Source organism: Abramis brama (genome assembly GCF_963993115.1).
Source record: "Abramis brama genome assembly, chromosome: 5".
Taxonomy (NCBI): domain Eukaryota; kingdom Metazoa; phylum Chordata; class Actinopteri; order Cypriniformes; family Leuciscidae; genus Abramis; species Abramis brama.
In genome coordinates, this window is record NC_139967.1 from 4541326 (window position 1) to 4685504 (window position 144179).

At 37.4% G+C, this 144179-nt stretch overlaps 3 protein-coding genes across 6 annotated transcripts; 1 reads left to right on the forward strand and 2 right to left on the reverse strand.

The window, feature by feature from the left end:
- Positions 1-11514: 11514 nt before the first annotated feature.
- On the reverse strand, positions 11515-40277 carry rabl6a (RAB, member RAS oncogene family-like 6a). Of its 3 annotated transcripts, XM_084113554.1 has the most exons (17): positions 40132-40277; positions 38400-38845; positions 36221-36355; positions 35972-36019; positions 34800-34829; positions 31584-31639; positions 30873-30964; positions 29462-29602; positions 27643-27748; positions 25032-25135; positions 22304-22671; positions 18972-19134; positions 18206-18409; positions 17013-17223; positions 16265-16451; positions 15167-15225; positions 11515-14688 (listed from the first exon to the last, which is right to left on the reverse strand). In XM_084113554.1, exons 2-17 carry the CDS (start codon positions 38527-38529, stop codon positions 14476-14478), a joined length of 2247 nt encoding a protein of 748 aa, XP_083969680.1. In that variant the 5' UTR covers positions 38530-38845; positions 40132-40277; the 3' UTR covers positions 11515-14475. The 3 variants fall into 3 exon arrangements, with proteins under 3 accessions (XP_083969680.1, XP_083969682.1, XP_083969681.1); XM_084113556.1 differs by lacking the exon at positions 34800-34829 and having other exon boundaries at positions 31584-31636; XM_084113555.1 differs by lacking the exon at positions 34800-34829.
- A 1052-nt stretch (positions 40278-41329) lies between these two features.
- On the forward strand, positions 41330-52267 carry LOC311082858 (TNF receptor-associated factor 2). Of its 2 annotated transcripts, none has more exons than XM_084114022.1 (11): positions 41330-41455; positions 42852-43062; positions 43892-43970; positions 44075-44173; positions 44296-44457; positions 44540-44614; positions 44756-44830; positions 46231-46746; positions 47909-48086; positions 48200-48348; positions 50019-52267. In XM_084114022.1, exons 2-11 carry the CDS (start codon positions 42875-42877, stop codon positions 50235-50237), a joined length of 1740 nt encoding a protein of 579 aa, XP_083970148.1. In that variant the 5' UTR covers positions 41330-41455; positions 42852-42874; the 3' UTR covers positions 50238-52267. The 2 variants fall into 2 exon arrangements, with proteins under 2 accessions (XP_083970148.1, XP_083970147.1); XM_084114021.1 differs by having other exon boundaries at positions 41410-41455; positions 42857-43062.
- A 3700-nt stretch (positions 52268-55967) lies between these two features.
- On the reverse strand, positions 55968-119776 carry tnca (tenascin Ca). The gene is made up of 29 exons (XM_084114091.1): positions 119523-119776; positions 101094-101646; positions 93433-94746; positions 92193-92456; positions 90923-91038; positions 89578-89731; positions 87878-88147; positions 87586-87771; positions 86465-86554; positions 85272-85535; positions 83154-83546; positions 80979-81407; positions 78628-78906; positions 76126-76398; positions 74164-74436; positions 72322-72594; positions 70466-70744; positions 68247-68519; positions 66911-67033; positions 66609-66752; positions 65677-65796; positions 65264-65407; positions 64353-64483; positions 63585-63717; positions 61964-62115; positions 59689-59785; positions 59438-59599; positions 58819-58982; positions 55968-56752 (listed from the first exon to the last, which is right to left on the reverse strand). The coding sequence occupies exons 2-29, from the start codon at positions 101572-101574 to the stop codon at positions 56642-56644; spliced, it is 7092 nt and encodes a 2363-aa protein (XP_083970217.1). The 5' UTR covers positions 101575-101646; positions 119523-119776; the 3' UTR covers positions 55968-56641.
- Positions 119777-144179: the final 24403 nt, after the last annotated feature.

Consider the following 144179-nt stretch of genomic DNA (forward strand, 5'->3'; position numbering starts at 1 on the left):
TTATATAGGAGGGGAAAAAAAGGCCTTATTATATTACAAAAATGAAAAATGTTATACACAAAATAGACTTATAATACAATATAAATGAGAATATATTTCCTTTTTTTCCATGAAGAAATTATGAGTGGTTCTTTATTGTGCAAAATTCACTGCCATTGGTGGTTGCTATGCACTGATTTGCAGTTGCTAGGGTGTTACAAGTGTTTTTCAGCAGTGTTCTCGAAAGAGTGGACTTTTTAGCCAGTTCATCTGCTAGGTGAAAATCTTATGCCTCAAAATTTGAAGTATCACTCATGTCTACAACAACAGTCCTGGACGAATAACACACTGAAGTCTAATACTTCATCTGACTGAATCAAACCCCAGATATATATATATATATATATATATATATATATATATATATATAGATATATATAGATATAGTGATGCTTGCTATAGCACCGTGGTTGCCTTAGTAATAGTGAAGGTTGCCTAGAAACACTAAAACACATTTAGATAGTATGAAGTTATGTTAATGAAAAATTCATTGTTCTTGTGTTCATTCATTTAAACTTGTTGATTTCATTTGAGTGTGTGTAAAAGCATCTGACCATATACTTTTGTGAGGGTTTTCTAACAGCTGAAGAAGGGACAGGAAGACAGGGTGATAAAACTTACACCTGAGCACGAGAAAGGATCCACCCAGGAGAATACAGGGGTCGTTTAACAATAAACAAGGGGTCCCATGCCCTCCCCTTAGGGGAAGCAGGAGGTCATTTAGATTGTAAATGAAGGCCTTTTGGCTTCTCAGGGACAAAGAACAGCATGACCTGCCCAGGGGGGGGTAGAACCAGTCCATACTAGCTTGAGATATAAGATGACTTTAAGGAAATTTACAGAAACTGGGAAAGGAGGAGTCAAGAATGTCAGAAACCTGTATAAAATGTCTCAGTTTTATTATGTCAGGAGGCTTTCTGTTTCACATCTGGGTGGCTGCGGTTGCGAAAAGATTCCTCAAAGAATAAAGCCTTTTCTTCTTTATTACAATTTTGCCTTTTGAGTGTTGTCTTACACCTGTGATGCTGTTTTTCCAAGTGAGATAAAAATTGCTATTACAGTTATTTCCAACAATATATGTTTGTAAGTCACTTTGGTAAGAGAGCATAAATACAACACAATTAGGCAGGCAATTATCCAAAACATCCATTTATCGCTACACTCATTATGAGAGTCTGAAGTTTTACTGTGCAGAATTACAGGGATCTCTTACAAACAGCTGCAGTTCAGAAGTATGAATCATTAAATCACTAAGGAAATTGAAAAATAGAAATTAGTTGTTTTTTTTCAAACCAAAATATAATGATTCGCAGTCACTGCTGTAATTTGAGAGAGTTGCACATCTGTCCTCTGCAATAAAAGAGTTTCATGTGTGGGAGATTTCTACACTGTGAAAATGCACATTCTCTCTGTTAAACTGTGTGTAGGAGACTGGCATTGTGCTGCAGAACTGTCTATGTGATGTGAGTGGCTGGTGTGGTTGTCATGGAGTCACAGTGAGTCATCAGACGCTGTGTGTGTGTGTGTGTGTGTGTGTGTGTGTGTGTATATATGTGTGTGTGGGGGGGGGGGGGGGGGTCAGGTAGGTGTGTGCGTGTTACATATGGCAGCTCCGGCTTCTCCCGCCAGTCATGACAGAGCGAAGAGAAAGAAGTGACACAGCCATCTGCACACACACACTACACCGAGCCCTGTCTGGAGCCTCACACACATTTACATATTTAAAGGGGCCACGTTCCACACTCTTACACCTACTTAAAGACCCCGTGTGGTAAAAATTACGTTTTTAATGTTGGTGTTTTTAATATGCTTTGTGCACAATCACCAGTCAACACCACTGCAGAGTATCTCTCTTTAAAACTGCAGTGTACATAAGATGCGGTCTGAAACCACCTGTTTCCTACAGTCACAAACGTGTAACCAATACGGTCAACGTGTGGGGCGGGGCTTTTCCAATCATTAGGAAATTAGGCATTTTAACACGGAGCACAAGAATACCTTTAAGAAGGAACAGGAAAAAAATCGGGTACATTTAGCAATCTAGCGGGTGAATTATGTATATGCTGATGTTATGATGAACTACAGGTGAAACTCGAAAAATCTGAATATCGTGCAAAAGTTATAGTTTTGATGATTATGGCTTACAGCTTAAATTCCCCAAATTCAAAATCTCAGAAAATTTGAATATTACATGAAATCAATAAAAAAAAAGAAAAAGATTTTAAATACAGAAATGTCGGCCCTCTGAAAAGTATAATCATGCATATGTATAACGTTATATATATTAAATATATTAGTTTCACCTTTTTAATTTGAATTACTTTGGACTCCACTGACGTTTAATGTTGTTCAAAGCGTTTCTAAGGATGCTGGTTTTAAAGGCAGCCATCTGACTCTGAGATGTGAACGGGAACATGGTTTGTGTAACATTAGCAACACATTATTAGCTGTTTGATAACGCAGTCAAGCAAAAGGCTAATCATATCAGTTACCGTTATGTGCCCAACGTTGTAGAGTGATACAAAAAGTTGTAGTTGTAGACGACCCTGTGCAATTCACTCTTCCTCTTCTGCTTTTTAATCGGTTTCTGCTTCAAACATATATGGCTGAATTAAACCAGTACTTCCACTTGCCATTGTGTAGCGTTTACTACAGTAAAGTTGAGCGAGTGGATCAGCTGGTGTGATTGAGGGGAGGCGGAGACTAATTTGCATATTCATAGTTCCGCATACTAAATTAAGCAAGGGTGTAGAGTTATATTCATATTATAAGGCATGAAGAAATTATTTTTACAGGGATTATCAAAGATGAGTAAGGGATGCAATTAAAAGTTTTAGTTAATCAGCCAGAATCTAGCTTTGCACCCTTCCATCTGACTCTTAAATTAAGCTGAATAATTACAATATTGTCTTCAGCTCTAATTGAGTTTATTTCAAAATTGAAGAACTTTGCAACATTAATACTGTCATTTTCCTGTTTGTTATGGTGAAGCTGATTTCAAGCAGTCTGTATTGTATAAAGCGCTATAGAAATAAATGTGACTTGACTGTACTTCTGTATGTTAAAGAACTTTGTTACGTCCAGACAGACACTGTTTTAAGCTACTGTTGCATATAATGCAGCCTTTTTTAATTAACATTAGTAATGTTTAATGAACATTTTTCAACAATTAACATTAGTAATTTAATGACAGTTAGCGTAAAAAAAATGACAGAAGAAATAAACACATTTAGAGGTGTAAAAAGAAGTGTTATATTTCAGATGAAAAACCTAAATTCAATTTGAAGTACTAAAAAAATAAAAAATAAAAAATGGAAATAGTTGTAAATAAGTTCAATTTGGGGTACTAAAATTACAAAAAAATGGAAATACTTGTAAATAAGTTCAATTTGAAGTACTAAAATTACAAAAAATGGAAATACTTGTAAATAAGTTCAATTTGAAGTACTAAAATTACTAAAAAAATGGAAATACTTGTACGTAAGTTCAATTTGAGGTACTAAAATTACAAAAAAATGGAAATACTTGTAAATAAGTTCAATTTGAAGTACTAAAATTACAAAAAATGGAAATACTTGTAAATAAGTTCAATTTGAAGTACTAAAATTACAAAAAAATGGAAATACTTCTAAAGTTCAATTTGAGGTACTAAAATGACACAAAAAAGGAAATACTTGTAAATAAGTTCAATTTGAGGTACTAAAATTACTAAAAAATGGAAATACTTGTAAATAAGTTCAATTTGAAGTACTAAAATTACTAAAAAATGGAAATACTTCTAAAGTTCAATTTGAGGTACTAAAATGACACACAAAAAAGGAAATACTTGTAAATAAGTTCAATTTGAGGTACTAAAATTACAAAAAAATGGAAATACTTGTAAATAAGTTCAATTTGAAGTACTAAAATTACAAAAAAATGGAAATACTTGTAAATAAGTTCAATTTGAAGTACTAAAATTACAAAAAAATGGAAATACTTGTAAATAAGTTCAATTTGAAGTACTAAAATTACAAAAAAAAATTGAAATACTTGTAAATAAGTTCAATTTGAGGTACTAAAATTACTAAAAAATGGAAATACTTGTAAATAAGTTCAATTTGAAGTACTAAAATTACAAAAAAATGGAAATACTTCTAAAGTTCAATTTGAGGTACTAAAATGACACACAAAAAAGGAAATACTTGTAAATAAGTTCAATTTGAGGTACTAAAATTACAAAAAAATGGAAATACTTGTAAATAAGTTCAATTTGAAGTACTAAAATTACAAAAAAATGGAAATACTTGTAAATAAGTTCAATTTGAAGTACTAAAATTACAAAAAAATGGAAATACTTGTAAATAAGTTCAATTTGAAGTACTAAAATTACAAAAAAAAATGGAAATACTTGTAAATAAGTTCAATTTGAAGTACTAAAATTACTAAAAAATGGAAATACTTGTAAATAAGTTAAATTTGAAGTACTAAAATTACTAAAAAATGGAAATACTTGTAAATAAGTTCAATTTGAAGTACTAAAATTACTAAAAAATGGAAATACTTGTAAATAAGTTCAATTTGAAGTACTAAAATTACAAAAAATAAAAAGGAAATAAAGAGCTAAACAGAAGAAAAAAAATTCAATAATAAAATTACTAAGACTTAAAATACACTGTAAAAAAAGTTGCTGCCTTCATTTAAGTAAAATGAACTTGGATGTTTAAGTCATTTCAACTTAAATTACATTAAACTAACTACATTAAACTGATTTATTAAAAATGTATTATTATTTTGATGAGTTAAGGCAATATAAAAACATGTTGGCATAACTTATTGATCATACATTTTTTTACAGTGTACAATTCAAATGAATATTGAAAATATCAATCCAAAATACGTCACATTCCAGAAGTAAATTCAATTTCATGTTGAGTTTAAATGCAGATGTTGCGTTCATACACGCTACTGTATAGAGTTCAATATCTCCAGGCAACACACATGCACACTTCTTACAAGTGCAAGTCCTACTAGATGAAGTGAATGACTTGTTTAAGACTCGGAGCACTGCATGTGTCATCATCGTGCCCAGTGAGCTGAAGAATCGGTGCTATACGGCTCTCTAAAAGCCTTCAATCTAAAAGTCTCCAGAGGCAGAAGCAGTCAGCCTTGAGAGCATCTCACCATGGCCTCTCAAACTGTGCAGAAACAGCTGATGTTAGACATTTTCAACATCTCATGACCACGTTTGCATGCACAAAATGCACTATTTTAACCCTTTATTCTGGAAAAAGCCATTCAAAAACAAGTCAGGATATTCCTTCATTAGCATATACTCAAGTTTAGGCAGGTTAACGCATTCAAATGATGCTCATGTAATCAAATTCTGATTAATATAGAAATATGCATAATGTAAACGTGGGTGCTGCTGTTCTCTTCCCAATTTGGACAGTTTAACAAAGCACCCTAAAATCACATCGTCTTTCTTGAATGATTTCCCATATACTCACATGAACACCGAGAGCTGGGGAAGATCAGTGACGTCTCTGATTGGTAGCATTGGCTCGTCTCCTCTGAGTTCCTTCAGTTCACATCCTGAAGAAACAGATTTGTGGTTCAAACCATCTGCTGTTTCTCACGAACACCTGTGTCACATCCATTACACAAATCTGTGCCGACGGCTGGCATGCAAAATCTAATGCCATACTTTAACATCTTTCCAGTTACAGATTGGGTTTGTTGGACATCCTCCAATGTCAAAACACACAGTTACACTGACGCTAGACTAATCAACATTTGCTTATATTATTTTTAATTTATATATTTTAGATTTTTGTAGATTTACTCATACTCACCAGCCACTTTAGTAGGTACAGTACCGGTTGGACCCTTTTGCCTTCAGAACCGCCTTAAATCTTCGTGGCTCAGATTCAACAAGGTGCTGGAAACATTCCTCAGAGATTCTGGTCCATACAGGTGAAACTCGAAAAATGTTAATACCTTGCAAAATTTCATGTATTTCAGTAATTCAACTTAAAAGGTGAAACTAATATATTATATAGACTCATTACATGCAAAGTGAGATATTTCAAGGCTTTATTTGTTATAATTTTGATGATTATGGCTTACAGCTTATGAAAACCCTAAATTCAAAATCTCAGAAATTTTGAAAATTTTCATAAGCTGCAAGCCATAATCATCAAAATTATAACAAATAAAGGCTTGAAATATCTCACTTTGCATGTAATGAGTCTATAGAATACATTAGTTTCACCTTTTAAGTTGAATTACTGAAACACATGAACTTTTGCACGATATTCTAATTTTTCGAGTTTCACCTGTATAGTCATGCCAGCATGACAGTTACTGCAGATTTGTCGGATCTGAACATCCATGATGCGAATCTCCCGTTCCTCCACATCCCAAACCTGCTCTACTGGACTGAGATCTGGAGACTGTGGAGACCCTTTGATCAAGAAACCAATTTGAGAGGATTTGATCTTTGGAAGTATCCATCAGAAGAGGAGAACACTGAGGTCATGAAGGGATGGACAGGGTCAGCAACAATACTCAGGTAGACTGTGGTGTGTAAATGATGATCAATTAAGGGGCTCAAAGTGTGCCAAGAAAACATTGTGCGTTCAGAGATGGTTGTGCGTTCAGAGATTGTTGTGCGTTCAGAGATGGTTGTGCGTTCAGAGATGGTTGTGTGTTCAGAGATGGTTGTGCGTTCAGAGATGGTTGTGCGTTCAGAGATGGTTGTGCGTTCAGAGATGGTTGTGCGTTCAGAGATGGTTGTGCGTTCAGAGATTGTTGTGCGTTCAGAGATTGTTGTGTGTTCAGAGATGGTTGTGTGTTCAGAGATGGTTGTGCGTTCAGAGATGGTTGTGTGTTCAGAGATTGTTGTGCGTTCAGAGATTGTTGTGCGTTCAGAGATTGTTGTGTGTTCAGAGATGGTTGTGTGTTCAGAGATTGTTGTGCGTTCAGAAATGGTTGTGTGTTCAGAGATGGTTGTGCGTTCAGAGATGGTTGTGTGTGTTCAGAGATGGTTGTGTGTTCAGAGATGGTTGTGTGTTCAGAGATTGTTGTGCGTTCAGAGATTGTTGTGCGTTCAGAGATTGTTGTGTGTTCAGAGATGGTTGTGTGTTCAGAGATTGTTGTGCGTCCGTTCAGAAATGGTTGTGTGTTCAGAGATGGTTGTGCGTTCAGAGATGGTTGTGTGTGTTCAGAGATGGTTGTGTGTTCAGAGATGGTTGTGTGTTCAGAAATGGTTGTGTGTTCAGAGATTGTTGTGCGTTCAGAGATTGTTGTGTGTTCAGAGAAGCTCTTCTAGATCTAGGTTGTATTGAGTGTTATGAGTTACTGTTGTCAGCTGAACTGGTCTGGTCGTTCTCCTCTGACATCAAGGCATTTTCTCCCACAGAACTGACGCTCACTGGATATTTCTCTTTCTCAGATCATTCTCTGTAACCCTAGAGATGATTGTGTGTGTGAAAAAATCCCAGTAGATCAGCAGTTTCTGAAATACTCACCAACAACATGACACGATCAAAGTCACTTAAATCACCTTTATTCCTCATTATGATGCTCAGTTTGAATTTCAGCAGATGTCTACATGCCTAAACGCATTGAGTTGCTGTCATGTGACACATTTAATATAAAATTAAATAAAGCTCTGTCCTAAATTTGTGTCACTGTGAAATAAGCCACATTACAAAATGTAAAATGCTCTGCAAACGCAGTCAACATATGAACTATAATAATTAACAGAATTAATTTAGCCATTGCTATTATTGTAGCATAACAGCCTCTGTTGACTTATAGTTTTAATCTGTGGCGTTTGTGAAATGTTTCAGCCTGTGTTGCCTGCAGTCGTGATGCATCATTAACTCTGGAGTGAACACAAGGCACGCTGCTCAGCGGTTATGTGATCAGCACCACTCCAGAGACTCCTCTACGGCCTGAGATAATTAAAAAATTGTTGCACGGAAAACTCCCAGCTACAATAGAGAAACCCAGAGACTGAACCATGACATTTCTGCAGTGTAAATCCTCATTAGTGGTTCTCTGGGAGAGTGTGAGACTTCTGGTGACTCACATTTTTAGACAGTCAATAAAGGCGCTCATTAAACTGGGCTCTGAGACGGTAAGGCTCTGTGCTCAAACCTAGTGAGCTGCCTTGCTGTCTGCTGCCTACTTAGGCACCCTGATGCAACCTCATACGCGCGCGCATTAGAGCACTCTACACGACAGCAACTCAAATACACGCTTTTAAGGACACGCACACAAGAAAATACAATTGAAGTTAGCATGTTGATAAGGAGTACTTTAAAGGGATGGTTCGGAGTAAAATCAACCTAGGGTCCTTTGCACCATGACCTCGAGCTAAACACCCCCCCAGAAGCCTTTTTCCCCTTGGTCGAACATTATTAAAGCTTATTTAGAGATATCAGCCGGATGGCTTAGTGCAGGCGCTAATGGATCCAAGGTTGTATCTCGTAAATTACCCCACTAATAATGCCCAGAATGGTACCAAACTTCTACAGTAGTACAGATAGGTTCTGTACTCATAAAACGAGGCATTGGAAAGTTTGTAAGTACATCAGGAGTTTATTTAAATAACACTTGCCTGATGGCTAATGCTACCACTAACCTGGACGTCAACGTCACTTCCGTGATTTGGGAAAAGCATGTAAAAGTCCTGGCAGAAAGCGATGCATAAGGATGTAGTGTAACAACGCCCATTTCCAGGAATGCACTAATATTTTGTTGGTAGTACCAGTTTGCAGCAATTATTAGTTAACACTAAGTTGTCAACACTTCGGAAAAAATAATAATTTGTCGTTACACTACATCCTTATGCATCGCTTTCTGCCAGGACTTTTACGTGCTTTTCTCAAATCACTGAAGTGACGTCGACGTCCGGGTTAGCGGTAGCATTAGCCGTCAGGCAAGTGTTATTTAAATAAACTCCTGATGTACTTACAAACTTTCCAATGCCTCGTTTTATGAGTACAGAACCTATCTGTACTACTGTAGAAGTTTGGCACCATTCTGGGCATTATTAGTGGGGTAATTTACGAGATACAACCTTGGATCCATTAGCGCCTGCACTAATCCATCCGGCTGATATCTCTAAATAAGCTTTAATAATGTTCGACCAAGGGGTTTGGCTCGAGGTCATGGTGCAAAGGACCCTAGGTTGATTTTACTCCGAACCATCCCTTTAAATGGTCATTTTCAATATTGAATAAAATGAAAAGATTTATATCATCAGCATTTCTTATTTCATTTGCCATCTTTCTCATAAAAATGTATTGTGGGATCGTCTTTTCTGTCAATAGTTACATGCAAATTTGGCCAAAAAAGGTATAGCATAATAAAAAGGTATCAAAAAAGGTATAGCATAATTATGTTGCCTATACATTTAGGGAACATTCGAGTCAGTTGCAAGCCTATAGGCAGCTTACTAGGTTTTAGAGCAGAACCCACATGACATGACTTTCACAACAGATCTATAATGATTTTTATTAAGTTTATCAAGTAAACTTGAGAATGACTTTTATATTGTAAGTAATATTTCAAGATGAATTATTTACTGGACGGAAGCAACTTATGTTTACTTGATTATCATTTTTGAATATCAAATATGATCCATCAGACTTTGGAGGAACGTTTATTTGTTCATCTCTCAATCATCATTGTATTAATTGCATTATATGTTTTAAAACTACAGAGCTTTGATCATAAAACTAATAATTTAAATATCGTCTTATGAGACATTATTGGGAGAAAGAAGTGACAACTGATATTTATATGCATTTTATGTAAGTAGTCTGCTATACAGTAATTAAGATCTCATTGATTTACATTACCAGCATCAGAATTTCTTTTAGGCCATATCAGCAAATGTACCAAATTGCATATTTTAGCAATCTGAATAAAATTGGTGCTTGATTTCTCTTCGAGTGGACATGATTTATTCAAGTAAACGGATATTTTATATGTGACTTGCAAAATAATACTAGATGTTAGGATGTTAATTAAAACGGCCCTTTAAAATGTTGCTTTTTGCTGCAAGTAAAGGCCTAAAAATCTGCCAGTGAACCATTGTAGCATATTATGAAGATGGATATAATGCAACTTTCCCTGGTTCGGTAGACAATAGCATGGCACCATTATGCTACAGGTAAAAAGGAATACAAGTTAACAACGAAAACATGTAATCCATAGCTGTATGTTACAGTTTCTATGTCTCTATTGATCTCAACAGAGAGCAGCATTGAAGTGTTTACAAGGTTACTCGATCACCAAGTGAGTTATACAGTAAGCTGTGATTTGCTGTCTCTGCTGTCAGTCAAAATTAAACCACAGCAACATGTACGGGTCCAAGTCAAAAGAGTATATATATCTACATAAAAAAAAAAGAGTCTGTGAATACTGAATATGAAGAGTTTAAGTATTTGGCCTGCTGTTGATGACCACAGATAATAATATATTGACTGCAATTTCATTTTACATTTGATACAATTGAACAGAAAACCTGTTAAAAGTAACACACTTAAAATAGAACACATTGATTCAGTCTTTCAAGGTGTGACCACTTTTCTTGGATGGACATGTGAATTAATGTGAACACATTGCCATTCACCTTGATGCTGGCAACACCAAGGTCTTGGGATCGATTCTCAGGGAATGCATGTACAGATAAAAATACATAGGCTGAATGCAATGTCAGCACTTAGGATTTGATTTTTACGCATCTGCCAAATATCTAAATGACAGTCCACGGTAATCGACAGCACGCCAGAGATGTGGTAGATATTATCAAGATAAAATAACCTAGAATATTGCATATTGCCACATAGTCAATGTGATGAGTAAGACAGAAGGGGAAGAGAAGGACAAGGAAGGTAGTATAAATAAGAGTTACTACTTACGGCAATGACTGAAGTTGGCACCAACGACTGCACTTATCAGCACTGAATACTGAAACACCATGCTATGAATGTATTAACAATAGAAAACAAATTAACTGGAAATCACAATTGCTGATAAGTCAAAATAAATAAATCAGTCAATCAATCCAAACACACATACTCAACTTTACATGGTGACTTGAACCTTCTAACTGTATAAATTGATCAAAAACTGCTCCCTCTAGTGGCGATAAAGTGTCACAACCAACATGTCCATGATGTGGATTGGGACAGTAAACTAATCTAGAATCACATTTCCCGAACAAAAACAACAGTTCGGGCAAAGCAACAAACGGATAGTGTGCTAAAATGATCCAGAAAAGGAGAAACAAGCAAAATGTTTGAGGGCTGTAGAAAACAACCTGGGTATTTCTTCATGAGATTCACTCAAAGTGACTATAAAAACTAAAAAGATGAATGAACGCTGCATTGAAAGCACTGAAACTAAACGTAGGTGTAAGATTAACACCACAACTTTGAAGTATATCATTACGATACAAATAACTCACTCGCTTGCTTTCAAATTTCGCTTGCATTTATTACACAGTTGAAACACATAAATCAAAAATATGAACACTGTGGGTCGTGAAACAGGGTAACAAAAAATAAATAGGCAATCACAACCATTTATGGTCCCAAATAAAGGTTTTGGAATGCATATATGCTGGATGAATAAACAAATGGATTTAAAACTAGCGTTCCCAAACATTTCCAGTCCATAAAAGCAGTCGTAGTGAAACGCAGATAGTGTGTTGGTAACTGCATCAGTCCAGAGCTAGTGCAGCACCAATGCGTTCATTTCCCATCTCCTTTTTCCCTAACAGTGGGAAAAATATGCATGCCAAACGGAGAGATAAACAAATAAATCAAGCGCCCTTCAGAGTCAATCATACTTGAGGCAGAGTAAAGAGGAAGTTGATATGTGTTCGAGTCGCTGGTTTGGGGTGAGAGTATTAACAGTGTACTCGTATATCCAGGAGTGTGTGACTATTTATCACAGTGAGCGTGTAGACAGTTTTCCCAAGCGAGCAGTTCCATGGTGACAGCGTGATGCATCACATGGTCTCAGTGGCGCATGTGGAGCCGGCAGCCGTGCTCGATTTGCAACGACCTAAGAGACACAGACGATGGTCGCAAAAGACACACGGGAATCTGCAGGTCTTTAAACGTACCGTTATTTAATGGCTAGTCGCCCCAATGATCTCCGTTCCTCTTTGAGAATTCCTTTGGGGATTCTGGAAAAACATCTTTACGAGCAGGAATCAACATTCAGTTGTCGGCACTGTTGTGCCTGAGGGAAAGCCGTAGCGGGACAGTGTGTTGAATGCGACATCTTGGGCCGAAACAACCAGGTTCAAAGGTGGATGCCAAGGTGAACGTCAAGAGTCCTTCTCTTTGGAAGGCGGAAAGTACGTTGCTATTTTGTCCCAATAATAAGAATTGAAAAATAGAAAATCCATTGAAACCATTTGAAATGATGAGGTGCACTAGAAGGGATGATGTCATTTTGCCACTTAAGCTGGAGCCAATCAGATTCCACAACAGTCTAGTTCATTAGAATAAAATTCACGCCTGAAATTATTAGGTTATCATTTATCAATACATGATGAAAACAAAAGCAAAAAGAGGGCGTTGCAAGTAAACATTGGGCTTCATTCATGAATCACGAGCAGAATCAATCATTGGTAAAACCATTCTTACATAAATGGTCATTTTACATTCAATACCATGCAAAAATAATTGAAGTGGTGAAATTATTTGGTTATTTATCAACACATGATGAAAATAAAAGGAAAAAGGGGGGCATTGCAAGTAAACACTTGGAAAATATTCATGAAATGAATCGCTGATAAAACCATTCTTACAAAAGTGGCCATTTTACGTACAATCTGATGCAACAATTGAAGTAAGAACAATTCTAATCTGTTCTCATGAATGATGCCCATTATGAGTAAACAAATGTTTGTCAATACAACTTTATTGGATCATTTGAAGCCAAAATATTTTAGGTGATATCACAAAGTATAAATGTGTGCATTCAAAATATGATTTTGCTTTCACTATTAGACGCTCAAGAAGTTTACAAATGTACATATGCAGCCCGTTTTTCTAGATCTTTTACTAAAACGTAATTTTCTCAGCTTTTAATCACCTAGTCATGCAAAAATATGAGGGAAAAATATTTTGATAATTTTTTTTTAGATCAGTTCTGTTTCATTGCGCTCGAATCATTTAAACGGGGCGTTGCTAAAATGTACAAATTTCTATGCACGGGCGGCCAAACACTAGGTCTACACACAACTTCTAACAAGTACACAAGCCATAACAAAAATAAAGATATTCAGCAAAGGAAATGGATACTGGAATCAGAATACCGGAAGTTTGACTGGAATCAGAAACTATGATTATGAATCTTAAAACGCATTATTAGAATTGTAATACTGGTTTAGTAAATGCATGAATATAAAGAAAAATCAAAAGACAATCTGACCGACTTGATGTGATTTTATCATATATCTAAATGCAAACATGATTTTGCTTGTGGAAAGAGTGTGTCTCTCCAGCTGGCAGTAATTCTGTCTATGTTAGCAGTGTGTCAGAGCCTCAGCCATTAATTAACTTTATACGTTTGCTCTATAAAGGCTTTCATTATATTAAGTGTAAAACAATTTAAGGCAGTAATGAAAGAAATTGATGGCAAAAGCAGCTTTTGTTATTAATTAATAGTTATTAGTTACCAACTGATTATTTGAGGATCTGATATATGATGTGCATGAGCAGAACGAACTTCTGTGCACATTCTTTGTGAAAACTATTAATTGTTGGATAGAATTGACAATTTATGCAACATTTATGAAACACGACCAAAACGATTCAATTAAATGCAACTCGAGACTGAGAAAATAATAATTTTTCGAATGATTTACACAGAAATTAGTGTTGCTTGTGTAATGTATTGAGGGCCAATATGTGGCCTTCTACTGCTGTGCAGATTTGAACGGAAAGTCGGATTAATCCCTCTATAAGTTTGCTTAATTAAAATGCAAGCACACACAGAGTTGCCAAACGTTTTCAGGGACACATATATACACACACACATTGACAGACACACACAAAACAAAACCAATACAGCTAAAAGTGACCGAGTTTTCGTAGAACGTCATAATTTTGCTGGAATAACGGAATAAACTCTGGATCGATTGAAGAAGCAGGTGAAATCTGCCTCTGTCCTTCCTGAAAAATGCATCTAAAGTTATAGGTCTGAAAAGACTGATACACTTGGGAAAACGGCATGAGGCGAACAACGGTGCCATGTACCCATTTGAGAAAGCACAACGTAAAGCTGCACTGCTGGAAGAACAAAAAACGCTGTGAACATTCAAAAGGTTAGGCACTGAAAACAGGTGGAATGGATTGGAAAATGACCTGGCGATGTCACACGGTGTTGATGTCAAACCCTGATTGGTTAGATGGAGCTCTAGAGTTCTTCATAATCTCCACCCTCACTGTGTCCTGGTCCGTCTCCACCGGCCAGGAAGGCCTCAAGATCGTCCACAGTTCCTGCTTTCTTGGGCCTTGATGGTTTCTTCTTCTTCTTTTCTTTCTCGTCTACTGTTCCTGTTCCTATTCCCGCGTCATCTTTTTCCTTTTTCTTGTGTTTGTGTCGTTTTTTGCTGCTTTTCTCATCCTCCTAGAACAACAAGAAGATTTTTTCTTCAATTTCACTAATAAAGGAAGTTTATGCACAAGCAACAAAATCTGAAACACATGAGAAAGTTTTATGCCTGGATCAGATTACATGATTTTTTTGTCAGTTACGATAGTCACTGTGTCAGATTACGCGATTTTGAATCCTAAAATCTTGTGTCGTGGACAAGAAACATGTCAGACTACACGCTGCTTTCCGACCAGTCATCGCGTGCCGTCTCACACACACATTCACTCTCACTCACTCACTCGCTCGCTCGCTCACACGCTCCCTCACTCACTCCCTCACACGCTCACTCCCTCACTCACTCCCTCCCTCCCTCACTCCCTCACTCACTTTCTCCCTCACACACTCCCTCACACACTCGCTCGCTCACTCACAACCTCAAAATAGCAAAATATTGTCAGTTTAATTGCCCTAATTGTCTATCGCTAATATAGTCAAGTTTTTCAAATCTTACCTCTTTGCTTTTCTTTTTCTTCTTTTTCTTGTCCTTTATGGAGTGTCTGCTTTCATTATCTGCAAGATAAAACAGACTTGGAAATGTGCACAAAGTCATCCTTTAACCCAGTTGTTTAAGACTGCAGACATTAAAAAAATAAAAAATAAATTAAAAAAGCCCTAACGAAGCATTTGAGGGATGCGAGATCCTTTTAAGGGTGTGGGATTATATGGGTTACTTTGAAAAGCAAGAATACAGACAGAAATATTTACACGATTGCCCGTCCCCTTCGAAATCAATGGATTTGCAGCATTCTTTGACAGCATAAACTCTTAGTTTTACCTGCATTAATATAACTTTGAAATGGGCATCAATGTTTTTAAAGATCTGTTTTTATATAATGTGTCAATTAAATCATCACTTACAGTACATTAAAGTGCCCCATTATGATTTTTTGGATACTACCTTTCATGTAGTGTGTAATATAGCGGTTTGTGAATGTAAAAGGTCTGCAAAGTTTCAAAGATCAAAGTGCATGACAAATAAAGTTATCATCTCCTAAAAGCAAGAACCGATTCTCGACTGCCTGAAACGAGTCGTCAGCAACTTCCTGCTCGAAGGTTTGTAACAAGTTTGCATAATGCCAGCCTGTGTTCTTCTATCTACTCTGACCTGCCCTCAAACACTCGAGCTGTAACTGAAGAGATTGGTTGAGAAGACGCTTTTTCTCTGTGCTGTGAAAGCAAATCCACTTTGCATGTGCTTCCATGAGGACTCGGGCTCAAATTGATACGGAGGGGTTTAGAGAGATTGAATCCTTTACTGAACCGTTTCTGACACAGTGAGCAAAGAGCTGACGCTGCAATGTATATGATGAGAAAATGAAAGTGTTTTTTGACCTTGGATGAATGTAAACCTATTGTAGGAGACCTCAAAACTAAATTATGGACATTTAAAATAGCATAATAGAGCACTTAAAAAAAAAAAAAAGTAGGATAGATTTCAATGTCTGAGTAAATAATGTTAATCCTTACTTATCTTGTATACATGAAGCCCACTTTGGCTGAAAGGATGTGAATTCCCTTTATTTGTGATCAGTGATTTACTGATTGTTACCTTCCTGATCTTCACTGCTGTCTTTACTCTTAGGCGTCGTCTCTTCAAATCCCAGGCCGAAGAGGTCAATGTCGCTATTGAGGGTCTTGAATGAGGGGGCGACAGGTTTGGGGGGCTCCTGGAGTCCAGCTAACACAAAACCATCATCCGACCGGTCAGATAAGTCATCTAGTGCAGAAAGTGCCCTCTAAGAAAAACAGACAAAGCATAACATATGAGTGGCTAAGTGGGAATTATGTGGTGGCAAAATAGATAAATTATATTTATTAGACTTTAGATGCATTAGACGATTTACATTTCTTAAGAGAACAACACTTGTGATGGATTTCGGTCAGGGTTATTATAGTTAAAACTAAAGCAATTAAAATAGTTTTAATTTTAAAATAGAATTTAATAAAAATTCAGCTAGCTGCCAAGACAATATTTCTCTTTTTTTTAGTTTAAATTTAAGTACTAAAATAACTAAAACTAAATAAATTAAACGTAATAAAAAATGATATAGACAACAAATGATATATTTACACATTCTGTATTTACAACAAAATAATAAAAATAACAAAAACACACAACAGAATTACTAAAACCAATTTTAAAATGAAAACAGAAAATATAAAAATAAAATCCAATTAAGAATATTAAAAACTAATATGATATCAATTACATTTAAATAACACTGATTTCAGTGTGGAATAACAGGCCATGGGTTGAAATTTCATTAATAATCAAGAACCTAGAAATGGTTCTCTACCGTCTTGATCTTGTGTACGGCAACTTCGTCAATCTCAAAATCAGGATCATCCATGGCAAACGACAGCATCTGCTGAGCGTCTGAGTCTGAGTGCACCTCAACAGCGCCCCCTGTCTTTAGACCTGCAGGTCCTGCTGTTGTTTTCAGGCTTTGGGGTCTCTCGGCTGGTTTAGACATGGTTTGCAGATGTTTGATGGAGTTCACTGAAGATCTGAGAAAATAAATGTCAGTTTCTACAGGAAATGTCAGTCTGTCCGTCCAATCCATCCATCCATCCATCCATCCATCCATCCATCCATCCATGCATTTCATCCATCCATCCATCCATGTATCCATCCATCCTTGTATTTCATCCATCCATCCATGTATTTCATCCATCCATCCATTTCTTCCATCCATGCATTTCATCCATCCATTCATCCATCCATGTATTTCATCCATCCATCCATCCATCCATCATCCATGTATTTCATCCATCCACCCATGTATTTCATCCATCCATCCATCCATCCATCATCCATGTATTTCATCCATCCACCCATGTATTTCATCCATCCATCCTTGTATTTTATCCATCCATCCATGTATTTCATCCATCCATCCTTGTATTTTATCCATCCATGTATTTCATCCATCCATCCTTGTATTTCTTCCATCCATCCATGCATTTCATCGATCCATCCATTTCTTCCATCCATCCATGCATTTCATCGATCCATCCATATATTTCATCCATCCATCCATCCATGCATTCAATCAATCCATCCGTGCATTTCATCCATTCATCCATGCATTTTATCCATCCATCCATCCATATTTTTCGTCCATCCATCCATCCATCCATCCATCCTTTTTCATCCATCTATCTTTTTCATCCATCCATCCATGTCTATCTGTCAGTCTACCGATCTATCTATAGAAATCACTGCCAAGGTAACATTAATTGAAAAATAATATTATCAAGAAATGAAAATTGGTTTTGCCTTCATTACGGGTGCTTTAATTAAAGTAAATTAGAGAAGTCTCTCTGCTAATGGAATAATTTCTATTTTGGAAGCTCATCAAGAGTGAGGGAAATTAATTTAAACCGTACAACAAATCTTCTGGAAATTCTGGTCAGGTCTCAACATGTCTGTATCCCACTGATGTCTTTCTATTAAAAGTAAGATGCATTTCTGCATGCGGTTTTTTACCTCTTTGAGTTTGTTCCTGAGCTGATGCCTTTGTGCAGGGCAACAGAGGGTAGAGATGAATCTTCCTCCTCTTCGTCACTCGTGAGTGTGACGCCCACGCTTGGGACCACCGCTTTAAGGGGAGGCTGGCTCAGCGCTCGGTCATCCGGATCTAAATCATCCTGGAAGCCGGAGACCAGAGGATTTCCCCGGCCCTCTCCATCACTGAGGAAAAGACAGGAAAACTCATCATGAGTTTAACATGCAACTAAAATTATACCCAAATGCCTCTGCTCTTATTGCGATCAATGCCTCAGTCCTTATTTAATATAAATATACTTGTGTAACTTTACAATAATATTTCATTTTCCAACATTAAATAAATTAGTTAACATGAACAAAAATCAACACAAATATTTTATTTACAACATTTATTATATATATATATATATATATATATATATATATATATAATAAATGTTGTAAATAAAATATATTGCTGTTCATGTTAGTTAATACATTGACTAATGTATTGTAAAGTGTTACTAATGTCTCTTTGCATAAATATTTTCAATGCTTAATTTTCATTGTTTCTCAAAATTCACAAACTTTCTTCATTTCGGAAACATCACTTGTTTTTTTTAACAGCATTACCACAACCAAATTATTTTGAGATGGAACAATCATGTTGATCTGAGAAAATGAAACCCTGTCCAGTATGTTAATAAGCTGCTAAAATTACAACAGCAATACTCAAACAAGCAAAGGATGTGTTGTGACAGCTCACCTATCACTGTCCAGAATGGGAGCTGATGTTGGAGGTTTTTTCTTCGATTTAACTGCTGTTCCACCGTCTTCCAGAAAGGTCCGGTCCAATCCAACCTCCGGTACAAACTCATCCACGCTCTGCACCTTTCCAGAGGGCTTCGGGCCTTCAGAACCTGTAGTTTCTGATGAAAATAAAAGACCATACTGGGTTAAAATGAACGTATGCAATAATTCCAACGAGTTATGTTGCACAGTTGCAAAGAGTCAAGGCAAGTCAAGCCAGCTTTATTTCTATAGCGCTTTATACAATACAGATTGTTTCAAAGCAGCTCTCCTCTGGCCAAACAAACCAACATAGTGTGTTTATGATTCTAGGCTGCATCACAAGTCAGATATTTATAACATATTTTCACCTGAAACATATTTGACCATTTTAGAATTTTGGTTTGATTCCATTTTCCTGTTTATTAATATTAATCTGCTTTGAAGAAAAGTCTTTGTAAAGCGCTACATAAATGTGACTTTACCTTTTTTAGGGATTAAGATATTTTGCATTGATGATAATCAGACCCCTTCCCCCCATATTCTCATAAAATAAAAAAAATCTCATTCTGATTAATAACATGCAAGAATGCATTTGCATGAATTAAAACAGAAATATATTTGACTTTTATAGAATTACAGAATTGTCTTATGATATTCTATTAAACTTGTATTATAATTTATTCTATTATAATTATTCTGAACAAATTAAATTAGGTAAATCTGTCATTACACATCAAGCATCAAAAGAAAAAAAAATATTGCATAAAATAAAGGATATTTTTAAAACCATTAACATATTTCTCTATAGTTTTCTTCTTCAACAGCCGCTTGCACCCCCTGCTGGTGAGGTCGACTAACAGTTTTGGAGATTATCAATCGGCAATCTACTGATATTCCTGCCATTCCCGGATGTCAAATGTTGAATTTTCTGTCGAATTTGAACCACTGAATTTGTGGATGCGAATTTGTAAAGCGAAATAAAATGGACCGAAAATTGTCTGTCGAATATTATAGGTTGTATTTCTAAACAGAATGAACATTTTGGAAGTGAAATCTGAAAGGTGAATATGGATTATTGAATTTTTAATACTGAAAACGTGTGTGAAATGTTTTGAATTGAATTGTTTTGATTCACATCTTAAATATACAACCATGTTGAATTTCAGCCCATAAAAATGCAAGCCCTAAAAATACAATGCATTAAAATGCAAGCATGGGTTAATGCAATGCATATGTTTTCAAGTAGTGCAATTCAACAAGCTTTTTTGTTTCAAAAACATTTGTCATTATTTTACTTCCATAAATTTCCCCCGAAAATTCTCATAAAAAATCTCATTAGTTTATTACAGTAATGAAAACAGACACAGTGATTTAAATCAGCAATACAATAGACAGTACAACAACTTTTTTTAAACATAAACTTAATGAGATTTTTTTGGGGAAAATGTGCATAATCATGATAATATTAATAAACAGTAGAATAAATAAATAAATAAAGGCTTGAGATTCACTGAAACGCATGAAACGTATAAAGGAAATGAATATATGAATATATCTAGATTTCATGGGCATTCAGCACAACTTTCAGAAATATTTGAAGGACAGATGATGGCAGCAATGAAGACACAACAAGTATTTGTCCTGTCACAGATGAAGGAACGGTGCTTTATAACAATACTCAGCACAATCCTGTGATTAGAAAGTCTCTTTAAGTATGTTGTTGAATAAAGGAGCTTTTAAAGGTCCTAAAAAAGGAAAATGTCCAGAAGAAATTACTAAAAACCGATCAAACCTGAATTCTGGACTATCTTGAATGCTGAACTAATGATACATTATTATTTACGATATCTTGGACCTTTCATACCAGTTTAGACATTTGTCAAATTGGATCCAGCATTCCACACAACAAAAAGGGCACTTTGTGAAAATGAGCAAAAACACAAACTTAAGAGAGCAAAATATTTGCAAATGATATTTATATGGAGCCATTTGACACACTTTCTGTGTGTATATGTGTTGATGGGCCCCATCCCCCAGGATCTGCAATGCAGCAGCAGATGCACTGGTGCAGAGCCGGCGTGTGTTTGTCAGTCCAGCGCTCTCCTTAATGACTGTGCAGCGGCGGGTCCAGCGTTGCCTGATAATGTCTCATTGGTATTCAGAATATAAGGCAATGAATGTAGTCCCTGAACGACTGCCCCTCTTTAGTACAGTTCATATATTCACATTAGCAAACCTTCACACACACACACACACACACACACACACACACACACACACACACACACACACACACACACACACACACACACACACACACACACACACACACACACACACACACACACACACACACACACACACACACACACACACACGCTCTCAGATCTGAAAACACACTAGGGAAACCGTGTAAGTTAAATGTTGTGAAGGCCTTTGAAGTACATAATGAATGTAAACAGACCCTTTTATATAAAGAGACTTACTGGGGATGTGCATTTTGGTCATTTTCAATAGTTGCAACTTGCATTAAATTTTATAAGTCTGTGAGAGTAAATATTCTAAACTGTAGACTAAAGATCTATTAAAAAAACTTTTAAAAAGACAGCATTTTGAGGCATTATAGACACACTGCTGATGTGAAGGATGTTGCAAATGGTAGGTTGCAACATTATTCAACATTTTATTTAGTTACTTGCATTTTATTCATTAGAAACAAAGCTAGTGTACCCAATATTGGAGTATATCATTTCAAGTGTTTTTATTTGTGTGATGCACAGAGTTGCCCATGTAGAGCGTTTCAGATCAGACACAAACAAAGCTCTTTTTCAGTTTGGATGTTGCCTACACTCAAAAAAAAAAAAATATAGGCCTACATTTAAGATTTACGTAATTACATAAAATCTTCATTGATTTGGGCATTTAAAACACACATTAGTTTAACAAACTAATAATTGGATCTTGCTTGAACTAGCCATAATTAAATTCAATGACTTTTAAACTGATTAAATTTAATTGTTTGCACAATTAACAGACTTATTCTGATGCGAAGCAATTTGAATAAATACATTTTGAAAATATGATTATTTGAAAAATAAAAAGAAAGAAGCAAATAGTAATAATAAACTATGCCATGATTCATTTGTGTGTGTGTGTTTATGTAGGAAGTAGGCGACAAGACGGCTTACAGAACAGAGCTTATCTGTGCTACAGTAAAGCCTCATTCTTAAAAGTGAGATCTTTTGGAGCCGAGACATAACTGGCTATGACTACTAAAAACAGACTCCTCTGACGTTTTGTACTGACCTGGTGAAGTCTCTGCAGCAGACGAACCAAACAGGCGTGACATGAAGCCTCGTTTCTGGGCATGAGGAGGTGCGGGTTGGGTAGATGCGGGTACGGTTGCTGCAGGCGAAGGCTCCAGGGTTTGAGATGGTGTTTGGGGAGCATGGGAGGCTGTGATCTGGACAGGGGGGTGTGGTATAGATGGAGGTGGTGGCGGGGCGGATTGGGTCTGGAGAGGGACAGGGGCCTGTGGTGTACTGGGGCTGGAGTTACTGGGAGAGGCGGCACCGGGCAGCACCACAGGGGACTGGGACCCTGAGGACGGGCTCTGGCCATTAGAGGGCGCTGGAGATCCATAAGCTTTGCGTGCCTCCATCATCTCAAGAAATCTACAAAAACAGCAGTGAAATTTGTAGAAATGTTGGTCAGGTGGCATTCTCGTCTTAGTGGGTGGCTCTTGGCCATAGTGGGACTTTTGCTTTGCTAAACTTGTGTGACATCTCATGATGCTCTACAGCAGGGGTTTCCAAACTTTTTATCAGCCGAACCACTTGCATTTAAAAAATGTAATAATATAATGCAAGTTAATATTTCAATAATTGATCAACACAGTAATAATCATTTATATTATAACTATATATACACACTATATGATTGATAATAACGCAACAACAATAATAATATCAATTATTATTGGTATTATTTTTGTGTCACTGTGATTAATAATATTTATTATCATGTTTATAATATATAATAGAATTAATAATAATAAAAATAATAATTATTATTATTACCATTATTATTAATTCTATTATCTTATTATTTTAATCTGAAATATATTACTGTTGTAAATTACAATTGTAGTGTAAAATAAAAACAATAATATTTGATAATTATGATCATTTTATTTAACCCTTTAGGCGCCAGAGGTTTTTTCTAAACCGTTCGATTTTGACATCTTAATTTCAAAAGGCTATATCTTAAAAGTGATAAAAGATAGAGACTTTCTGTAAATTAGAGAAACATTAAGGATGACCCAAAGTTTATGTTGGGATTACATTGTCCCATCTAATTTGCATATTATGACATCATATGGTGGCGGCCATCATGGATTATAGAATTTTCATGAAAAGTTATCATGTTTAAATGATAAAATGCAGCACTTCGTTCCCCCCAAAATGCCCCTCACCTTCTGTATGCTATATTGCACAATACTGAATGCTCAGGTAAATAGTAAGTAGTAAACAAACTGTGTAAATCATTACTAATAAATGATAGAAACAAACCGAATGCATGTAGCGGTTGGCCTTTTGCTGTAGAGATTTTCCATTTACTACATACAGTAGGCACTCTCATTCAATGTATGGGGCACATATATATTATTCATATGACACACAAAGCCGGCATTCCCATCAGCTTGCGATAGACTATGCATAATAGTCCCTCTGCCCCGTGTCAGGTGTCACACATGAGCAGCGCGGGCGCGGCCAGATCTGCCTCGCGCGCGCGCCGAGTGTGCACAACTCGGACTACTGTCATTGTCATTGCGACTCCCCACCCTGCCTCCACGTTACCCCCTAACTGTCCTATGAATACTTCGACCTCGTCTAACATACACAGTGGCATTAGACAAAGCCTCCACCACAATACTGTCGCCGCGATTGCGGGGAGGCACACGGTCAAAAGACAAAGCTGGCTAGCGCGGTAAAAATCTGTAAAAATCTCCCGCCTCGTTCCCCACAACACTAACACACCTGCTAACTTCGTGATGAACACTCCGACCCCGGGAAACATTGTTCCCTACACTGACATTGGGCAAAGGTTTCACCGTTTGTGCTTGGTGTAGGGCTACTTTCACTTTCAGAATCACCGTCATCATCAGAGTCCGCGAATAGAAGACCCAACACTTCATCAGCTTTATTGATGCCATTAAATAATATAATATTTATATTTATATAACATAAATAATAATAATAATAATAATCTAATGCAAATACTCGCTCTGATAACACAACATTACTCACAACATTGCTCTGATAAAATGGCTCACTCGCACACTAGCTCCGCTTTTGTTTGCACTGATTCAATGCGCTCTAGCTCGAAGATTTTGTATAGAAGCATGACTTTTTTTTTAGTCTGGGATGAAGTATGACTTGTCTGCAATCTAGTGGAAGGGAGGTCGAACGAAATTTGACACCCTATTTGACAAAATCGGTCGTTTTATTCAGTGCCGCATCTTGTCGAGTAAACTCGACCGTGGCGCCTAGAGAGTTAAGAATACATGTAACAATACTTATATTTATAAGTCTTAAGTTCTTTATTTTCAAATGTTCAATCCCTCCATATTTTAACATGCCAAAACATTTATTTTTGAGGAATACTGGTGAAATACTGAACAATTCTTTGGAATTTGGGACATGGTGTAGAAAAAAAGAAATAAAAATGAGATTGGAGGATTGCATTCTCTCACCAATGTTTTGCATTCACAAACTTTGCGTTCGCTCACAAGGAAATCAAATGTTTTGCTAGTGAACGCAAAATTTCTCGGGGGAACTCAAAACATTTGCGAGAGAACACAAAAACATTGACTTAATATTTTCCCTCCCATCTCATATATTTGAACAATACCCGTTCTTGTCTTAGGACAACTTTGATGAACTTTTTTGATCCACTTCAAATGTTGACTACTGTATATATATATATATATATATATATATAGTGTCTGTGTGTGCTTGAGGTTCACACTCACATGTCATAGTTCTGGTCCTCCGTCTCTTGCTGAACACTGAGTTCTTCTAGCATGGCATCGATGTCAAGCTGATTTGTCTCCAGTTGTCGTAACAGAGTCTCCCTCTGCAAACACAAAAACACCACATCAAACACACTGTAATCTCTCAGGACATCAACAGTGACTCACTCAAGTAAGCACTGTCCTGCTTTATTATTTCTAAATTAGGAGGAGGACTGGAAATGAATGGGTAGAGAGAAGCACAAACTGAAAAACATGCACCAACCAATAACCGGTTTCTGACCGAACTGATACTTGGGGTTAGAAGTTTGTTCAAAGTCACGGAAGTTAGAAGTGGCCTTTAAACTATGACTGAAAAAGATAGCAAGGAGAGGAAAACAGATCTAGGCACAGTACTGAAAGTTTAATGAGTTTGACACGGACTAATTCTGAGCAGCGGGATTTGCATCACCTTTACAGCAACCAGTTGTTCAACTGTCAGCAATATTCGCAGATAATAAAGACTTGTGTATAACAGGGGAAGGTCAACAGTGTCCAACAGACAAAAGGATTACAAACAGACTGAAGTAACCAGAGCAGGAACCAGAACCCTGTGAAACAAATCCATATACAGAATCTGATACAATGTTTATGAATTATTGTGGTTGCATCTGTAATATGATGTTGCGTATCTCTTGAGTTTTATTATCAATCTGTGCTGAGCTGGATAATTGAACAGAAGTTAATTTATCTAACAAGATCAATAAAATACATTAAACTGAAACCAGTCCGCCAACCTACTTACTGTGGAGTAACCTTAGGAAGAGAGGCTGACACATAAGACACAGCGGCCGCCATTGATCCCCAGGCTAATTTCTACATTCCTAATTAATTAATGCCATTCAGCCAGTCTCAAGAGACATATAACAACTTTAAAGGGGATCTATAATGCCTTTTTACAAAGTCTTTCTTTTGTTTTTGGGCTGTACTAGAACAGGTTTTCATGCTTTAATGATCAAAAAACACATTATTTTCCCCATATTCTCAACTGTTGCAGCTCCTCTCTTCCCAGTCTGTCAGTAACGCTCTGTTTAGCTCCTGTCTCTATGAAGCCGTGTGCTTTGATTGGTCAGCTTGGACCAGTGTGTTGTGATTGGCCAACTGCTCAGAGCGTGTTTGAGTAATGTCCCGCCCCTCACCATAACCGCCAGTTTCAACACTACTAACTAACTCAACCAGGTCCCGCCCCTTTATTTTGCGTATGCCTTGGGCGGGAATTATTTATATGAGGAATACTGTGATGTGTTCGTTCCCAGAAGAAAACTCAAGACTACAACGGAGGCGGTTTCAGGGAGTTCAGAAACCGTGCGCACTAATATAGAGAATAACTCCCGCTGGAGGGACTTTGTGCTTTGTAAATTTGCAGACCATTTCATTCTCAAACAACAACATTACACACTAACGAAAGTTGAAAATGTAAAAACGCATAACAGGAACCCTTTAATGCTACTGCTAAACTTGACTGTAAGACTAAATCTGTTGGGCAACAAAGCAGGGGACTCAAATCTACAGCTGCCTACTGAGTGCACTAGAGAAGGTCCTACTAAAGGGTTCCCACAACTTTTGACCAATTCAATTCCATGATTTTTTAAATATCAGTGTTGTTACTGTTAACTAAAACTATAATTATTAAAAATCAAAGCAAGCAAGCTTTGAAAGCGAGCTTAAATAAAATAAAATATTAATATTATTAATATATATAAATATTAATATATAAGTTAAAACTAAAAACTAAATAAAAGCAAAATAGAAATATAAAAAACTCCTAAAACTAACAAAAATGACATAAAATAACTAAAACTTATAATAAAATGAAAACTGAAAATATAAATGTCAAAACTAGTTCAAATAAATAATATATCAATAAAACGAAAGTCATTAAAATCCCTTGAATTGATTAAATCATTAAAAAAAAATCATTAAAACAAAAAACAAACAAAAAATTCTAGCTACTGAAATACCCATATCTAAACAATTAATATTTTAAATGGAAAATTCCATTATAGAATTGCCTGATTTTCCCAGGTTTCCTGTGACTGATTCCTGTGATAAGTGATTTTGTCAGAAGTGATTTTGTCAGAAGTGATTTGGCCATGTGCATCCAAGTGATTTTGCTGAGAATCAAATTCATGAATTGAGCAATTTCATATTTCTCTTATTTTCACTTCCTGACAAAGACAGACACATTTTAGCACTACTGCAAAAAATAAAGTGAATTCTCATATTTTATGCCTGGATACTGTACATCCTTGCATGTATACACAATAGCACCTTTAGCATACAGTACTATTTTCAGTGCACTATGATTTAGCACACACTTATTTTTTGCTTGCATACTTTTAAATGAGGACGCAGCCCTGAAAACTACAGAAGACCTGTTAGAGCGGGAAGGCAGATCTCCAGGATCAGCATCAAGAGCCCTTGCCGTAATCCACACTCTTATATCACCAAAACATATGGATGAACTCAAATCTCCAGATCTCAAGATATGTGAAGATTCCACTTGAAATGACGCTAAAACCATCTAAACGTTGACCTGAGAGCAAACATGACTTTGAGAGTTTCCTCTGACCTGCAGCTGCAGGAATGGGATGTTGAAGAAGCGATGGAGGTATTTGAGACCAAAGCCGTTTTTCATGGAAGACTCGGCATAGTGGATGTAGGAGGAGCCCGGAGGTCTGAAATGAAAAAGGATTATGGGATTAGGGAAAAGTTGGCTGATAAGTGACACATACATTATTCATAAGAGCTTTGCATTGTATATTTGGAGACATTTCTAACTTTAAAATAATAATAAAAAAAACTGTTGTCAGTATGTAAGTTTTTATGTAGGTTAAAAGGCATAAAAGACATATATTCACTGTCTTTAATGCAGCACTTACAAATAAAAGGAATTGTTAAATTTTCATTTGAATACATTTTAAAAGATTAATTAAATTGTTTTATGCCTTTATTTGATTACATCTGTTTAGATAAATTATTATTAAATTGTTAAAGTTTTATGAATTCGATTCATTTGACATTTGATTTAATTAAACTTCAACCTTGCTCCTGGGAACCCACTGTCCAGCAAAGTTCACGACTCTGACATTATGGGTATTCTCTAGCTGAGTGATTGAAAGATTGATAGTTAAATAAAATGTATTATATAGGGCTCTACTTTAAGCATGGAGTTGGACTAAGAGGGTCTATAAGCCCCAGAATAAAATTATTCTCTAACTTAAGAAAAAATATAAGATTATTTTGTATTCCCCAATTTTTTTTAAGAATGTTCTTGAGACAACATTTAAGAAGTATTAATATTCCTAGAAAGAATATTCTTAAAAATAATTGTAAAGTATTTCTTAAAGTTAGGATAAACCCCCACCTGTCTTAAATCAAATAAAGGTGATGATTTTCAACATAACACTAGTAAAATATAATACATGATATTACTGGTACCAGGAATTTGGACGAATACTCTGAAGCAATACCGATCGATCATTTGAGCATATATATGATGGCTCACTTTAGCTAGAACTAGCGCGACAACACACAGGTACGGGATGCATTCACTCTAGAGAGAGCGCAGGAAAGACAGAGCGCAAAATGAATGGAAAAGACCAAAAATTCTTGGGACAGGCTCTTTTAAAACAACTATTTTAACTTGACACAGAACATTAAAAAACTGCGCTGAGTGATTAACTCCCGTCAAGCTGAAAAAAAAAAATAGTCTGAGCGCTTATGTCATCGACAGTAATCTATGCAGGGCAAAAAGATGAGTTATGAGGTGTTTTTCATTCAGCAATACCAGCCTTTCAATCAAAAAACACCAAAGCCTGTCATTTTCTTCTTAAGAAAAAAATAAGATTATGTTCTTAAGAAAATATTTGAGAACTTAATTTTTCAAGAATTGCACTTAGGAACATTCTTACGAATTTCTTAGCATTATATCTTAAGAATTTTCCTAACTTCTTTCTAAAGACGATTTTTGTGAGTCCAGCCCCTCTTTTTGAGGGTTATAGTCACCATGAATCAAAATTGATAATTCTTTTTTTTATGGAACATTGCAAGAAATTATTATAAATGATTTATCCATGCACATCATTATTTTTTGATCAAGTTAGCATTTCCCAGATGACCGATTGCACCTTTAATCAAAATAACTTCCCCTCCCTCATGCAGTGACATCTCTTCTCTTTTCTAAAGACGAGGATAGGACAACCTGTCACTCACATGAGATCCACCAATAGCAAACCACAACCATCCGATCAATCCCAATGGACAAAATGAAGTCCCGCCCTACAGTTTTTCTTGTTTGAGAAGCCGTTTCACTCGGATATACGACACAATAGGAAACAAAAGACTATCACAACTTCCGTTTCATGCCGATTTTAATCTTATCTGCTCACCTGTTCAGACTGTTGATAAAATCTCTGATGTCATCGGGTAAGATGACCCTGTGCTCGCCCATGTCCCGCTGGTTACCCAGGACACACACTGGGACGTGTGTTGGCACTTTTGGTAACTCCTTAAGGATGTAGTTGAACGTCCTGCAGTAAAGACAGAGTCTGTGATTCATACATTGATGTGATTTTCTTGTGTATTGCACAATTTTATACATCATAATCTAAAAATATGAGTTTTAACATTCAGCACGGTTTAAGATATTTTTGAACCGATTCATCAAATAATCTGCATTATTGGCCACCACTCCCAGACTTCATACCACCCACATATATGTTGGGGGAAAAAAGCGTAGTGAAATGCCAGGATCTTATTAGCAAGCAGCATGGAAAAGCAAAGCAATAAATACATCATCTTGTGTGTTCATCTTTACCGGCCTCACAGCAGCATAAATACCAAGCTGAAAAATAATCAAGGTTATTCGACCGTTTACCTGGCAAGAGATTCGGATTAAACATGGACCAAGAAGCTTAAAAGAAAAATCAAGATGATTACAGCTGACATTCATTTAGTGAGCTATATATATATATATATATATATATATATATATATATATAAAATGCAGTTCACTATGCATTCATTTAGTGACCTTACATTTATATACATTTTCAATATATATCATATATAATCCATTTTAAAACTATTATTATTTGAAAATGTGGAAAATAGTCACAATAAAGAAAGTACTCTTTCCAATCAACACAAGAATGAACAATTATCTGAACAACACAATTAGTTATTCCAATCACGCATATTTGAAGACTTGTCTATGCATTGCAGGCATATTTGAAGAACCAAATCAGACAGCGAGGAATCAGATCTTTAATATGTTAGATCTTGTTATGCAATCCACAAAGAATGGGGCACTGATTAAATGTTGGTCTAAACACCAAAAAAGCACCTGCTGGTCACAACATTCCCAATGGTTTAAGCAAAAAATTCAGCCCTATCAATAAAGCAGAGCCCAAACAACGGGCACCTGTGATGCTGTGCTTGGGTCAAAATGTAAAGACCCATTGTCAGAATGCAAGGCAGATCCAATGAGCAGAGAGATAAACAGAGTCAGAACCTTTAAGAGACACTGAGCTGCATGTATTGGTTTCATTGCGCTCTTTGTTCCTGACAGTGGCATCGACTCTACTGTGAAAGAGACGCTCAATGACCCGCTGCAACCCAACGCCCAAGTTCCTCCACCTGATCCTGACCCCCGATAGCTGTCAGACCAAAAAGAGGGGCGGCAGGGGCGGGAACGGAGTGGTGGAGGGACAGGAGAGGGTGATGGAGAATGAATGTGGGGTTTGGAGAGAGTGAATGTGGAATGTGGGGAAAAAACGGAAGGAATGGCAGATTCCTTACCACTGTTTGGTGATGTCAAACATCATGATCACGCCATTACAGTTCTTATAAACATCCAGGAACTCTGCGTCGAGAGCCATCTCGGATTCAGACTGCAACGGAGAACAAAACATCTCCGAGATTACCATGTTGTTTCCAGCTGACTGAACATTAAAATTATCTTGCAAATAGCTCACAGATTCCATGCTGAGATATTGGAAGATGTCAAATGATTAATTAGTAAATGAAATGTATTACTCAATACATTTTAATTCAGTCAAAACAAAACATTAAAGTATTAATCACATGGTAATTGTCTTACAAAACAGTTTAAAAGTTTGCATATTTTTAAAAAGACATTCAGCAAGAACACACTAAATTGACAGTAAAACATTTACAATGATACAAATGATTTCTATTTCAAATAAAAGCAGTTCTTTTGAACTAAGCAGCACAACTGTTTAAACATGGATAAGAAATGTTTCTTGAGCAGCAAATCATCATATTAGAATGATTTCTGAAGGATCATGTGACACTGAAGACTGGGGTAATGATGCTGAAAATTCAGCTTTGATCACAGGAATAACTTAGAAAATTAGAAATTAGAAAAGAGTCAATTAAAACTGTAATAATAGTTCATAATATTACTGTTTTATTGTATTTTTGATCAAATAAATACAGCCTTGGTGAGCAGAAAAGACTATCAATCCCAGTGAAAACAGCAGTGAATACCTCCTGAGGTTCGTTTTCCAATTTCAGATTCTCCCCGCGTCTTTTCCCTTTCCCTGCAGTAGTTGGAGAAACACAGTTATTACAATTAGTGTGGCTGCACTTCAGGAACTGTGAGTCTGAGATTCGAGAAGAGAAATATTCATCAAGAACCCACCAAAGCAGACAAACTAAAATGATGGTCTCCTCTTACGCAAGTTGCTCTGAATCTTTACATGTCAGTCACAGCAATTCAAAAGTAAAGTATTACTCAGAAAAACAATGGGATGTTATTTTTAATTTTCATTTATGTATTTGGCAGATGCTTTTATCCAAAGCGACCTGCATTGCATTCAAAGTATACATTTTATCAGTCCATGCATTCCCTGGGAATCAAACCAATGACCTTGGCGTTGCTATTGTCAGGCTCTACTGTCATGATGACACATTACTCAAACACACTATGAGAAAAAAAACAATGTTTTTTCAAAGGTTCTTTAAACAGTAACAGTTTAGAACAATTTCATGCTTTAAAAAAAAACAAAAAAACGTTTTAAGCTAAAAAACATTCTTTGTGTTAGAGTTTAGGGTTCTTTATTCTCACCTTTTTTAAATTTATTTTTATCTGTAATGGTCAAAGAATCCATTCAAAGCCATCTCCTTATTGATTTTCTGAAGCTCAACTACCCAAGACAGTCAACACACTGTCAATGAGTACTTGATATCCTTCTTAAAATGTCTATACATTTTAACTTTAACTGGTTTCCTACTAGTCATGTATTTTTTTCTCTTTTAATTTTTTAACAGAACATGTACAGTATGTGCTGTTTATATAAACTTCAATAAATACATTGCATTTTGACGCATTACATTTGAAAACATCTAAAATACATTTTAATATTAGAGTTTTATATTAGATATTTTTTATCTGATGATTTAGTAGAAAGCCTCAGCCCTCCTTCCCAGAAACCACTTTATTCACATTAACCCCAGTGACACATTATTCAATAGCTTATTTCAATATTTACACATATATAAACTGAAAAGGGCAAAAGCATATAGAAAATAATTAGAGCAGACCTGGATCAACAGCAGCAGCTCCTTGTGCAAATATTTTCATGGTAACCATAGTTTGCTCCTGTAGTTAATACAGATATTGTTACTGCTATAAACCCTCATAAACTCAGATGGGATCTCTTTCCAGCAGTGTAAATCTCTTCCCAATTTTTAAGTATTTTTTTGATGACAGTTATAACTAATTTTAAACAATACTTATATGGTATTTTTATTAAACTATGGTTACCATGGTAAAAGGTTGTACTAATTCACAAAGAACCAGATTTACTAAACAGGGCAAATTAGCGTGAGAGCGCAATCCCATAAAAGCGCAGATGTGAGTGGAAAGTTCTGCGCGCGATCTACTGACGACGCACTAATTAAAGAACACAGACGCAGCCGGATCATTTCCATAATGATCAACGCAATCTACCAAGAGCAGCGCAAATTAGCGTCTGGTTTAAGACATGCTTTCTTTGGGCGGTAAATAATACTAGTAAATTGTCTAGCACAAACCTTAGTAAATCACCTTTGTGAAAAGCAAGATTTTAATGTTGTTTATATGTCTATGTGGTGTTTTTAATATGCTTTAAGACAAACCATGTGCAAATTCATAAATCAACGCCATTGCTGAGTATTGTTTCCTTAAAAATGCAGTGAAAAATAGAGTCTCAAAAACGTGGTTTGAAATCGCCGGTGTTTCTTACGTCACAAACTACCTTGTAACCAATCAGGTCAACGTGTGGGAGGACTTTAGCATATCATTAACTGCTGCAAAGCAGGGGAGTCTCAAGAGAAGCCAGGTTATCCCGGTATATTTTTCTGCTGATATGCAACACATTATTAGCTGTTTGATAACGTAGTCAAGCAAAAGGCTAATCAAATTAATTACCGTAATGTGTCCGACGTTGTAGAGAGCGATACATAAAAGTTTAAAACGCATTACTATTCTGATACATCGACTTGTAGACGAGCCTGTATGAATGAGTGGAGGCGGGGCTCATTTGCATATTCATGAATCCGCAAATACTAAATGAAGTAAGGGTGTAGAGTTACATTCAATCTATTTTAATGCAAAAATAAATTTTTCTCACCGGAAAAAAGTTTTAAATATGCCATTTTTGATGATCAAAGGTGAGTTTTAAAAGATAAAATTGTTGACTACGTGGAGACTTTAAATTCTCTCCTCCCATAAATTTTGCGTCTGAAAGGGAAACTCCTATAAATGCATATTCAATAAGGTCAGCCGCAAAAATAACCCTGTCCATGCCTTTTCAGCGCTAATTTTTCACTGCGTGTCTTTAGTAAATCCTGACAGTAGCTTTTTAACGCCAAAAAAGGGTTTGCGCTGGTGCAAGCTGTTAGTAAATCTGGCCCTACAAGGGTAAATAGAAAACTCTGGCATATCTGAAAGTAATATTGTTGTTCAATCACAATTTAAAGCACAAGTTGAAAAATCTATTGAATTTCCACTTCATGCAATTTTAAAAGAGGGCTGTTTGCAATAATGATACTAATATTTACACCTAATATTCAGCAATATAATCAATTTGACTGCACTTAAACTATGGATGAGAACTGAACTGAGCTGGACGATGACATCTCTGTTTTTCTGCAGAGCTGCTTATATCTGAATAGAACTCATTTTCATATTTGATTATCTTTACAGTTATTGGACTGAACTGAATCAAGACTGAACTGACTTCAGCTAAACAATGACACTATTGTTTTTTTTTTTAGAGCTGCTTTACAGTAGAATTGAATTCTGTTTCCATCACTGATCATTATTTTCCCATTTATCACTGTAAAGCTGCCTTGAAACAATCTGTATTGTATAAAGCGCTATAGAAAAAAAGGTTACAAGACTTGACATTGTAGAAGATCATTTTGACAATAATTTTTTTAAAAGCTGTAAACTTTTTACAAAATGTAATCTTATAAAAAAAAAAATTTTTTTTAAAACATAAAATGCCCCCTATTAAAATAAATGTAGTCTGAGAAAAAGTGGCCATCTGATTTTAATGCAAGTACATTAAAATCTAGAGTCTAAGAACAGCACAGACTACAATGAAGGCAATGTCTATTCTGGGCACAGTTTTATAAAGAAGAGAGGTGAAGACCACAGCACACACACACAAACACACACAATGTTTAATGTTTAACTACTTGACAACTAGATCTCACCTACACCTTCTGGAAGAGGAAGCTTTTGTCCTTTAAGTATTTGCAGACCACAAAAATATAAGTAAAATACAACATTACTTCCCTTTCCTTCAAAGATAGCTGAAAACATACTAAAATAGCAATTTCATTAGGTTTGCACTTATGAGTGCTAATATCTGCTGTGTGAGAAAAACAATTCAGCTGACTTAATTTTACACACATTAAATGTAATGATTTGATTGAAATCATTTTCAAAGCGTTTGCACTGGAAATGAAAATTTTGCTTCAATAGTCTCACTGCTAAACTGAATAGCTGTATAACATGAATAACTTAAAGGACAAATCCAGTGAAAAATGAACCTGGGCTTAATTAACACATGGTTACCGAGTCGATCGTTCCCTGCAATGCGTTTTCATGAAAATCGAATGTATAGAGTTTTATCTTTAAAAACAGATTAGCTCATAACAGTAGTATATGGGGCACAGAGTAAGTAAAAATAAATCGCTAGTTAATACCACTAACAAGGCTCAAAATAGCCTCACACTAACACGGTAACATAATGAGGGTCCTTACATGCAAACCGAAGCATTGAGAACTTTGTAAGTGTACAGACAGTTTAATAAGAAGATACTTTATAAAGACAGTACATTACGCGTTGACATGCAGGATCCATCTTGGAAAACAGTCTCGACTAATCGAGCCACGAACGCCGTCGATAGGATAGCTGGTCGATAGGAATTACGTTTGTGAAATCTAACGTAGCACGGCGTTCGTGGCTCGATTAGTCGAGACTGTTTTCCAAGATGGATCCTGCATGTCAACGCGTAATGTACTGTCTTTATAAAGTATCTTCTTATTAAACTGTCTGTACACTTACAAAGTTCTCAATGCTTCGGTTTGTATGTAAGGACCCTCATTATGTTACCGTGTTAGTGTGAGGCTATTTTGAGCCTTGTTAGTGGTATTAACTAGCGATTTATTTTTACTTACTCTGTGCCCCATATACTAGTGTTATGAGCTAAAATGTTTTTAAAGATAAAACTCTTTACATTCGATTTTCATGAAAACGCATCGCAGGGAACGATCGACTCGGTAACCATGTGTTAATTAAGCCCAGGTTCATTTTTCACTGGATTTGTCCTTTAAGCTCAGTTCTACGTCACTCGTTCCAGGGTGTTTTCTAAACACTCACCTTTGTCTACCACATCCCAGACCTCAACTTTCACCACATCATCCGTCGCTGTGAATAAAAGCAAACACAAAACACAGTCAGAAATGTAAAGTCAAGGAATATTGTAAACAGCTTCTGATACTTGACCTATGACCTTTCTGATAGGGTAGTCTACTTAAATTATTTTTGGTCTTAGAAAATAAACCACTTCCCTTCATAATCACACATAAAAGACCACATAATCAGTGTGAACATAGCATTGATACTCACTTTTGTAGTTCCAGTGAATGCTGGTGACCTGGATCTCCTGCGTGGGGATGTACTCTTCCAGGAACTTTTTCCCTTGAAGTCGGTGCCAAAGTGCACTTTTACCGGTGTTCCTGTCCCCACGGATGACTATTTTCACTGAGAGGAGATAGGAGAACACTGATATGATATAAGAAACCCCAAATTAAACAGTCCCAGTTTCAAATGAACTACCACAGGGCACTGACTGTACATGAGAAACCTTTCACACTTACTATGTGCTAGATTTGTACTGATACAGCACATATCTACCCAAATTTGATTAAAGGGGTGGTATAATGCCCTTTTCACAAGATGTATAATATGTCTTTGATGTCCCCAGAGTGTGTATGTGAAATTTTAGCTCAAAATACCCCACAGATATTTTTATATAACGTGTTAAAATTGTCACTTTTTGAGGGTGAGCAAAAACGCACCGTTTTGTGTCTGTACCTTTAAATGCAAATGAGCTGCTGCTCCCGGCACAGGGGGCGGAGCTACAACAGCTTGTGTCCTTTTACCTCACACACGTGCACTGGAAATTTCTAAAAACTTTAGCCTTTTATGTTCAAACTGAAGTCAGAAAGATGGAGAGACTCAAGAAGAAGTGACAAACATGTAGACAACATTAGCCTAGTTATCGTCTAGTCATTGATTAGCATATTCTGTCTTCTGTCTACCACAGGGCACTGACTGTACATGGAAAGATCTGAACCTAGACACACCTTTCACACTTACTATGTGCTAGATTTGTACTGATACAGCACATATCTACCAAAATACCCATTTCACAGCTGAAATGCTTGGTATCTTGGGATATCTACGCGTCTAAAAAAAGATACCTCTACCAAGGAGAAGCGACTGGAAAAATAGGCCAGTAGGTGGGTGATCGTGTATCATTCATGCATTTTTTATTAACACAGAGCTGCGGAAACAGCACAACGAGTATTCAAAGCGAGATCAGAGAAGAACTGCCGACTGGCCCACTGATGCAGCATCACGTCAAAACACATCTACACAACATCTACACAACTGCATCACACTAGTACGAAGGATTCAGTTTCGTCTTGTGAATTTAAGATAGAGTGGGCTCTTGATCTTCAACACTGACAATTGTTATGTCTCAAATTTTCCCATGGACGGATCATTAACTTTGTGTTTAATTGTGCTAATTGTGATTTAAATAACTATGACAGAAAATAAAACCTATTTCATTTTTTTTTGCTTTAACATTATTTCATGATATTGACAATTAAACATTGTCAAATCCAAATTCATATTGTAATGTAAATAAAAAAACAATATTAAAAAAAAATCTCATTACTAAAATACACTGAACGACATTTTACCTTGGATTCTCATTACTGTAAAGTTTTTATTTTACTAGAATCAGCATACATTGAAAGCAGAAAAACTACTAGCATGAATACGTCAATTTAAATAATATAATGTATATATTTTTCACATTATGTTCTTTTATATGGTGGTATAATGCATCAGATGCGTTTCATTGTTACAATGTCACAATGAAACACTTTTATGAGTCCTAAAAAGGCTTTCTTAAACTAAAATATTTTAATACATAATCTTTTTACATTTCATATTTTTTAATTTATTAATTATTTTTTAATTATTTGGGGGTGAATTGTGACAGACACATTTTTTTTTTTGTCCCGAACATTAGCATATCAAATTAAACATGTCTCACAAATTTCAATTTGTTTTTGATTTGTCAACAAACTTTAACATAGCAAGTACTGCCGTGTTCAAAGTGGATAAGTGAGTCAAATGTTTCTATCTAATAGGCTAATGTTCCCACTTTACATGATCTGTTAAGGTATTATATGCATATCTTCATGTGTCGATTAATTGATTAAAAAAATACAATTATAATAGTTTTAAATGATCTTAGAATAAGTGACACAAGGTATTTCTCCTGGTTTAGGAAATGAATGTTGTTTGTAAATTATGTTTTTGTTTCTTTTTCATATAAACCTATGTGTCTGAAATAAAGAATTCAACAGTGTAATACTTTAGACAAACCACAAGGGGAAAAACTCACTCTACAAGCCCAAAATAAAACAATGGATGTCTTTAACACAATCGAAAACTATTTATGAAAGGCTCTACTCAACAACAAAAAGATTAATCATGAAGCGCTTACTGTTATATTGTACACCCTTGGCGAAGCGTCTCTGTAGACTCTGGTTCATGGATTGCAGGCCTGCAGGAATATTTCTATCCCTGAGCTGCCCTGCTTCAGAGCCCACTAGCTTCTTCAGAGCGGTAAACATCTCGAGCAGAGGCTCTTCAACAGTCCAAGAATACTAAAAACGGGTCTTCAGGGAAACACTCGCTGCAGCGTCAAAGATCGAAGACTTCAAACTTTCTTAAGCAAACATACTGACTGGCAGGTATATGATGTGGTCTAAAGGTCAAAAGTGGAGTCCGTCTTCAATATATTGAGATCCTGAAGAAGGTTATTATGGTGCCAAATCCAGTCAGCTGATGGTGACTTTCTATTTCAACAGTTTACAATCCTAAAATGTGCCATTTTAGCTACTGTAACTGTTGTGATGATATCGGTCCATCCTGGTCTACTGGCATCACCTGTGGGCAAAACATAAATTTCGGTCAAGATCAGCTAAATTTGACCTTTCATAACATATCATTTACATTTTCTTTCTTTCGAGGAGCACAAAAGGAGATGTTTATCCATATGTTTACATCGTTCTTTTCAACATAATGAAAGCACAGTGACCAAAAAGGACACAAAAAGCCATATAAAAGTAGTCTAGATTAATTCGCTAAGTCTTCCATAGCCATAAATTTAGTTTGTGTGAAATTTAAGTTGGAAAAAGTAACTTGAATGGAAAAGAGCAGCGGAAAAGAGCAAAAAGTTAAATGATAACAGACTTTTGGGTGAACAAACTAACCTACAGAAAGATTTAGAAACTGCTTTTACCAGCAGAAATAACATTACGTAATAATATTTTATGTTTCGGATAACTGATAGGTATAATTTTTAATTACAGTTTTATTTAAAATGCATGTAATAACTAAAAGACCATATATATATATATATATATATATATATATATATATATATATATATATATATATATATATACACACACACACATATATACATATACATATATAAATATATTCACAAGCAGAAAACAAAGTATTATGGCATCATATTTTACACTTACATCATATTATAACATCAAAAGCAACATAAACATCATCACAACTTCAGATTAAGACAGAAGCAGCAGACCCATGATTTAATTCCGACTGCAGCAAAAACAATATGCATTTATAGTTAACATTCTCACAAAAACCATATCACATTATGTAACGGCGTTACGTAACGTTAATCAGGATACAAAAATTGGGTAACTACGTCAAAAAAAAAACAAGTAATCAGATTATTACATTTTGTAAAAAATAATACTTTATACACAACATTCTACTATAAAGTCTAAACCCAAATAAGCACCATCCAAAAGCCTTCAGTCGTACTAATCTAAGCACACATAATATCTCTCTCACCTGTCAGTTGATAAAACCGCTGTAAGAAAGCTGTCAGTTTACCACAATCTCAGAAAGGACCAGCTGTTAAATGTTCTTTTGCAGTCAGTCAGCAGAGGTTTATATTCACTCTGTAAGCTGTTAAATCCCGCTGAAGCTCTGACAGGGAAGTGTGAATACTGTCCCTATGAAGGCTCTCATTGATACCTGTGTGTGTTTAGTGAGGTGAATTATTTGCGCTCGTCTGTTTTTAACGGCCATCAGCTTCACAGCTAAAGCGACGTGTCAATTACAACACAAACACAACGGCAACGTTTCATTGAAATTCAGAGCCGTTTTACTTTTAACAAACTCATTACCTGGCTCACGGTCTTCGCCTGCGATATTTCAGTCGCATTCTGTTGTCGGCTGAAGTTCACGATAGCCCATTTTCTGTGTTGAAGGAAAACATTTCCTTAGCATCCCTCTCTCATCCCTCTATCAGCTGTGGAATGCCGTGAGGAGCGCGCGTCGGGTGCGCGCTTGTGCTGCAGCACCTCTAGCGGTAGGATGATGAATTGCGTCACTGTTGTGCTGAACGCCTCTAGTGGTAGTGTTGTGTAACAGCAGCACTTTAGCGCCTCTAGTGGTGGTGTTATGAAACAGCAGCGCTTTAGCGCCTCTAGTGGTAGAATGGAATCTATTATGTATACAGTGAGTACAGTATGTGTCCAAATCTAATCCAAACATACAACTGGCCGAGAACAGTATATTGCTATTATTAACACCTCCCAGATAAACAGAAATCTAAACAACAATAAGAGCATCTTAGAATAAATTTTAATTAAAAATGTACCCCTCCCAAAATTAATTTTCGGAGGCCAAAATAAAATAAACGAAAATGAAATAACAAAATAAACCCTAATTAATAATCGTGAGAAAGTTAGGATATATGTGTGTGTGTGTGTGTGTAATTCTTCGCTATTTTTTATTTACCTTTATTTTTAAATATGATGCTGTTCAGAGTCTGTACAATAGTAATCAATATGCATATTATACATTTGTATTAATATTAGGCATATGTATTTATATTATACACCAACCAAAATGAAATAAACCCAAATAAATCCAAAATAAATAAATGGATAAGTTAAATATAATAAATGAAATAATTAGATAGATAGATAGACAGACAGACAGACAGACAGATAGATAGATAGATAGATAGATAGATAGATAGATAGATAGATAGATGTATTATTATGAATAATAATAATAATATAATAATATTATTATTAATATTTATATTAATAATATTTATATGTATTATTATAATAACAATCACTATGAATACATCACAATTACACTACATTATGAAAACAAAAACAATTAAACAAATAAACAAAATATGAATAGTATACATTTAAATGGATATTATGTATTTACATTACGGACCAAGTAACAGTTAATCCTTTTTTTTTTTTTTTTTACCATGATAGACAGTCCTGAAAAAAAGAAAAGAAAACTGCTTTAGAAATCCAAAAGCCCAGTGCACGCTCACATTATGACGTAATCCTGTGAAAGAGCACGCGCTCTTCTCAACACAATGTCGACCACCAAAACACAGCAGCCGCGCCGCGCGCCTCGATCCGTCAAAGCGCGAGCACAACCGAGCAAATGAAAGCGAAATCTCATCGCGGTGCGGTAAGTGCGTCGGTCTCATAATCAATTGTTTGATTCTTATTGTATTGCATGCATGTTTATTGTCAGGCTCAACATATCCCTACATGTAAAAGAGGCGTGGCGGTACAGAACGGACGCAACAACCATTCGAAAGATGTTGCATTTGCTTAGCAACAGAGGAAAAGATTTGCAATTGTCAGCTGACTGTATGATGTGTATATCGACGCGCTGTATGGTCGATATCTGATAAAAGTGCTTTCAGATATGCATGAAAGGTTCTAGTGTGTGTTTTATGGGAATGTTTACACCACTCTACACTATTATACATCATTTGTGTGGTCTGGATGTCTGTGAGGAAACACGCACGTATTCAAGCAAAACTGAAACAGAAACAAAGAGATTGGGATTCACATTAAGAGACCTGCTGTGCATGCTTAGGTTTATTAATGCTGATCTAATTACTTTAGAGAGAGTCTTTCCATTTCACCCTTTAAAGCATAACAATCTTATCAAACGCATTCAATTGTAGCCCTAATGCACAAATAATCATTTATTAATTTGTACGTAATATGTTTGCAAACAGCAAGAAGGCTCTAAATATGTCACTAAAAGCATATTAGACAGCACAATATGTTATAAGTAATGCTACATTTTGCATGTCAGTGCTTATTATTCTTTAAAGTAAGATTACTTGATAAATGGCTAGGAATATGATAATGTACGACATTGCAACAGTTCATGATATTGAACTGATATTGTTTATTTCATGACTTTATTATCTCACTGATTACATGGCTACTCACCAAATAAATAAATACACGGATTTAAAATTTTGGATTATGTTGATATGATACAAGCATTCCAGAGAGCTGTGTAATAAATGTTGGTTACTCTTTATGGGAACACTTTATTTTACAGTGTCTTTATTACACGTTACATATAGTTACTGTAGTAATAACTATAAATTATGCATAATTACATGCAACCAACCCCTTTTCCTAACCCTAACCCTATAGCAAGTGCATTTAGTTAATTAAAATTAAATGTATAATTACACTGTAACAAGGACACCTTAAAATAAAGTGTAACCCTCTTTATTTTAATGTCTTTGTTACACTGTAATAATACATTGTAAAATTAACTAACTATGTACTTACAATAGGGTTTGGTTTGGTTTATGGCTAGTTGAGTGTATTTATGCATGATTTATAGTTATTATAACTATAGTAACTACATGTAACAATGACACAGTAAAATAAAGTGTTACAGTACCTAATCTTTTTTTGGAGACGGAATAGAAAGTCACTGTTGTCATATATATATATATATATATATATATATATATATATATATATATATATATATATATATATATATGAAGGTAGTTTTCAGCCCTTATGGATTCTCTGTTGTTTAGACCAGGAACGTTTAGAGCGGGATATGGCTGCTCAAGAACCCTCTCCCCCGTCCTCCATGGAGAACAACAAGCCAGGGTTCCCAAAGAAGATCCTGGCCAACAAACTTGAAGACAAACATTTATGCAACTGCTGTCAGAACATTTTGAGAAGGCCGTTCCAAGCTCAGTGCGGTCATCGCTTTTGTTCTTACTGCTTCAACCGGACTGTTGGGTAATCCAGCCTTCTGATCTAAAACAGATGCTGATCAATCCAGTTCTGACAAATGAATCTATCTAACATCATAGGGGCGATTGACATTAAATTTCATTCATCACAAGAATACTGACACTTTGTGAAAACTACAAAATACACTGCCGTTCAAAAGTTTGATAAGACTTTTTTTTTACTTATTTTGGAATTATAGATGTGCTATATTATATGCTGATTTGCTGCTCAAGAAACATTTCTAATTAACATCAATGTTGAAAACTGCAATTTATTATGTTTTTGTGGAAACCGTGGGACATTTTAGTTTTCTGGATTCTTTGATGAATACAAAGTAAAAAAAAAAAAAAAAAAAATCTTTTGTAACATTATAAATATGTTTACTGTCACTTTTGATCAATTTAACGAGTCCTCTCTGAAAAATAATCATAATAATTCCTAAAAACTTTTTACCTACCACAAACTTTTGAACAATAGTGTAATTTTGAGGTATAAAAGTGATTTTTTTTTTTGTATTAAATATTTTTTTTCTTCTGCTGTCTAAAGTTTGGTCTTTGAATTTAAATTAATATCTATTTTATCTCTAGGTTGTTAGTTAAATTAACTACCGGTTAACTGATATGCTTTTCCAATAGCAGCATCTACAGAATGTATTGTTCAATATTTATCCGACATAAGCTATAGAAATTAATTACAATAACTGAGATAAGTAATTTAGTGCACTTATACGTTTAATTTACTCAGAATTCACAAGCAATATTTGAAAATAGAAATGAACCGATGCCAAAAATACTGATGTCAAATCAGCAAAACGTGTCTCGCTTTGCCGTTTTAGATCTGGACCACAGAAATGTAATGCCTGTATCAAGGAGGACATCTTCGAAGAGCCCACGTCAATTCTCAAACAAGGCTGCGTGAGCACAATGCTTTGCTTAATGTGAAATATCAAGGGTTATGAACATTTTTAAAATGACTTACTGCCAGACATTTATTGCACATTCCCTGTGTTTTCCTGCAGGCGTTTCCCGACAATGCTGCCAGAAGAGAAGTTGAAAATCTTCCAGCTGTGTGCATCAACGAGGGCTGCGCCTGGAAAGGCACTATTAAAGATTATGAGGTTGTGTGTTCATTAACATTAGCTTTATTTAAATAACAAAGTCTTTCAACACTTTACAACAAAATAAATGCACACAGTTTCTCATTTGGTAACTTGTTGTCATAACTCTGTTTTTGTTGTAGTTGAGCCATGAGGGGAAGTGTGAGTTCATGATTCTGTCCTGTCCCTTGTGCAAGGAGCTCATTAGATTTAACGAACAGGAACGTCATAATGAGCGCGTGTGTCCTGAGAGAACGCTCAACTGCAAATACTGTAAAGAACCATTTCACTTCAAAAACATCAAGGTAAGTGAGTGGTCCAAGAAAACATGTGATGTGTTTGAGAGGTGAAAAAAGATTTTAATGTTACAAAATCATGTTTTCACAGGCCCATGATGAGATCTGCCCCAAATATCCTATGATTTGTGAAGGATGTGCGAAGAAGAAAATCCCCAGGGAAAAGGTGTGGTGATCAAAAACATTGATCCAAGTCACACTGAACGTGAACATTGTTCTTCAGTAACACTCATTATTGACTTCTTGATCAAGCAGTATGAACGGATGGTAGATCATTTCTTTGCAATTCTCTTTTGGTCTTTTTTAGTATGTTGACCACATCAAGTTCTGCAGCAAATTCAGGACTCCGTGCAGATATCATGTGGTTGGCTGTGACATGTCAGTAAGTACAGTTTTTTATATCGTAGCATTCAAACAGACCAAGAACTGAGTTCATGAAATGGCAGTCAATCAATGCCTTTGTTTCTGTCTGTTTTTCTTGGGAATGTTGCACATTTGTACTGTAACTTCATTTGCTCAGCATTTGTTCAAGAGCACTTCTGAAAACAAGTTTCCAAACTAAACATCATCAATCGCAGTCAAAAAGACGGTCATGAACTGTCCTTTTCTTTTTCTCTATCCCAAAACCTCAATCTACAACATAATGTACATACAATGTACACAAAATTTAATATGTGCGTATAGAGTAGAGTAAAAAATACAGAATTTATTGAAAAATATACAATGTTCAGAAAATAGCAATGGAATAGTAATAACTAAATCTGCTATGTGTGAGAATAGACTATTATTAATAAAAAAAATATAAAAAAATTGTTAATTAAAATAAAGTATTAGATAGAAAAACTTCAACTTCAAACTTAAATGAATTGGCAGCTAACTGCAATAAAAGAAGTTAAAGTTGAAGTACTAAAATTACTAGAACTAAAACTGAAATAAAAATAAATTAAAACTAAATAGAAATATTAAAACATAATATTAAAATGCACATGAAAATTAAAATTAAATTAAAATGAAATCTAAAAATCTTAAAATAACAAGTCATTTAAATTATTAATAAATACTAAAAATAACGCTGAAGGAGAGTTCATATCAGGGGCGCGGGAAGTACGGGTGCTGTTTTCACAGCTATAAACGCAACGCAAATTTTATAAAGAAATCAATACATTTTAAATCAGAAAACCTTCAGTAAGGAATTTAATTGTTTATTGTAAGTGGACTGCAAACCTTTCTCTTATTAAACTGTTTTAATCTGGCATAGTTAATGGGATTAGTCTATTATTTCATTCTTCTTGGATATTGATTGGCGCACACCAGGGACTGAAATTAACGGGGGCTTGTACCATCAAAATGAATAAAAATGCCCCCCAAAATTAAGTTAAGGGTAAAAATGCCCCAATAATGAGTTCCTGATTTCTATATTTATAGCGATATAGGTAAGCAACAAGACACAAGCAAGAGTGCTTTTTGTCCCAGAAAAGCATATTTAAAATGTGATATTGATATTATAGAACAGATAAATAAACAAGCAGTTAATATGAATGTTCATTAATTAAAATAAAGCTCAAATAAAATAAAATATTACATGAAAAGCTTCAACTTAAAAAAATTAATTTGGCAACTAAAGTACTAAAATGACTAAAACCTTTATATTTTCTAAAGAATACGTGAGCTGTGCAGAACTCTCCGCACAATGCAAACCGCATGATTTGAGTAATAATTCATGTCTGTAGCATAAACGGGATGTTAGACGCTGAAGTTTAACCCTGTTGATTTCCCTTTGAGGTGGAGAAGGAGAAGATCCACGATCACGAGCGTGCCTGTGCTCACGAACATCTAAACCTGCTGCTGCACTACATCATGGGCATGAAGGTCAGTCTGGAGGGCCTGCAGCCACAAAGCCTGGAGCTGGCGGGTCACAAAGCTCACGAGCTTCACCAGGCGCTCCGGGACCTGGAAGCCAGAGTGAGTCAGCTGAGCGCCATCCCCGTGCAGGGGGTTCCCTCCTCTTCGTCCTCGTCCTCCTCCTCGTGTGCCGTCGCTCCTCCACCTCCTCTGCCCACGTCCTTCACGCCTCTGCCCAGCTCGGTCGGCGCCGCCCTGGAACTACAGCTCCACAGCGAGAAGACCAAGGTGGCAGATCTGGGCCGCCGCTGCCAGGACCTGGAGGTGAAGGCGGGGACGTTTGAAGATGTGGTGTGTGTGCTGAATCGAGAAGTAGAGCGCTTCGCAACCACCATGGAGGCCAGCAACCGACAACACAGACTCGATCAGGACAAAATCGAGGCTCTCAGCAACAAGGTGTGCTGCTTAAAAATACATCAATTTAAGCTCTAACCCTGTAAAGCCTGACTTTTTGAAATGGAAAAGTTGGGTCTAGGTAGTCACTCTATATATGCCAATAATATAAGATGATATTTAAATGCTTAGTTTGATGATCAAAGCCCTCTAGTTTGAAATTGTTCGGGGGCGAAAAAACATAATACAATACAATGATGATTGAGAGATGAACAAATAAACGTTCCTCAAAAGCCTGATGGATCATGTTTATGGTATTTCAAAGCTTCTAAAATAAATAAATTCATACATATATAAATATACGAAGAAATGAAGAAAAAATAATAATAATAAATGAGTATTTATACTTTTATTTCCTTATTTATGTATAATTATATTTTACCACATTTATTTATGTATGTATTTATGTCTACTTTTATTTTCCACATTTATTTATTTCTACATTTATTTATTTATTTACATTTATTTATTTCTACATGTATTTATCCATATGGTAATGAGGGGGGGCATGTTTAACCTCAGACATAGATAATTTTGTAGACATAAATAAATATATACATTAATAAATCTGGAAATAAATAAATGTATAAATAAATGTGGAAACAAAACAATTAAACATGAATAAGGAAATAAAAGTATAATATTTATTTTTGTTATTTTACATTTATTCATATATTTATTATTTTTGGCAGCTTTGGAATTCCATACATATTTGACATTCACATAAAAAAAAAAAAAAATTATAATAAATGATGTATGAATAATCAAGTAAGCCAATGTTGCTTAAGTAATTGTTCATCTTGATATATTTCTAACAATATAAAAGTTATTCTTATGTTATTCTTATGTTCTTACGTTTACTTAAATCAGTAAAGATTTCACAGCATGGACATTTTTACAATTATACTAAAAGGCCTTTTACTTGCTAAAAACGTATAAACTATCAATCAGACAACAGAAGGCATGACGTAGATTGCGTGCAACTCAAATGTTTGATCATGTTGATAATTCATATTTCAAATATATGACACATTAGGCTTGATATTGTCAGTATAAATCTTATGAAGACCTCTTTCTTTGCCAATGTGAGAATCATTAATGATCAAAATGTTTGCTCCACATCTAACCTCTGTATTTCTCCATTCCGTCTCTGTTCATCTCATAGGTTCGTCAGCTGGAACGGCAGGTGGGTGTTAAAGACCTGACTGTTGCTGAAATGGAGGGCAGACTACGGGAGATGTCCGCAACCACGTTTGATGGCGTCTTCATCTGGCGGATATCGGATATTACTAAAAAGAGACAAGATGCCATTGCTGGACGGGCGCCTGCCATGTTTTCACCTGGTAAAAAAAACAACATATTAATCAGAATAGATAAAGTAATTTCCTTAGAAATGAGTCAGTGTTTTTTTTTTTTTATATATATTTTGACTTACATGCTCCTCGGTTCTGTTTAGCATTTTACACAAGCAAGTACGGCTATAAGATGTGCCTGCGCATTTACCTGAACGGGGACGGGACGGGTCGTGGAACTCACCTCTCGCTGTTTTTTGTGGTCATGAGAGGAATGAACGACGCGCTGCTCAAATGGCCCTTCAACCAGAAGGTACGTCACCAGTTTGTTCACTGCATGTCCTCAGACTAATGCTGTTGCACTACTGATACTGTTACTTTTCATGAAAGGTCATTTAAATAGCGAAACTTAAAGTGATCATAGAAATATTTGGTAACACTTTACAATAAGGTTTCATTAGTTAACTACTTTAGTTAAGATGAACTAATAATTAACAATACTTCTACAGCATTTATTAATCTTCGTTATTGTTAATTTCAACATTTACCAATACATTGATAAAATCAAAAGTTGTATTTGTTAACATTAGTTCATGATCTGTGAACTAACATGAACAAACAATGAACAGCTGGATTTTTATTAGCTAACATTAACAAAGATTAATAAATATTGTACAAATGTATTGCTCATTGTTAGTTCATGTTAGGTAATACATTACTAATGTTAGCAATACCAAATAATTTTATCAAAATATATTTTTGCGAAGAAATTAGGTTTTAAATGTATGTTAATATTGCATAAAAGTTTTTGCAATTTATATACAATACAGAAGATAATAACAGTAATAACAAATATAATTAAACATAACCTAGAATACTTTTTAAAATAGAATTACATACTGCCAGCTAAACAAAGTGTCACGATTAGATCCAAGGAAGACAGAGATCATTGAAAAGTAACAAGTTTGTTTAATAAGTAACTCAGAACACAACCAGCAGGCGAGACAGCGTGCAACGCACAAACAATACCGGACACTAGACAGAACACAGGCAGGAACTTAAATACACAGGGATGATTAACATAAACACCAGCAGCTGTGATGAATGTGATTAGTGTCCATGGTGACAGATCAAACACAGACGAGGAAACGCATGTGCGGAATGAAAACAAACTACAAACTAAAAGTCTATGAACTGAATATAACTGAACATAATGGTGACACAAGGTAAATTAAGCTTGAAATATATGTTAATAGTTCAATTAGTTTTTGTTAAATAAACAAAAATCCATAAAAATAAACTGTAATATATATATATATATATATATATATATATATATATATATGAAGACTTCATATGCAAAAGCCTCTAAGTGCCATCTGAAATTTTCTTCTAAAATGAGCATTTTTATCAAGCCCGTATATTTATGTTCAGTAATTTCACTTTAATGACAATTAATAGGTAATTTTCATTGCCATTAAAGTGAAATAACTGAACATAAACATACAAGCTTGATAAAAATTATCATTCTAGAAGAAAATATCAGATGGCACTTAGAGGCTTTTGCATCTGAACTCTTCATATATATATAACACATATGTGTGTGTTAATGTATGTTTATATAAGAAAAAATTAAAGTATGACTAAAATATTAGCCTTTTTTACAAATTGAGGTGAATATAGAAATGTTTTTTGTGAATAAATTTGAATTTAAATATGACTATTATATAAATAATAAATAATATTAATATTAATAATGCACACTATATACACACACATGTATGTCTTCTGTATTATATATTATTTGATATGTATTTAAATATTACAAATAGTATTAATATCATTATTTTCTGTGATGTAATCATGGCTGTGCAGGTGTGAAAAATAAAATGAACAAAAAGAAAAATGAATTAATATTTTCACAGCCTGAACTACAGTACCTGTAAATGTATTTGTGAGCTGAATCTGGCCGCACTCTTCCAGGTCACACTGATGCTGCTGGACCAGAGCAACAGAGAGCACATCATCGATGCGTTCCGTCCCGACATCACTTCCTCCTCATTCCAGAGGCCCGTAAGCGAGATGAACATCGCCAGCGGCTGCCCGCTTTTCTGTCCGCTGTCCAAGCTGGAGGGCAAGAACTCGTACATACGGGACGACACCATCTTCATCAAAGCCATCGTGGACCTCACCGGCCTTTAGGTTTTCAGGAGCTGCTTCACCACAGCAGGAGCTTTACTCCATGGCGTCTGTTTGGACACGTTTCCCTGCATGTGTTAAGCCGTCACAAGCGTTGCACTGCTGCATAGTTCCAGAAAGGGTCAGTAGAGCTCTACAACAGGAGAAAGGGTTGTGAAACACTGGAATTGAACGTGAAGTCCGCTCCAGTTACGTAGTGTAGATCACAATTCAAAACTTAAGTTCTTCAGCACAGCGCAGGCTTCTTTCATCATGGTAAAATGCATTGAACTATTAATGGTAGTTGAATGCATCATCACATTAGAGGATATATTTAATAAACAAACAGGCTGATTAGCATTTTACAAATTGCAGTTTGCATGATGAAGACTATGAAATGCGTTCAGACCTTTTTTGTTTTTCATTGGCAAGTAGCTGAACTGTTTTTGAGGGCGAAGGGGTTTTTAATTGTCATACAATAAGTATAGTGAGGGTCATGATCGTGGATTTCATTTAATCGGTGTTTGGCTACATCTGTGGAAGATAGTTTGAAGTTTAAAGGTTAAATCTTAGCGTAGGTGTCTGTGAAATGGTCCTGAGCAGGAGTCCTGTGCACACGAAGATTGAAGTTATTGCGTTGCATTTTGTATATTTTTAAGAAACTACGAGTCTTGTTATTACTTTTGTAAATAGGAATATTTATACAGTTTACTTGGTACATCGGAGCTTGAGTTTATAGTGTTTGCCGGCTTCATGGAGTGCAAGTTTGTATTTTATTCCTTTTAAATTGTTCTCACTGCCAAATGACGTACGAGGCAGTTTCTGTATTTTCTAGGCTAAATTGAAGCTCTTGAGATGTTTACACAGGACCAAGCTTTTGCTATACAATTGTCTTTTATATTTGGCATTTGGCACTGGGGGTATGACTACGAGTTAACCAGAATCCACTGATTTTAAACCAGTTATGACAACTATTGAAACTTCTCTGTGCATGGGAGGCCTCAATCTGCAAATGCACATGATATTTATCGCAAACAGTTTTCTCATCCAGTGAGTGACGACACCACTGCAGACATACTTTAGAGATAAATGAAATAAATATTAAACGTAATGATTATTTTATACGATACACTGCTTCTATTCTTAAAAATACAAGCAGATATCTATATATTCATACTATATAAGCAATCGATATGTATCTTTATATATAACCATAAACTCTCAAAGCGAGTGATCTTTATACAGGAAATGTATATACAGTTTACATCTATTTTATTATATTTAATGCATATTATTTATATAGCTGTACATGTGCAGTCATGGTGGTTTAAAACTAATTTTAACTTCTTCTTAGTAAATTGTCAGAAATACAAATTAATTTGTACATGCGATGCCTTGTGATAACTTGAATCCGATCACTTGATACAATCTTCAAACAGAAATATCTGAAAGCTGAGGATATAAACTGCAATACTGAGAAAGCTCAACTTTAGGGCATTTATTAAAAGGGACAAAATAGATGGACATTAAAGACCAGACATTAAAAAAAGATATGTTATACTGTGTTTCTGTGACATTATTTGTGCCAAATATCCATAGTGAAGTGCTGTTAGAGTTAATAGATAATGATATGTCCTTTAATGAAAACTGATTGAATGTATGTCAAACTCAAAATGTGCAATTTTATAAAAACAAAAACTTAGTGTATACTGTATTATTTTCCCTTTCCCTTTTAAATTGAAAATTGTGACAAGTGAAATTTCTAGCTATGTTTTTTTTTTACTATATTACAATGCTAATGATATACCCCCAAATTTGAAAAATGCTAGATTAAAGGTAAAAAGTTTAGAAAATGTTGCGCATACCAAAAATTTAGCCACAATAATTAATGCCACATTTTCATTTAAAAGTTGATCCTGACAGCTCACAATAATTTACTTGTTAGAAAGTCGAAAGACGTTTTTCCTGTACCCATTTCTTTTTTAATTTTATCCTAGTATGTTTCTATGTATGATGCAAAAATTGTCATAAAACATTCACATTTCACAAACCTTGATTGTGGCTGTTGTTGATATTTTAAAGTCCCAAACGTCATGGTCTGCTTAGTCGCATGGTATTACGCTCAGTTACGCTGTCACAAATGCATACATGTGGTCATTATGCATAACTGTCTTAAAAATGCATTCAAAATGATTAACAATATATATGTGCCTAAACATTATGACCAGTCATAGGTGAAGTGAATATCGTTGATCATCTCCTAACAAGGCCACATATTAAGGTCTGGGTAGATTAAGCTGTTTCCAGCACTTTTACAGTGTTTACAGCAACTTTCCCCAGGATCTAGCGACTTTGGGGTGGTCCCTGCTCACGAGGTAGTACTTTTTCAAGGTTCAGGAACTTTTGGGGGAGGGACTTGGGCGCTGAACATGCTGATTGGTTCAGTTCATGCCGCATTTTGATGGTTTGACCAAGCGGCAACCTCCCCGTCTCTCTCTTGAAACCAACACGGAAGTGAGTTAAACTGCAATTCATTGACTGGCCGCTTGAGCTGGCTGCAGAAATGAGTCAAATCTGTATCTCCCCCATGTTTAAATGACCAACTTTACAGCAGAAAAAAACATGTTTACAGCCTGGATCTCTATGTGGCTTCGGTCTATACAGCTAATTTTGCCCATCATGACAACTGTGAGGGGGGTGATTTTTTTTTATAACTCATCCGTTTAGTTGATTAATATTTAAAGTTCTGCATAATTAAGGGTGTGGCCACTTGAGTGACAGGTGGATTGCCGCTGATGTCAATGCTAGCCGTTTGTCTGCTGTTAGCCGTCACTTCACCTCAGCAAATTTTAGCTGCTGAACTTGCCTTCTCTGCAGTGTTTTGTGCTTTTTCCGGGATTATTTCATACAATTTAATACACCCATTACTTCGGCCACGGCTTAGGATTCCGTCGTTGTCGTCGAGTATCGTTCGAGAGAACAACCAGCGCTGTATTTCAGTTGTTTTCCTCTGTGAACATGCATTAATGGATGTCTGACAATTTCGTTGCTTTTTGGAGTTTTCAGATTTAAAGGGTTAGTTCACCCAAAAATGAAAATTCTGTCAGTAATTACTCACCCTCATCTTGTTCCAACCATGTAAGTCTTTCGTTCATCTTCGGATCACAAATTAAGATATTTTTGATGAAATCTGACAGCTTTCTCACTCCTCCATAGGCTTTCAGAGGACCCAAACTCGCCGGCCCAGAATAGTTATTAAAAACATCGTTAAAATAGTCCAAGTGACTACAGTGGCTCTACATTAAGTTTATCATGCGACGACAATACTTTTTGTGCGGAAAAACAACAAAAATAACGACTTTATCCAACTATTAGTGTTCTTTAATGTGGGCCTCTGACGAGAGTTCACGGGAGCGCCAGGACGCATGCGCGAGAACTGAGATTACGGCGTTCTTCTTCTACTACTACTTGTTACTGGCTGCTCACTCCTTGGGAGTTTTACCGCCATCTACTGTACAAGATGACGTCCCGACATTGTTTATAAGCAGAGGAAGACGCGCGCTGTATGTAAGCTATTGAATTCGACACTTATTGTGATTTAGGTCTCGATGATGTTGGGACATCATCTTGTACAGCAGATGGCGGTAAAACTCCCAAGGAGTGAGCAGCCAGTAACAAGTAGTAGTAGAAGAAGAACGCCGTAATCTCAGTTCTCGCGCATGCGTCCTGGCGCTCCCGTGAACTCTCGTCAGAGGCCCAGACAAAAAGCTGAGAAAGCTCTCAGATTTCATCAAAAATATCTTAATTTGTGATCTGAAGATGAACGAAAGACTTACATGGTTGGAACAACATGAGGGTGAGTAATTACTGACAGAATTTTCATTTTTGGGTGAACTAACCCTTTAAAAACGTCAATAAAGGCTTGTTCGTTCTGCTCTCACGGAACAGATAGATTATAATAAGCGTATGTGCTGTCAAGTGAAATCCTGCAGGTGTCTGCGCTTTCTCCGTCCATGCTATAAATGCACATCCTTGAATGAGCACGGATTTTCTAGCGCATTTACTTGAACTTCATAGGCATTATATCTATGGTTTAACCCATTTGAGAGGCGGCCAAAATCAAAATTTAAAATGGACTGAATAAGCTCTCTACGAACTTGACGAGCAATGCCGCGCAGATGGACCATAAGAAAGAGTGACTGACATGTGTGCACATAAATCACTGTCACACACACACTCTCAGAGTAATATTAAGTTACTGCATAATACATTTTCAACTAGCAGAATAGTACAGAATCACGATACACAGTCTCACTTGTAGCCACGTCTTTTAACTATTATAATATTTCGAAGGGCAAAAATAGGAACTTTTAATTGGATTTACATCATCAGCTAACTCGATCACGTCGAGCTAGGTTATTTCAGATAGCCAGGCTCATATCTATGGCGAGGCTCCTCAGCTCCACTCACGCCCCACCTGTTTGCCTATTTTCTGTTTTCCGGGAGTGACGCAAGGCCAAGATGGCGCCGGCCGGCTCCGCCTACTTTAGGCTTCAAAAATGCTCTTCAGAAACCTACGGGTGACGTCACGGACACTACGTCCATATTTTTTTACAGTCTATGGGTTTGATTCATTTCAACCACCATTTAAAAAAATCTGTTGCGGTGCGTGCAGTCCTACGTCACCGGACTAATTTGCCTAATCTTCACAGTACTTTAGACGTCGGTGGAAACGCAGAAATCAACAGGTCTGGGGGGAAAAATATGGGACAAATTGTTCCAGGTAATTTCAGTAGAAATGCGGCTTTAGATGCCAAAGGGACACTCAGTTCTCATAATCAACAGGTTGGTTGCGGGAGAAATGGGCAGGAATAAAGAACTCAGTGACTTTGACAAGGACCAAATTATGGCAAGGCGACTAGGTCAGAGAATCTCTGAAATGACAAGGCTTGTGGATTGATCCCGGTCAGCAGTGGTGAAAATTCACCAACAGTGTCCGAGGAGGAACAATCCACAAACCTTTGACATTGATGCACAAGGGCAACAAAGGCTATCCCATCTGGTCCGAACCGACTAAAGGTCTACAGTGGCACTTCGGCACCAGCCCTCTGCCCAGTAACACACTTCCACACTTCACAAAAATGTTTAATTTTGGATATGGGAGGAATGTGTCACACTCTGTTGCGTATGGGGCTGCATAGTGCACCCCTGTCCACCATTGAAAGCGCCTACAATAGGTATGCGAGCGTCGGAACTGGAACTTGGAGCAGTGGAAGAAGGTCGCCTGGTCTGATGAGTCCTGTTACATCACATGGACGGCCATGGACATGTGTGCCGTTTACCTGAGGAAGTGATGGTGCCAGGATCACTGTGGGTCGATTACAAGCCGGTGGAGGGAGTGTGATGCTCTGGACAATGTTCTGCTGGGAAACCCATTCATTAAATTTGACATGCCACTGACCTAAACATTGGATACCAGGTACACCCCTTCATGACAATTTTCATGGTAGAAGTGGCCTCTTTTAGCAGGATAATGCATGGAATGGTTTGAGGAACATGATGAAGGGTTCAACATGGTGATGTTACCCCGGCCTCCAAATTCCCCAGATCTCAATCTGATTGAGCATCTGTGAGATGTGCTGGACTAACAAGTTTGACCACCTTGCAACCTACAGGACTTGTCTTGAAGGATCTACTTTTTTGGGTAATGTATCTTTGGGATAGTTACAGAAAAATTGACAACATATCAATTCCAACATTACAAATTATATTTTTATTTCCTATTTTGTTGAAGATCAATTTTAGACATTCAAGGAGAAGAGATACAGTTTAATCGACAGTTCTGCATTGAGGGATTATAGACATTTAGGACTCTATGGGGGGGAAAACATTATAAAAATAAATGTAAAACAAAACAAATCATCAACAATCAATCAAAAAGCAAACTGGCTTATACAAACTTGTCAGAAAAAAAAAATATCACATTAACATTTGCTTACTTTTATTTCATTTTAAAAAATGAACACACTTATTTGCACCATCCTGGCTATGTCAGACCTGAGTGGTAATGATTCAGTCGAGGAAATGACATCGCTGGTCTTGAAAACTGAGCTAATAAAGCTAACTCCATTAATCATTATAATAGTGGAGACTTATTCTCATAGTAGCATTCTTATAGATCTGTTTTAGATTTGTTATAGGAAGATTTTGTTAAGTGAAGGTGTCACTTTCAAATATCATGTGTCAAGTTCATGTAAAACTCCCCAATAATCATGCAGCCTTTTATAACATATAAAAAGGATTGATGAAACATTATTCTGTGGCATCCAATAACGTTGAGGCGAAAGACAAAGTTTGTATCAGGGGTTGTATCGTGCTTTTGACTGTGTGGGTTTTTGGAGAAAAGAGAAAGAGGGACATTTGAAGTCTTATGATCTTTTCCGTCTGCCTTCCAAGTTTCTGAAATTTACTGGCCGGATCTTCATCTCCGCAAATGGAATCGAATGCTCGTGGCCTTTCCAGTGGAACCAATTGATACCCTGTGAATTAAAATAGGTGAAATAAATGTAATTACAAAACATTTTAAAGTTTAATATGTAGGGGTGTTAAGCACTAAGTGTGGGTGGGGTTATACTTTTAACTAATGGAATATTTAAGTTAAAAAATACCCAATTTTTACAAATTACAAAGTTATTCAGACCACCAGTCATTGGCATGCATATCTATCCTCCTCGAACCATAGGCTCTGTAGCTAAGGGGTTTTTGTTGACGGTTCGGTGGGGAAGCGCAAGTTCGTCTGCAAGTGCCGCCGCATCAGAAAGCTTTAACACTTTTTGTTCATTTAAATGAACTACAACACTTTCCAGCACGCAAATGTTTAAATCTTCCAGCAAGACTGAATCTTGCAACTCATAAGTGGTAGTCTTACTGGCAAAACACCACTTTTCAAAAAGCGTTTTCTTTTCTCTGGCGAACTCGACATAAGTTTGTTTGGCTTGCTTTGAACACGCTCATAATTTTTGATGATACGCCTCTGGCACCAATTCGTATGCTCTTAAACTGCTGTTCTCACAGTGTCATAGTCCAATGACTCCTCAACTGGCAAAGCCACACACACCTCCTGTGCTTTCCCAACCATGTTACACTGAAGTCCACATGTCCTTCGGCCAATTCAATTTAAAGGCGACACGCTCTAAAGCAATAAAATAAAGAGTCTCCTTCTGCTTCACAAAAAGGCGGTACCAACTTGACGTACTTGCCTATATTGAAGTCAGATTTAGACTCATCGAGATCAGTAGAGGAAGGTGGTATAGGAACTGGTTGACCACGTAAGGTTTGCGCCTCGAGTTCAAGCACCCGGACAATCCCGGACGAGCCCCCAATTAATAGGTAACACCTCACAATAAGGCTCCATTTATTATAGGCAACTACATTAGTTAACATGAAAAAACAATGAAAAATATTTCTAAAGCATTTATTATTCTTAGTTGATTTCAAAATGTACTAATAAATTATTGAAATAATGGACCTAAGCAAACATGAACTTACAATGAACAGTTGTATTTTTATTAACAAAGATAATTAAATACTGTAACAAATCTATTGCTCATTGTTGTAAGTCAATCATGACAACTCTTGGAATAGTTTTAGCATGTCATTGAATATGTCAATGTTAATGTATTTGGCCATGGCAGACTAGATCTGCTATGCCGCTTCAGCAGAGCAAGTATGGACTCGCCACTACTAATACACATGACAGAACTAGATATTTAATGCATTAAAGGATTAGTTCACTTTTAAATGAAAATTAGCCCATGATTTACTCACCCTCAAGCCATCCTAGGTGTATTACACCTAGGATGGCTTGAGGGTGAGTAAATCATGGGCTAACCGTGTATCTGACTTTCTTCTTTCAGACGAATACAATCAGAGTTATATTAAAAAATACAGATTGCACTTAAGTGTAAAGCACAACTTATGCTAGTAATGCGATGTACTGCTGATATTTACGCTACGCCATGACGCACTTCTGACGTCATAAATTTTGTAAGTTGCTCATTAGGGGCAAGTAGACTGCGTATGGCCGTTTGACTGGAAGCTAGAATTTTACCTTGTAACGTATTAAAAATTGATATTTTTCTTACACAAACTCATTGTTAACATGAAATATTAACATATTAACCCCCCGGAGCAGTTTGGAGTTCGTTTACGATGGATGGATGTACGTTTTTTGAGCTTCAATCTGTTGGTTGCAATCCACTGCCATTATAAAACTTGGAAGAGCCAGGACATTTTTTAATATAACTCCGATTGTATTCGTCTGAAAGAAGAAAGTCATATACACCTAGGATGGCTTGAGGGTGAGTAAATCATGGGCTAATTTTCATTTGAAAGTGAACTACTCCTTTAATTAACAGGATCTTGCTGTAAAGTGTTACTGATATATTTTTTTGCCATTTCACTGAGATAAGTCGGATCATGTATCTGTTACTTAACCTTTATTTAAAACAGCCAGTAAAAATAATTTTGATGTAAAATGTAATTGGCCAAAACCATTCTTTTATTTTGTCTATGACTGGAGAATATTACTCGATGTGTTCCTTACTTTGCTGTGACTGTTGTCTCCATATTTCCCCATCAGATTCACTCGATGGCAGTTTTTATACCAAAACGCTCCCTTGTAGGAGAGGGCGCAGTTGGTGACGGCAATGTCATTGTCATGGTCATACGTGGAGAAGGGTCTGTTCTGGTGATACGACAAGGAATCGCCTTAAGAGAGACACAAAGACACAACATTACAAAACCTTTGCAATCATTGGGTATGAAATATTAGAAATCACCTGAGAAAGTAGTAACATTAAGTATGCATGTATTCAAGGGTGAAATTATCTTTATTATGATCTTCATATTTGCATGATAATATGTACAAGTAATACCTTGAATACACTTTAGGGGGCCCTTCACACAAGATATGTTTTGCGTTAAAAATGCAAGACACATTGCAGGTCTAGAGACCTTTTTTAAAAAGTTGCACTTATTTGAACTTTAATAGTGCCGCATTTTTACTGAAGAATGTCACGTCATGCAGAGGAAGCAAGTCAAAGACGTCCAGCAAGTTATACTGAAGATCAGTGGTAAACAGCAAAATTGCAAAATTGCGTCGCTTTGGATAAAAGCATCTTCCAAATGCATAAATATAAGTGTAAATGTTCAATCTAATTCACCTGCTGTACCACTGTATGCACCAATCTGGATCTTGTAGCGAGAACGATGGTCTGCGATGTAAAATTTATCGTAAACAGCAAACACACTCTCTGGTCCATCACGCAGGTCCACACGCATCTCATACTGACCAGCCGATGTGATTTTGTGAAGATTCAACAGTCCTGAAAGACAACGATGCACAATCTTTGTCAGTGAATGTAGAGTAGATTTTAATGTTATAATGACATTGGCCTGTCAAACGGAGTCCCACCGAGCCAAAACTCATCGTTCGTGTCACCGAATCCTGTAGAGTAATTCCTCCAGTTCCTGTTGAAATCGACCTTGCCGTTCTGACGCCGAAGGAACACCTGTGGGTAATGGAGATGTTACAGTTTTTTTTTACAGCCAGTGATTATAGTTTATGAAATTATAAATATGTATATTTTTCATACAAAAACGTATCGTTTCAGAAGGCCTTTATTAACCCCCTTGAGCTGTATGGATTACTTTTATGATGGATGGATGCACTTTTTTAGGCATCAAAATCTAAAGTACCATTCACACCCATTATAAAGCTTGGAAGAGCCAGGATTTTTTTTATATAACTCCGATTGTGTTTGGCTGAAAGAAGAAAGTCATAAACACCTAGGATGGCTTGAGAGTGAGTCAATTATGGGATCATTTTTGGGTGAACTATCCCTTTAAACCATAACCGCATGCTGTCCACTCAAGTGGACATCTGAAGATCTCTTTGAAAAATTTGTAAAAAAATAAAATAAAAATCAATTCTTGTTTTTCATGCCCTAAGAGCAATAAAAACACATAGGAAAAAAATCCTGACTGAGGTTATCATAATTCATGCATGAAAGGGTTAATAGTGCCAAAAACATTGATTAACTCAAGAAAGAAACAAGTTGCTGAAACCAATCTTTAATGCTAAAAAGTTTACATCTATGCAAAATAATCCTTGAAAGATTTCTCATTTAAGGCCATTCCTGTTTGGAATATGTGATTGTGTATTGTCAACAATAAGCAGAAACATTTTGCATTTCCATTTTCTAGTGTGGATCATTCATTTCAACATTTATCCTCATTCTCATGTTTAAGAATCTGTTATCTGCTTGACAAATAATTTATGCTACTGCCCACTGACATGCTTTTAAAGCTATTGTTATCAAAAAATGTTGGCCTTCAAACACCTTAAAATGCACATATGTAGGTCAGAGAAATCAAAATTTTCTCGGGGGGGCATGCCCCCCAACCCCCCTAACTACCTCACCTTTGAATGTGTGTGTCTGTGTGCTAATATGGGCTGGTGTGGCTACAGTGCCAGGGCTGAATTTTTTAACCAGTCTGCCCCCTGCATATAGGCCTAAAATATACATTATTCTCTGTATCGAATCATGTTATCTTGTTACCCAGCCCCTGATGTTTCGAGCTCAGCCCCTGGTGTTTATAAAACCTAGAAACGCCCCTGCTCATTACAATGGCCCTTAAAGAATGTTAAAAAATTGTAAATGGCCCTTGATAGGAAAAAGGTTCCCCACCCCTGCTTTAAGGTATATACACTAATATACAAAGTAAAGCTTAGTCACATAAAATGACGTTTACCCCCAATAATCCGATAGAAGCCTTCAAATACATGAACAGAAGTTGTGTTGAAATTAGTGAATTTCAGTTTATCCTTGATTCGAAATTATTTTGCCTTACGTAACTAATGGTAAAAGTATGTTTCCATTTAAATAAGATACTACTTTATCATGGATAAGGTATTTGTACATGTAAATAACATTCAAAAACTGTATTTGAAGTTAATAAGAACCAATAAATAAATACTGAAACAAAAAACATAAGAAATTACATTTATTTATTAATAAATGTTCGACACAGACCGCGCGAGACGCGCTGTTTATGTCTGGTTTATGTTGAAGAGCCGCTAACAAAGTAAGTTTTTCACATAAATGCTCTCTCTTTTATAAGTGTCAACATTTCCATATACTGTATGTCTAAAGGACTGAAGTCTGTCAGGTAAAAAAAGAGCTTATTGATGAAATGAATCAATCTGCTGTTTTATTCCAATGTTACTCTTGGTCCGAGGCATCCGTAAATGTTTAGGTTATCCGTAGCTGTTGGAGCAGAAGAACCGGGAGCGGTGGATTTTTGCTAAACAAGTCAAGTCATCTTCATTTATATAGCGCTTTTAACAATGTAGATTGTTCCAAAGCTGCTTTACAGAGATACAAGGATAGTTTAAAGTAACAGAGATTGTTTTGGCTTTATAGCAGTTCTTGAATAAAGTTGTTTTCCAGCTAAAGTTAATTTGATTGATTCACATTCCGTCATAATAACAGGCTCCAGGTGGAGGTAGAAGTGCAGGTTTTTTTCTAAAACCGGCTGATTTATGTTGTTCTGTCGGAGCATAGTGTCGGTTTCAGTGACTATGATCAAAAAAATCTTGCCGACGGCAGCTTTAAATTCATAGTTTGTAAGTTGCATACTCAAAACTAGGCTAAGTTGTACCGTGAGCACAGCTCATCTCGACTCACCATCCAGCCGCCGCCGTCGGTGGTCATGTCACAGTACACCTGGACCGGTTGTTTCTCATCTCCGGTCATGTAGATCGTGTACGGACCGGAGGACGTCTCTCCGTTCAGCAGAGCTTCTGAGCAGTCCTTGGCTTTACTATAGAGCACACCAGCTGCACACACAAAACAAGGTTTGTTCAAGAATCAGACACTAATAATGAACATAGATCACAAAAACTGCAGAATGCTGTGCGTCAACACCTTAAAAACAGAACAATGCAAAATCACAGACATCTTTTATAAAGGTTTGTAGATGAAGGTTTGAATTTTCCCTCAGTCAAGACTGTTTGATATAAGCCACAAGGAAAACATGGATTTATTTTTAAAGAACTTTATGCATAAAAATGACACCTGACTGCAATCATTTTGTGTGTGCTAAGGTAAGTCTCACTAATAAAATTGCTCATACTAAGGGTTAAAGATGGCATGAAACAGAAATTGCAATTGTTTTCACAGACTGTGGTGACACGTTCCCACAGTTATTAACATCGTAAATCTATAAAGCAAAGTTTTTTATATTTTCATAAAAAAAAAATGTTAAGTAGATTTATAACACTATACTTTGTTATATTAGCTTGCCATTAAATGACAGAAAACTAGTTAACGCTGCAGTGTGAGTGTTTCTGAGGGGCTGTTTACGACACTGTTTTCAACTAAAAACTGAAAACTTTTTATGTGTTTTGGCCGTTTTTGAAAACAGTACCCTTATCGTCTCTGTACAAACTACAAAAACTTGAATTTGTGAAAATAGTCGTGTAAACGTATCCTAAGACAACTTCAGAGGGAGTGGCACCGAATTTGACATTTTCTCTCTTCTAACACTGTAATCAATCTCTCAATATTTTTTCCTCTTCTGGAAATTCATAGAAATGCTCTTGTGCATTTTTTCTTTTGCTGTATATATATATATATATGAAGAGTTCAAATGCAAAAGCCTCTAGGTGCCATCTGAAATTTTCTTCTAGAATGATAATTTTTTTCAACCTTGTATATTTAAATTCAGTAATTTCACTTAAATGGCAGTGAAAATTACCTATTAATTGTCATTTAAGTGAAATTACTGAACTTAAATATACGAGCTTGATAAAAATGATCATTCTAGAAGAAAATTTCAGATGGCACTTAGAGGCTTTTGCATATGAACTCTTCATAGTATTTGTTGTATTTTCTAGTTTACCCAACTAAGTTCTAAGTTTGAGTTGGCTTGATTTCACATAGCAACATTTCAAAGCATACCAAAATGTGTTTATGCAATCAAGATGGATTGGCAAGTTAGCTTTTTAAGATGAAGAGGCACTCTTTGGTTTCCAAATGCGATAAATAATGTGCTCTGCTCACCCACAGAATCAGACACAGATTTTTACGCAACACGTTTCCACTTATGAATTATGAGACAGCTTGATTTGTTGGGTCCAGAGTTCGTTTTCAATTTTGATCTGGACTATGGCCCGATGTAACTGAACTAAGTGATAAAACATGCCAGGTTCATCGAGACAGGTGTGAAAACGCCCTATAGTTTGAGCAATAGTAATATAGCTAATATAATAAAACCCAGCGGTGTGTGTGTGGTAAAGTGACTGACCAGTGGTGAAGACAGTGCTGATAACGTTGCTCCTCTTGTCCTCAGCGACGGCCTGCAGTCTGACGATGTATTCTGTGCTGCTTCTCAGCTCCGACAGATCGTGTGAGGTGACAGATGGGTCTAGTCTCAATTCCTGTGTTAACATACATCAGTTATGCTCTGAATATCAGTAAAAAAACATATTTTTAGCAAAACCTTTTAATATTGAATAACTATTGCTATTATGTATCATATATGATGTATTACTTCACTTGTTTTTGTAATGTGCTATAGTGCTTTGAGGATAAGAAAGGCGTGTTATAAAATGTATTAATTATTACTGATGTCTAATCATGTCCAGAAATATAATTCTATAATCTGCACAATAAACAACATTCTCCAGATGTTTAAAATTTTGCCTGGCACCAGATAAATTACTAATGCATGCAACATATTATTTATACTGGATTGACTAATAATTTAGATAAAAAAGCTGCATAAATTCTATATAGTATTTTAAATACAACTTCCGGTTTAATTCACTTCTGGTTATTTTTCCTGTATAAAAACAGTCATTATGACAGTATGCTGCTTTATATTATATTATCTTAATGTAATATTATAATCATGAATAAATCATAAATCAAATAGTTTTACCGTTTAGTGCATTTGTGAATCTTCTAGTTATTGTGGCTAATGAATCAGAAGTCTCACACATTCGCAGAATGTAGCTTGTAAAATAAGGTGATATGGCCTTTGAAAGTTTGTAGTATGTGAGAAATGCCTGACCCTGACATCCCCGTCAGACGTTTGAAAGGTCAGTATGTAGCCGCTGATGGCTGCTCGGGGGGGCTTCCAGGAGAGCACAGCGCTTTCTGTCTGAATATTACTGGCAACCAGATCACGCGAAGCATCCATATCTACATAACACACAACCAGATCACATTCATGCTTATTCGGACAATAAGATGACAGAGGAATAAAATGACAGAAAAAATCAGAAACTTCTATCACTGATGCATGGGAGACAAAGCAGTTGTTGTTTTGACAAAGCAGAATAAAAAGCGTTGAAGTGAGTTATTTTGTTGGAAGCGAGCAATTTGTCATAATATTATCCAGGTAGGTACATTGGGTACTTTTCTGTATTGATTACCAATTGCTAGGCAAAACATACAATATGTAAAAAAATAAAAAAAAATAAAAAAAATTTTTTTTAAATGATTATTATAATTATTTTATTTTGCAAAAAAACTTTGTCATACATGAAATGGTTTTAATTTCTTAAAAGCTATTTTATAGCTGCTTTTAATATTTATTATTATTATTTTGTAAATTATTTTTTGTGATACATTATATGTTTTTTATTCTCAATCAGAACACATATGAGAAATGTATAGGACATTTCTTTAAAAAAAAAAAAAAAAAAATGTTGTGTTAAAGCTGCTCGATCAGGACACATAAAACAATTTTTATATTTTAATCTTAAATATGTAATATTAATAATGATGTTAATATATTAAAGATGTGTTTTGCATAAAATATATATATATGCAAAATACTGCACATGCATAACAGAATTTCACTATGATTTTATATGTAAATCCTCATTGGCCATTTAAACTCTTCAGTGAAGCTGTATCTCGTGTGGCCTATAGGGGGCGCTACAGCACTAGTAATGGTTGACTGTGACTGCATCTCACCTGTTGTGAAATCTGTGGTCGCTGGAGCACTTTTCTCTTGGTTTCTTATGGCATAAACATTGACTGTGTATTCAGTTGCTGGAGCCAGTGAAGTCATCTCAAACTCCACCGTGTTGCCAGAAACCTGCTCTGATATCGGGGGCACTTCAGAGAAAAATACAAGAAGCAGAAGTTAACCTATCACACTTAAAGCGATAGAGCCTAAAACATATTAGAAAAATTGCTAATGCAGTAAACTGAATAACAGGTGTGTTTATATGTATATTTTGGGGTATCAGTGACGGCAGTGTCCTGCAGATATCTACAACTATTTTTTCTCTACTCAGGGCGAGAAGCAGTAGAGACCATGCATGCAAGTCAAACATGAATAAAGAAAATTTAAAATAGAGCAAGAGAACGCAGGAGGTTCCCACCAGTGTCTGCGCTGTATGTGATGACATATCCATCCACAGTCGCAACTGCAGGCTGCCAGAGCAACAGCGCACTCGTGTCAGTCACATTGACAGCAGTCAGGCGGCGTGGCGTATCCAGGGCTGGAGGTCACAAAACAATTCATGTTTAAAAAATAAAAGTAAAGAATGAAGATAAAAACTATATTTGCTATGATATTGTTTGTTATATAAGAAATTATATTATATATAATATATAAAATATAGCCTAAATAAAATCAATATAGTTATAGGATTAGTTATGGAACTGACTGAGCAGAATAATGACACTATACATTTTTTTAAATGGGTTAGTTTGAGTTTGTTTTCAAAATTGATGATTTAAAAAAAAAAAAATAACACTTTTTAACAAAATTGTTAATTATTGTGAAGCTGCTTTGAAATAATCTGTATTATATAAAGTGTTATAGAAATAAATCAAAATCCGACTTATTTTGTTATATGTCAATTAAATAAATAAATATTATATATAAAATAATAAAAATAAAAACTATCTTAAGGTACAATTTGTTATTATACAAAATAAATGTAATATATATTTATTTATATGATAAAGTAATATTTATATAATTGATAATTGTATAAATTTTCATGTCTTTATGTACATGTACATGAATTACTAATTTGTTTTATATATATATATATATATATATATATATATATATATATATATACATACACACACACATATATATGTATATTTCTATCTATCTCAATCGATATATGTATGTACAAACTTTTAACTTTTGTTAGATGTGATTAATCATAACCAATCAATTTGACAGCACTAATTATATTATATATTATATTTAGGTTTAAGGTTTTGCTCAGATCACTAACACTCTGTTTGAGCAATACGGCTGCTTATCTAAACACCACTAACCAGATTAACCGACCTGTTGTAAAAGTGTCGGACGCTGGTTCGCTCTCCTCCAGACCTTTCACTGTAATAACTGACACCTGATACATCTCTCCAGGAATCAGGTTTATTAGCGAAACTTGAGATTGTGACCCGTCCACCATCACGATCATGGGAGTCCCTGTTAATACACAGAAGAGAAGCAACAACGAATGAATTTACAGTATAGTACTTGAATATACTTAAATAACGTGGTTTATAGTAGTATTCACTACATTGCATTTATCTACAGTAATGTGTTCAAGCATTCTTTCGGGTTTTAAGAGGACCAGCACTCGCCTCCTTGGACTGGGAAGTAAGTGATTCTGAAGGAGTCCGGTTGGGCACGCGGTACAGTCCAGTAAACCACAGCTGATGTGTCCGTGACGTCAGAGAAACGAAGGTCTCGTAGAACTCCAAGGCCTGCCAGACAGCAAAGCAGATTTATATTTAGCAATGTCAAGAAGAAAACACTGAAAATTGGGAAAATGTTCCACCCAGGGTCCTTATGGCCATTTAGATACGAAGTTAATTAATACAACAGCCACTGGAAAATGGACAAAGAAAGACCAGCATCAAACACTGAACTGCAGGAGAAGCGGGCCTTTCCCTGGCGCAATGAAAAAGGCCTAAAAGAAAGATTCGTTAGTCTTAATAGTGCAAGTTTCCATTCCAAGAAACATCCACAAAAGCTCCCATTTGTGCCATGATCAATCATGCCGAAATCATTAAACTGCATTCCACAAATTTACCTGAGACAATGACAAAAAGAAGGAATGTTATTTAGATCGGACCATTTACATAAACCAACACAGAATCATTAGTTCTCAGGGCATGCGGACAAATTAACATCGCTTTCCCAACAGCGATGTGCAGAAAAATGTAACTTGATGGTTTAGTAGTGACATGAACATCAGGAGACTTTCCTCTGGATGCATGAACACACACATGAACGTTCCTTCGTGAGAGAAACGAAAGCATGCAAGGTTAAAGTCAACATGAACTGAAGTTGAACATTTGTCAAAATGTCTTTTTTCTGAAGCACCCACTTTTCAGGCCCCAATCAATGTATTTTTCTAGTTGAATATTGTATTTAATTTGATGCTTTTGTGCATCTTTTGTGAGTCGCTTTGGATAAAAGCATCTGCTAAATGCATAAATGCAATGTTTGCGAAAAGAATCTTTCACACTCTCAAATGTTGAATACTAATGTTACCATTAATACATTTTTGTTAGTTCATGTTAACTAACATTAATTAATGTTAACAAACGGAACCTTATTGTAAAGTGCTAAGTCTTTCTTAATGGAAAAACGTTGATTCTTGTGAAGAAAAGACATTGATTGACAACAGCAAAATGTGTGGACAAACTAAATCTTTTTAAATGACAGAAATAAACAAAATAGCTCTGTTTCAACCTCAGTATTTGCTGTTGACATTAACCCTGGATTGAAACATATCATGATAGATGTATTTCAAATCATGGTGCACCACAGATTAACACATCAGTCAGAACCTGTTTAGGATGAAGAGTGTTATTTAGTTGTTAAAGACACTTCCACCACATTGCAGCCAAGAAAGCCCTCTCAAATCCAGAAATGATGCGAAAGGCAATCCTATGACACTGAACACAATACCTGTTCTGGCAACAGCAGTAACGGGTTGGGAGCGATGTTCCAACGTGACACCGTAAAGCTCAATTTCATACTCAGTTCCCCCCAAAAGCTGTGTTAACACTTTGGTTCTCTCATCGCCCGGCACAATCAACTCTCGAGGGTGGGAGAGCTTTCTCGAATCTCTAACTTTGAGCACAAATCGATCAAAAACGTCGTCTTCTGCCGTCCAGGCCAGCCGGAAACTCTCAGGGGTGACGTCCGACACGAATAGGTGCTCAATCTCTGGTTCTGCCTCTGATTGACAAGAGGAAATGGGTCTTTTTCTTGTTGTAACAAGGAAAAGAGTTTGAGTTCATTTCCAACTACCTTGCCGGTCTCCAACCATTTGACATGCATCGAGTGTTACGACTACTTCTCGTGACTTCCCTTCATGACTTTTGACACCATATAGGCATTGCAAATCATGCACGCCACTTACACACGACATCTTTCTACTGTGCAGTGATTTCATGCAAGACTGTTTCCTTCTGAGCGGCATCATACAAGATCTCAGGCCTCATGCTGGTGAAAAACCTTGATGAAACCTGATGATACGGGACTTGAATATTGATGGATATAGTTTTTGCCAGCCATTTAAGTAGAAAAAAAAAACTGTTTAAATATGGCATCAGACATGTGGGACAAGTGAAGCATGTATTGTTCACTTGAAACAAAGAAAAAGACTTATCGATGGAGGAGACCTGGCAAATAAACAAGGGATAGTATTGAGGGAGTAGTTGAGTTTCCCAACCAAAGCTTAGATCAAACAGCATGTCATCTTCTCGAATATAGACTGTGACATCAAAGGGGACGTGTAAACACAGGACATGTTCATTATTTTTAATTGTCATCTGCATAAGCATTACAAGTCTTTGAACTTTTGTTTTCTTGTATTTTCTTTTGAGCCTTTCTCGATCAGTCTGAACAAGAGAAGCCGCATCTGAAGCGCCACCATGGAAAAATGTGCATTTACACAGAATATGGCAAAAATGTATATACACTGCAATCACAATTTTGGGAAACAATCTAATGCTCAAATTAAAGTAATTTTACAGTTAAAAGTGATATTTATCTTACTAATTGGTGGCACTGTGTACCATGTGGCTTTGCTTCAAAGAACTGCTTCACCCCAAAACAAAAGGTCACACCCACTTCAGCCTCTCATTTCATTGAACAGACATGCCAGGTGATATTATATATTTAAAATAAATTATTTAAAAAAAATGAAAGGGGCATGTGGGGTCCAAAAAGGTAGTTTGTTGCCTGAGGGCCACTCCATGCCATAGAGGGTTTAAATAACTAAATAATCGTGAAACCAAATACATTTACTTGAAAAGCAACAGTGCATAACATATTAAAACTGGTGTTTTTTTTGCCTTGATGCACTGGCAGATTTTTTTCTTTATAAGATGCATTCTCTGAAAAAATAAAACATTAAATATCATGCATTACTTCTCAAACAAAATATCTTGTAATCTTCTAGCAAATCTATCTTGCAAACTTTTTAAATTGACAAAACAAAAATCAGTGGACCACAATATAACAGTTTCTCTTTATTTCAATGGTCCGCTTTAGACATTCTACAAACTATAAGTAACTTTGCAACTACAAGCCAACTAACTCTCATAAGTAGATGATACTAGACTGTTAGGTTAGGCTTCAGGTTTGTAGAATAAGTTTAAATAGTTGCAAAGGTACTTATAGTCAACAGAATGTCTGTTGGCAGAGCATTAAAAAAAGAGTTAGCAGATATTAAGCAGAAAGTCTACTAATACTCTAATGAGAGTCAGTTGACATGAAGTTGCAAAGTTACTTATGGTTAATAGAATGTCTAAAGTGGACCATTGAAATAAAGTGTTACCAATAACAGTTCTCATCAGTAATGTTTTTAAAACGACTGACCAATCAGAAGCAGCAGCAGCTGGGGGCGAGAAAAGCATCTTGAGCATATTAAGTGTTAACTGTAGAACAACTGTGCATTTTATAAGGTTTTTGTCATGGTATTGTGTGTCTAACATATCAGAGAGAATCTATCAATCTTGAACATGTCCTGTGCATACAACCCCTGCAAAAAATGCAATAGTGGTAAAATATGATCTGCTAGATATTAAAAACAATTAAAAAGTAAAAACTACTAAGCTTGGGCAGTGAAAGCTCTGAGGTGAAGGAGTGACGTGCAGTTGAAAAGCAGAAAGCTGTACCTGTAACAGCCACTGTGGTGATTGGACGAGACTGTAACCCATTCCCTGACACCCCGGTCACACTGACCTCATAGCCAATGCCAGTAATCAGGCCCAAAACATCCAGTAAGGTCTGGTTTCCCGGCACTACGAACTCTTGTGGCTCCAGCAGCAGGCCAGAGTCCGACACCTTTACCTGAAAATGGCTGAAGCCCTCAGAAGAATCTGCTTCCCAGGACACACGAAATCCGTATGGGGTAATATCCGAAACGGTGAGGTTTCCCACTTTAGGTAATGACGCTGGGATACGTGGTACAGGATTCATTTGGGTCCCGTAGTTGCAGTGTTATAGGAGGGGACAATACAGGGTGAGGATGTATAATTGATTCTGCAGTGATTGCAAGGTCAAAATAGCTTGTTATTTGTCAAATGTTACTCGTTAATTTGTCAATGTTAAGATATTATTGTATGAGATTTCTTTCTCCATGTAAAATAACCGAGTATATTCAGTGGGTGCAATACAACTGCATGCATATGCAATGACAAAAACGGGAATGATATCATCTGTGTTAATAGAACTAAACAACATGTGGTCAGACAGATGCAAAAATGAGTTTCCACACTGCTAATCTACTTTTCCTAATGCGCAATCATGTAATGTTTCAAGCACAGCAGATTATGTTGCAAACAGAAACATCAGAAGGAGGATTAGTGAAGGTCTTTTTTTATATATTTATTTTACCAAGTACAAAAAACTGCTTCAAGTTCCAATGTTTTTTTCTTTCATTTTTGATATAGTCCAAAAATCCACACTTGGGGCCAGATTTAACAGCTTGCACCAGCGCAAACCCTTGGCTTTCAAAAGCTACTGTCAGGATTTACTAAAGACACGCAGTGAAAAATGTGCGCTGAGAAGCCGTGGACAGGGTTATTTTTGCGGTTGACATTATTGCATATGCATTTGTAGGAGTTTCCCTTCCAGACCCAAAATTTATGGGAGGAGAGAATTTAAATTAGTCATGCAAGGTGATTTACGAAGGTTTGCGCTCGTCAATTTACTGGTGTTTGTATCAGCGCTAATTTGCGCTGCTCTTGGTAGATTGCGTTGATCATTATGGAAATGATCTGACAGCGTCTGTGTTCTTTCATTTGTGTCACGAGCAGAACTTTCCACTCACATCTGCGCTTTTATGGGATTGCGCTCTCACGCTAATTTGCCCTGTTTAGTAAATCTGGCCCTTAGTGTAAAAAGGCCTTCGGAGTCATTAAAATAACCATGTTAAATATGTGACCCTGGACCACAAAACCAGTCTTATGGTTTTTTTTATTTTTTTATTGAGATTTATACATAATCTGAAAGCTGAATACACAATCTTTCCATTGATGTATGGTTTGCTAGGATAGGACAATATTTGGCCGAGATACAACTATTTGAAAATCTGAGGGTGCAGAAAAATCTAAATATTAAAAAAAATCGCCTTTAAAGTTGTCCATTTCTATTGCCGATTGTGCTGCATCCACTCACAAAAATAATTTTTTTATATATTTAAGGAGGGAAATTTACAAAATTTCTTCATGGAACATGATCTTTACTTAATATCCTAATGATTTTTGGCATAAAAGAAAAATCGATAATTTTGACCCATACAGTGTTTTGTTAGCTATTGCCTCATATATACCCGTGCGACTTAAGACTGGTTTTGTGATCCAGGGTCTCATATTACATGCATGCAATTGTACCAAAACAAACAAACAAACAAACAAAAATGTCAGTTTCAACTTGCTTGCAACCAGGTCTAACCCAGGTGCAAATTTGTTAGTTCTGTCTGTTAAGTCCTGATTCGTTGTGATAGAAGCATGAAAAACTTGCACAGTACCTGTACTGGTATTGAAGGAAACTGATGGAGTTTGACGGCCACGAGACAGACCATAAAACACTATGTCATAGACCGTAGAGTCCATAAGACCCATCACGGTAACGTTCCTCTCTGATCCTGATAGCCTGAGCTCTACAACATCATACAGCTGCTCACGGTCAGTGATACGAGCAGCAAAGCCATCAAAGTGGCCTGACAATGTGCTCCAGGACAGCGCCAAGCTATTCGGGAGGGTTTCAGACACCACAATGGTGCCCAATTTAGGCTTAGGCTCTGAATGAGAGAAAGTATTGGGTACTGTTACGAAACTTAACAGTAGCTGAAACAAGCGAAAACTGGATGTATACAGTAGGAATATTCTGGGTTATTTGCCTTAATGTCTATAAGCATCTGTGGTCTGCAGTCAATTGCGGTCGATGATAATTACAACTTAGTCCTCAGTTTGAAACATGCCAAAGAAAATTCATAAGCATTCAGCAAATCTTTCCAGTCCCATTTACACTAGTCCTGCTAATCAACAACATGCCATAGACATTACCTTGCAAACAACCAGGAATACTACTTTAAGTCATGCTCATGTATTTTGTGCCATACTATGAACTATGTAATTGTGATTTTTTTTATCTTCACAATTCTGAATTAATAATTCTGAGCAATTTTGAGAATGTTCCTCAGAATAGTGAGTTTAAATCTTGCAATTCTGACTATTATATAAAAAATAAGTATACTTCAAGTTCATTTTATTTTTAAATATACTTTATGTAGTAAGTATACTAATATCAATGTACTAGAAGTAGTGTACCGTTTCAATATACTTGGGATTAAATTAGCCCACTTTTTAGTGTAACAGTGTAACTTTGTGTACACAACTAGTTTACAACTAAGTTTTTCATTTGTACTGCAACTATACTACAAGTGAACTTATAGGTATACTGATAGTTTACTTGTCAAGTACACTTACTCTCAGTAAACTACGTTTAGTCGTTTTATAATGCAAATTGTTTTCTTTAAGTAAACATAACACCATACTTACAGTTTACTATTTATATATTATTTTTGCACTTTAAGTGTACTACTATGTTCCTATTTAGGTAAAACATATATATACTTGAAATATACCTTTAACTGTAGGCTACTTTAACTCTTTTTATTTTTAAAACATTTTATTCTAGCTTCATGCATCATTTTTTACCAACCCTTGAATGTGGGTCATTTTCATAAAAAAGCAACATTTTAAACAAAACAACACTTTTGTCAAAGACTATGTCCAGATCGGATTCAGATCGATGATCAAAACACAGATGGAGTAGACTGAGTCCATCAACACCCCCAAAGCTTCACAGTCGTTAACCCTTCCTGGGTCGACATTTCATTCGGTAACATTAGGCAGTTTTGATTTATATGTGGTTTAATGTTTGATTATCGCGTTATTTTACATTTGCGTAAGCAATACCTCTATCGCTTGTCTCTGCTCTTCAGAAGATGTGTAATAGCGCCCCCTACCGTATAACAGTGAAAACATACATGGAAAGCCGGGGAAAGAGTAAAGTAGATTTGAAGTAAATTCCTATGTACACTACCAGTGGTCTAACCTACAAAAAAAAAATCAACTTTAAGACAGATTAATATGTGGGAATTTAAAAACGTAAAAGTCCAAATTGCGAGATATAAACTCATAATTGTGAGAAATAGTCAGAATTGTGAGATAAAAATGTGCAATTACCTTTTTATTGTTTTATTCCACGGCAGCAAATGGGCTTCCATAGCAAACCAAATCTTCAAAACCCAATATAAATGTTTAAAGCATGTATTCTGAGAACTCAAAAGCATGCTCTGCTGTACCTGTGGTTACTACAGTTGTCAGGGCAGCTGTGTTGGTGCCACCAGAGGTGGCATACAGCTTGATCTGATATCGTGTTTCTCCTCTGAGCCCGGTCAGCACCGTGGAGCGTGTACCTGTGGGCAAGGTGCGCCCCGTCGCCTGCGTGGGCAAAGCAGACTCTCTCACCTCGACTATAAAATTATCAAACGCCTTCTCTCCCGTCCGCCAGGAGAGCGACACTGTGTCTGAGGTAATGTTTGAAACAACTAGCCCAGACAAGTCAGGCTCGGCCGCTACAGGGGGAAAAAGCCAGCCATGGCGTTTTGTTTAGTGTCTCTTTCTCTGCTGTCAATAGTTTTAGAGATCTGTCCATGCTAACTGTCCACCTAACAGCCTTGTTTAAAGAGATAGTTCAGCCAAAAAGCATTTACTCATCCTCATTTCGCTTCAAATCTGTATGCTTGTGTAACTGATCAAAATTCAAACCAGGGTCTCTGGCATGGGAGACGGGCGCACTAAGAAGGACGCTAAAGACTGCAGCCGCTAGCATCATTCACTAGCGTGCCTCTTGAAACCAGGAGAGGTTTACATGCACAGCTCTTACTGGCCTACGTCCATTGCACCTGCTTTCCCCTAAACCTCACTCCCATCCAGGTCACGGCACCAAATGTAACCAGTTCTACTCGACTAGCTTCGAGATTCGAACCAGGGTCTCTGGTGTGGGAGGCGGGCTTGCTAACAAGGACACTAAAGACCACAGCCTCTTGAGGCCAGGGGAGTGAGGTTTACACGCACAGCTCTTACTGGCCTACGTCCGTTACACTTGCATTCTTCCGTGGAAGACAAAAGGAGATATTTTGAAGAAAGTCGGTCAATGTGCATAGTGCTAACTTGGTGAAAATTACAAAAAGCACCGTGAACCCAGCTAACAGGAAACAGTTGCAGGACTTTAGCTAATGTTCTGGCAAGGTTCTCTCAAATTTATTAACAAACATTCTTCCAGTAACGTTAATAGAACATTCCCTCAAAGTTATCTGGTCTTTAGTAATGTTCAGAGAATTTTTTTTTTTATCTGACGTTTTGAAAGTTCAGAGACCATTCAGAAATAATGTTTTCATAACTTAATGGGAACGTTAAGAAAATGTTCTTAGAACATATTTTTGTTAGCTGGCAAAGTTCAACTATATTTTATGTCTTTTGAAGTCAAACAGCAGCTTTGTGTGAGTAACAAACTAAAAAAAGAGGGCATTTACACGACAATTTTTACCAAATAAAAGGAAAAAGTTTTCTGCGTTTTTGGCCGTTCATTTACATGACAACAGCGTTTTGGGGGCCTGAAAACGCAAACATTAGAAAACGGGTTTCAAAGTGCCATTTTTGAAAACGATACCAGTATCATCTCTGTGTACGATACAAAAAAACTAATTTGTGAAAATGGTGACGTCATGCGCATGCTTATTATGTGTTCAGTCTAGGCATGTAGTGTTTCTTTACAAAGTAACATCGCCATCTACTGGCCTGGCAGCAGAATACAGCACTTTTAGTCATTTTCAAGGAACGTTGTCAAAAAAGCAACTGAAAAACTTTAGTTTTTAGTACATCGTTGGCATGTAAACCCTTAATGTAGTCACATACGTGCTTGCATACAGAATTTAATGCAAGTCAAACCTGATGCAAATCATCTTGTGGCACCAGATTCAGATTTCCATTGTGCACAGGCATATGCTAAAACTTTAGTCTTCAATTGTGCATGTTATTCCTCACACAAAGCTATAACATGACTTCAGAAGACTTGAGTTTTATGGAGCACTTTTAGAGAAATCTTCAATATATGAAGATGAAGAAAAAACATACAGGTTTGGAATGACATGAGTACATAAATGTGAACTTTTTGGGTGAACTACTCTTTTAAGGCCTGATTAATCACTTCCAATATAAACAAACGGGGGAAAACAGCAAGGAAAAGAGAGAATTCCAGTTACCTGTGGAGGCGAAAGCACTGACGGAGTCTGTTCTCCTTCCCTTCATAACTCCAGTGAGGTAAGCTATATAGTCAGTAGTTGGCTGTAGCCCAGTGATTTCATATGACTGTGTACCGTGTGTTAGGTTATATTCAACTGGCTCCCGCTGCCAGCTAGAGTCTATAATCTCCAGGATAAACCTCTCAATATCTCCTCTCGTGTCATTCCATGAAATGGAGAAGCTCTCTGATGTAATATTAGACACATACAGACTGCCAACCATTGGAGCGCTATCTAAAGGGAGAAACGGTTATTGGAACAGAGGTAATGTATAGTTGCAAGGCCGTACAGTGTTTGGACATTGTCACCCTTAATGTCTATGGTGGTTACATCCTTGCTGTACAATATGAATAATTTGCATGTATAATTTGTTAAGCCGAGGAAATGATTTGCTATTTATTGTGAGAACTGATATGAATTGTTAAAGGCTAAATGCTTGACGGATCAGGCCTGTTTTCTGCAGCATGCAAACAGCGCATATTTATTTTTGCATGCATACAGGTTACAGTTTTCATAAATTAGATTTCATGGCAAAGTTTGTAAAAATAGAATTAAAATTTAAATAATAAGCCAATTAATTAATAAATAAAATACATAAATTATTCATTTTTAATGTTTTCATGAATTGTTCGCTTACACACTGCAGATGCGTGATGTTAAACGGGCCTCACTATGAAAACAGAAAAGCTGGGCAGAAAAAAAAGAAAAAAGAAAAGGAAAACACTTCAAGAATGTTTTTTAGATATGAATAAAACTAAGACGATTTTGTTGTATTTGTTCACTGTAGTGTCAAAACAGGTTAACAAGAATATCGCGTTAGTGCATATGAAGCAATCAACACAAAAGATGTAAAAAGATTATTCCAAATTATTCCCATGCCAATTTTTGATTATTCCCAGTCCAAACAAGTTGATGCTCAGATGGTGCCCAGAAAACAGTATGTTTGAATATCACATCAGTATTTCCAGTGAAGAGGTAAAAACATAAATAACAGAGTTAAAAAAACGTGTTAGAAGAAACATGTCAGAAGATGGATGATCAGCATCTAAATGATTCTGAATCTTATAATGGTGACGGCCAGTATCTATTTTGGTTTATGTAAGGCTACTGTAATTATGTCAAGAAGTATATTTAAAAAAAAAAAAAATATATATATATATATATATATTATTATAATTTATTAAATGTATAAATATATAAAAAATTTACATCAAAATGGGTTCAGCTGATGAAAAAGATTGAGAACCGCGGCGCTGACATAGAAAGACCTCAAAATAAACACTACATCAAAACGGATCACTTATTCAAATGCATGTTGCTTCATTATCAAATTAATTGATGTGTGAAATGATGCAGGTAGATGATGAGATCACGCAGTGAAGTCAATGAAATATATATGTATGAGGATGAAATATGTTGCAATCACTGCAGCACATCAAAACTCACCACAATGCGGTAAATAAATGAGATGGGTGGTGCCATGCATTTGGGGTAGCTGGATGAAATGGATGATATATAATGGTTGACAATGTTTACTGCTGAACACAAAGCTTTGATTTCAGTGGAAATGAATGGAAACATGACATATCCTTTGACCCAACGCAATCAACTTGGAGGCAAGACCGACACAGTGGCTGGAACAGTACAGCTGACAATCAGTTAGCTTTGTTAAATGAAGTCGTTTCACAATCAACAAATTATTGTGGACATTCGAGAGACGCCGTTATGTGTTCGGTCATCATTCTCATGGGCCACATGCAACAAAGATGCTTAGGTTTCGTGAAGAATTAAAAAGAAATGTTAAAGCACAGAAGCACCTGCTTGACACCACAGCTCCCAACTAGAATGAAAAAGGTCAGAAAAAGAGAAAAAAGATTAAGAAAAAAAGGTATAATAGATAATAGGGTTCCCATCCCTTGTGAAAAAGAAGTGGACTTAATTGTATTGAATGTGCACTTGCATTGCGTTTTAAATCTTAAAAGTATATTTATAAAAACTCTACTTGCAGATAATATGATTAATTAAACATTGATATACAATTTATGATAATTAATATAACATTAATTGAACATGAAACACACACCCATATATATATATATATATATATATATATATATAAATAAATACATGCGTGTCAGAAAATTCAGCATTTTTCAAAGACGACAAAAAAATTTTTACAAATTAAAAATTTAAAATTACATGTAAATATGTACTTAAGTGAGTCATGTTCAACTAATTTGAAATGACTAAGCGTATTTGAAATGAACTGGAAACTTGAACTTAATAAAAATTAAGAAGGGGCTGATTTGTGAGTTTGTTTCTCAATTGAATGTGAAATGAATATGTGATGAGTTAGTTGAACTTAAGTTCAACTCATTGTATTTAATACAAATTTAAACTATAATACATTTTCATGCAATTAAGTGTCTTTTTCACAAGGGATATCCAGGTCAGCATGGATACCTGTTGCTGCTTCAATGTTGATCGACCCCAGGATCGAGCCCTGATGCACTCCGTATAGTGTAATTGTATAGGACGTGTCGGGGCTGAGCCCAGACATCCATAAACTACGTGCATCACCAGATACCGAAAGGTTCTGTTTTTCTGGACCACCTGCTGAATTTGCCACTTGAATCACAAAACTGTCAAAGGCAAGGCCATCCTCAATGATCCAGGACACATTGAAACTATCCCAAGATACATCAGACACACTCAGACTGCCAAGCTGCGGCTTCTGCTCCTCTGACAGACAAAGAAATCAGAAATGAGTTATTGTCACTGAAATTAATTACATTTGCATAATGAAATGAGCTCAACTTGCCAGTGCCACTGGCATAAACACAATGACAGATAAAACAGTTTATAGATGGAATGAAACGATATGAACGAAGACATGAGGCACAAAGATGGTGTTCATTCATGTTGAGAAATAATGGTCAGTGATCCGATATAAAACGTTAGGAATTATTTCATGCCATAATCCCGAGGGGACGTTTGGAAAGCACAGGAACAATTCTGCAAGCGTTTTGTGGCACTAGAGGTATAGGATCACATCTTGGGTATTACCTAAAATGTTTAGTTTGATTGGAGAAAGTCAACTTTCAATAATATTCAATGTTTAATAAATAATTAATACACTACCATTTAAAAGTTTGGGGTCGGTAAGATTTAGTAAAATGTTTTTGAGCTTCTTATGCTCACCAAGGCTGCATTTATTTGATCAAAAATACAGTAAAAACAGTGATAAACTGTGAATATATTTTAAAAAAGTAATTTATTCCTGTGATCAAAGCTGAATTTTCAGCATCATTACTCCAATCTCACATGATCCTTCAGAAATCAGTCTAATATGATGATTTGCTGCTCAAGAAACATTTCTGATTATTATCAGTATTGAAAACAGTTGTGCTGCTTCATATTTTTGTGGAAAGAGTGATACTAAAATTAAAATGAAAACAGAAAAAAATGCATATATAAAAAACAGTAACACTACAATAAGTTCTCATTTGTAAACAATGAACTAACAATGAATGAGCAATATATTTGTTACAGTATTTATTAATATTTGTTAATGTTAGTTGACAGTGCTTAACTAATGTGAACAAATGCACCTTTTGATTTTAACATTGTATTAGTAAACATAGAAATTAACATGAACTATGATTGATAAATGCTAACTAAGTATTGTTCATTCTTAGTTCATGTTAAAGTAGTTAACTAATGAAACCTTATTGTAAAGTGTTACCAAAACAAACTATAACAGTATATCAATGATACTAAAATAACACTGATACTGTATAATGCTTCCTTGCTGAATAAAAGCATACATTTCTTAAATTTATTATAATTTCATAAACATAATTTCTTTTGAACTTTTGAATGGTATTGTACAACTAAATACTTAAAGCCACAGTATGTAACTTTTTTGCTTTAAAATTAGCTGTTGTTGTTTCGTTCAAACATTACGGACCATGGCAAGCAGACTTTGGATAAAAAAGGAGAACTAAAACGAGAATCAATATCAGCGCGGTGTTTTCGAGATGCCGAGAGCTCCCATAGACAGTATATAAACGAGAGCTCCACGTCCGAGACTTCGACCGCTCCTACATGTACTTTATTAAACAGGTGAGCACATTTACATCAAACTAATCAATGTTATATAGTTCAACAATGATAAAATGTCAGAATATGATCTGTATGTTATTCTAATGTTGATCTAGCTTACTGCTAGTCTCATACAGACAAACTAACACATACATTTCAACACATTCAAATGCAGTTTAGTGTGCTAGTGTAATGTTAGACCAAGTGAAACAGCGCTGCGTTACCTCACAAGTTTAATTTGTCTAATAAACTGACCTGTGAGTTGTAATTCTGCACTCGCGTGTAGTTCAGTAGAATGAAATGTCCATATTACTTTTATATCCGCGGCACTCTATCCTGTGGAGCTGATAGCTGTCTCTTAGCAATCCCGAACTGCTTCATATCACAGTCATGATAAAAGCATCGATGTATTCAGTCATCCATAAACATTATTAGATCGGTCGGCTTGACGTTGACGACAACATCCATAATTCTTAGCAAATGTTGCGTCATCAAACTACGCCTTTGTTATTGTAAGCGACCCCTAGTGGAGAAAAATTCCATACTGTGGCTTTAACATGCACAGAATATCGCTTGCAGGATTTGGGTTTGAACTAAGCCAAATTTCTTTCACAAGCCATCTTACGCCTGCGGAAATGCTCCTAAGATAAATGACATTAGTACTGTGATGGCGGATGACAGATGACTGTGGTTTCTGAAGATCCATGTACCTGTCTTGACGTGAACATTGACTGGTTGAGATTTTTCGCCCTTCTTCATCCCATATAAAGTAATGTCATAATGCATGCCAGCGGTCAGCCCATCAACATGGACCTGCCTGGCTTCTCCAGATACGTCAATAATGTGCTCTTTAGACTTATTCGACGTTGAGTTCAGCTCAACGATGAAGCTATCGAAGGCTCCTTCTGGAGCTGACCAAGATAGCCTCAAACTATTTCTGCTCACATCTGAGACTTTTAGGTCACTTGGAGGCCCTCGACTTGGGCCCTCAAGTTCATCACCTGAGGCTTCAGCTTTAAAATCTTCTGTTAAAAAAGTGGAGGTAGAGACTGCTGGTTGAACCTCCTTATGGAGGCTTGGTAGCATTGTTGAAACACTTTTGACGGTCAGAGCAACAACATCAGGAGAGGTAGACTGTGCTAGAGGAAAGTACATTCATTGCATTTAAGGTCAGAGATTAAAGACGGGACAGAATTAGAAGTGCTTTTGCTGTGTAACAAGTCATTGACTAAGTGCACAATTAACGGGGTCATGACAAGAGAAATCAAATTTGCCTTGATCTTTTGACATATAAGAGGTCTTTGTACCATTAAAACATCCTGAAAGTTTCAAAGCTTAAAAAGTTCTCGTTCTAAACAAAGCATTCATTTAATCAATAAAACGGGTCATTTCAGACAGAGTGACCAGAATGAAGGTTGAAAATTATAGTTTTTTTGCATATATATTTGTTACATTATAAGTCAACCTCAAGGAACACATTAAAACAATTGTCATGACCCCTTTAAAATATGACTATATTCACTTTAAACATACCATTAATCTCCTGTTTATCCTGGGAAGTGGTTCTTTGATTTGCTCCATTAATAATTGTAAAATAATTTCTACTGAAATCTCAAAAGTACATTTTATAATTCTTTTTGAATTAACATTATGAAGGTCAATCATATTCTGACTGGAATGCCATGAGGCTGTATTCATAAAATAGTTGCACCACTTTAACAGGTGGTATTTCATCCACATGTGTATGTCAGGGTTATTATATTTAACTAAGCATTTTCATTCATATATATTATATATTCAAAACATATTCCCCCCTCACTCTCTCAATGTGCACTGAGATTTGAGACACACTGCATGCGATAAAACTTAATTCACATGCAAATGATGTTACCAGTTCTTGAGCTATTGAAATCTGCATGCATGTATCTGAAAACATCTGGCATTAATGGCTATCATGAGCCATTAATTGCTGAAGTTTCCAAGTAGTCCACCAGAGTGGAAGTACATGGGACACTTCAGACTGATGGTCAATCCATGCAGACCTCGAGATGTTTTGAGGAAACGGCATGCATGAACTCAATTCGTTGTTAACTCTAACAAGTTAAACAATATTCTACCAATCAGTTTTCTCATGCATTCTCTTTTTTCACCACACAGTTTAGTTTGTTATGAGCATTAACTATTTTCTCCACTGAGATTTGTGGATAATCTTGTCATTTATAAACTTGGGCTAGGTGATATATTGAATATTTGCAATGTATATCAAAAAAAAAAAAAAAAAAAGAGTTAGAGTTCTATGCCTGAATCATTATTTGCTGGCAGCATGACGGCTCATGGAGGTCATGGAATTTTTTATGCATTTATGTAATTTTTAAGCAGCAAATGTTTGGTTCATTTTAATATTCAATAAATAATTATTACAATAATTCAAATTATTATATTATATTAAATGAATAATAAATAAATGTGGCATTTTTCCTTGTGTTAATTTAGCAAAAACAATTTTTAATGCAAAAATATTTATTGCATTAACAACCTGAATTGGCTTCAATTCATGTTAAAATAATGTCTCCTCTTATAAAAAAAATAAATGAAATGGTCAAAATTAAATACTGAATAGAGTAAAAAGAGTGAAAAATATACAAAGTATATATATAATTTTTTTTATTTTTGCTATATCATCCAGCCCAAATAAGCATCCATATCCTGATGCATCATCATCATGCATGTTTTTTGCTCTACCATTTGGTATATGGGAGCAGTTGCATATCATATATCATGCAAAATATGTCATTCCACTCTTAAACCTATGAGACCAAACATTTCTTAAAGTAGCAATGGCACGAAATCAAACAGATGACTTGAAACCCAAAGATAGTTTATACCTGTAACTGCTACTGCTTCTAGTAGTGAAGATCTTTGGTTATTGGATATTCCATAAAGCCTTACTTGGTACTCAGTGGAAGCCCTTAGACCTCGGATTTTAGTGTCATTCACCTCCGCATTGAGATGAACCTCCTTGTTCCATTTCCCTGAGAAATCTTTAAGTTCTACAGTGTAACTATCATAGCCAATGTGCAAATTTGACTCCCACGAAAGATCAAATCCATCGGATGTGACATTGGACACGGTCAAGGTGCCGGTCGGATCCTCGTATCCACTCCCAGAGAACCGGCTCTCTGAGTTGTCGAGAGGCACAAAGCTAGTGACATTGTCGTCGGTGCCTTTGGCTGAACCGAGCTCAGGAAATGTGTTCGCTAGATAAAAAGTGAAAGATGCTACAAAAAAAAGACAAAAACATTTGAAACTGGGCAACAACGGATGAAACCTCATGAAAAGAGCATGATCACACGTGCAAATCCCTTCATTCAAGAACAAATATGATTGACTATCATCTAGACAGATGAATCAAATTAATGCCAGCAAAAAGCCCTCACACTGTTCCCTTACCAGGTGCAACACAATACGTTTCCTGAAAGTGAAAAATGCTGCATGATGCCACAAAACCGCAAAGAATCTGATCATATTTGATGTTTATACACAGCTGTGTGGAGAGAGATTTGTGTTCGGGCATATTCAGAAAGTCAGATTTACAGATTTACTGGTGTCGCAGCTGGTTTGGACACAGTGTTAATTAGTTATGACAGGAAACATTCTTCACGCAAGTGCACAAATGCAAACAATGCACTACAGCAAGTATGCAGATCTGTTGAACCTACTTAAAGGAACAAGCCAACTTTTTGGGACTTTAGCTTATTCTCCGTATCCCCCAGAGTTAGATAAGTCCATACGTACCCTTCTCATCTCCGTGCGTGACGTAACTCTGTCTGACGCACCCACCGCTAGCCTAGCTTAGCACAAAGACTGGAGGTAAATGGCTCCAGCTAGCATACTGCTCCGGTAAATGGAGCCGTTTACCTCCAGTCTTTGTGCTAAGCTAGGCTAGCGGTGGGTGCGTCAGACAGAGTTACGGCACGCACGGAGATGAAAAAGGTATGTATGGACTTATCTAACTCTGGGGGATACGGTGAATAAGCTAAAGTCCCAAAAAGTCGGCGTGTTCCTTTAACACACGCTGTACTGGGGATGACGATAAAGTTTCTGCCATGTGTGTGTCATGTTATGATTCTATCCACCTTATATTTCAATGCAGAGGTAAGCTATTTTCTGTGAATGTGAACTTAATTACTGGCTCAAAGTGAATAACAACACTATTGTCTTCTGTAGAGCTGCTTATAGGTGAATTGTACTAATTTCGCAATTGAATAACTTTACACAGTTATTGAACTGAACTGAATCAACACTGACGTGAGCTGAATAATTACACTATCATTGCATCATTGAATCATTATTTTCCTGTTTATCACTGTAAAGCTGCTTTGAAACAATCTGTATTGTATAAAGAGCTATAAAAATAACTGAAATAAAAAAAACAATAAATGACTTGAATGTGCGATTGAATGTTTTGATTCATTATCGGTTATAGTTAAATAATATTAATTGCTAGCACTCCTTATTTGTAAGTTGCTTTAGATACAAGCATCTGCTAAATGAATCATTTAAATAATATCAGTTTGCAATATCAAGCAGACTGTTTTGCACAGCTAAAATAACTGGAATTGGCTGGCATGGAAAGCCTTGCACCCACACCAACTCTTACATTAAAAATAAGGTGGATAAACATGCTCTTAACTTTAGATAACTCGCCTACCAAGTAGAGAAAACTGACAGCAAAAGGAAAACATTAATGCATGCTAAAGCAATCCTTGCAATGTTGATAATTACATTGCGGTATGAATTGCATTGACACATTTTGGAATGCTTCCAAAATTAAACGTAGCTGAATGTTTCATGCCTAAAACTGATGAACAAATATTTTGGGGGAAAAAAACATGCATATAAATGTTAGTCATGATCATTTTCACAATCTCTTGTCCACACCTGCAAACAGAACAATGACATTATCATGTTGCAAAAGCAAACAAAAGTAAGGAAGCCCTCACCTGTGGATACGGTTACAGTGGCTGGAGCACTTCTTTTCCGTGCGCGTTCGGCCACGAGGGTGACGGTGTAGCGCATGCCAGGAGTCAGGCCGGCCAGCGTGTGTGTGGTGGCAGTAGCAGGCAGCTCCAGCTCTTCCCGTCGCCCGTCGGCAGACACAAACGTCAGCCTGTAGGTGGAGATCTTGGCCCGGGGTCTCTTCCAGACCAGCTCCAGGGTGGTTTCAGTGGAGGCTCGCACTTCCAGGTCTCGTGGTGGATCCAGATCTATGTGGGTGGAGGTTCAAAACACAGCACAGAAGATTCATCGTCATTCAAGAGAATGGAGTCAAGAAGACTGAAGAGATAAAGACTAGTCTGTCTCATGTCATTTCCAACCTGGGAGTCTTTTTGTTGTAGGAGGTTTTTAGGATAATCTTTGTTTGTGTTCCATATAATAAACATGAGCCAGGTGTTATCAAGATAAAAATAAAAAAAACACCATAAAAGTGTTCACTATATAGCAGTGCAAAACATGATCCATGGATGAAAGTCATACTGGTTGAAAAGAGAACATAAGAGGAGTAAATGAGGACATAATGTAAATTTCTGGGTACAATTATATTCATGTTATTGTTCTTGGTATAACTCTTGGTAGGCATCTTTATAAACAGCCTGTATTTAAACAAAGTGTAATGTAAACTACTGTTTTTGAAAGAAGATTCTTTTGCTCAGCAAGGCTGCATTTATTTGATCAAAAATACTGTCAATAATTGTGAAATATTATAATATTTAAAAGTAATTGTTTTCTATATGAATATATTTTAAAATGTAATTTATTCCTGTGATGCAAAGCTGAATTTTCAGCTTCATTCCTCCAGTCTTCAGTGTCACATGATCCTTCAGAAATCATTCTAATATGATGATTTGCTGCTCAAGAAACATTTATAATCAATGTTGAAAACAGCTGTTGCTGCTTTATATTTTTGTCGAAACTGTGATACTTTTTTCAGGATCCTCTGATGAATAGAAAGTTAAAAACAACAGCATTTATTTGAAATATAAATCTTTTGTAACATTATACATGTTTTTCTTAACTGTCACTTTTGATCAATTTAATGCACCCTTGCAGGATAAAAGTATCAATATCTTTCAAATAAAAAAAAATTGATCCCAAACCTTTGAACGGTCGCTCATATAAAGAGAAGAGATCTCACCGGTCAGTGCATTGGTGGTGGCCGGCTCACTCTCTCTCTCATTCTGAACGGCTGTGACTCCAATGCCGTACTCCGTTCCAGGCTTCAGGCCTACGGCACACAAAATCCGTTAATCCAGAAGATGAAACTCTAAACTGATGCATTTTCAAGCAGGGAACAAGGGGGAAATTCTGAGTTATGACATCTCTATGGGAACATTTTCACTTCTTCATGCGAATTTCTTCAAATAATCCTTTTGATTTTATACAATGCATCATTTTTAAGCACTTAGTAGTCTGCACATCAGCAAACAAAGTGCACTTTCCAGGAGTTCGAAACAAGTTGCATCTGTGACAAATCAAAATCTTGTTTACAGTATGGGTTTAAAAACAGAAATGTGCAGTTTCTATTTTTGTTAGAGCATGTTTTATTCTTTCTTTAAAATGTTTTTGAGTAAATAATACATTATTTTTTGGGATGATCTTTCTCTTTTATCTTTGTTCATATTGTGCAAAAATCACAGCAGAAGTTATTGGATATAACTGACATGACCTTTTTTATTTTACAACTCTAGTTTCAAGTTAAAACATAAATTGTTTGTCTCTTGTGGCAATGCTTTCTTATCGTGTATTTTAATGTTTGTGTTGCCACGTTTTTGTCTTTTTTTTCCCCCAGACTAAATTACAAAATCACAATCAACACACTGCTAAAAATTATTTGCTTGCTTAGTATTTTTATCTGGATTTCCATTTCAAATTTATAAAAATTAAATAAATTAGGGGGAAAATAACTTAAGATATTAAGTCTCGTTTTCTGACAAATTGATCAAAATTAAGTGAGTTTATGACAAAATATCTGCCAATGGAGAAAGAGACAATCTTGTTTTCCCTTTGAATTAAGTTTATTTTTCTTACTCTATTGACAGACATTTGTCAAATATAGTCACAAATGTATTTAACTTTTTAGAAAACAAGATTTAATACCTTCCGTTATTTTGCTTCTTAAGTAAATGTATCTTAATTTATGAATGTTTTAGATATTTGCACTAGAACAAAATGACAAAAATACAGATTAAGAATAATTCTTTGCAATGCAACTAGTAAATAAAATGCAGTTCTCAGTAACAGCAGTATCAGTGTTACCTGTAATTGTGGCCCATGTCGTGTCTCCTGCTCTTCTAGGGAACATGTCTTCACCATGAGCACCTCCTGCGATCGGTCCGTACTTGATACGGTATCCGTCGACGGATGAGCGGCTGTTTTTCCATTCCACTGTGATGCTGTTGTCAGTCTGATCAACAGCTTTAAGGTCACTGGGGGCATCCAGGCCTGGGACACACAGAAATCCATCCCAGCATCAGTAAAACATTGGTTTGGCTGAGTTAAGTGACAAACTCCTGATAAACGAAATATTTTATTCGTAGAGTGATCATACCTGTGGTGAAGCTTTCAGAGATGGGCTCGCTGGTCAAATCTCCCCTTCTAGAACTGAGAGACACTCTGTATTCAGTGTCGGGTTTCAGGTCTTCCAGGCTGTACTGCGTGTCTTTGGCCGAGAGGTCGACATCACGATGGACTAACGGGTCTGTGCTTGGCCCGTACGAAACCCTGAAGCCGTCCACCTGAGACACAGGCCTGGACCAGGAGATCACTGCCGACCTGTCAGTCACATCGCTAACATCAATCTGTCCTGGAGAATCGATTCCTTCAGCAAAAGGAGGGATATGTGGTTATACTTACAATGATATTCAGTTAAAATAACATTGTCTCAGGTTGTGTGTTCATTCACTCGCCGAGCGCTCTTGTCTCGTGTGTTTTGCTCTGTGTATCATGGCTGGTTTTATCGGCCGTGTGCTTTCATGTTTTGAGTTCTCATTAGCTGCATGTTCATGTTTAGTTTGAGCATATGGCTTGAGATTGTGCTTGTGTTTTTGAGTTGTTTGGTGTGAGCACATGGCTTGTCATGTATGTTTCTATGTGTCATGTGCTCTCCTGTCTATTGTCTTTTTATCTGATTATTGTTCATTTGCCCTCCTGTCCTCCCTCGTCACCTTCACCTGTTTGCTGCTCTATTTATTTTCGATGTCTGCATCCGAAATCGCATACTTCCCTACTAAATAGTAGGCGAAAAACCATATGTGACAAAAGAAGTATGTCCGAATTTGTAGTAAAGAGTAGGCGAATAGTCCCCGGATGACCTACTACTTCCAGTGGGATTCTGAAGTGTGCATAAGATTGACACTTTTTTAATCCCATGAGGCCACGTGAGAGGATTTGTAAATGGCAGTGAAGCGACGTAACTGACGCTGGTAGGTCACATGATAATGACAACATTGCAGATGTAGTACGTCCAGATTACATTCATACTCATACTATATAGAACGTTTTTTTTTGCGGCCATTAAGTAATTATGTATATATGTATTTATTTATATGATTTGAATATACACCTCTCCCACAGCAAGACACACGATTTGAGGAATCAAATCAAATGCACACTGCAGCTTAATATGTCGTGTAAAGGGTTAATTCAAATGAATAAACTAGACTATAAACTTGTCAATGCCTACAAAATTCGTTCATGCAGTAAATATGCACTGAAAAGCACATTTCACCCTAAATGGATTGACCTCACCATGACAGATATATCCAGATCTAGAAATCTGAGCACTTTACAGGCAGTAAAATGGGAAACTACACTAACTACTGTCAGAAATCAGGGGCCTTTTGAAACCAAAACACGCCTTATTGGTTGTTATCGAGGATTGCATGTGTGCAAAGGCTGTAAATGTCAAGCCAGACACATGGATCTTCCAGATTTCTCACAGTCGAGCACAGAATTGGGCTGTTAAAGCTCTGCGGGCCGGCACACACTGGATGTTTCATTTAGTTAAATGATGGCCTCTATTCTTCTTGGCCTTTCCAAACAGCAGGCGTTCAAATTCTTTACTGCTGAGCTAGTTTCACCTTTGACCTCCAACACTTTAGAGCCGTTTCCCAGATGTAGATTAAGCCAAACTCTGCAGTCAATTACAGCACAGATCAAAAGCGACGCCTTCAACATTTACTTCAATATTGAAATGGGATCATGACACAGACAATAAACAAGAGCTTTGCTTTAGAGAAGGATCATTACTTGTCACTACAGTCGAGCTTATTTCGGGTCCTCTGGTGTTGTTCTTTATGACGGACAAAGTGACTTCGTATTCCTGTCCCGGCCCGAGTCCTGGTTGCTCAAAGCTGGTCTGGGAAGGTGTCAGGCTGTTCACGATCTTCCCGTTTTCTTCCTTCTGTTATGGAGAAGACGGAAGAATATTCCTTTAGTCATGATTGTTTCTGCAAAAAGTATGAGATACTGTAAATGTTCTCTTAAATCTGAATTTTGTGTCATGCAATTTCGCCTCTCAAGTGAGTTTATCTTGTTTTAAGGATTCCGATTTTTTGTATTGGAAAACGTACCAAAAAAAGTCATATAATTAATCAAATCTCATAACTCCATGGGCATTTTTATAATGAATATAGTATTTCTAGGTATGCCAAGATCTAAAATATTTTATCAAGAAGGAATTTGAGTAAAAAAAATCCTTGGTTAAAAAAAATAATGTGTTCTTCTAATATTGTTGTAGACAATGGAGTCAAAAAGGCTGAAACCCACTGAACTTGATGACCTCAAATCTAATAGACGTGTACCAAAAGTCCAACTGTGAGTCTATATTTATACCCGTTATTGGCAGTCATGATTTGACAGAGAAAACGTGTCATGCAAAAGTTGACAGTTTCCTAAATGCTGGTGGCATGAAACAACAGAACTGAAAGTGAGCAGTAAGTTCAAACATCTGGGATTTCTGGAGCACCATTAAAGCGAGTCTTAATAGAGACTTTATGGTTCAAGGATGGTTCTTTTTAATGGCTCCTTAAATGAGTGTATGAGCTCATGGCCGCCTGTAACTCTGACTCAAATGGAGAAAATGCCCATTCGCATCACTTCTAACGAACAGTGATTAAATTGTCCATTACTCTGTTTTAAATACGAGAGAGAGAGGGACTCTGAAACCAGCCGCATGACCGTATAACCCTGGCACCCAGGACCGCGTTTAGAAAAAAAGAAAACGCTGTGTGAACAACTTACCGCAGTAAATCTGCTGACCTAAAGGTTGACATGTTATGTTCTACCAGCTTGTACAGAAATAAATTTTTACTATTAGTTTTAAGGCAAGTTATTAAAGTGTTTCAAGATATTTCAACACTTTTCTCGCACTTTGCTTTAAAGAATGTGGCTCCAAAAATGTTCATGTCCTGAGAAGATGTTTTTACGAAGTTAATGACACTGACCGAAATACCTTTGCCTAGTAAGGCATCAAAAATATATATTGCATCTAGTCTTTCCACCAGTTTTTTTTTCTTTAGTCTGAACAGCCAGATAAATACTGGTAAGTGCGTAGATAAAAAAGCCTTCAACATTATCTCCCATTGACACTAACCGTGTTACGAAAGTTGAGCTCCCAGCCGTCAAAATGAATGTTCAGCTGGTCCCACAAAACTTCCACAGACGTATCAGTGATGGATTTAAACTTCAGGCCCTCAGGCTGCGGTAGATCTGTAGGGAAAGAGCGCAGGTTTATTAGCCGAGGATCATGACATTCATTCAAGTTTATTAGCAGTGTTCAGTGCCTGGATTCAAGAGGTTTACCTGTGCAAATGTATAGTGGCTCAATGGATAAGTTCCTAATGCTGTTTAGACAGTTTTGCATGTGCAATGACAAGTTTGACCAACTTTACTGTCAGTGTTAAATATTTTTCTGGGTTTACAAGGGCTTCTCAATGAACTACTATCATTATGCTTTGAGCAACACACTTCACTCCAAATTGTTCCAAACTTTCCCTATAATTTGTGAGCTGTAAGCTGCTTTGAATAAAAGAATCAGCTAAATGACAATAGAAAGAGGAAGTGACACTGAAAGCAGTACAACAAATACTATCATGATAGATATACTGTATATATATTTTATAATCTTTTACATTAAGCATTGCAGTAATGAGAATATAAAAATTAAAGTTTAATTTTGATGATATAGCTATGAGAGCTGGGGTGAGAGGAAATGCTTAACTGTCATAATTATAAACAATTATTAATTAATTATGGAATTAAATTAATTCTTAATTAATTATTAATTGTGTTATGTTATTTTATATTATTTATTATGTTATTATAACTGTATTAGTATTATTAATAAAAATGTATTAAAATAAAATAAAAAATACCTAGAAAATAAAAGATAATAAAAAAAATCCTAAAAAGTAATAATGATGAAAAATATTAACAGCCCAAAAAAAGATTTTTATTTATTTTTAGAGTGAATTTTGCCATTTTCTTGACATGTTTCATAACTTGTACTCCTAAACTAATGGAAAACATCAAAATAATATGACAAAAGACAAAATATGAGATACATTTTTCTCCTAAATCAGACTTTTGTCTCATGCAGTTTTGCCTTGATTCAGATTTTATTTTTTTTTGTCTGGAAAAGACAAAAAAATTAAATAATTAGTATTATTGGATAGATGTTAGTTATGAGAATACTGAACTGCAACAGACCGCATTTGGAATTCCAGTGTTAGACAAAATTATATATATATATATATATAATATATATATATTTATATATAAAAACATTTGTTTCACCACAAAGTGTGCAGGTGCGTATAGTGATTGCACGTGTGTGTAATGTTGACCAGAGCGTGTGGACGTACGTGTGGCCACTCTGGCACTGACGGGAACACTCCTCTTGTTGTTGAGGACGGCATAGACGCTGATCGAGTATTCGATCCCAGGCTCCAGCTCAGAGACGGTGGCAGACGTCCGATCTCCAGGCACTCGGAAGTCTAACTGCAGGCCGCCTGGTGAAGTCGGGATGTACGTGACTAAATACTCCGTCACCAGCATCTCGTTCTTCCATGTGAGGTTCACCTTCTCTGTGGTTACATCTGTGACGGTCAGGTCTTCCGGTGGTGAGACTGGGAAAGATATTAAGGCTCATTTACGTCACAGATGTTGAGAAACCGAACGACCTTTAGTGCCAAGTGGTTGGAAAACTGTCCATGTTTCCATTGTGGTGACCCGCATTCATCCAATCAAACTATGGAGAGGTTTCAATAAAGCTACACAGAGTAAATAATCTTTTGTTTCTTATTCATGGTCCTCTATGTAAATCTATTTCACAGGCACACATATGGTATTAGTCAATAAATGAGTTTATAATTAGCCGAATAAACCTACTGCTGTTTTAGTCCTCAGTGTTAATCTACAAAAGACAAAGAGAAAATCACTCACTGCTCTTGACTGAATGACTTTTGTAACTTTAATTATGATTAATTTATATTTTATACTGTGAAGACTATACAGTGTAATTTTACATTTGATTACTTTATTCAATTTCTGTTCCTGGAAATTTTGATATTTCACTGGTGTCTTAAAATTTGAAAAAATGATAAAATATAATAATGTAAAAAATGAACAGTGAAAAAACAGAAGATCCTACAAAAAAATGTAACAGGCATAATTAGCCATGGAAATAACTTAAGAATATCTATTTGCTAAGTGATAAGCTCAATTCATATTCTTTTGGTTTCTCTGCCCAATATTTTAACGTTCTGGAAAAATTGATATTGGTGCATCCCTAAAAAATACAGTAAAAACATTAATATTGTGAAAGACAATGTGAAAAATTAGAAACATTGCCTTAGCAACTAGTTTAAATAAAAAGTTTAAGCATTAAGCAAAAACATTTTATTTTAGTCCAGTTAACATTTATTTTATTTCATCAAACACTTTTTAATGGTTTTAGTTTTAATTTTAGTTTTAGTTCAAAACAATAAACATTCCAAAAAAATTTTTTTTTTATAAAATACTAAACTTTAAAACAGAAAATATAATCATAAAAATGAATGCAAATTAAAAACAAAACAGAATATCTGCTATTATAAGATTCACCTTCTGAGCAGTCCTCGCCGATGTAGCCTTCATCACAAACGCAGAGGCCGTCCACACATTGGCCCACTCCCTTGCATTCATTCGGACAGCTTCTTTCTCCACAGGCATCTCCAACGAATCCCTCATCGCACACACATTTCCCTTTGACGCAGCGCCCGCGGTCGTTGCAGTTTCCAGGACAGGTGGAAACGGAGCAGTCCTGACCCTCAAACCCCTCCTGGCAAACACACTGGCCGTCCACGCAGCGTCCATGGCCGAGACAGTCATTGGGACACTTCTTTTGAGCGCAGTCCTCTCCGGTGAAGCCTTCGTCGCAAACGCACTGCCCTGCGACGCAGCGTCCACGGTTCAGGCACTTGCTCGGGCAGCTCAATTCACTGCAGTCTTCGCCTGCGAAGTTTGCAAAGCAAACGCACTTCCCGTCCACGCACTGGCCTCGACCGTAGCAGTCCGACGGGCAGCTTTTGATGCTGCAGTCCTCGCCGCCAAAGCCCTCTTCGCAAACACACTGCCCGTTAACGCAACGCCCACGATTATTGCAGTTATTAGGGCAGCTGAGCTCTGAGCAATCGTGGCCTTGGAAGCCAACGTCGCATTCGCACCGACCGTCTATGCAGCGACCTCGGTTGTTGCAGTTGTCCGGGCATGAGAGCTTCCCGCAGTCCTCTCCGAGGAAGCCCATGTCGCAAATACACACTCCGTTAAAGCAGCGTCCCCTTTCGTTGCAGTTGTTCGGACAGGTTAAGCTGGAACAGTCCTCGCCTGTGTACCCGGCGTCACATACACAGCGGCCATCAATGCAGAAACCTCGTCCTGAGCAGTCGTTCAGACAAGAGAGTGTCCCACAGTCTTCTCCGGTGAAGCCTTTATCACAGTAACAGGTCCCGTTGTCGCATCGTCCGCGGTCGTAGCAGTCATTCGGGCAGATGAGCTCGGAGCAGTCGAAGCCAGTCCAGGGTTCGTCGCAGACGCACTCACTATCAACGCAGCGCCCGCGTCCCAAACAGTTGTTGAGGCAATCCGTCTCTGTGCAATCTTCCCCAGAGAAGCCTTCATCGCAGACACACGCTCCATCAACGCAACGCCCGTTCTCGCCGCAGTCGACCAGACAGGTTTCCAAGCTGCAGTCCTCACCCGTGAAGCCTTTGAAACACTCACACTTCCCGTCAACGCAGCGGCCCTGGTCGCTGCAGTCTCTGGGACAGACGGGAACGGTACAGTTGGGGCCCTTCCATCCGGGAGCACAGACACAGCTGCAGGTTTCAGTGCTGTAGTTTCCACGGCCGCTGCAGTAGGGCTTCGTTCCTACAGCCCCTAAAGAATCAGGAGATACGTGTATTTACATTTATGCATTTGGCAGATGCTAGTATCCATCAAGGTATACATTTGATCAGTTCACACATTCCCGGTGAATGGAACCCATGACCTTGGCGTTGCTGGCACCATGCTCTGCTAGTTGAGCTACATACGTATATGCAATTTTCAATTATGGAAATATCATTGCCAAATAGCATTTGCTAAGGAAGAGGCATGTAAACATTAATGCACTTTAAAAGCGCCATGACCTCCTATTTAGAAGTTGTACAGGTTTGCCAAAGTATATTGCAAAGAGTTACATGATTACGCCACATGTAGACTTTAGCATTAGACATAGTGACTTTATAGATTACTGATTATGTTATTTGTTTATTATGTATCTGAGGATGGATAAATGAATGAATAAATACATATTTTTCTCTATGCTAACAAACAAACAATTATTTTATGATTTAAATTAATTCTGTAAATAAGGATGGTAATTAAATGTTCCCTTTCAAGGGAACTCGCGTTGCGTCGAGTTTGACGCTATGGGAACGCTTTGCGTGATGACGTCTTGAAGCACATGTAAAATCAGTCCAATGGTGTAGCGGGACGTCAGAGGCGGGTGACGTCACGTACCAGGAAGCTATAAAAGCCGGCCTGAAGCAGGAAACAACAGCTTTCTGAGTCTTCAGTAGCGCTCTGTGTTGAAATCTGTCTGTCTTATTTGGTGTTGTCTGATATATATATATTATTCAGTATGGCGAGCAAGCAGCAGTTTAGAGTGTGTGTCCATCCCTGCCCGCGTTATTTAACGGGAGGTGACACACACACTCTTTGTGTTGTTTGTTTGGGAGAGGAGCATGCCCAGTCAGCACTCGAGGGTGGTGACTGTGAGCATTGCTGTGCGCTTCCTTTGCGTACGCTCCGATCCCGCTTGGCTCGGTTCAATCCCGACCACGTTCCCCAGGGCTTTGGTCCCGCCGCTGCCGAGGCACGGCGTCGATCTCAGACCTGGGGTTCGCAGATGGATCTGTCAGTGGATGTTGAGACGGGCTCTGCCTTATCTCAGCATCCTTCTGATAGATCCAGTGCCTCTCATCAGGGTGTGGAAGCACGCGCTGCGGTTTCTTCCCCCCCGGTGGAGGCACCAGTACTGCAATTGTCCAGCTCTGAGGAGCTGGACGTTGTTAGTATTGAAGCTGAGTCTGAGGATTCGCCACCTCAGTCTCACGCTTTTGAGGAATTGCTCGATGTTGTCACTAGAGCAGTTCACAGATTATCTATTGAGTGGCCAGAGGATAGGCAGGACGTTCGTTCGAAAAGCAAGCTCGACGAACGCTTCCTGCCATCTCGTACACAGCCTCAGCGAAGAAGCCTTCCGTTTTTTCCCGATCTCCACACCGAGGTGTCGAGATCGTGGGGAAAACCGGTTTCATACAGAGTGTATGCACCACAAACATCCCACTATTCTTCCATTCATAAATATAAAGAATATGGTTATGGGGAGATGCCGAAGGTGGAGGAGACGCTTGCGAGCTATCTCTCTCCAGCAACGGCATCTTCCCTGAAAGCTCCTTCACTTCCCTCTAAGCCAGTAAAATACACATCATCTCTGGTTCATAAATCGTATGCAGCCGCTGGTCAAGCTGCAGCGTGTCTGCATACGATGTCTATTATGCAAGCCTATCAGGCAGAATTATTGGGGGATTTAGAGGAGGGCGGGGGAATTGGTCCTGACACAGTGGCTGAACTTCGCAGAGCCACAGATCTGTCTCTCAGGGCCACCAAGGAGACCGCTAAATCAATCGGGCGGTCTATGGCAGCCCTGGTGGCCACTGAGAGGCATCTGTGGCTCAATCTGAGCGATATAAAAGAGAAAGAAAAGCACGTTCTCTTAGATGCTCCGGTTTCCACTGTTGGTTTATTTGGTGATGCAGTAAACAGTGCGGTAGCTAAATCTCAGGAAGCTGCTAAACAGGCAGCTGCATTGCAAAAGCTTCTCCCCCGCCGTTCATTCTATGAGGCTGCTGAGCGGGAGCAGCCTCACTCCTCTAAAAAGAGCGCTGAACACCGTGCCACTCAAAAACAGAGTGTGTCCTCTCGTGCTCCCCCACAAAAATCTCGGGGACACGGAGGGCGCGCTCAAACCCAGCAGTCTTCGAGGGGTAGAACGGATCTGCGGACCGTTATTACCGCCAAGAAGGCTGCTGGGGAAAAAATCCTGACGTCCGAGGGCTCAGGATTAATGAGGGTAGTCCCCCCCGAAGCAGAGCGGTTAACACCTCTTTTTACGGTGCCCGTCTCTCTTCGGTACCCTCAGGGGACCGTTCTGCCAACCCTGCCGCCTCAGGTGTTACAGGGCGCAGCGGTCTCCGGCGAGCACATATCTCAAGGACCACCCGGAAACGTAGTGGCCTCGGGATGCCCGCCCCCTCCGAGGAGGGTGTTAGAGCAGTCTGTTCGGTCGCTCCCTGCCGGTGCGCCGTTACAGGGCGTCGAATTGACTGCTCAACAACAACAAAATCCAGAAACCAGTCTCGAGAGGCTGGTACCTCTAGTAGAATCTTTGACAGCGTGGAAGCTACTGTCAAATGTTTCTCGTTGGGTCCTGCAGACCGTGGAAAAAGGGTATCTGATTCAGTTCGGGAAACGCCCACCTCGGTTTATGGGGGTTCTGCCCACTGTGGTGGCCCCCGAGCAGGTTCTGGTTATGGAACAGGAAGTAAACACTCTGTTAGAGAAAGGGGCCATAGAATATGTACCTCCCTCCGACAGGGAAACCGGGTTTTACAGCCGGTACTTCATAGTTCCAAAAAAGGACGGGGGATTGCGTCCCATTTTGGATCTTCGAGTTCTGAACGAGTCAGTCATGCAGCTCAAGTTCAAAATGTTGACATTGAGACAGATCGTGCCACAGATCAGGTCCGAGGACTGGTTTGTCACGATAGATCTCAAGGACGCATATTTCCATGTTTCCATCCGTCCTTGTCATTGGAAGTTCCTGAGGTTTGCTTTCGGGGGCAAAGCATACCAATATCGTGTTCTTCCATTCGGCCTAGCTTTATCACCCCGCACTTTCACGAAATGCATGGATGCAGCTCTGGCGCCTCTGCGCCTTCAGGGGATTCGCATCTTGAACTACATCGACGATTGGTTGATTTTAGCTCAGTCGCATCAGTTGGCGGTTCAACATCGAGATGTTGTTCTCGCCCACATGAAAGAGCTGGGGTTACGGCTGAACGCCAAGAAGAGTGTGCTTTCTCCACTCCAGAGAACCACTTTCCTAGGCGTGGTTTGGGACTCAGTGTCGATGCAGGCGCGCCTGTCACCGCCACGTATAGAGTCCATCCTTGCAGCTGTGAAAAGTGTAAAGCTAGGCCAGCTACTCACTGTCAAACAGTTCCAGAGACTGTTGGGTCTCATGGCAGCAGCTTCCAACGTGATACCTTTTGGACTGCTGCACATGAGGCCCCTGCAGTGGTGGCTCAGGACCAGGGGGTTTTCCCCGAGGGGCAACCCATTTCGCACAATCAAGGTCACGCGGCGATGCCTACGTGCCTTGGTTATGTGGAAGAAACCTTGGTTCCTGTCCCAGGGCCCAGTGTTGGGAGCTTCTTGTCGTCGCAGACTGCTAACGACGGATGCTTCCCTCACGGGTTGGGGAGCGATCCTGGAGGGTCGCTCAGCTCAAGGTCTGTGGGAAGACCATCATCGTTCCTGGCATATCAATCGCCTAGAGATGTTAGCTGTCTTCCGGGCTCTGAGGAGCTTTGTCACAGACCTCAGGGGACACCATGTGTTAGTGCATACGGACAACACGTCGGTAGTCGCCTATATCAACCGCCAAGGGGGTTTGCGCTCGCGCCCATTATCAAATCTGGCACGCCATATCCTCTTGTGGTCCCAGGGGAAGTTGCTGTCACTCAGAGCAGCCTACATCCCCGGGGTTCAGAATATAGGAGCAGACACTCTGTCGAGGCAGGGGCCGAGGCCCGGGGAATGGAGGCTCCACCCCGAGGTGGTGGAGCTGATATGGAGGGAGTACGGCCAAGCACAAGTGGATCTGTTTGCGTCTCGAGAGACGTCTCACTGTCCACTTTGGTTCTCCCTCACGCATCCAGCTCCTCTCGGACTGGATGCTATGGTACAGGCGTGGCCGAGGCTTCGTCTGTACGCCTTTCCCCCAGTTGCTCTGCTCCCGGGAGTTCTGGAGAGGGTTCGCAGGGACCGGGTTTGCCTGCTTCTTATAGCCCCGCGCTGGCCGGGCAGAGTATGGTTTCCCGACCTTGTGTCCCTCCTCGACGGGCCTCCTCTGGAGCTACCTGTCAGGAGGGACCTTCTGTCCCAAGCAGGGGGTTCAATACTTCACCCCCGCCCAGAACTGTGGAACCTGTGGGCTTGGCCTCTGAGGGGGCCCAGCTCATAGAGTCAGGTCTCTCAACTGAGGTTGTTGAGACCATTCTGCAGTCCAGAGCTCCCTCCACGAGGAAACTTTATGCCCTGAAGTGGAGAGTATTCACTTCTTGGTGTAGTGACCGTCGGCTGGACCCAGTCCACTGCCCAATTGGTACAGTGCTGGAGTTCCTGCAGGACCGGTTCACTGCAGGTCTGACCCCGTCCACTTTAAAGGTCTATGTGGCGGCCATAGGTGCTTACCACATTCCTTTGGGTGGAATGTCTGTGGGGAAGGACCCTCTGGTATCTCGTTTCCTTCGTGGCACTTGGAGGCTGAGGCCTGCAGTCCGCTCTAGGGTGCCGCCATGGGACTTGTCCATTGCTCTACAAGGCCTGTCCCTGGCCCCCTTTGAGCCCATTGAGGAGGTTTCGGAAAAGTTTCTGACTTTGAAAGCTATTTTCCTTCTTGCCATTTCTTCTCTTAAGAGAATTGGGGATATTCAAGCATTGTCGGTTGCTCCTTCCTGCTTAGAGTTTGCTCCGGGTATGGTGAAAGCTTTTCTCCATCCCAGACCGGGTTATGTCCCCAAGGTCCCCACTAATGTGGCCAGACCTATTATTCTGCAGGCCTTCTGTCCTCCTCCCTTCCAGAATGCGGACCAGGAGGCTAATAATTTGCTTTGCCCAGTTCGGGCGTTAGACGCCTACGTCCACAGAGCTGCCCTGTGGCGCAGAAGTGATCAGTTGTTTGTTTGCTTTGGCTCCCCTAACAAGGGAGGGCCGGTGTCTAAGCAAAGAATGAGCAAGTGGGTGGTCGAGGCTATCTCACTTGCTTATGAGGCGGCTGGGCAGCCTTCTCCTTTGGCTGTCCGGTCACACTCTACAAGGAGTATGGCGGCCTCTAAGGCCCTTATTTCAGGAGTTTCTCTACAGGATGTCTGTGATGCGGCAGGCTGGTCCTCACCGCACACTTTCGTCAGGTTCTACTCTCTGGATCTAGACTCTGCTCCAGGGTCTCATGTTTTGTCATCCTAGTGCTGCTCTTCATGATTTCACACAGGACAGACTTTTGTAGCTATGGAGGCGTTGGTATAGACGTTCCCATAGCGTCAAACTCGACGCAACGCGAGTTCCCTTGAAAGGGAACGCTCCGGTTACGACTGTAACCTCGGTTCCCTGAAGAGGGAACGAGCGTTGCGTCACCTTGCCATATCTCCTTCATGCCTGTCAGCACGACTTCAGACTTTACTAAGCTGTTGTTTCCTGCTTCAGGCCGGCTTTTATAGCTTCCTGGTACGTGACGTCACCCGCCTCTGACGTCCCGCTACACCATTGGACTGATTTTACATGTGCTTCAAGACGTCATCACGCAAAGCGTTCCCATAGCGTCAAACTCGACGCAACGCTCGTTCCCTCTTCAGGGAACCGAGGTTACAGTCGTAACCGGAGCGTTTTCTATAGGATTTATATGAATTATGTCCCTGAGGTTTAATAAATAAATAAATCATTTTCTTTATGATTTATATTGTCTCTGAGCAATAAACAAACAAACAAAAGTTTAATTAAGAGTTTAATTAAGTCTGTAAATGAGGAAAAATAAATAAAATATTAATTCTGTCTCTGAGGTTAAATAAAATTGCAAAAATGAAACTATTTTCAAACTGGTTTTGCAAACACGTCAAACAGCCCATCCTCAAATTTACACCATTGGTTGAGCCAATTTTGCTATATCGGGGTCAGGATGCTCAAAAAGATCAATCTTTTAAATGTGACGCATCGTGTTCATACTTTTTGAAGGAATCAGAGTATGAATGGCATATATTTGTCCCTGCATTATGATGCTATGAATAAGAGAAAGCATTTAACATTAAAAACAAAACACCTTTAAAATCTGACTGTCAGTGAGTTAACACTGTGAAACTTTCGAGCCTCAATAAAGAAGTTAATCTGAATGTGTCCCGTACCTGAGACCTCTGCGCTGCAGCAGGTTGGCTCTGTGCCGCATTGCTCTCTGAGTGTGGACACCTCACCCTCCAACATCTCCAATCGGCTCAGGAGCTCCTTCAGATCCGGCAGTCCACCTGTACAGCCACAGGCCTGCTTGGGGATGTTGATGCGATGGGTGAAGACAATCTGATTACTGCCGTCCAATGTCTGGTCTGTTACCGTCAGGTCTGAGCCAGATGGTGCATCCTTCTGCTCGAGATCCGAACCACCACCAGGAGAGTCTAGATCCACACACAGAGAGCTACCCGGGACTTTGATGTTGTAAACGTGGTTGAAAATGACCGGTTGGGAAGTGTTTGGAAGGGTTACGTTGTGTATGCCGGGAATCGTCAGAGCTTCCCTTCGGTGCCTGATCATCTTCTTTACAAGGCCGGCGTGATTTAGAGTCATCAGGGTGGCCAAAACCAAACAGCTGATAGTCAGGCGACCTGACCACATGTTTCTGCACTAATGAATGCTTGTCTTGGCAAGAAAGCCTGCCTGGTGAGTCTGGACAAAGTGGTGCTGTCTCTGAAAAAGACAAGACACAAAACATATTATAAAAAATGTAAAATGACATTACAATTCCAAGAATGAATAGAAAAGGCAGAAAACCCATTCAAAGCACCATCAAATCTGAAGTGTCAACCAGTGTCATTTTAGTATAATTGAGATACTATTATATTTTTTATTCATATTTTTAATTTTGGTTCCAAGGAAACATTCTATTAATTTCATTTAACTACTAAAATAACTAAAACTAAAAGAAAAATAATAAAAAGACATATTTAAAAAAAAGAAACTTATAAAAATGACAACAACAAACAACAGAATCACAAACAGTCCCCAATAAAGGATGTTTAATTGTAGTCATTAAGCTTTGACAATTCTGTTATTGCAAAGATCCATGTTTTTCTATGGATTGCAAAATGGTAATTATATATATATATATATATATATATAATGTAAATATGAAATAAAATATAAGGGAAGAACAAAACACTAAACTTATTTAAGGTATTCATCTGACAAAATTATTTTGCAAAGGCAAACTACAGCTATAAGTTTGATTTTACAACGCAAAAATAAAATGAATTTAAAATTTAAAATTTCACAGGAAAAAGCATACATTGACTACAACACAACAGTCTCTAGTGGGCAAGAGAGTTAAATGTTCACCACTGTGGAGTGCTGGAAATTGACCGGCTGGTTTTCGGAAACTGCATCCCAGGCAAATGCACTGTCCCGGGGATGACTTAAATAAGACGGGAGGAATGTCCTCCTCAGAAAAATAACTAAGTCCAAATTGCCATATTTGGCCAAACACCCACACTCTTTGACATCCCCCTCCAGCCCAGGGAGGCTGCCTTGATTCGAACGTCCTCTGAAGAGCAGTCGAATGTAAAAGACTGTCCGAAAATGGGCTGTCGGGTGTTGGCGAATGGGTGACAAAGTGGTTCTTGAGGCAGAGCCACATTAAACCATCATGGGGTCTGCTTTAGGCTCACTCTGGTGGGTGAGAGAGAGTTAAATTTCCACCGCTGTGGAGGTCTGGAAGTATGAAACCTCCAGAAATTGACTGGCTGGTTTTCTGAAACTGCATCCCAGGCAAGATGCACCGTGTTGGGCATGACTTAAATAATGGCCCGCTGCCTGGAAGTCTTGACTTTTTTTTGGCGGCTTTGAGAACTAAGCTCCAGGGCCACATTAGTCCATCGTAAAGCCCACAAAGGCTCACTCTGGTGGGCGAGAGAGTTCAATTTCCACCGCTGTGGAGCTCTGGAAGAATGAACCTCCAACCTCCAGGAATTGACAGGCTGGTTTTCTTAAACTGCATCTCAGGCAAGATGCACCGTACCCAGGCATGAATCAAGCTTAGACGCCCTGGAGGAATGTCGAACATCCATGCTCTCTGACGTCCCCCTCCAGCCCTTGGTCCCAGTCCTCTGGTGGGCCAGAGAGTTCAATTTCAAAAAACATATTTGCATAAAAACATACAATGACTACAACATAACCAGTGTTCATACTTTCCTTAGTACGTATCTTCATTTTTGGGTGAACTATATCTTTAAATTCTTGTTTCAACAAATTGAACATGCATTATGTGAGGGGTAATGTGACTTATCTGTAATAAAATATTGATATGCAATATATTCAATGCATGTATTGAATAAAAGCCTATTTAAAGTCTGCACCAGTTATTGAACAAAATTGATTGGCACTGTATCTTACAAGACTATAAGGTCCATCGCTCATCACGATACCCTTATTGCTGAATCATAAATTCGTTTTTTTATTTTTCTAAGACACTCTGCCAGATTCCTAAAAATACAGTCTTTGAGCATATTAATAAAATCTGTGTTTCCCGTCTGCACACTTGAGCTGGGATGACTTCATATCTGGACATGGGAGCTGTGTAATTTGTGGATGGTGGATGGGGGCCAGAGTCTAAGTCTCCTCCGCAGCGTGGGAACACTCATCTGAATCTCCTTCTGGATGTCCATACAGCCTCCACATGTCTCAGATGTCTGAGCGTGTGTGAGTTGGAGAGGAAAACTTGACCGCGGGACCCCAGCGTGATTCAAAAGAGATATCATACACCTACACAACCTCAGCGAGAGGGACTTCCTGTCTCTACTGTGGGAGCGCCACTTACAAACTGATTGCAAAAGCCATTTTTTCACTGAGCAGTTCAATGATAAGCTTTGTGCCTCAAGTTAGATGCATACAATAGATGCATTTTTTGCATGTGCATTATTTGAGAACACTTTAATGAGATCCTTTGAGTCCAGGCCTGTAATTATGTTAATTAAAGTTACTTGGCAAGACTTGCTCATTTCAACAATCGACACACTTTCCTGTCGCTATAGGGCTGATATATTGAATATTCACATTAATAGATATGACATTTCTGATATAAAGGTGCTGTAAGTGACTCGTTTTGGAATAACACAGTGAAATATGTGTCATGTGATCTCACACATGCACCTGCGACACAACTACAGTCTGTAAACAGAGTCAGGGGAACTATTAGAAAACAAGCCAATAAGAAAGGCTCTCTGCCTGTCAATCATTTTGGTTAGAGTTAGTAAGTTTGATTCTTTTCTATATCAAAGAATCAAATTAAAATTACTGATGTTAAAGTAAATAAATAAGTATATACAGAAACACCATTGAAAAGTAGTTTAAAAAAGTATTTTATGGTCACGAAGGCTATATCTGTTTGATTAAAAAACAGGAATACTTTGAAATACTATAATAATTTAAAATAACTTTTCTATTGTAATATATTTTAAAATGTAATTTATTCCTGTGATCAAAGCTGAATTTTCAGCATCATTACTCCAGTCTTCAGTGTCACATGATCCTTCAGAAATCATTCTAATATGATGAATTGCAGCTTTTCTTACAATTATGTTGAAAAGCAACGTGATCTCATGAGAATACGTGTGTATTTTTACGTAAAGTGTAGTTCTACCATACGTACATTTATTTACGTTTTATACACACAGAAACGTATAATACTGACGTATTTACAGCACTAAAACGTATAAAATGTACGTATTGACAGCACAAAAACGTAATTTATTTACGTATAAACAACTTTACCGACGTACAAATTTGTACGCATTCCTATTTAACTTATGCATATTCAAATCGTGGCATTAATGTTTTGACTCTATTGCATTCAATTGTCTTATCAGTTAAATTTTCAGTCGCATTTATTAATACAGTTTAACGTTACTCATATAATAACGTTAGGCTACTCATAAATTAACATTTCGCTCTGTTCGTGCCTTCTGCTGCAAACTAGTTTCGGAGGATTAGCCTATATGGTGTTAAACAAGAATACACTTTAAAACCTTACAAATACCTTCTTTAACCTTTGTAATATTTGGTTTATTTACAGTGAGACACAAAAGGCGTTTTCTCCTATAGACCCATAATACACTAAAACACAACATATAAATTCACAAAAGACATACATTTTATTAGCTTGATGTAATCCAAATCTTTAGAATCCATACGTTGTTTGCAAGAAACAGATCCAAATTCAGCCCTTTATCCAGCGATCTTCATCTCCATTCTCAGCAGAGACCGTAAACTAGTGATGGGCGAAATGTGTTGAAAAAAAAACACATTTGGATCTATATTTTTATGTGAGGATCGATCCTTTTTGATACCACGTCAGTATCGATAGTATCGATACTTCAGGATCGATCCTGAAGTATCGATACTATCGATACTGACGTGGTATCAAAAAGGATCGATCCTCACATAAAAATATAGATCCAAATGTGTGTTTTTTTACCAGTAATTTTTTATTAATTTAGCACGCAATTCAGGGCGTAAAATAAGCTTCTAAGTGGAAAAATAAGTGAATGTTAGCGGATAATTGTGTAGGATAGAACTTTTTCTCCTAGTCATCTGGATACAAGACGAAACCAATCAATCACAGAGAGCGTTCGATGCTGGTGCTTCGCTGAGCTCACAGGCCCAGAGCGTTTGGGAAACGAAGCCTTGCTTAGATGACAGAGAAACAATCGGGAGTTATTTCGCAATAAACAAACCAAAAGTGTACATAACGGTTCAAAATGTTGACTTCAGTAAGATCTTTTTAATGAAATTAATATTTTTATTCAACAAGGATCGATGCATTAAATTGATCAAAAGTGACAGTCAAGGGTTTTACACTGTTCTCAAAAAATCTACTTCATATAAATTGTTCTTTCAACTTTGTTCATCAAATAATTCTGCATAAAATGTATCATGGTTTCCACAAAAATATGAAACTGTTTTCAACATTGATAATAATAAGAAATGTTTCCTGTGCAGCAAATCAGCATATTAAAATGAATTATCATCATGACTGGAGTAATGATGCTGAAAATTCAGCTTTGATCACATGAATAAATTACAGTTTACTATGGCATAGAAAACAGATAGCCTATGTTAAATTGTAATATTACAGTTTTTATGCATTCACCTCATAAATCATGACACACTGCTCTAGCACAGGAAAGTGCATACAAGTTAAAGTGCGTGCTTTTAAAATGAAAAAGTATTGGTATCGGTATCGATATCGGCGATACTGGCCCTGTATTTACTTGGTATCGGATCGGTACCGAAATTTGCAGTATCGCCCATCACTACCGTAAACGTCAAATCCCGCGCTCGTAGTGAATTCAAATTCAAAAATTGCGCCCGAAGCATTATGACATGTTTTACGGCAGTGATATCAAACGCTCATTGGCTCTCGCATGCTTCGTCACAGATTGCGACATGCCGTGTTTAAGTTGGTGTGCTACATTTGAAATGGGGAAGCGCGCGCGCCTTCACACTAAGCGAACAGCGAACCGAAACCGGATTAACATTTTCATGGATTAATAACTTAAATTCTGATCTGTAACGTTACCTCATACAAAACTATTATATACTGCCAGAGAGGACTGCAACACATCGTCATGTGAACGACTTTTGGTACCGGTTTTGACATTTTCTCAATAAATAAATTATTGTGATTACCGTTATATGTGTCTGTCTGTTGTTTTTCTTTATAATTGTAGCCTACGTAGTTTTAAGAATTTTTTAGGTTTAGGGGTAGCTGCTAGGGGTTGGATTAGTGGCTAAAACTATTTTTGAATGCTATATTGTTAATAAAACTGCCATTTCCCTACACATATCTGTCCATTACGTTTTATCCTTTTAATATTGTCAATGAAATGGGTATGTTTAGGTGTGGGAGTAGGGTTAAGGGATCTTACATTTATAATCTATAAAATGGTAAAAAGGAAATTATACAGATCTTTATGATATGAAATATTCGTAAATAGTTTACGTTTTTTAGCTGTAAAAACGTAATAATGTTACGTTTAAACGTTGCAGATACGTCCATATTATACGTTTCAGCATATATCCAAACGTACAAAAAAGTACGTTTTCTATCTTTGAAAATTACGTATTAATACCTACGTATTAACAATGAGACCAGGCTGTGAAAACATATAGACATGTGCAAGCTATTTACATCCTATACAGTAAATTAAAAACAGAAGATTCAGTCGATAGGATGAGAAGAGTCATCCCATCCTTTTATGACTCCTTTTCATGTGATATTTTGAGCGTTTTAAGGTTTTTTATAAAGGTTTTGCCAACTTCATAAAACTGCATGTAATCTAATATTTCAGAACCACAGTCATCTAATTTTTCAGAGCGCTAACAGCCTTTAAAACAGTTTATTCATGACCAGACAGAAAGTACAGCCAGACTGATGCATTTAGAGTATGATGCAACAAACAAGTGAGATTAAAAAAATGAGAAACAAAGTGTAAAGAGGACTTTTTGTTTATTATTACGTGTTCTACTATTATAAATATAAATAAGTTAATAATACTGAAATTGCATGTCATTTGCATATTACATAAAGATGCAGGCGTTTGCATATTACATGAGACCAACCAGTGAGATTAACAGTAGGGATTCCTCTGTGAAATTTACTTATTAAAAGAAAACTCAAAAACGCATTAGATTAATCATCAGTGAGTGAATTCAAACTGTGAGTATGTATCCTAAGTTTGCTTGCTATTTAGGATGGATTTAAATAAGGTAAATTACAATCAATCAACTGCATGGTTAGTCCGCTGTGAGCAGCCTGCTAGCTGTTAAGACATGGAAACCTTCCAGTTTATGATTCTTCCAACCTGTGACCTTTGGGTTAGGACCCTGAACCCACCATCACCTCATCCTTGCACTTTAAAGTGTCCACTCTACACTCCCAGGTTTTGTACATTCCTTCAAACCCTAACAAGGGCTGACCTTGTGACCCTGTAGCCCTTAAAGGTCAGATCAAAAAATTTAAAACTAATGCAAAGGATATACAACACAGCATACGAGTTTATGAGATCGGTTATAAACACAGCATGCACACAATAAAGTTAAAATAAAGGCCAGCGATTGGGTCGCTATACTGTAGGTTCAGGAACAAAGGTTTGAATTCAGTGTAGATCTATTACGTTTCCTCCTACGTTCTGTAAAACCCAGGATGTGAACATATAAACCTGAGCTTGAATTTCACAGGCTTTTCTCCTACATCTGGTGAGAGTTTCTGGAACATACTTTGTGTGGCTAATGCTAATCTGGCTACAACTCACTACTTACTTATGCTTTGTTACTTGCGACTACGTTTGGGCGTTATGATGTATGTACCACGCAAATCTGTTAAGCTCCAGAGATTCTGCAAGATCATTTATTCAGTGTATCCAAAGAGCAATTTTAAAAAAACTTGACACCAAGCGGAAAACTACAGCCTATTATGTAATCCGTTGTAGTGGGTCTTTCCAAATAGTTCAAAAGATTTATTTTCCATTTAAAAAGCATTTCATTTACTGGCTCATACAAAATAGGCATAAATGAGTCAAGTAAAATGCATATTTGCATTTCAAGCTAAACCTAATGTATTTTGTGATATACTGTATATATGATGATATACAGTAGTCAACATTTGAAGTGGATCAAAACCTTTCATCAAAGTTATACTTTGATTAACTTTTTTGATCTACTTCAAATGTTGACTATATATTATTAGTATCTCATAATTTCAATTTACAGGTATGTAATAATTCTGACATTTTATCTAATAATTTTGATTATCAATTTCAATTCAATTGATGTCAAATTCAATGTCAATTTCAACTTTTTATTTCATAATTATGACTGTCAATTTACATCTGTCATAATTATGATTTTTTATCTCATAAACTTCAACTTTTTATGGCTTTTTTATTTTTCATCTCATAATTATGACTTCTCTCAAAATTGTGATTTACAAAAGCCGAAAACCAGTCAGTATCTGGTGTGACCACCATTTGCCTCACGCAGTGCAACACTTCTCCTTCGCATAGAGTTGATCAGGTTGTTGATTGTAGCATGTTGGTCCAGTCCTCTTCAATGGCTGTGCGAAGTTGCTGGATATTGGCAGGACCTGGAACTCACTGTTGTATACACCGATCCAGAGCATCCCAAACATGCTTAACGGGTGACATGTCCGGTGAGTATGCTGGCCATGCAAGAAATGAAAGCTTTAGCATAAGTTCTGCCAGGAAGACTCAATTACTACGTCACTTATTACCTTCACATCTATCCAGTCATGTCCTAATACTTACTGTATAAATATATATATAAATATATATATAAAAGATCGGTACTTACACATGTTTGAGCTCGCAGACGCTGATGCAAACAATTACCTCCACCCTCCCCACCACCACCAGGATGGCCCTGTCCATACCTGCACAACAATGGGCCTCAGGATCTCATCACGGTCTCTCTGTGCATTCACAATGCCATCAATAAAATGCACCTGTGCTCGTTGCCCATAACATACGCCTGCCCATACCATAACCCCACCGCCACCATGGGCCACTCGATCCACAACGTTGACATCAGCAAACCGCTCACCCACACGACGCCATACACAACGTCTGCCATCTGCCCTGTACAGTGAAAACCGGGATTCATCCGTGAAGAGAACACCTCTCCAAAGTGCCAGACGCCATCGAATGTGAGCATTTGCCCACTCAAGTCGGTTACGACGACGAACTGCAGTCAGGTCGAGACCCTGATGAGGACGACGAGCATGCAGATGAGCTTCCCTGAGACGGTTTCTGATAGTTTGTGCAGAAATTATTTGATTATGCAAACCGATTGTGGCAGCAGCTGTCCGGGTGGCTGGTCTCAGACGATCTTGGAGGTGAATATGCTGGATGTGGAGGTCCTGGGCTGTTGTGGTTACACGTGGTCTGCGGTTGTGAGGCCGGTTGGATGTACTGCCAAATTTTCTGAAACGCCTTTGGAGACGGCTTATGATAGATGAATGAACATTCAATTCACGGGCAACAGCTCTGGTGGACATTCCTGCAGTCAGCATGCCAATTGCACGCTCCCTCAAAACTTGCGACATCTGTGGCATTGTGCTGTGTGATAAAACTGCACATTTTAGAGTGGCCTTTTATTGTGGCCAGCCTAAGGCACACCTGAGCAATAATCATGCTGTCTAATCAGCATCTTGATATGCCACACCTGTGAGGTGGATGGATTATCTCGGCAAAGGAGAAGTGCTCACTAACACAGATTTAGACAGATTTGTGAACAATATTTGAGAAAAATAGGCCTTTTGTGTACATAGAAAAAGTCAACAAGTGTTGCGTTTATAATTCTGTTCAGTATATATATATATATATATATATATATATATATATATATATGCATACAGGCACATATATACATATATATAGCTTGCTACCGTTATACTACCATTAGCTTGATATAAAATTGCTCATATTATTGTATAATGCTTATAAAAAAAAACTGCCCCACTGCTACTTTTCACTTAAAAAAAAAACAAAACAAAAAAACAAACAAAAAAACAGAAAACCTAAGAAAACTCCAGACACTTAGAAACAAATAGGCTATGTATTTAAGAATATTATAAAGGGAAATCCTCCTTCTGGAACACAAATCAGCTCTTTAAGTTATAATCCAGAATTACTGTATCTTTATTAGTTTTCCCTGTACTGTCAAAAGAAAGGGAACTTTCCCACCTGGAAAACAGGGACTAGGAATGTTGGCCTGTGTATTCAGCCATCTGTTTTGCCTGGTCCACAGCGAAGACTCTGTGCATGTGTGTGTCATACGAGTTTAGACTAGAAGAGCTCCGGCCGTCAAACGTTTTCAGCATTCAGTAGATTCCATATACAAATATACAATTATGGTGGAAGTCTAGAGCTTAAAGTTAAACTATCCACTGTAACCCTATAGCAGGATGTATCAATCTACACTCCAGGAGAAGTGTAGCGCAGCATGCTGTATATGTGAACACTCTAACATGTTTAGTCCACTGCCAGTGGGCGATTACAAGACTTTGATTGATGTCTACACCCAGCACAATGCCACATGCTGGTTTGATTGCTGAAGGAAACAGATTTAGAATTTTTGTGTGTACTAATTACTTTCTAGAAAGTAAAGCATCAGTGCATTGTTGTGATTAATGTCATTCTTTTATTATATCTAAAATAAAAACATCTTATAATCCAGAAGCTGTTCCTCTGGATTTTACGTTTTGTTTTTTAGAATTATTTACTTCATTGGAATGGTACAACTGGAACTCTCTCTCACACACACACACACACACACACACACACACACACACACACACACACACACACACACACACACATACACACACACACACGAACACACACCGTGGACATAATTCAAAAAGGTTAAATGGTCCTGAAAAAAATTGTTACACTTGTATTGTTCGTGGACAAAAATTAGCGCATTGGAAATGAATGGGAGACGAATTTAATCTAGTGGAAGCGTTTGATACTGCGACCAAATTAATTCTTACTGAAAGCTAATTTGTTTGAGATATCAACCTCAAATTTGTATCACAGCTTGTTTAGACTTAAGGCTTTGATTTTCTCACAGTTTTAGAGTAAAAAGTGTTTTGGAAAATATACATTTCATATAAAAATTGAAAATGGTATTTTTGTGCATTTTTCATAACAATAAATGTAAAATTTTATAACTTTTTTCAAGTTAACTTTTTTTTTAAACCTTTTTTTACTTCAGCAATAATCTGCCAAGTGCCAACACACAAACAGTACCACAGGGTTAAATCATTAGGATAGGGGATTGTGCAACCAAATATTCACTTATTCAGAGATAATCATCAGCTTCTAAATAGAACGCAACAATGACTGCCAATTTATTTAGTTACAATTACAATTTTGGGAAGAAGTTTTTTTCACAAAACAAAATAGTTTTAAGCCATGAACCACACCAGAATGAATGACTAGGACTAATGTTAATTTGAAGCCAATTTTTTTTTTTTTTTTTAATGAAAATTCGGGGGGGAAAAAAGACAAATGTAGGTGTTCTTAAATTCTTTTAAGTGTGAATAAACTACAGAAAATAAATAAAATGCACAAACCAAATGCACAGGAAGGGCAACCTAAACTCAAAATGTCATACTTTAAGAGTGAATGAACAACTCATCTCACGAAGCATTATAAATTATGTTATAAAATAAATGTAAAATGTACAATATAAAACTACTGACTTATAGTGCCTGATTAAGAGTATAAAACAATATATTATAAGTTTAGACATGTAAAGTTAGAGAGTAAATGGAGACTCATCTCATTTGCAGTGCTTCATGGGAGTGAGAGGTTGCTGCTGAGCTGTTTTGTATGGGTCGCCAAGCGTAACAAATTTTGTGGACTGAATGAATTATGTGACACCAAATGCATGACAAAATACAGTTACACTTTAATGCATTTTGTACTCAGAAAAGCTGTCCAAAGCCATAATGCATTTCATACTCTGAAAGGCAAAACTAAGAAAACATATATATAATATAACTATATAACAATTAACATATATATAGTTATATAACAACAGTTATATAAGATATTGGTTGACACGTAACTGATAACTGTGATACTGTAGCATGTGACAAGCTCTGTTATATCTGAATAATTTTGGATGGAAAGATACTTTATTGTCCTGCAAATCAATGCTTTCCTCATTAAGGCGACCTCCAGAAATCTCCAATTTCACTGCACTGCTGAACACCTCCAGAACACTGACCGTGATGAGGATACCATCAGAGAACTGCCCCTACGTGACACTTTCCCTTAAGTAAGTGAGAAGTTTCATGGTGGAACGGATACACCAGACATGAATTCCCTCGTCTTCAGTGGCGGCTCACCAAATCAAATGAGTGATTCTCATAAAAAACAAAAGAACCTGGAAGTGATCCATCAGCACCAGGCCATCTGCACTACAGGTCCACATGCAACCCAGACCCGTCTGTCTAGACTCACAGAGATTTATGGGAAGTATGCGCTTATATCAAAGATTACTCATGGGAACACCGACCCTAGAACACACCGTATAACTGGTTTGCAGCGCAGCTGTCCGGTCCAGATCACCATTGACGTTCATTTTATTCAACAACACCTGGATGTACTTGACTAAAATGAAAATTTTCACTTGGACAAGGATTTCTTTAGTTTGCATGCTAACATCAAAAGGAAAGACTTGTTGACATCTTCAATGTTCAGAACAACACACTAACTTACACTGAATGCAGCATAAATCCGGTGGAAAGTATGTAACGTTTCAGCATGTATGGAATAACCACATGACCTACTGCTTTTGCAAAATGTGCATTATTCAACCAGAGCAAACTGCACAGAACACTGCATTTCACAACGCAACGTATAACAAATGAACCAGATTAACACTTCCGTCTTGACTTGTTTGATCGAACTGCAAAAAGTTAAAACATCTTCGTTTTGGCAATAAGCTGTGCTACTAGTATAGTATTCATTTTGAACAAATCATACAGATCCTTAAATACTGATCTTTAGGAATCATTCATAGGATTAATTAATTTATGTATGTACATTTTCTGTCATGAACATGACACCAGTTTTGTTATTGTTTAGCAAAACAAAATTGTTGAAAAAAGTTAAAATAGAATAAAATATAAATTACAAACATAAACTTACCTTAAAAAGAATTAGGAATGAAAGGGATAGTTCACTCAGAAATGAAAATTAGCCCATGATTTACTCACCCTAAAGTCATCCTAGGTGTATATGACATTCTTCTTTCAGACGAATACAATCGGACTTATATAATATATCCTGGCTCTTCCAAGCTTTATAATGGAAGTCAATGGGTATATATTTTTATAGTCCATCAAAGTGCATCCATCCATGATTAAAGTGCTCCACATGGCTCTGGGGGGTTAATAAAGGCCTTCTGAAGCGATGCGTTCATGTAAGAAAAATATCCATATTTAAAACTTTATTGACTAAAATAACTAGCTTCCGGCAGACAGCCGTACGCAAATCGACTGACGCCAAAAGAGTAAGACTTGATAACGATGTATGACGTGATGTAGGAGTAGCATGGATATTGGATATTTTTCTTACACGAATGCATCGCTTCACTTTAGAAGGCCTTTATTAATTCCTCAGAGTCGTGTCGAGCACTTTTATCATAAATGGATGCGCTTTGATGGACTTCCAAAAAAAATACACCCATTGACTGCCATTATAAAGCTTGGAAGAGCCAGGACATTTTTTTGTATATCTCCGATTGTATTCGTCTGAAAGAAGAATGTCATATACACCTAGGAGAGCTAATGCAAAATATTAATACACTAATATATTAGTACAGGAATAATACTCATATAACACTGCATGACACATTCATTCTCATTTCTCTATATTCTTCACACTCTGACAGTCTATTCATAAGCAATCTGGACTAAATGAATTGGCTAGATGGCTAATATCAAATAAATGGCAGATTGGCCCACCAAAATAAAACCTCAAATTTCACACACAAACAATGTTCTTTTCTCTTACTTAAGTGAAGCCCTGAGGCCGTGGGTCGATCTCACTCCAGCTGTCCTCCTGACAGACCCCTTCCACTCTCACTTTCTCTCTGTTCCCATCATTCCTTCCACACCATCAAAGGAGGAAGAGCACATAGCAGAGGCGTCATAAACCCTGTCAGCCGCTGACCTCTGACAATTTATGACCATTCATTTCAGGGGCTTGACTCTTTCCTCAGGTCTTAAACCTCAAATGCTCACCTCAAACGTCCCACTGTGCTCACCTGATGCACTTCCATAAACCTGCAGATAAATCTGCTAGGGTGAAAATAAACACCATCTGGTTTTTAGCATGAGCTTCAGAACATACAAATGAACTGCAACAATTCTGCATAATCAGGCTGAGTGATTATTTCTATACCACAAAAAAAGCCACACGTTCTGTTAGTGCAGTAGAAGTCAAAACATCATTTATCATTGAAGAGACATTTTTGATGACACAAATGATGGTGCATTTTCCTCATATAAAAGCTTGTGCTGTGTCATACAAATGATAAAAGCTCTGTTCCAAAACCTAGCGAGCTGCCTTGCTGTCCCTTGTGAAAAAGTACACTTCTGCATACTTTAAGAGTACTTATTATGGAAATAATTGATACTTAAGTGTGAAATGAATGTAATGCTTTTGGACACATGCATGTTATTTGCAATTAAATACAAATGTATTATAGTTTAAATTTAAATGAAATTAGCTTTTGAGTGCCTACAGAGACAAATACTTTCTAAAAGCCTAAAAGTAACACTCTACATGCTGTTGGCAGTCTGTGTGTCATTCATGTAGAGTTTGGCATGAGACACTTGACTCACAATTTGTTGTAATAGAGTTTGACAGTAGTGTGTTGCTACAATGCAGAACTCGAATAAGCATAAAACTTGACTATTTGTTGATTCTTTTCAGTGATGAAAAAGGTTTATTTATTACAGAGCAATCTGGGATTTTCTTCTCTGCAAAGGAGAATGCAATGATACATTATACACTGCATAAAAGGAAGTAAATTACAGGGTAGCATAATGTTGCTGCCTAACTTTTGAAATGGTCTTCAGGATGGTAGTGCACAATGCTTTAAAATGCTCTCTATGTAGACAGCTCACTAGGTTTTGGAACAGTATAATCATTTTTTTGCAAATTTTATTGTCTTGATTGTCTCGATATTTACTGATTTGAGGAATAGCTCACAAATGGTGCTGGATGAGTTACACACTAGTTTTGCTAAATCTTTAAGCATGAGCTATTATAATGATGATTTGTTAAAGCAAGAGCTACACATTAAATAGTAATTGTCCATTTCTGAACCTCAAAAACCACAATGTTTGGAGTCTTTCCCTTAAACACAGACACGCGTGCACACACACACAGCAACAGCGTCTTCCCAACTGCACTACAGATCATTCCCTGTTTCCATGGGAGGATGTCATTCTCATGAGCACTCAAGTCATACAGAAATGCACAGACTGACAGATGAATATAGTATGTGCCTTTTGCCAGGTGATATCAAAGTAAGACAAGAGCTGTCAGGGTTCTGTCACTTCTGTCTAGTGTATTTCTTGGTTCTGTGACAGAGTTCTGACACTCCTGTTTTGTCACGTCTGTGTGGGCGCGTGGCTTCGAGCGTCCTCGAGCCGTGCGCTCTCTTGTCTGTATGCCTTGTTTCATGTGCGGGAGCGGGGTATTTGGATCCCGGCACATCTGTCTAGTTTAGTTTCGGTTCTGTGTCGGGATTCGGACATTCATGCTCCGCGTGTTTGTCCTCTGTTGTGTCGTGTGAGCGTGCTGTTTCGAGTTCTCGGACCGTACGCTCTTCCGTCTGCATCTGTTGTGTTCTGTGTTGCACGCCGTTCATGTTTTCATCGGCCGCATGCTTACATGTCATGTTTTGTCTTGTACTGTGTAGCACGCAGCTTGTGTTTTACACTAGCTGTGTGCTTTCATGTTGTCATGTTTTGTGTGAACACGTGGCTTATGAGTGTTCTCATTGGCTGCGTTCTCATTGGCTGGCTCATGAGGGTTCTCAAGAGTGTTCTCATGTTCATGTCTCGTTTTGTGTGAGCACATGGGTTGTGATTTGTTTTACTGGCCATGTGCTTGTGTTTTTTGTCATGTTTGGTGTGAGCACATGGCTTGTCATGTTTCCTTGTGCCATGTGCTCTCCTGTCATTGCCTAACCCCGCCCACCTTGTTACCTGATTATTGATTAATTTGCCCCACCTGTTCCCTGTTCACTTGTCGCCTGTCAATGATGTAATATCTGCGTTATCCCTGGTTTCCGCTCGTACTGCCATAGTAACCATGGCGACAGACGTGGACAACTGCGTTACGTCTAGCGGCACGCTCACGCTGTTGTTGTTTTGTTCATGGACCATGGCAAGCAGACTTTGGGACAAAAGGAGAACTAAAACGAGGATCAATATCAGTGTGGCGTTTTTGAGATGCCGAGAGCTAGCGTCCGCGACTAACTTTGACTTGACAGAGACGCCACTCTTGCGTGTACTTTATTAGACAGGTGAGCAAATGCACATAAAACAAATCAATGTTATATAGCTCAACATGATGAAATGTTAGAATATGATCAGTATGTTATTCTAATGTTGATTTAGCTTACGGCTAGTCTCATACAGACAAACTAACACATAAATAATATAACTTTCAACACACTCAAATACAGTTTAGTATGATAGTGTAACGTTCTAATGTTGATCTAGCTTACTGCTAGTCTAATATAGCAAACAAACTAACACATAGAATAGCATTATAACTTTCAACACACTCAAATGCAGTTTATTGTGATAGTGTGTAGACCAAGTGAAACAGCGCTGCGTTACCTCACAAGTTTAATTCGTCAAATAAACTGTCCTGTGTGAGTATTATTCAGCACTTGCGGGTAAGTTAGTTCGGTAGAATGAAATGTCCTTATTCCTTTATATCCGCGGGACTCGCGTGTGGCGCTGATATCTGTCTCTCATTAGCAATCGCGCCCTGCTTTATTCCACAGTCATGTTAAAAAACATAAATGTTTTCACTCATCCATAAACATTATTAGATCCTTCGGCATGACAGCAAGTCCCATCATTCCGCTTATCACTGCGTCATCAACCTACGCCTTTGTTATTGTAAGAAGTTAGCGACCCCTAGCGGCGAAAAAAAATTAAAAGTCACTATGAAATCAAAATAGACAATTCTTGGAATATTGCAGTTTATTATAAATGATTTATCCATGCACATCATTTTTGTCAAATTAATTTGCTCTCGTAATCAAAATATCTTCCCCTCCCTCTTGCAGCAACATCTCTTCTCTGATGACATGCTTACTGGCATGAGGGCGGAGCAACCTGTCACTCACATGAGATCCACCAATAGCAAACCACAACCATCCAATCAATTCCTGATAGACAAAAACAAGTCCCGCCCCAAATTTTTTTCACTCGGATATATGTCACAATAGGAAAAAATACTACTGCAACTTCAGTTTCATGCCAACAGGTGCAGTGCACATTATTAAAAAGAAATAATTCATACCTTATATACAGACATACATGCATATACATACATACATACATATTTTTTTATATAATGTGCACTAATGAGACATTCTCAATAGGACCAGGAACGTATATTCAGATTTGCCTAAATAAAATGTCATAAATCTCAATATGAACTCCATAATTAGCAAATGATGTATGCTATCCACATTAATTTTAAAGCACTGCTCTTCTACTGTCTATAAAATTTGTCTCATTTGGGTCTCATTTTCATTTTTCAAAAAGAATTTGAGGAGAAACATCTGAGACAATGTTGATACTTCAAATAACCAGAACACAACTGAATCTCCACAGCTGTGAAAAAACAACCTCTAAAAAAGTCTTTAATGTCTCAATTGTTTCTCCTATACAGCAATGAGATTAAATGGAGAGCAAAATGAGTCTCCTGCGAAAAAGAACTTAATCTCATGTGTTTCCAAGCTTTAGAAGATATCTTAACATCTCATACTGCGCTCAGTCTTGTCAAGAAATTAATGTCTGCAACCAAAAGTCAGTATATTTCTCAATATGAACTCTGCATGTTAACAGCTGACTCATTTTGATATATTTTACTGGGATTTTTAGGAGAAACATCTGAGACAAAGTTGATACTTCAAAATAACCGAGAACTCAACTGAATCTCTTTTGAGAAACCTTTAGGTTACAACATGAAAGAAAATATAAATGAGATCTCTTTAATGTCTCAATTGTTTCTCCAAGACAGTAATAGGATTAGATGGAGAGCAAAAGGAGTCTCCTGCTTCTCCCATAGTTTTAAAAATCTTAACGTCTCATACTGCGCTCAATCCTGTCAAGAAATCAATATCTGCGACCAAAAGTCAGTATGTTTCTCAATATGAACCCTGCATGATAACAGCTGACTCATTTCTATCTATTTTTACTGGGATTTTTAGAAGAAATATCTGAGACAGAGCTGATCTCCTCGAGAACAACTGAATCTCCTCTGAGAAATAAAAAATTGCTTTAGGTTCCAACACATATGGAAATAAACTAAAAATGAGATCGCTTTAATATCTCAATTGTTTCTCCAAGACAGTAATGAGATAATAAGAGAAGCAGGAGACTCCGTTTGCTCAACCACTTAGTTTCAGAGATCTTAATGTCTCTTGACATGTCAAGAAACAATCAAAAGCCAGTATGTTTATTGCAATATGAATGGAAATCTAACAGCTGACTCATTTGAATCTATTTTACAAGAATATTCAAGAGAAACATCTGAGACAAAGTTGACAAAAAGAGGCTTAATTAAGAACTCAACAATCTCCTGAGCAAGGAAAGAGAAATTCTCCTTTTGGTCAGTAGCAGAGTGAATGGAAAGTTAAAAAAAAAAGCTCAACATCCAAAAAAAGACTATAGCACTGCATCCATAAGCTAAGTCAGATGAAGAGGATAAAGATACCTGTGGTGATGAATCAAGCGTCCACTGAGTAAATGAGGTGCAGAAGACGTGAGTCAAACCTGGCGACGAGATGCGAGACCTCCAGCTTCCGTCTGTCTCCGTGTCTCCACGTGCTGGAAGATCTGAGAGCGTCTGTGATGTATTCCACACACCCCTCTGCCCGCCGAGCCTCTGGGCTGAAGTGTGTGAGAAGGAGAGAGAGAGAGAGGATGAAAGCACTACACCTCTTTAATATGAGAGACTTCAGTCAGAGCGCTGTGAATTGCAAGGACTGCCCTTAAATAGCCTTTTCACGAACTCATACACGTTCTCTCTCTCTCTCTCTCTTTCCCCTCCTGTTCTTCCCTCCTACTGCTTTGAGGTGTTGAGATGCCTACACACTCAGCATATATTACCCATACTCTCTTCTCCCTGGAGCGAGAACATACGCCTATACGTACAAGTTCAAGTGTGGTGTAAGATTCTACAGAGACATAAAAGCAAAGAGAATATTTAATAATTCTACAATTTTAATACAAGTGCGCTACGGAGATGCTGTACGCACAGAAACATAAAGAGGATGGACTAAAAAACAGTAACTATGCGAGTCAGTCACACTTAAAAACATCTAAATTACATTGCATTAGATAAAACATCAACTCAAGAATGCATACTACCCTTTAAAAGTTTTTGGAAAGAAATTAATATTCCGTAAGGATGCATTAAATTGATCAAAAGTGACAGTAAAGACATTTATAATATAACAAATTATTTATATTTTCAATAAATGCTGCTCTTTTGAACTTTCTATTCATCAAGAGTCCTGAATAAAATGCAGCACATTTTAAGTGGCACAACTGTTTTCATCATTGATGATAATAATAATAGTTTCTCGAGCAGCAAATCATCATATTAGACACTGAAGACTGGAGTAATGATGCTGAAAATTCAGCTTTGATCACAGAAATAAATTACAATATAAAACTATAATATTTCACAAAATTACTGTTTTTACTTTATTTTTAGCACATGAATGAATGAATGAATGAATGAATGTTGTCCTAATTTTTTTCTAATGAACATTCTGTACTCAAAAACACAGATTACAGAAGTAAAAAAACATTTTAACATTTCAACGCAATAGGTCAAATTACAGATTTTTTTTTGTTTTTTTGTAATTGTTAAATCTTCAAAATCCAACTTCCCAAACATGTTTCAGTTGATACCCATGCATGATAAACAAACTGGTCTGGCCGGTCTTAGCTGGTTTAGGGTGAATGTAGCTGGTTTAAGCTGGTCAAGTTGGTCTCTCAGCCTGGCAAAGCTGGTGATCAGCTGGGTTTAGCTGGTTGGTCAGCATCCTGACCATCTAAAGAAGTGGCCAAAACCCCTCTAAAACCAGCCTACTAAACCTAAACCAGCTATGGCCAGGCTGGAAGACCATCTAAGATCAGCCAAACAGCTTAGTCTGGTTTAAGATGGGGAGTTTTTCCAGCAAGGATAGAAGATACTAAGACATGAGGCATGAAGCATGAAGATGCAAACCAGATCTTGGGACCAGAAGACATGCAACTCAGTTATGACTACTGTAGGTATAACAGATGAGTAAACACAAAAAACATGTTTCACCTCAGGTGAAAATGTCAGAAAGCTGGATTTATTGACTGATGTAGCACTAATTATCAACTGCAGGCTTGAAACACTTTCACTTCCAGTTCTAGCAGAAAGAAAGGTTGGAAATAATGTTTAACAGATTACATCTGCAGATGTGTCCTTTTGTATATTTGTCTGAACAGCAGCCTGAAGATGCCACTAAAAATGACATTATAACTGACATACAACATCAACAACCACTACTTTCTGGCCAATCAGCCACCTGTTTGCAATTATCACATCAATCTCTCTCTATTTCACCATTACAGAGTATTTCCATGTCGCTTAAATGACAATCTGGGTGGAATCCCTGCCAAGAGGTTATAAACTACTGTGCAATTTCTACAGAAAGTGTGCCTAAATCACAAATGTAGCTTTAACGGAAATCTTTTCGGAGTGTGTGTGTGTGTGTGCCAGATATTTTCTTATCTATATGGGCATTTTGCTAGTGTTAACTGCATTCAAGACTCAATCTAAATGCAAGCTGATATTTTGATGTGCTGATCCCAGTCAAAACCATTTAAATGGCATGAAGTGTTTTGCTAAAAAATCTTTAATGTTACAGTCTAAATGACACTTTACTTTCCACAAATAGGACTGGAAGCTCAACTTTAAAGTTAAGAAACAAAATCTCTTCTACGCATTTCTCCGCTTCTCTGGCTTGTTTCCTAATCTAGTTGTCTAATAAACCTGCAATTGTACATTCCAAATATTCTCTATTTTAAGACACTTTAAAAGCATCTAAATGCATGCATTTAAATGCCTTAAGTTAAATTATAATAATTCATTTTTATTAATGCTCTTATTGAAAGTCATGAATGCCTCTTACTTTTCAACCCCTTTGGTACAATAAACAGATGAATGTCAAATTATCTAAATTATCTCAGTTTTGAAGTGACAAGAGAAATGTGCTATCAAAATTAGCTATATATTTCATGTAACATTTTCATAAGTTTAACTAGCATATTCAATAGTTCTCTCCCTCATAAGTTTTGTGCTTTTATGCTTTAAACAAAAGTAATGGAAAATTTGTGAAAATATTTAAATATTTGTGAGATTGTTCACTGGCCAGCATGCGCTAACAATATATTTTTTCTTCCATGATTCAGGCCCATTATATACAAAAGTTAAGTCATAAAGGCTGGATTGTGTTGTTACCATTGTTTGCCGATTATGTCATGTTCACCAAATAAAACAAAAATGCCCACACCGGCATGACAAGAGCATTACCCTATTTTTCCATTACGGATCTGGAACTGTGTAATTGTAAAGTAAAGCTAAAACTATTAAAAGTTATTTTCAGTATTTTCAGATATTTAAATTAAGCAGATTTTTTTTTAATATAATTATTATTAAAATACAAAAATATATATAAATATCATGTAAACTTAAACAAGTTAAATAAATCGACTGAAATAAGTTTACTAAAATAAAAAAATGAAATAAAAAAATAAATTAAAGCTAACTAAGAATGTTTTATTAAATGACCTTTTCTCAAACTTGAAATAAATTAAAATGAATACTGAAAATAAAAAATTGCACAAATGAGCGCAAATGCATTTGCTATTCAAACAACGTGGCGATTTCTCTCAACATAGGGACAGGAGAGCTGTCAGTCAATAAATGGGAAAACAAAGTAACGTGCATTACTTATATTTTGTTGTAAATTTAAAAGTAATGAGTTACTTTACTCGTTACTTGAAAAAAGCAATCTGATTACGTGTTACTTGTAATGTGTTCCCTTTCGAGGGAACTCGCACTGCGTTGATGACGACACTATGGGGGACGCCTCTTAGCGTAACGCGTCTGAAGCATGAATGAAACTAATCCAATCCTATTGGCGTTGCGTGATGACATAGCGTGTGACAGCATACACGGAAGCTACAAAGCGTTAGCTTTCGCTCTTCAGCAAGTGCTCTCTGTTGTGTGATCGTCTATTTGGTGTTGTCTGTGATATATATAATATTGTGAAATGACAAGTAAGCAGTTCAGGAAGTGTGTGCATCCCTGGCCTCGTTTTATCACGGGTGGGGACACACATGATATGTGTGTGTACTGCTTGGGAGCGCAGCACGCCCAAGCAGCCTTTGAGCAGCCCACCAAACCCTGCCGTACTACATCTGCTGTGGTGGGCAGAGCTTATATGGCGGCAGGGCGGGCTGGTGCGAGCCTGCATACTATGGCCATCTTGCAGGCTTACCAGGCCAACCTGTTAAAGGACCTTGATGAAGGCGAGGGTCCCACTGTAGAAGATATTGCAGAGCTGCGCAAAGCCACAGATCTGTCTCTCTGTGTTACCAAGGAGACAGCCTGTGCCATTGGTCGCTCCATGGCAGCACTGGTAACCACGGAGAGGCATCTGTGGCTTAATCTATCAGGTATCAAGGAGAAGGACAGGGCATTCCTCCTTGATGCCCCCGTTTCACCTACTGGCCTGTTCGGCGATGCCGTTAATGCGGTCATCGACAGGTTCCAGGAAACGAAAAAACAGAGTGCAGCTTTCAGGCAGTATCTCCCTTGCCGTTCAAGGTCCAAAAAGGCTGCCGCCAGGGGGCAGCCTCAGCCGTCATCGAGCTCCTCATATCGGCAGGGCCAAAAGGAGAGTGTCGCTTCTAGAGGTCCCCCTCAAAGAGCTTGGGACTCTAGGTGGCGCTCTCACCCACAGCCTCCTGAGAAAGCAGATCTGAGGACCGTCCTTCAGGCCATGAAGGCAAAGGGAAAGAGGCAAATGCGATTGAGATCTCCTCTCTCGTTGGGCCCTCAGGAAGCTGTTGTCAGCTCCTCTGGGCTGGTTCCCTTGTTGAATTTTGGGGTTGGATGCCATGGTGCAGGCGTGGCCGAAGCAGCATCTGTACACCTTTCCCCCCGATCACTCTGCTCCCGGGAGTTCTGGAGAGAGTCCGTCATGACGGGGCCAGTTTACTCCTGGTAGCCCCATTATGGCTGGCCCGAGGTTCTCAGACATGGCAGGCCCCCCATGGGAGATTCCCATCAGGAGGGACATGCTGTCGCAGGCAGAGGGCTCAATTTTCCACCCTCGCCCATAGTGTTGCTTTCGTCAACGAAAATTATGACGAAATATTGTCGTCAACGAACCGTTATCACCTGACGAAAACGAGACGAGACGAGACGTAAATGCTGGTCATGTGACGATGACTAAAATACATGTATAATGCAATATCGTTGACGAATAAAAACGAGACTAAATGTGGTTTACAAAATAAAAATTACGCTAAAATGTCTCTTCATTTTCGTTGACCAAAACGAGACGAGACGAAATGTCACGACGAATGAGAGAGTTGTGCGTGAACCCATAGCTTTGTCGGCGTTTTAAATTCTGGTTTGCGATCTGGTCACCCGATTATCAGCGAATTTAATAATATTACTCAATTAGTTATTCTATTAAAATGTCTCATTGATATATTTGACACATTCATAATCATTACTTTTGCCGGTTCTTTGTGACAGCTGTATGTTATTGGCAGCGTCTCTGGTTACATGAACGCGTCACCGCATCAGCACCAGAACATGGAGATTTTATTTTAGAGAATAGTCGCACAACCTATTCGATATTCTATAATTAAATAAACTAATCGAATATCCAAAAAACGTGACTCATCCCTGCATGGAATCTCTTGTTTCTTTTCCCAAATCTTCACTCACCTCTCACCCATTTTCTAAAGGGATTATAAACGTTTCTTCATTGGTTTGCTTTTAATTAGACCTATTACATTCGTATTCTTTACTGTGGTAAAGTAGAAAAATGCTGTAGGACAGATAACCTACATTTGTACTTGCATGTCAAATTCTTTTTAACACAGTTTGTGCTTGTTATATTAGACATAGGGCGCGTCAAGTTTAGTTGTAAAGCGCGTTTCACACGCGCGGGTGATTTTTAGTTTCACTTTCTCTGGCAGCGCAATCTCAAACATAGCCTAAATATTTCGCCCTTGTGGAGGATAAAATTCGCTCTTCAGACCAATTTACATTAAGTAGAAAACACGAAGATATCATAAAGAGATCGATGGTCTCTTTCCTGCTCGTGTCCCACATCCCTCTCATATCACACGTCCTTGTGTGGAAATATAAAACGAGTTTTTATTTTTTTTTGGTTTTAAATAACCCCCCAACCATAGCTGGTAGTTACCGCGGTGGTAAAAAAAAAAAAACTGCCACCGTCACTGCCCTAAATATAGACTAAATATAATAAGACAACCTTGTTTGAAATTCTATATTGACTGGGTTAAATAGAATTGCATTACTAAAAAGAGACTAAAATACAATTTTCATTGACTAAAACTAGACTAAAATGTCATCAGTTTTCGTCGACTAAAACTAGACTAAAATGTCATCAGTTTTCGTCGACTAAAACTTGACTAAACTAAAAAGAGTATGAACGTGACTAAAACTAATAAAAACTAAAAGGACAGCTTGACACAAAGACTAGACTAAAACTAAAATTAAAACAGGCCGCCAAAAACAACACTACTCGCCCAGAGCTGTGGAAGCTATGGGTCTGGCCCCTGAGGGAGCACAGTACCTAGAGGCTGGCCTGTCAGCAGGAGTAGTCGAGACCATACTCAGCCCAGTATAACTCAGTTAACTGCCCTGTGGCTTCAGTGCTGGAGTTCATCCAAGACCGCTTCTCTGCTGGTCTTACCCAGTCCACACTCAAGGTGTACATGGCTGCCATTGCGGCTTTCCACGCTCCTCTGAACGATGTGCCCCTGGGAAGACATCAGCTGGTCGTACGTTTCCTCTGTGGGGCCTGGAGGATGAAACCAGCGACTCGTACCAGAGTTCTCACGTGGGACCTGGCAGTGGTTCTCGAAGGGCTGGTCGAGGCCCCCTTTGAACCTCTGGAGTCATGAGGCCAAGAACCTGTTGCTTAAGGTGGTCTTTCTCCTTGCCATTACCTCTCTTAAGAGGGTAGGAGTTCTCCAGGCGCTCTCCATATCTCTGCAGTGCCTGGAGTTTGCTCCTGGGAGAATTACGGCCATCTTGCACCCTAGACCGGGCTATGTCCCTAAGGTGCCGTCAAATATGGCGAAGTCGACGGTTCTGCAGGCATTTCATCCCCCACCTCATGTGACAGCGGAAGATGGGAGACTTAATTTGCTCTGCTATGTCAGAGCACTTAACATCAATGTTCAGAGGTCTTCTCAGTGGAGGAAGGCTGACCAGTTGCTTCTCACCCAAGAAGGGGCCCCCACTTCTAAACAGACCATCAACAACTGGATTGTTCAGGCTGAACAATTTCCCTGCCTTTCAGGTGCGCAGTTTGCCTTCACCTTTGGCCGTGAGGGCTCACTCTACCAGAGGCATGGCGTCATCTAGAGCCCTCCTTTCAGGGGCACCTATTCATGAGATATGTGATGTGGCTGGCTGGGACATATAAATGAGATTTTATAGTCTGGACCTTCCCTCTACACCCGGCGCACGAGTGCTCTGTTGTGTAATCAGATTGTGGATCTTTATTCTAGGGTGTACACTAGAGTGGTTATGTTAAATAAAAGTTACTTAGTCAACATGAAGCCAAAATTTTAACTATTGGATTTCTTAATAAACACTTCAGGTCTTATTGCTAATGTTTCATGCATTTCATGCATTGTGGCATAGTGGGTATTTTGTTCCCCATAGTGTCGTCATCGACGCAGTGCGAGTTCCCTCGAAAGGGAACGTCTCAGGTTACGACTGTAACCCTTGTTCCCTGACAAGGGAACGAGACACTGCGTCCCTTTGCCACGCCTCCTCCTGCCTGGGAGCGGCTTGCTTCATCACGAAGCTAACGCTGTTGTGTGCCGGCGTCCCTTTGTAGTTTCCGTGTATGCCGTCACACGCTACGTCATCACGCAACGCCAATCGGATTGGATTAGTTTAATTCATGCTTCAGACGCGTTACCCTAAGAGGCGTCCCCCATAGTGTCGCCATCGACGCAGTGTCTCGTTCCATTCTCAGGGAACAAGGGTTTCAGTTATAACCCGAGACGTTTCCCCCAACACTGGAATTAAGACTCACTCAGTTTCTCTCTCATTTCTTTCTCTCTCTCTCACTCTCTCATTAACACCTCATAAGGTGCGAGTCAATCCATGACAACACATCCGTTCTTAACCTTTCAGAACTGGAGCACTTGAACGTCTGGAAGTGACATCATCGTTTCAAAAGAAGCTAAAATAAACATGGAATTACTCCAACGAGACCACCACAGGAACACAACATGTGCTATATACACAGAACCACAAATATCTGCTGAAGTCAACAAAAAAAGGTGACTCAATCTGCATTCATAAACATTTCAGTGCATGCTATTCTAAAGAATACAATTGTTTTTGTTTCAATAAAACACAATAACTTGCTATTTCATTTGGAAATAAATCACATTATAGACATAGAAATGCAAAAACTTTATCCTGGAATGCAAAGAGATCTGCCTAGTTAGGTGCAGTCTAAATATTTATTAGAGTGATTCCTCATGAGTGCATCAGCACAATAATATGCATTCAGTAAGCACCTGTTGAGCCCATCTGGACACAATGGACACGGTTTTCTATTGATCCTCCGAACATGAGGACCTCCGGGGGAACGGGACGGTTCATTGATGGGTGAGATGAGAGATGGGAAACTAAGCCCAATGAAATGTGCTTCAAATATGAAGTCTGGCCTGATGTTCAGATCATATCACAGAACACATGTGGCACGCAAGATAAAGAGTTTTTAATGTAACCATAACGGGACAATCACACCACTGTTCAAAAGTTTGGAGTCTGTAAGATTCCTGTTCGATCTATCTATCTATCCATCTATCTATCTATCTATCTATCTATCTATCTATCTATCTATCTATCTATCTATCTATCTATCTATCTATCTATCTATCTATCTATCTATCTATCTATCTATCTATCTATCGGTCTATATCTATCTATCTAAAAGAGAAGTCATTTGAGAAGTTAAGCAATTACATTTGGATAAAAGATTATGAAAACATTTTTTTCTGTGAAAAATGCACTGAATGCATTGATGCTTGAAACATTCACAATAAGACCTGAAGTGTTTATTAAGAAATCCAATAGTTAAAATTTTGGCTTCATGCTGACTACGTAACTTTTATTTAACATAACCACTCTAGTGAAGTCCACCCTAGAATAAAGATCCACAATCTGATTACACAACATACAAGATAGTTAAATTAACTTAAATAAGGCCTTTTGATTAAGTGGCAGAGATGTGAGCGTGTATCAATGATTTTTAATAAGGTAATCAAAAAGTTTATGATGGGGAATGATGTCAGTGTCACCACACGCTCGTATAATCAACAGGTACAAAAAAATATTCAAGAATATACTGTTTTTTGATGGTTATTTAGCCATTAAAAGCACATAAAAAGAGTCTGTTGATTATAATGAGGTCATAAGTGGGATATCTTAGAACTGAATGAAGGGTTTTACACACGTTATTCCTCAGACATACAGCAGATCTGTCACCCTCTATATAAACATGAACAAATATGGTATTTCAGCCACAGTTCCTTCCGATTCTGCCAGCAGCTCGAACCCCTCGGCCTGGCAGAGATCACTGACAGATCCAAACACACCCTCCGATGCTCAGGTCTGAGTCAGTGAACCAGGCTTAAAACACCCAGATCCACTGCTGTCTGCATGACTGAGAAACAACATTAATAATGGTGTAACAACGATTCAGTTCGATACACTGACAAAACCAAAAATAGAGTTAAAATGGCGTGTTTTTATTAATTATTACTCCTAACACATACGGTAAACAGGTTGGAAAAATATTGTTCATTAAAATGCTAAATTTGCTATTACATCAGGGCTGGACTTGAATAGGCTTGGATTTAGAAAAATTCATGATTCTGCTTAGCTAAAAATATGCACTTATAAGAAAAGGTTCTATATAGAACTATAAAAGGTTCCTGTCAGGCGCTTCATAGATAGAACCTTTTACGGGTTCCCAGATTTTGTTGTAATTAATACAAATTCCTATATTTAACCTTTTTTTCTACAGTAAAATTATGTTAGACTCACTTTAAGACCTGACACACAGATCCAGTTTGTTACATGCGTTTTCTTTCTCAACTGTTTACATTCACTTAACCATAACTGACTGTGTTTACGTGAATACTCCTCAAGACCGGCATTTTGACATTATTTTGTGTGTATTTGACTGTTTAAGCGCAATAAGCTGTGAAAAAGAACTCAATTTAGTATTGAGAGGCGTTATGTGCCGCATTTTGAGTGCGAGGACAAAATCTGCGGGAATGAGTAAAATTATGCGCAATACACGCAATCCCACGCTGAAATTCAAGCCCTGTAACACCAAAAATATTCATCCGGAGCAAATGAAACGGGTGAGTGAGGAGAGGCGGGTTTGTGCGTCACTCTGTATTTTTGACAACACTACACTACATTGCACATAGTTTATTATTTCAGAAGCCTTTTAAAAAGACTACAATTGAAAAAATATATATATTATATATAAAAGTCAACCCGCTAAAGTGGCTAGTAGGAGTGACTGTGTTACACGCCAGTGCTGAAATCTCCCTGCATTTGGCGGGTATTAATGTCATGCCCTGGTGACATGATATATTGTTATACCACCAACATTTAAAATCAGCAAGCGTGTCTGATCATCATGAGCAGATGGTTTTAACCCCAGGGGAAAGGAAAAATAAGCCCCAAGATTTCGTTAACATATTGATTTTTTCCTCCTAGTTGGCAATGAGCCTCATTCATGAAACACAAGCAGAATGAATTTGTGCAAATGGTTCATAAAACTATTCCCGTGTAAATAGTTCCATTCACTTCAATCTGACAACTTATGCATTTGTAATTTACATAGAAATATTTATGCTTATTTCTCATGAATGAGATCCAAACTGCAAATTTTGCACAAGTATCTCGATTATCAGATTTTTTCCTTGTCAGAAAAAAATACCCAGTAATCTCTCACATACAGAGACTCAGAAAATTCCCAAACTGTGCTCAGGTGATACCACCAACAATCAAAATCTCAATGTGAACTAACAGCAAATGATCTGAGCTGTTCCTCATTCATTTGATCCCTCTATACTCCTATTGTGCGTCAACTATTGACTTATTTGTGTCTATTTTTACGCATCCAAAGGAATTTTAGGAGAAACATCTGAGACAATGTTGATTCTTCAATAACAAATACTGCAAATGCACTGCAAAAATTATGTTCTTCCTCAGTTTTTGTTGTCTTGTTTTCCAGTACAAATATCTAAACAGAAGCAAAATGGCGTTTTGTTTTCCCAATTTTTTTTAATAAAAATTAAATGACTTTTTATAAGTGTTTAAGTCCCTTCGATTTGAAATTACTTTTCTGACCCCATTGGGGTATTTTCTTGTTTTAAGCATAAACTCACTTTATTTTGATGACTTTTCAATAAATAAATAAAAAAGTTGCTTTTTTTTTTCTTTTGTTTGCAGTGTGAGAACGTCATTAAGGCTTTTTTAGTAATGAAAGAGCAACACTTAAGCAATAATATTTCCATTAAAAAATAAATAATCACAAATTAAATCTTTATAATATTGCATTTGCTTTTCAATAATATTTCAAGGAGTTGTAACCCCATTGAAAAGAAAATTCAGCTATGAAACATTTTTCCTTCTAGACAGCAATGAGCCTCATTCAAAAAGAGTCAAAAGTTGGCATACAGTAACAGTATAAAGCTATTGCATGATTGCGTGATCATTCATTCAAACTTTTATGAGAAATATTTGAGTTCATATTGAGATCTCTGACTTTTGTAGGCTGGTATCTTAGCAAACCTGAGCACAGTTTGAGAGACATTGTGAGATTATTGAGGTCTTTGGCAAAAGCATCCGTTTGCTCTCAATCTGATCTCATTGCTGAGATGAGAGATTTTTCTTTCCTATGTGATGAAGTTCCTCCATGTGAAATTAATTAGATTATAACTTCCAAACTATATATGCTGTAGACCAAGAAATGTGGCATGCACCATATGAACTGCACGTCTTGCTTTGTTAAAACATCATAAAACTCAAGAAATATATACAATATGACTTATTTATGGTGTTTTGAGTTTTCTCCATGGAGAGATGGGTATGAAAGGGGCGCATGGAGAGAGGGGATGAGATTGTGATAAATTATACAAGGTCACATTAAGGTTACAACCTTGAATGCTGAAAAATTGAAACAGGACAATTGAGAGTTCACTGAGGTCTTTACACATTACAAAAACATGAGCGTGACTGCAAAGATACACTTGACCTCTAAGGGAAGGTCACACAGATTCATGGAAGCCATATGTATTTCACAGGGATGTGCTTTTGGATGGATGAATCATGGAAGCACTTTGACAGCTCAGTCCCCTTGACCAATCCTTCCTTAGAAAATGTGTTACTCGGAAAATTATGAATATGTGAGTAAATTAAAATAAGGTGTAGACAAAAAGTAGACAGCAAACAAACTCCTGTGGTTCCCGAACTCGATTGAAACACTGGATATTGTAGGGATGGGCGGTATGACCAAGATCTTATATTAAACTAGGGGTAATTTTACACAACTGCATATATATCACTATATAGTTATTTTTGCAGGAAATTCAATTTAAAAATGCTGGCAAATATTTGTCCTCAATATTCCTGGTTCGTTTTCCAAGGCGAGAAAGACTGTAAAAACATAGATGCATATATTTGATATTTTTAAATTTTAAATAACTAAACGTACTTAAAATAAATAAAAAATTAACTTTTAATATCTCTACCGGTTGACACATTCCTATCGTTGTAAGGTATATATCGTCATCCCACTCAGCCCTGTGGTCCAGCAGTCCTAAATCAGCCATCATGTGCTGGACTGGACCACCATCACATCAGCATGACCACCACCACCCAAGACGTTCCTGAGAATGACTTCAGGTTCAACATACTGAATAACCTCATAAACAAGATAAACAGGAACTCTTTCATGATTACAAATGCTTTCTAAATGTTTTGGGTGGCGTAGAGGTGGATAATTCTTGCCAACTACTGTACTATACTATTTGTATAGTGCTTTTAACAACACACATTGTTTAGTGCAAGAAAACATACATTTCTGTGCAAATTTTGCATACAAAATGATGAATGGAAACTCCAACATCCAAATTAATTCTAAAAATGTGCATGAAAAACGGTGCGGTGTATGATATTTTTTTATCTGACAAGAAGACATGCACATAAACTACGATGGAAAATCATTTACCAAATAAATCCCTTGATGCACAATAAAAAAACTCATATGACTTTGCCTCAACAGAGGTTGTGATTGGATAACTGGACTAACCAGCGGACCCACAGCAGCTCAAATGTTGGTTTGGTCATTCTAAAATGATTGGGTACCATTTTGCACAATTGCATTCCCAAACACAAGATAACATGACATTGCATTTCGTCTTTGCATTCTCAGGCACAAGTAATTTATGATTTACAGAAAAAGAGCCACAATGATTCAATTGCAGCATCTTCCTTCTTTTTTTCTTTTTTTTTCTTCTTTTTTTTGAGGTTTCGCACAAATTTCCCAGGGAAGTGACAAATTTGTTCTCTTGAACACATGGTATGAAGACCTTGCTTTATTCGCAAATGTTTAATGCGAATATAGCTACTGTTACATTTTCAATGGAAACCAACGGTTTTAATGGAACTCAACGGAAATCAATGGTTTACTCTGGGACAGAAAAAAGCATTTTAACTTTTAACTTTAACTTGCGAGTGTGGTTCAAACTAAACTGATGCCACTGACCTGCTAACCAATGGCAAATCCAGTGATCATTTTTTCCTCAAAAACACTCATTGCTTTAATTGCATTAAAAATACAATTTCATTTCCAGGCTTAGGAATGCAATTAAATTGCAACTAGGGATTTCAGCCAGATCTTGTCAGTTTTGTGTGCAATATGCATCAGACAAGCTAAATGAAAATGAATCACTAAAACATCAGTGATTTATAAAATAAAGTATATTTCAAAAGCAGTTCTAAAATTTTTAATCTATAATAACCTCCTGTTTAAAGGGAAAGACAATGCAACTAAAAAGTACCACTCAATTCACTGATGACTGTTGATGGATTTATTATTATATATTTTAGTAATGTCCATACGAAACCTTCTGCTAGCCTTTTAAAATGGCAGTGACTTCTTTTTTGGGGTCATTTAATGATACTTGCAGGAAAAACAGATGTTTCCGGTCGTGGAATTTTCAAGCGTTTTACGTTTTGTTTGGCTGCAGATCTGAGTCTTAATTTGGATGCTCGGCATTCAGTGGAATTGAACGGCTAGTTCCCGGACATCTCTTCCAAAGACAGCGATGAAGCTTCTTGAAGGCAAGATGGTCCAATTGCATAACAGAGAAAGACACACAAGGGCTGTGATGAGTATTTTTTCCACTAAAATATCCAAAAGGCCCCTAACAAGCTGCGTACACTATTATTATTGTCATGGATACTGCTGTGGTTCGAATGCTCCTTTTTCGTCATACAAGGATAGAGTACTCAGTCATCTGAAGCATCTGGTTTACGTGCTACAGTAAGAGGGCTATTCATTCTGTGTCATTCCCATATGACAGCGAGCTTAGAGATTTGTCTGTCGTAATACCCTAAATGGAACTAGCAGTGGCCTGGACTAAAGCTAAACCTGGTCTTTCCAAATACAAGCAGCCAACAATCCATTGATTTATGGTAAAAACAAATAGACGTGAAAATTACATAAAGGTATTACATAAAGGTATTTTAAAGGGGTGGTTGAATATGATTTCACTTTTCTAACTTTAGTTAGTGTGTAATGTTGCTGTTTGAGCATAAACAACATCTGCAAAGTTACAACGCTTAAAGTTCAAAGCAACGGGAGATATTTCCTTTAAAGAAATCGCTTTTTAAGGACTACAACAAACGGCTGGTAGAGACTACACGACATTCCTCCCGAAAATTTACATAAACCCCGCCCCCGGAACACGATTTATAGATTATCAAGACAGAATATGCTAATCAATGACTAGAAGATAACTACACATAAACTACATTAATTCACCAACTAACCAGTCAGAAATGTTGTCTACATGCACTTCTTCAGTCTCGCCATCTTTCTGACTTCGGTTTGAATAAGATGCTAAAAGTTTTTGAAATTGTCAGTGCGTGTCTGTGTGAGGTAAAAGGACATGAGCTCTTGAAGCTCCGCCCCCTGTGCTGGGAGCAGCAGCTCATTTGCATTTAAAGGAACAGACACAAAAACGGTGCGTTTTTGCTCACCCTCAAAAAAGTGACAACTTTAACATGCTATATAAAAATATCTGTGGGGTATTTTGAGCTAAAACTTCACATACACACTCTGGGGACATCAAAGACTTATTTTACATCTTGTGAAAAGGGCATTATACCACCCCTTTAAGCTGTGTGCTTGAGCTACCCAAGTTGGTGTTCCAACATGTCTTTTATATTGCTTGTAAATGCTTTATTATCACCAAATATTGGGTTCAGTCTTTCTGTCAAGTTTTCTATCAATTAGCCCAGGTTTTGAATTTCTTTTTGGAACAGATTGATCATAGGCCTCATTGATCTGAGCTTATGCACCTTAATTTTTGAGTGAAAAAAATAAGCTTATTTACCTAAAAAAAATCACTTTTATTCATTTTTTTACATAAACGCCTGAATTGATTGTAGCACATCCAGAAGCAAAGCAAAACAAAACTCTCTCTTGCCAGCAGTAAGTTTCCAGGAACAGAGCAAGATTTATAGAGATTCATTCCTACCAATCTGCCAAACTCATCTTGGAGAAAACATTCACCTGCACATTTGAATCATTTTGCAAATGCATCCTAAAAGTTTCCAACATTGCACCTTTGTGAGGATCCAATTCGAAGGGATTCTGTCAATGTAGGCTAAACTACAACAGCACATCACAATGGAAAAATACAGCCACTGGGGATCCATTTTTAGCTATATTTTTGAAAACTTATTTGTTTATGATTTTAGTTTTTTAATTGCAGGTTCATTTTAGTCAATTTTAACTGTCCATAAATATAATTTTGTCATTTAAGAATTAGTCTTTATAACAAAGTATCGCAAATTGTTCCAAATGTTTATGAAAAAAACCCACTTAAAACATGTTAACTGTGTTTAGTAGTTTCTACATCCATCAAATGGCAGCCTAAAGTCTAATTCACTCAGAATTGATTAACTTTATTCAGAGTTTATTTATGAAATCATACATTTATAAAAGCTTTACAACTGCTGTCATTATGTTGATTTTACACATACCAGTGTGTATTCAAATGCATATGAGCTAGAAACACACTTTGTGTGTACCGATACCAGAGATATCATGAAAAAGAGAAACTCTGTATGGGTAAAATCCATTTAATCTCTGTCGGTTTGATTGTTGGATCAGTAAGCACTGCATTCTCTTTGGAAGCATCTCCCTGTAAGACAAACAGATCTAAAAACTGTTTATCAGACAAAAGACATCGGTTTGTATTTAGATTAGACTGTCATTTGCATACCTCTTCAGTGAGTAAAGTCTTGAAAGAAAGCACTGCACTGTTGTCAGCATAAATATTTATGAAAACAGAACAGTGATCAATGCTCTGATGTATGAAATGCACCGAAAGCAAACAGCACTATCCCTACAGTCATGTTCAAAGCCCTTTATGTGTTGAATTGTTTTCATGCGTAGTTAATAGGTAAGCGATGACAGCTATATGTATATGGTCAATGTGAAATCAAAATCAATGGTTGCTTACTGACCCAAGTCCACACTCAAGTCTATGTGACATTCTGCTCTCTAGATATGGCTGAAGTCCCTCATTCAATGATTTATTTCCTCAATTTACCAGGCAAAAGCTGCCTGTCTGATCACGTAGTTAAGTAACAGTACAACATGATGATTCAAGTCTGGAGCACTAACTGTGTGGGAAAGTTAAACACAATTTAATACTTGTGTTAGTGATTTAAACAAACTCCTGACCCTAAGTGTGAGTAATAGTAATAGTGATAAGAACCATGCTTTAGGTCTTTGTTAGCAAAAGAGACTCAATTTGCTTGTAAACACTACAGCTGCTTCACAGACTAAACAACATCTCTGAGTCACTTCTGTTCTGCTACTGTAAGTCATTACATTCAGTTTCTACTGATGCTGAGTTGTGTGCGTTTGCAGGCGGCATGCATTTACATTCTATTATTAAACCAAAACCAACTTTCTTGCACTTAAAAAAATAAGTTGTTCCACTTAATTATTCTCTAATAGCTGAAAGAAATATTGCCTTAGCTAAGATCATTTAGTAAATATGCCTCATTAACTTTCTAAACGAGACAGAGAAATTAAACGTTTAGGCAGGATATTAAACTGCCCAAGTAAAACAGGTTTTATAATCATATTTAGTATTAAACTCAATGTCATGTTCCTGAGGCTCAGTCAAATAAATCAAATTAACATCTCAAAATACTGACTTAACCTGGCATTACATTTTACATCAATTCAACGCAACCATTTGTAGCAAATCGGTTTTTATTTATGCATTTCGCAGACACTTCTATCGACTTACATTGCATTAATGGTATACATTGCCTGGAAATCAAACACATAAGTAATCAATTCAGAAGTGGAAGAAGAGGAGGAGAAAAGAAATTGCACTTGTTTTTGTTGCAAGAAACGGTCACCACTGCCAGCCGGAGTGCCTATGATAGCCACCAGAGGGCACTCCTCCCTAGTCCTTTGCCATTCCAACATGAACTACATTTCCCATAAACCTTTGCCTGGACTCAATATCAAGTGTGGTTACATCCACTTGTGTGTCATAAGCTTGTTGATGTCTGTGTATATAGGCCCTGTGTTTTCTCTCACTCTTTGCAAAGTCTTGTATGTGTTACACTGCATTTCTGAGTGTCATGGTTTCGTTCTTCTGATCGTTTCCCTGTCTTGGACTCTGTTATTATCTGGATTGTTTGGCCCTATGGTTTTGACCTTATGCCCGTTTTATGGATTACGATTATGGATCACCCCAGGGCCTGAAATTAACACCCGACCACGCGTCAAATGCGGGTACATTTTCTAATTGGCGGGTAACTCTGTTCAACACCAGCCACATTGGCAGGTAGCCAATGAGAATTGAGTGATTCAATTGAGTGATTGCAACTGTTGTTCTTTTACATTTCAATGAAGTCCACCATTTCGTTGGATTTTAGCTAAAAATGTGGCGGCACATTACTGGGGTAAAGAGGCCAGCTGAAACGAACAACCAACAAAAAGATGAGGATGAGTCAAAGAAAAGTAAAAGAAGACGTTTTAATACAAAGTGGATAATTGGCGACAACGGCAAGGTTCGTGAGTGGCTGATTTATGACAGCAGTACAGAACAAATGATTACAAAAGATTACAAAAGGATTTGACTTGCTTTCTCTGAGCCGACAGTGTATGGCTCAGAGAAAGCGAAGTCAAATCCTTTTGTAATCGGGACTAAAAACTTAAAATTAGAAGCAATTAAGGACCACGAGTCATCAAAAAGCCACCTACACACGATAAGTTGTAAACTATCAAAGACTGCACTTCCGGAGGAGACCGCTGCGGTTTGAGAGGATGTGACTGCTGTTTCGGAACGTTCATGCGATCGGAAAGAAGATGAGGCCCTTCTCTGACTACGTTTGGATGTGCGAAGTATTAAACTGTTGGTGACATGGGATGAGATAATGCAACGCTGACGTAGGCTACAGTACAATGACAGTTGCACAGATGTGGGTGCGTGTGCATGTTAGGAGTTGGGAACCGGTGAGAAAATGTCCGGTAACCGGTAACTTTACCAGTAATAATAATATTAATTTAGTTCTGCTGAACGGTTCCTGAACGCTGACCTGTCTACATGACTAAATCAGCCATCAACACAGCCCTGTGTGATTTGTTTACATACGAGCTGCGGTAGGTCTATATCTGTTGAGTTAGCACTGTGTGTGTGTGTGTGTGTGTGTGTGTGTGTGTGTGTGCATGGCACTGTTTTTCACCTTTATGAGGCAAAAAAAAAAACTGGCTTGTAAAAAGTCACTGTGGCTGGTGGTCAAAAAAGTTAACTTCAGACCCTGGATCACCCTCAAAAAAGCTGCGTTTGGGCCATTTTTGGGGAAAAAATACATGCAAAAAAACTAAAAAAAAATTATGAAAGTATATCTAATATAGAAAGTCACATATAGTAATGTCACCTGGTGCTGAAGTTCAGGTCGTCCTGTCACAGTCCTGCAGCTTTAATGATGATCTTAAATATAGTTATTCTTAACATACACGTTTATGAACATAGAGAGAGATGAAGTTACGATGACTGTAGCTGGCTAACTTGTGCCAATAACTTTGGTGTGGAACGTCTCTAAACTAGTGCTACACCAAAACACGTCTATATCTCCAAGACAACTGTATCATCACTTTTTGATGTATACATGTGTGGTGTATGGCACACAGTCAAATACATTAGTCATTTTCCCTTGCTTGTGCGCAGACTATGCCAACAGATAGAAGAATTGCATCTCTATAGCACAATATGACTGTGATGGAAGTGAAAGCCATCATCGCTCTCCTGTGAGATACACTTCTCAAGATCAGGGATGCGTTTCCCAAAAGCATCGCAAGCCTAAGTTGATCATAGAACAATTGCCAATAATGGTGGCTTATGATGCTTTTGGGAAATGCAGCCCAGATCAGTCCAGTCCATTGTCTGCTAAACCGCCCACTGAAATAAACCTCTGAGATGAGCTTTAGTTCATATTCAGGTTTGGTGGTTTGAGAAAACAATGGAAAAAAACAGAGATTAATCACATAATAAATTATTACAAATAGAAATAACAACAACAACAACAACAGATTAACAGGAAGACAGAAGCCATTTGGATGTCCAGATAGAACAGAAGAACCAGCTGGTGTCTCCTCACTGTCTCCAGCATCCTGTCAAGCCAAGGCAACAGACCAGTCTCAAAACCATGATATCCTCTCCAAATGCGTGCAAACTGGGTTTGCTTTTGCTACAGACATATTATACTTCAAATTGTGTGCCATATCTCAGAATATCAGATAACCTCTTGGGATAGTTCACCCAAAACATACAAATTCTGTCATTAATTACTCACCCTCATGCCGTTCTAAAATCGTATTGAAGATCTTTTTGATGAAATCTGAGAGATTTCTGTCCCTCCATTGACAGCTACTCAACTACCACTTTGATGCTTCAAAAAGTTCATTAAGAGATCGTAAAACTAATCATATGAACTGAACAGTTTAGTCAAAATTTTCTGAGGAGACTCAATCACTTTATATGATGAACAGATTTAATTTAGGATTTTTATTCACATAAGCATTCATCAACAGTTGTTGTATACGGAAGCTCAAGCATGTTCGCTTGACGTGTGAGAACCAATGAGGTTCATTCTCGTGTTACGCAGGACGTTTGAGATTCAGCAAGAACCAATGAGGTTCATTCTCGTGTTACGCAGGACGTTTGAGATTCAGCAAGAACCAATGAGGTTCATTCTCGTGTTACGCATCACGTTTGAGCTTCAGCAAGAACCAATGAGGTTCATTCTCGTGTTATGCAGCACGTTTGAGATTCAGCAAGAACCAATGAGGTTCATTCTCGTGTTACGCAGCACGTTTGAGCTTCAGCAAGAACCAATGAGGTTCATTCTCGTGTTACGCAGGACGTTTGAGCTTCAGCAAGAACCAATGAGGTTCATTCTCGTGTTACGCAGGACGTTTGAGATTCAGCAAGAACCAATGAGGTTCATTCTCGTGTTACGCAGCACGTTTGAGCTTCAGCAAGAACCAATGAGGTTCATTCTCGTGTTACGCAGCACGTTTGAGCTTCAGCAAGAACCAATGAGGTTCATTCTCGTGTTACGCAGCACGTTTGAGCTCCTGTTTATGTTCGTTGATCAATGTTTAAATGTGAATAAAAGCCTAAATTCAAACTGTTCATCATATAAGGCGATCGAGTCTCTTAAGAAAATTTAACCACTTAATTTATATGGATTAGTTTTATGATCTCTTTATGAACCTTTTGAAGCGTCAAAGTGGTAGTTGCGTAGCTGTCAATGGAGGGACAGAAAGCCCTCAGATTTCATCAAAACGATCTTCATTTGTGTTCCGAAGATGAAAAAAAAGTCTTACTGGTTTAACATATAGGACCAATATGCCAAAGAAGAATCTAAAATATAATGTAATCTCCAAAGGACCATCCCTGCATACACAGAACGTTCCCCTAACATTAGCATCTGGTTCCTGTTTGGTTCTTTTTTTTTTAAATGACATTCCAGGAATATTCTCTGTAGGCTATTTTTGTAACCAAAAACTAACCTTGCCAAAAGATTGCAGGGAGGATTTTGTGATAACCTAAAAAGAACCTATAAAGAGCATTTTCTAATGGTTATTTTTAGGTTTTGTTTTTAACGTTGCACAGAGGTTTTTTTGTAAGTAAATACAACCTAAAGAGAACCTCTACAAAATGTTCACTAATGGTTATTTTTATAACCAAAGCAACTCAAGAACCCTAAGTGACAAATGGTTTTACATAAGAAGAGGGACGCAATTTTATTTGTTGTAGCGCCGCAACTAACCACTGAAGAACCTTTTATAAAAACCAATCGTTCTGAACTTCTACAACTTTTGACATCACACAGATGAACCGCCCCACATACAATCGTCAATGACGCCAATTCAGTGTTGAAAAACCTTTCCCTTTCAGTCACTGTCAGGTAATAAGGAGGATCCTAATTTAGCCCATGATTTATTGCTGTTACTCATTTTGCATGCAAAAAGGTTGCTTACATATTGATATTGACTTAAAGGTACAGTAGCACAAACAGGCTGTTTAATTTTAAGGGCCAGACAGCAGGAAAAAAATGGTAGTAAAAACCTAAACTACGACTATTTTGGCACTTAATTTTTTTTTACACATGGTAAATTAACTATGAAAATACACAATATGACTCAATTTCAGAGTATATGTTTGATTCTCTTGCCTGGATCTATATACTGGGTTAACAAACTGTCTACTGATCACATTCGGCAAGGTTACCATGAGATTTAAGCTTCAGGAGAGAAAACAGAAATGCTTAAAGTGAATTCCTAAAGTGTTCCATGATATCTGCATGTTCTGTAACACTGTTGTCATGCAAGTTAATTCACATTTCTATATATACAATTTGAGCGTCAGTCATGGAAAAGTTTACAAACAGCACTTACTGATTTGTGGATCCTCTCTACGGTTGATCAGCTCACAAACAGATGTAACGGAAGACCATCCATTCTCCAAGAGACCGAGTTTAGCACGCACTAGTGCCAGTCATCGTCCTCAGTGTGGATGGTTCAATGTCAGCCTGATTTCCGAAGGGCCTGCAATCAATACTAATACAGAGTAATCAGCCAATCGAAAGAGGTCAGAGAGCTGAATGACAGGATGTACAATACTGATCATGATTACAGTTACATCAAGCACTTACTATCTACAATATACTAATGACATTCATTTCTTAACAGATGGTTGAATTGTAATATCCTTCCTCTGGAATACAGAAAAGACTAAGAAAGTAGAATATAACTAGTTGTGATATTCTGGTCTCTAGATATGGCTTGGGCCCATCCTTAAATGTAAGGATTTTTCAAATTAAATTTTTTTTGCCAGAAGGAAATGATACATTTCTTTAAAGTCATCAAGAAATCCAAATGGACAATTCTTATTTTTTATTGGAATATTGCAGTATTTATTTTAAATGATTTATCCGTACAAATCTCTTTTTTTTTTCTTCATGTGCCAAACAGAAGAAAAAATACAATTATAATGCACTCAGACAGCTTGTCTAAAAAGATTCTCGCAAACACATTAGCATTCATGTCCAATTGTAATAACTTTTCAGATAATCGTTAATAATCTGATTAAGAAATGTTGTCCGACTTTATGCGCCTTAAAAAGACTGATCACAATGATTCATAGAGATGGACTGAGAGTCTGAGACGGTCATAAATTGTGGAAGAGTAGGGAAATACAGAGCCTATATAGCCTAAACACAGGTAACAAATAATTAACTTGCTGATTTACAGCCAAACCAAAAATTTAAAAGTCCGGGATTTGAGTAAAGATGCGCTTCCATGCCAAACCATTTCTGACTAAGGCAGACTGCTAAACGTCAGCATGGCTTTGGATGAAAGAAGTCAGGAAATCTGTGCAGAGTCATGAGGCGTTTGTGGTGTGGCAAACGGCCTTATGGGTAGTGCTGACTTGGTCTGCATGTTTAATGTGGCTCTTGGGTCTCATTTGTCTATGCTTATTTCCTTCACTTCAAGAAATAATTCTCCAAGACTCTATGTATACTAAAGAAAATGTTCACTCAAAAATGAAACCAATGTCAACCCAAACCAACGTGACTCTCTTGCTTATGTGAAAAATGAAAGAAGTTTAACAAAATGTTCGAATGTTCTTTTCCATTAAAGTGAAACATACATTGACTACAGGCTGTCAAAATTCACCATAAAAGTAGACCATACACTGAAAAATGGCTTTAAAACCATTTCCAAGCAGTTAGGCTATCTAGGTATAAAACAGCTTCACAGATATTCTTCTCAACCACACAGTATCATCATTTCCATGTTACAAATATTCAAATGATCGCAAAAGTACTGGAATAAAAATGTATAGCTCGGACATAAACACTGATGTCTATGGCGGAGATCAAAATAGAGCAAATCGCCATTTGAAAATAACTTAGCGCTTTAAATAACAATTGTTTCACTACATTGTTACACAAGTACGTGGTGACAAGTGACTGTTAAAAAGGGTATTTGTCACTGAATAATTCATTCAAGAGATTTGCTCAAAAACACTGATTCATCCAGTAATGAAACAAGTCAAGTATTTATAAGTGAGTCATTGAATCATTCAAAACTATTTAAAAAAAAAATTAAAAAAAATAATTCAAATTATTTAAACATTTTAAATACACTCTGGCAATGAACATTTTGTCAGAACCTCTAGTAAATTACATGTTTTGTTTAGTCGTCTGTTCAGAATCGTGATCTCAGTTTGAAACACAAAAAAAAATCGTGATTCTTAGTTTATCCAGAATCGTGCAGCTCTATAGAGCGACTAAATAACTTACTTGTCTTGACAACAGACTTTATCCACTAGTATGCTGTAATTATTTATGATTAAGATCATCAGATTGGCAAAACAAAGGCAGATCCTTGAGAAAATAAATGATTAGCTCAGTGACCTACAGCCAAACAACATAAAGATCCAAGATTTGAGAATAGTTTGCATTGTTGTCTGCCACTTGTATTGGACAGCTGCAACACTCAAAGCAATGTTTGACTTTTCAAAGATGGTGATAAATTGTCACCAACATGAAAAGTATAAAAAATGTTCCCCTTATGAAGGAATATTTGGTTGTCATAGTAACCTCTCTGGCATCCTTTTCTATGATGAAGAGGTTTGGAATCAGATGCACATTATGTGAAACAGACCTTAATGGTGGGCTTTGTTTGAATGACTGGAATATGTTGCTGCATTCTGAATAATTCACAAGTGACTTTTTGTTGACTATTAAAGTGACTATTAATTAATTAATTATTATTTAATTAATACAAATTGGACCATCAAAATAGACTGAAAGATTCTGTGCCACAAATAGAGACCAGAATATCCTAAAATATGGTGTGGGCTCCATTCAGAACACCCTGGCAAGTGGCAACCATACAATTCAACAACTCTGAACACTTTAAAACTGCATAGCAACGCCCTGGCAACTACCCATAACACATTGTGTCATTGAGTTTTGCACAGGTAAACAAACGCCACTCTTCATGCATGTAATACTATCATGTAATACTATATTTCTGCGCTATGTCCTGTGCCTACTTTGAATGCCAGTAGGCTAGGCCTATGTTAAAATGTCTCTGTAACTCATAATTATGTTTCCATATAATACTCACATTATATAAAGCACGATTGTAACATTTCACCGCAG

Coding starts and splice junctions, on each gene's coding strand:
- rabl6a (XM_084113554.1), bottom strand. CDS start 38,529: ATGTTTACCGCTCTGAAGAAGCTAGTGGGCTCTGAAGCAGGGCAGCTC. Junction 36,356..38,399: donor CAAGGGTGTACAATATAACA/GTAAGCGCTTCA, acceptor ATCTCCTCTCAG/TGAAAATAGTCATCCGTGGG. Junction 18,410..18,971: donor CCCATTCTGGACAGTGATAG/GTGAGCTGTCAC, acceptor TCTTTTCCTCAG/TGATGGAGAGGGCCGGGGAA.
- LOC311082858 (XM_084114021.1), top strand. CDS start 41,429: ATGAAAGCGAAATCTCATCGCGGTGCG. Junction 44,615..44,755: donor AGAAAATCCCCAGGGAAAAG/GTGTGGTGATCA, acceptor GGTCTTTTTTAG/TATGTTGACCACATCAAGTT. Junction 44,831..46,230: donor TGGTTGGCTGTGACATGTCA/GTAAGTACAGTT, acceptor TTTCCCTTTGAG/GTGGAGAAGGAGAAGATCCA.
- tnca (XM_084114091.1), bottom strand. CDS start 101,574: ATGTGGTCAGGTCGCCTGACTATCAGCTGTTTGGTTTTGGCCACCCTG. Junction 86,555..87,585: donor GACATGGGCCACAATTACAG/GTAACACTGATA, acceptor TGTGTGCCGTAG/GCCTGAAGCCTGGAACGGAG. Junction 67,034..68,246: donor TACTGCTGTTGCCAGAACAG/GTATTGTGTTCA, acceptor GCTGTCTGGCAG/GCCTTGGAGTTCTACGAGAC.